Below are 141185 nucleotides of genomic sequence, written 5' to 3'. Positions count from 1 at the left end.
TGCTGAAAGAGATGGCTGTCAGCTCCCGGTTTACTTTGTCAGTCATGTACTGAAAAATGCCGAGTTGAGGTATCCCTTAGTGGAGATATTTGGTCTTGCACTCTTCATGGCTGTTAAAAAATTGAAGCCCTACTTTTTGGCACATGCAGTCATCGTGTATACAGATCAACCTATCAAGCGGCCACTGACCACCATGGAGTCGTCAGGCCGAATGATCAAATGGGCCATAGAAATACAGAGCCTCGAAGTTACTTTCGAGCCTAGAAAAGCAGTGAAGGGGCAAGCCTTTGCTGACTTCATTGTTGAGATGACTCGTCCCCCTGATTCTCGAGATCCAGACGAAGTCTGGAAGGTATATGTGGATGGAAGCTCTACATCAAATGGTTGTGGAGCAGGCGTCATATGTCAGTCGCCAGAGGGCGACAGGTACGAATATGCTCTACGTTTCAGTTTTCAGGCCTCAAACAATGAGGCAGAATATGAAGATTTACTAGCTGGAATCTGCATGTGCAAGGCGGCAGGGGCACGAAAGATAGACGCCTGTTCCGATTCACAATTGATAGTGAGTCAGTATAATGGCGAATACGAAGCAACCCATCCGGCCATGATCAAGTATTTATAGGCGGTACGACAGGCGGTCGGATCCCTTGAAGATTTTCGTCTGACTCAAGTGCCGAGATCAGAAAACAACCAGGCGGATGCACTTTCAAAATTAGCATCATCCGCTTCTTGTGATACTCCTCGAACTGTTTTTTGGGAAGTAATAGAGAAGAGAAGCATCGAGGAAGACCCTATTGGAATCCTAGACAGAAGCTCAACCTGGATGGATCCAATCAGGGCATATCTGACAAACGGTTACCCTGCCGGATGATCATCAACAGGCGGCAGCACTGAAAAAACGAGCAACCAGTTTTGAAATGATAAAGGGAGAACTTCACAAAAGGGGGTACCTTCAACCCTTCTTGAAGTGTGTTACTCCAGAAAAGGGGCGAGAGATACTAGACGATCTTCACTCTGGTTACTGTGCTTCCCATATAGGCGGTAGGACGCTTGCTCAACGGGCAAGGCAGCAGGGCTACTTTTGGCCTACTTTAGAAGCAGATGCAATGGAGATGGTGAAAAAATGTGACAAGTGCCAAAGGTTTGGCAAACTAATTCACCGTCCGGCTACTGACCTCACTACCATTCATAGCCCACTACCGTTTGCGAAGTAGGGCATGGATATTCTGGGTCCAAATACGCCTGCTACAGGCGGAAGGAGATACATACTTGTTGCAGTCGACTACTTCACTAAATGGGTAGAGGCGGAGGCTGTAAAGGGAATCAAGACGAAGGATGTAATTTCATTCATTTGGAAAAATGTCATCACTCGGTTCGGGGTTCCCATGTCTATGGTCTTTGATAATGGTCCCCAATTTGAGACGCCTGTTCTCAAAAGCTGGTTGGGTGACCAAGGAATTGCACACTACTTTGCATCTGTCGGTCGTCCACAAGCAAACAGCCAGGTAGAAGCCTTTAACAAAATCATCTCAGACGGTCTCAAGAAAAAGATTGAACGAGCAGGCGGCCTATGGGCGGATGAATTACCACATGTTTTCTGGGCCATTAGGACGACTGAAAAAGGGGCGACTAGAGAAACTCCATTCCTCCTAACTTATGGTGCGGAAGCTGTTCTTCCAATAGAACACTATGAGCCGACTCTTCGAGTAATGCTATATGACGAAGAGGCAAACTGGAAGCCATGCGCCTGGCATTAGACTCACTCCCCGAAAGGAGGGGCAACGCTGTCTTGCGCCATGAAATTTGCCGCCTGAGAATGACTAGATCATACAACAAAAAAGTACACAGGAGTCCACTCAAAGTGGGGGACTTTGTACTTAGAAAAATGGAAGCAGTTGGTAGGGCTAATGAGTGTGGCAAACTAACTCCCAACTGGGAAGGACCCTACCGAATCTGTGAAGAGGTCAGGGACGGTACCTACCGTCTGGAAACACCAGACGGCCAACCGTTGCCTCGAACTTGGAATGTAGATAATCTTAAGAAATATTTCTTTTGAATGATGTAAATAGTCAAGGGCTACTTAATAAAAGTTTGCTGTTTCATTCAATTTTGTACTAAGAGGGGCACGCCTACTAACAAACAGTCGGCTACTCTCCATATTTAGTTTTTATTTTTACCTAAGAGGGGCATGCCTACTGACAAACAGTCGACTACTCTCCATGTTTAATTTTTATTCTTACTTAAGAGGGGCACGCCGCTTGTTTCACTCAACCGGCTACTCTCCCATAATACAGTTCACCAAGAACTATCAAAGGCTCATGGCTAAAATGATCAGATCAGGCGTCAAGCCAACTGATCAAAATATAAAAATTCAATTCGACCTGTCCCAACGTTATAGCAGGCGTCCGACGGCATCCATCCGGATGAAATTCGTTGCAGAGAGCAGCTCCCTTTTGGGTGGAACATTGTTCTATAAAATCATTACACGGCACCTATACGACTGTCTAACCAAGACAACCACGTAGCCGTTTCCCGGACAAGGATATCTATCACTTAACTGACTAATCACGTCAAGCAAGTGTTCGCAGTAACCATCCGGGTCAACCGACCGACTGAACTACTTGGGATAAGAACAGTTGGTATTTTATGAGTTAATAGCCAACAAACATTGGCGAATAAAGGGGAACAACCGGTACCCACCGCTTGATACCTCTACTACTCAGTCACTTGGCGACTAGGTAACAATCATGTTTACTTGGTCACTCTTTAAAAATTTAGTATGAAACAAAAAAGGTGTTCATACAGCACCTGTTCACACTAGATTAAATGTGGCGGGGAACAGTCGGCCTAGACTGCCTAAAGTCTCTAGCCTAAAAACATGACAAGTAGGAAACCACTTTCCTACTTGGTTAATTTTACAAATGACAGGACCGCCTGCCTAAAGGGGATCCAGTCTTTAAAATGGGTCGAATACCGATTGGATAAATGGCCGATTGATCGCCTAGCCTGGAAACAGACAACCAGTCGTCCAGGGGCATAGGCGGCGTGACTAACTATCCGTACCTGTCTGCAACTATCGGCCATGTAAAACAGTCGGTATAGTGTGCAATTGGATATCAGAATATTCAATACTTAAACAAATTTGAAGCAAAACAAAAATATTCATTAAAAGGAAGCCGGTCATTAAAGACCGGCCAAATATTCAGAGCCCCGGCCCCCTGGCCGGGTAAATACAAACAAACGGCACACAGGCTGTGGAAAGAAGACATAAAGCTTAAGAAGGGGGCATATCTTCAATATTAGCAGCTGCCGCCTGGTCAGCACTCTTCTTGCTAGACTCGGCTTCAGCTGCATCCTTCTTCGATGCATTACCCCCAAGCGGCACAAGCGCCACTACCGGCTTCTCCTCCTCCTCCAACGCCTCGTCCTCAGCAGCCGCCAGGATCTCTTGATTATATCTATCAGAACACTGGCGGTACGTTTTTTCCCATGAGGCAAAGTCGGCATTGGGGAAGAGGCGGCCCCAGGTCATGCGCTGGATTTGAGCAGAATCTTCCATCATCTCCCAGACCAGCTCTTTCTTTTCTTGCTCGGCCTTTTCCGAGAGCTCCTGAGTAAGACTCTTCTCCTGGGTCACCAGGCGTTCCTTTACGTTCGCCAAGGATTTCTCCAAGGTTTCGTATGAGGACATCTTTTGGCGAAGAGGTCTCAGCTCGGCCTTGAGGTTGTTGATGGTCGCCTCCAGCTCGCTATTCCTCTTCTGGGCCGCCTCTAACTGAGCCCGGATAGCGGCGGTAGCCTGCGCCTGATAATAAAGAATATCAATTGTCAGAACTTCATTTTGGGCAATTTGAATCATTGCCTTATCACAGTCAGAGGCGGCCATAGCTTTTGCAGCCTTTACCTCTTTGTTCTTCCGGTCAAGCGGCTTGCGAAGGCCGTTCACTCGGAGCAGGGCCTAAGTAAAAAGGGAACAGGCGTCAGTTTCCAAAAAAAAAAAAAAGGCGTCCTGGAATTCAAATACTCAAAAATATGCTAAGTATACCTCAGCAAGGACCCTTGCAATCCCGTCTAGGTCAAGGGTGTCGACACCCCTGACCGCCTCCCTTTCAGCTGGAGGAACGACCTTGATCATAGACTTGGCCACCTCGACCAAGTCAGGCTCCTGAGGGCCGGCTGCATCAAGCATAAACAAACGGATTAGACCTAGTAAAGAAGGGAGCAAGTCTAAAATTTACAAGGACAATTTCATACTTCTAGGTGGCCCAGCTGGAGTTTTAGATGGAGTGGCCGGCTGTTTCTCAGCCGCCACATGTTTCCTGGCAGAACCAGGAGAGCTCGCAACAGTCTTCCTCCGGGCCTTGGAGTCCGGCTGTTGGGAAGAAGAAGCTCTTGGAGCGCCCGTCTAAAAAAGAAGAAAAGAGTCAGTATATGCATAAACACAACTCCAAAAAGAGAGTGAAAGGTTCGAAGCCCATCAAGGGTGCCCCCTTGTTGGGGGAGTCGGTTGAAGACTATTGCATGATGGAGGCCCGCAACATGGCCGCCGCAGTCTTGGAGGCGGTAATTTTGCTCATGGCGTCCGCTGCAAAAACAAATAGCAAAGTTAATAAAAGTCATAACAAGAAATGCACGGAACAACAGAGTATTCGACAGGCCGGCTACCTCTTGAGCACCGACTGCTGAGGCCACAGGCGGCCAAAAAGTACTCGTCGTAGAGCCATTTGAAGCTCGGGACGCAGTGCAGGGGTACTTGCTCTCGTACCCCTGAAGTAGAGTTCACCTTCGACTCTACTTTGAAGAGTCCTTTATCTAGGATATCTTTCTTAGCCTTGGGGGGAACAGGCGGCATGCTTCGGCCGCCTGCAAGAAGGGGCGGATTCCTGTTCCACCTGTTGAAGCGCTTGTTCAGCTCTGTGTCTGAACTCTCAATGATAAGGAAGGTGCTTCGCCAGTCCTTCAATTTGTTTGCTTTACCTCTTGTCATGAGGTAGCCCCTGTGGCTCGTCAATTGATACCAGCCGGTACCGCCTGCCTTAGGGGTCCGGCTGAGGTAGTTCATGTGGGCGAAAGCCTCGAAGTTCGGCTCCACCCCGTGCAGTTCGCACCCGGCCACATAGCCGAGTACGTTGACCCAGGAGTTCGGGGCTAACTGCCATAACCCCAACTCATACCCATCCAAGATCCGCTGAACAGCCGGATGTAGTGGGAAGCGCAGCCCAGCCTTGATGGCCGCCTCGTAGCAGCCAAAGCAGGCGCCATCATAACTAGTACCAGCCGGCCAGACGACTGTGTCTTCTGGATCCGGCACGAACACTAAAAAGCCGGGGCCCATTGTGTGGTTTGTGATAAAGCTCCTCACTTTCTCTTGCATGGCCGTGATCCGGCTCCGAGGTACCGTGCAGTAATAGGGGGTATTTTGCTCTCGGTGAGAGGCGGATGGCTCCGCCCAATTATCCCCCTTCTCAACTGCGTGAGAAAGCCTCGCCTCTTGTAGGCGACTGTTTTTCTCTTCTGTGTCCAGAGAAGCATGGCCAGAAGAGCTAGACTCGGATTCGTCCTCTGACGAGTCCGAAGAGGACGACTCCTCCCCTCTCCCAGAGGGGCCTGCCTCCTCTCCTTTAAAAGGAGGAGGAGAGAATGTAGAATTGTCAACTGTAAAATGGGAAGGGGTCACTTTGACTCCTCCCTCAGAACTGTCGGCTTTCAAGCCGCTTTGTTTCACTTCCACATCTGGCGCCTGGTCAGATGTTTCACTAATCGGCACCCTGTGGGAGGAGCCGTCTGAGTTTGAGATCCTGGCAGTCTTTTTTGTTCTGGCCATCATGTTCTGCATAGACACAGATACAGTCGGACTTTGTATAAAGGGCAAAGATGGGTCCAGAAAAGGGCAGGCGGCACTCCTAGTCCTAGATTCAGCCTTCCCCGGTGACCGGCTGATCACTAACCTAGGTCGTGTCGTGTGCTTCCGTGGTGCCATTTCAAAAAAGAATAAAGTAAAGAGAAAATTAAGAGTAAGAGAACCGACGGTTACCTGAACGAGTGACGATTGATGAAGTTCTGAAAATCCTTTGCAGTTGGCTTGTCAGAGCAGGCGGTAGGCAGAAAGGGTCCAAAATGTCAGAGCAAGTTCAGGGGTCCGAATGTTCTCTCACAAATTTCTCAAGTGTGAAAATGACCGAAGACAACACTCTCTTATATAGGCAAAGTGAGAAGGCGAAGGGTCACTTCCGGAATTCAAAATTTGGGCGGGAGAATCTCTCGGCCTTTCGCCGAGTGACACCTGTATCAGGCCGTCGCCTGTTACAGGGCGACACCTGTCATAGGTCACACGTGACCAGTCAGGTGTCACCTGTGAGGGGCAAATGATTAGGGGATTTTGCTCCCACCAATCGGAATGCGCCACGTGGGCCAATCAGGTCCTGCCAAGTGTCCCCCAGTTGGACCTCTCAGGGCTTGCCACGTGGCACACTCTTATTCGTCCACCCTGGACCTATTATGTCATGACATGTGGCATACTCCATGCCTAATGGAGAAGTCGGCCACCTAGGCCCAACTTCCGAGTGAAGCCCAATCAGCCTAAAGTTAACCTAAACCTAGGATTGGCACGGTTCCCGAGGTTATAAATACCTCCCTTAATCCTCATTAAGGGGGATTACGCAGATTACACACATTAAACACTCTCACCTAGAGAGACCCAATCACTTTAATTTCCGCATTAATTACTCCTTAATCAAGTACTAACTTGACCGTCGGAGGCGGATCTCCAATCATCCGGAGCATCCGTTTGTTTTGCAGGTACATGCGTCCGGTTCCAGTCTCGGAATTGTAACTCTCCCGCAGGACATCAGAAAACCCCGAAACACTACCAATGAGCTTCTAAGTACTTCATATGATCCGATTTTTTAAGCTTACTCATTTTGAACTTTTACACTATTTACATCTCTTCTAAAACCAAATTTTGCAATTTTATAAATAAGTTATTAACATAGTCATGCGAAATTTTGTTATATTTGTCTTAATAAATATATATACCCTTCATGCGGAATTAGTGGCCTGATGTATCACCATATAAAATTAAATACGAAAATGTATATATCAATAGGTCAATTTTGATCTTATGATGACATATAAAAATGACACAAGCTAATAAACGAAAGTTTCTTCCATTTCCTTAAAATTGCAATTGTTTGGCCTTAGATCATGTATGTATTGATGAGTGTTCAAGCTATTATAAGATGAAAGAAGTTAATTCCTTATTATTGGGAGAATAAAGATACATAGGAAAAGAGAAAGAATCCCCTACAAACTTTCCTAAAGTTTTCTATATAGTTTATTTGAAGGCTTCTTCCTGAGTTGTTCTTACTTCATCTTCACTGTTGCAATCATGTAATACTATTAAATATAAATCTACCAATAAAAGCCTTAAAAGATCGAGTCAATTTCTTTAGTCTTATGCTATTTGAGTATGTGGAGTAGATTTCAATATAGATGCTACACACACATTAAGGAAACCTAGGAAATTGCAGTTCAAGGTTACTTATTGATTGGAGCAATAACTTACAAATCTTTAGTCCAGGTATCGAGCGATGTTTTGATTATAAGCAACCTTTTCCTCCGATCTTCGTATGATCGTTTAATTAATTATTAGCTTAGTAAAATTAATTGTGGTACCTAAAATAATCTATTTAGGCCCTCAAATGCAAAATATTTAGTACTCCGTATTGGGTATGTTGTATAACAATAGCTAACCAACAATACATACATCTATAATAAGGATTGATTAAAAGGAGCATGTTAAATTATACTCCCTTTGTTCCTTTTTATTGGTTACGTTTCATTTTTGACACTATTCGTGATATAAGAGAACCTCCTAATTTGTTGACATAATATAGTCATGTGGATTTGTCACAACGAGTACTTTATTAACATTCAATCGTTATAATTTTTACAAGTATGCAATGAAAAATTAATGATCAAACAAGCGCACTAGCAAATGTGTAAAGTCAAAATGTAACCAATAAAAAGGAATGAAGAGTAGAGAAGTATTTTGTCTTCCTTTTATAAATTCTATAATTTTCATTTTATTATGGACTCACTAATAACCCTAACGTTCACTACAGTACTCTACCTTTTTAAATTGAAACCATAATACTTCGTACATATTTTAAAGATTTAATTATAAGATAGAGAGGTTAATTACCAATTTAAGTAGCTAGGGCCGAGGTACTATAATAAGTAAACAAAGGTTTCTTTCTAAAATAAATAAACTAAAAAAAAAAAAAAACCAGCCAGACCCAATAGTATTTCGAAACGTGACATTTCAATCTTCAACTTTACAACCCCCGACAAATAAATAACTAGACACTTTTGTATCGAAGGGATTCCTAGATCCCATATTCCTCATTCTAAAACCTTTATTTGGTGATAATTGTTTGTATTATTGGTTGTTCTTTAACTATTTAACCAATTATTATTGGGTTTTATAATTGGGGATTAATTATTTGAATTACGAGTTTGTAGAGAACCTTTTATTTTTAACGTTATAATATTTTAAAAAATTATTGTAATTTAAATATGCGTGGGATAGTAGAAATACTCTTGAGCGTGATTAACGAGTCGTTTAATAGAGAACTGGAATCTTCCAGGTGTAAAATACGTGTCTTGATTAATTAAATGATACATAGGTACTTTAAATTGACAAGTAGCCGTACAGTAGTAATTTATACCCCAGTGACAATTGTTAACCAATCATTAAACAAAACAAACAATTCAATACATCCTTTGTATCCAAATTTTTGCCAAACTCGTACACTACATATAACTTAGAAAAACAGTCATCTATATTTTCCAACCTAAGAAAAGCTGAATATTTGCGCGGTTGTACAACAGAGCCAGCAACCAGCACTTGTACAAACTAAGTCAAATTAACTATTTTTCTCTAATCTTAATCATCTTCTTAAGCAAAATATCAACTTAATTCCCAGATTTAGTAAGTTTTCATCATCTCTCATTCTTTAATTTTTATACATTTATCCCTCTTTTTTCTTCGGGTTTTCCATATCTTTTTAATGAATATATAAATTATTATAATGTACTGGATTTTATTTATTTAATTTCATTATGGTAATGATTGCTAGATATTCCTTCCTAGGTTCTTTATACTGTTTGACTTTATTTTTGTTCAATAATAATATTTCTTAAAATTTTTGCAGGAAAACTTAGAGAAAAGGAAAAAATGGGGAGAGGAAAGCTGGTAATACAAAGAATTGATAATACAACAAGCAGACAAGTAACGTTTTCGAAACGAAGGAGTGGATTAATTAAGAAAGCGAGGGAGCTTTCGATACTTTGTGATGCTCAAGTTGGATTGATAATATTTTCAAGTACCGGAAAACTCTATGAATTTGCCAACACCAAGTATGTTCCTATAAATTCTAGTAAATTTTTATTGAGAAATTTTACAGATTATTTGTGCTAGCGATGTTTTATTTATTTAATTTCTAGGGTAAAATTAGGGCTTTTATTGATCAATTTCCTTTCGTTCTGATCAAAACCCTAATGTTCCTAATGATGTACTCCAATATGATTGCTGTGGTAAATGTCTAAATGATGATGATAGAAGTATAAAGATGTATAAATACATTGTAGGAATATAATATATTGATTGTGAATTTATTGGTGTGGATGTCAATTACGGAGTACTAGTAGTTAGTTTAGTTGGTAAAATCGCGGGGGTAATATACTCAAAGATCTGATATTTTCTGTCAACATCAATGATTGTAGACAGTAACAGATGAATATAATGATCCTTTTTACATGACTTTTTATGGTACAATTTCAGTCAATTAAAAATAGTAGCTTGTTGGTTGTTTATATGTGTAATTTCAGCATGAGATCAGTGATAGAGAGATACCATAATACGCATGATTGTGTTCTACAACCAATTCCAGCTGATGATCTTAAGGTACTTATCTTGCTCTTTTTCGATCTTGCTTGCATCACAAACTCATTTTCGCGGCTAGATTATTAGCGTTAGATATATGAAGTATATAACTTTTTGTTTAATTGCGAGCCAGTATTTGTGATTATAACAGATTTCAGTTTAATTTAGGTCACATGGTAATGAATTATTGTGACATACGCTAAGATCGTATGTATTTTTTTGTTTGTGATATATCAACTACAATCATCCATCCAATTATTTCATCAGCTATAACGCGTTCTTAATTAACAAGCTTATCTTTTAAATTAATTGCCTAATTATCGATAAAATTCAGCTTAAGTTTATAATTATTAATAATTTTTTCTTCTTCTATTTTTTACTCTTTTGCTCCAGTTTTGGCAAAGGGAGGCAGCACAGCTTAGGCACCAACTTCAGCTTTTAGAAGAGAGCCACAGGTAGAAAAACCCTTAAATTTTCTACCACTTAATTTTTATTTTTTGACATTGGAAAAGAAAAATATATTGATATCATTTACGTTACAAAAGTACAAATTATAGTTAAATCTACTACATTTATTAATATAATCAGAAATACATTAGCCTACTAATTTATTTAAACTTACAAGAATCAATTATGCACGGTGTAACAATATGATATAATAAAGCAGAGTTCTTCAAGTATGTTAACCAATTTTATTTTTTTTGAGGGCATGTCAACCAATTAGTTGATTGCAATTTATTTACAGAAAACTGATGGGTGAAGATCTCTCAAATTTGAGCATCAAAGACCTCCAGAGTTTAGAAAATCAATTGGAAGCTAGTTTAAAGGGTGTCCGAACGCAAAAGGTGTTGAGCAACTTCATTTGTTCTTAATTTATTTATTTCTTGTCAATATAGTAACACACTAACACTTACTTAAATTGAAGAAGGCGATATCACCTAGTGCACGCTAAGCTATAAGTTTCTTGATTGATCAAAATAACACTAATATTATTGTTGCAATTGCATAATATTGTTGGCAGGATCAACTTCTAGCTAATGAGATTACAGATCTGAAGCGAAATGTATGTCTGATATAGACCTTACACAGAGTAGTAATTGGAATTATAACCTTAATTAGTCGCGGTTTTATTGAGCTTATTGTTTGCAGGGAGGCCTTACGCGTCAAGAAAATATTGAACTTTATCAGAAACTTCACATTGTAAAACAAGAAAATTCGGATCTTAGAAAGAAGGTAGTCTTAGTACTTGTGTTAATCAGTAATTAAAAAAAATTCAGTTACACAACTTTAATTGATTAATTAGAAATTACGTGTCTCAGTTGAATGGGACATACAAGGAGCATCAAGCATATCAACAACCACACAAGTCGATTAGTGTTCAAAGTGATCGTTACATACCAGTTCGTCTTCAGCTAAGCCAACCGCAACCATTGAACATTGATGCATCAGCAAGAACTACGACGAAGCTAGGGTAATTTTTTTGACTATCATTAGTCTGTCAGAAATTTATGAGAGTTCTAAGATTTGTTGTAGTTAAGATAAATGTGTACGTATCAACACCATGTTGATAGTACTATATATATCGCTTTGACTGACATATATGCTCTATCAATCTGCAGGTTACAGTTGCATTAGCATATACAGATCTACGTCTTTCAAGTTAGGATTAATTTACACAAAACTACGTAAATGCGTATAGAAATACTAATATGAGTATATGCTTATTACAAAACTTGAATCACTAAGAAGCTAAATGTAACACCAACTTGTACAAGTGTTCCAACAATTACGCATTTCTAGCTAGCTAGCTAGATTTTTTCGAGTTTGATCATTGGAGAAGATCGATTGATCGAGATTGGTTGTACATGTTCATGAACATGCTATTGTGTTGGAGTAGCTAGGAATATATATACAATTGAAGCAGTGAACTTTGCTTAATGATTTTTCGCTATGTTATTGTAAGGAGATTTCACATCATTATTAACAACTTTAATTTGTGGGATTATCCACTATAATTACATGTCTACATACATCAATTAAGGTAATTGACACTATATGATGCTGGCCACGCCCTTGGACCTTGGTAAAATGCTTCCTAGCTATAGTTCCTTAAAATTGCAACACCATGACTTTTGTACGTACTATTTACAGATCAACTTGACTATATCTTTCAATTTACTGTTATTATAGAACAAATGTTGTTGGCATGGACGGTTCAACATGAATGTTTTCAACACATCAATTTTTATAATATTATTTGGATTAAACTTGTACACATTGTATTATCATTCTTATTCTTGCTAAATACTGCATTAGAGATAGGGTTTACAATTAAATTCACCATCATCTGCCTGGTGAAAATCGCCGAAAACAAGAGAAATGCAAAAAAAGCTATAGTCGCGATGTAAGCCTCCCAGATATACATGTACATAAATAAACGTAACAGTATATGCTTTAGATGCCGTAGCGTCATTTATTAACAAATAATGATATTTCTCCTAATATTTCGTCAAACAAAAATCTCTAATTTCAATAAGCTTCTATTTATATAATCTAGAGACTAGCCAATATAAAAATAAATAAAGGTTCAAATATAGTAATGGTGTGAATTTGTGGTGGTAAGTGGTGATCCATAATCAGGGGTGGTTCTGAGCATGTGTAGGGTGGTCGATCGCACAGGCCCCAAAGTGAAATTATTATAAAAGGACCCCGGTTTTTTTAATTTAGTAACATACTTTTCTTAAAAAATTGATTTTAGATCCCAATTTAATAAAATTGCACCGGACCACTTTCAGTATTAGCATTTATAGTCCCGCCTCTGTCCGTGATAAGCTTAGAAAAATGTAGTGATGATACCATAGTTGATTGTAGGAATGTCAACGAATGGGATTCGGGTGGGATGCGGCTAAATTCAAATCCGATCTATTTAGTAAACGGAATCTGGACTTCGATCCGAATCCAAGTCCAATCCGACTCGTAATTTTCGGATATAGCTATAATTGCGGGTATTGTTATATCGAGTAAAGTATAAACAGAACAAATTTAAAATATGAACTAAGTTGCATAACAAATTTTTGCTGCAAAACAAGCAAGCAATTATCAAAAGTTATAAAGCATGTGCTCAAACTCTCGGACTCAGACTCGGATCGGACCTTGCGTTGGGTCCAACTCTAATCCACCTCCTATTCAGATTATTTTATCGAATTCGAATCGGATCAAATTCGAATCGAACTCGGATTGAATTGTCATCCTTAATTGATTATCCCTGTACTAGTACATCGTAATTAAATCGAATAATAGTTAAAAATAAATATATATATATATATATATATATAATGGCATATATATATATATCTATATCTATATATATATATATATATATATATATATATATATATATATATATATATATATATATATATATATATATATATATATATATATATATATATATATATATATATACTGTAATAAATAGTACAGTGTAGTACATAAATGAATTTTTAAATGCCATTATTTGTTAGTAGGAGAATTCAAACCTTGAACAAATCAAAAAATAAGCTCAGATTTGTCGCTTTTGCTTGTGTAGTTGTATACTTGTATGTTACTCGTCATTAATTTATTGTTTATAAATACTTTTTTCATCTCGGAATACTATATTCGTATTCGCCATATTTTCAGTTTACTAATACCCTGAATAAAAATTACTTCATACAGTTTTGTTAGGTGTATCTCAATGTGTAGTTTTACAAACTGATATGAAACATTATCATGTATACAAATATGTTGATGCTCGAATATGAGCAATGTGTAAGGTAAATAGGAACAACAATTAAAAACGGAAGAAATACTACATGCATCTTTGACGAATAATTGATGTTTATCAATTATCATCGACAACCTCTAATTTGACGCATTATTCTTAAAGTATTCTCTTTAAAAAGTATGATACCCTTCATTCAGTATACATAGACTATGATTGTGCGACATATAACAACTATATATGTATAAATTCTATCTTCCACTCTTCCTTAATGTGGATATAAACTAACATAAGGTATTGATTCTTATTTCTTTAGAATATACTTACATGTCTTTCTTTTCTTCATTAGGTTGCAACTATCTATTATGGTATAATGTTGCTCTCAATGGGCTAATTAAAAACTGTATATTTTCCTTATATTTGTGCCGATCTGAATAAAGCTAATATAGACTATATAGTAATGTTTACTTAGAACAAGATTAGAGCAGTCTAGTCTTAAGACTTTTATCTTGTGCCATATTATATAGTAAATTAAATTAATTTTTTTTAATTTACAATTAGCCAAAAATATTTGTTTTGGATCCAACTCCGTTATTCTTGGTCATGTTTATTAATACACAACTTTAACCCTCCTAATATCTTTAATTTATTAGCAACAATTATAAAGTAAAAAAATATTAAAGATATAATACATTGAGATCGACTTATCCAACAACATTTTATAACAATAATTTTGATTACTTAAGTATTTTTTGTCACTTCAAGTTCCGTACATTTTCCTTATGAAATTAAAAAAAAAAAAAATCTAATATTATTCCCAACAATCTGAATATTTTAAAAACTCAAAGATTATTGATTGTTGATGAAGATGTGCTTTTATATAAAAATGGCATAATATACAGTATGAGCACATCATATATACTAGTGTTATAGTGATGACACAATGCCCAGTCATAATTTTTTTTTTTAAAAAAAAAAATATATATAAATAATAACAGTCAAACCTAGGTTTTTGAAACAGTCTAATCTATGCCGAGTAATCAGAAAGAAAAGACCTATGAAATTTAGACATGTATATAGCGCGATTACACATAAAGTAGACAGAATTAAAAGACACTATTTAAGAGCACGTGTATAACACAGACATAAAAACTAGACACCATTTAAGAGCGCGTGTATGACACACACAGCGCATCAAAGGAAGTCAAGATACACATGTGAAGGACTGCGCTAAAAGATGCTTAACAACAACATCCAAATAATTTTGTTAGCTATATCTTGACATACTTATGATTTATGAACGTTGTACCACATCATATCTACACACAACTCACAATTAAGGAATTCAAAGTTAACTTCTTAAGGTACTAATTAGTACAATACCAATTACAATTAATAGAGTTAGCGGGGTCTAGTATGACTAAATAAATCAGTTGTCATATAGTAGATTATGGAATAATTAGTTGGCAGTTTCAACAACCTCGGCAGCAAAACATGATGGAGCAAGAAATAAAAGTAACTTTGGCAAGTATAACTTAATTTTTAATTTTAATTAATCAACAGGGAATTTTCCATCTTTAGAAAAGATACTAATTAAAGGTGAATTATTTATGGCATTATTCTTTTGTTAGTTTAGGAAAGTACGAGGTTTACATAGGAGCTTGTTATTATTGAAATTAGTCCCAAAATTTTAAATCTATATTAGTACGTACTATAATTAGTTTATATTGTACAAGGTTATGTACTAGTTGCGCAGCCAATGAAATGATAAACAAGTTGATAATTACTTGAATTTCCATCCAAAGTAGTCAAAATTCCATTTCTTTTGGAAGAAGCAATAGACATCACGCACAATGTTATTGGACTTTGGATCACTCGCAAGTAGCTTAGCCAAGTGTTAAACCTCTAGTGAGTAGATTAGATCTTAGCTTTATTTTTGTCTAAAAGAATCACAAATTTGTATTGAGAAATGAGTATTCAAATGTCTTTCACATGATAAGGGAGGTTAAGGGTTCATATAGTTGCCCAAAATGGAGGAATTTGAAGAATAAAAGGTTTCATCTAGGTTGATACATTTGCTGCTGTTATATTAAATCTAAACGAAATTTCATTCGGTGAATTTTTTTAGGTTAAAACGATATTGCACTTTATGAAAAGCTAGATGTTGCCAGCTGGAAGGTTCGCATGTAATAGAGTTACTTTTTTCAAATTATTAAATGATTTTTTATAACTTGGCTTAGTTATATGTCCTTTATTGTCCTGATTCATGTATGTGTAAGATGATAATATTTTAAAATAGCAGTGACAGATTGAAAGAAATCTGAATAATGATCAACGGTAGATATGCCTTAGCTTGTATGACGTGTTAGTATTGAATTCGCATAGTTATCTCCTTTAATAATAATTATAAAAAATAATTATACCAAAATAATGCCTAAATTGATATAACATAAGCTAATTAATCATGTCTGAAGTATCTCTTTATAATTTGAAGATTTGAGTCATGTTATTGTAATGCATACGAGTACTAGATATATGTATTTATCATAAACCTGTTGTAGCTAGGAGATATAACTATTCTTTAAAATACTTAACACGGGGTATTTAACATATTTAAGGGTTCAACTCTTTCTATATAGTGAAGAAAATAGAGACTACTATAGAGTGACTTGAACTCTTTGCTTCCATCAATCATTAGAATTTAATCATTTTACAGTAATTCCGAAGCATTTTTGTATTTTTGGGTCCATATTATTTTCTAAAAATAAAGGTTTCAACGCGGTCCTGTTATTGTTGTATCATTCTTTACCTTTATAATTCGTTTATTAAAAATCGTGGTTATATCATGGGCCAACTACATGCATTTTTTCTTGAAAAAAAAAAAAAAAAAAAAAAAAAAAAAAAACCTACATGCATTTTTAACACTTACCAGAATTGTTATAGGCTAGTCGATCTCAACTAATGTTCATCAAACACATGATGAAGTCAACTGATAAGGACGTTTGCAATGTGAAACTGAGGCTAAACTCCCTCATTTAGAAATGGCCAACTAGCCCTAATTTAATAATTAGAAAGGTTTAAGCCTACAAGACGTGTCAATCATTTATTCGCCCGACCAAAACATGGATATTCAACATAGTATCATTACTTAATCTCATCCTCTAACCTTAATTTAAGGATTTTTAATCTGACCATCCTAGGTAACACTACACCAACTTTCTTAATTGGACCTTTTTCACATATCCTCGTTCTCCAATGATATTTATTCTTTACGTCATTTTAACCAAAATAGTTTCTAATTTTAGATTTATTTTTAATAATTTTTGTTATTGTTAATCAATTTGATTATATATATAGTTCTAAGATAACCTGTAATTAATGATCATACTTGTACTTTTTTTATTTTAATGCCTAGAAAATCTTGATGGATCTCTATGTAGTCAAATATATATAATCTGAGTAGGAATTAAGCGCAAGATGATATAAATGGAACAAGCATATATGCACTTGCCTTCTCATACAGTATTGGTATACGGTATAATAAGCCCGTAATTTTTATTTCTAATTGTGAATACAATTTAAATCTTGATATATATTCCTATTTCAATATGATACTAATAAATTATTTCGTGAACAAAAATACAAATTACATATTTTCAAAAGTGTTTTGGGTGAAAACAATGGGACCTTGCCGAAGGTCCGCTGAAACGGAGAAGGCTGGATTCGGTCCAAGTTATGTTGGGCCGAAGGTTTCCTGCACAGTAAACACACGTAAACTAGCCTCGGGGGTGTTGCCGAGGAAGGCCCCTCCGATGCTAAAGTCAGTACAATGTGTAAGAAGAGGACACTATGCAAGAGAGTTTGTTGCTTGAGGCTTTTATGGAATATATCAGAATATATCAATGAACATATAAATGAACATATGAATGAACCTATGAATGTATCAATATTGATGGCTTTTATACCTCATCATACATGGAGAGGTTGGGCCTTAGCCCAATTGGCTTGCTTTGTGGGCTGACCTTTGACTTTAGCACAATTGGAGAGTTGAACCTTGACCTTGGGCTTTTAATTGGATCATTTAATGCCTAGGCCCAATTGGACTAAATTGGACCCAAACAACTTGCCCCCCAGACCCGATTTGGAAGGATGACGGGTCGGGTTTGATTTAATTCAGAAAAGGAGGGAAGTAAATGATTTAATTAATCCAAAAATTTGAATTTAAACCGTAATTAATGAGATAACAACGGTTAAGGCGGATGATTGTGGAAGTTGAACGGATAATGGGCAGTTTAATCACAAGATCATGTGTTTAACGGTTACTCAGTGGAGTATTTAAGAGAAATTAAAACGCAGACTCCTCGTATCCCATTCCTGGAGATATAAACAGAGGCGCGTCATCTCTCCTCACTTATTCACCAACACAAACCCAGAATTCTCGAGAGAGAAACCAAGAACCCGCATCAAAACTTCGCAAATTCCCTGAGCATTAAGCTTAGAAACTGAGACTTGCCACTACGAACTCGTAAATCGGCAACTTTCGCTTCAGATTAAGGTAAATTCCTTTGATTTCAGTTTATTTTTCTTCGAATTCGAACTCCTTCCCCTTTTCTTTCGACTTTTTTCTTCGAAATAATCAATGGCAAGAGGAGTTAGAGGTAGAGCCCGTGCTCCAAGAAGAGCAAGGCCGATTCCCGATCCTAGGAACAGGATTGGGACCTGGAATGGACAAAGGCCAGAGTCTGACCCTGCTGAAGGGATTAGGGCGACTCCCCTTTCCTCGGCTCCTCCTCAGAGAACGGAGGAGCCGGGCGCTTCTGGACGGGATGATGAAGTTCCCGCTGTCCTTTGGGATATCCTCCCCGGGTTTTCAGAATGGGAGAATGCCGAAGTTGCTTCGGCCATGATAAAGAACCGCCCCTACTCATGGTGGGTGGAGAATGCCGATCAATATCGATTTGCCGAGCAAATTGAGTTGCATTACGGCATTTTTGAAGCTGATGGGTATTGGTGTCGAATGCCCTCGGCATCCGATAGAATCCATCGTCCACCCCCGGGGTATGTGGGGGTGTACACAAGACAGCTTCAGTACGGGCTGAGGTTCCCTTTGGACGTATTCGTCCGAGACTTGCTGATCCATTACAACATCTCTCTATGTCAGTTAACTCCCACCAGCATCCGAAGGGTGATGACATACTTATGGGTCTGCAAGTTCTTCAAGTATGTGCCGAACCTGCACTGCTTCAAAAAGCTCCATCGGCTAGTGCCAAATATTCAAAGTGGGCACGGAAGCCATGGTTCTGGGTGGTACCGGATTGAGTCCCGGCCCCAATACCTAACCATGTGGCCAAACAATTCTTCAGACAAGGACTGGAGAGGTCAATGGATTTGGGTTAGGGCACCCACAGATCCGGGCCACCCTTGCGTCTTCAGCGTTCCCCGGTACCTCGCTGAGCCTGATCCCGAAATGGGAAGTCTAGGTCCCCCCGCAGATAACGGGGCGGATCCGAACCTTGATTAGCAACATATCTTCGGCAAGCTGCCGAACAGGGGGGGCAGTGGCCGAATGCAGCATATCCCGGAGACTTGGCTCCCCGATACGCATTACGTTTTCCAAGAGAACATGCTAGCAGCTGTTGGCCTCAGCCGAAAGTTTAAGGATGGTAAGCTTCTTCGGCTGGGGCCGAGGCTTTTTAATTATCTCTTTTTCTTCTCTTGCTTCGCTTTTTATGCTGTGCCAACCTATCTGAACTGACCTTTCCCTTTTCCTTTTTCAGAGCGGGACGAGACCAACGTTGGCATTAACTACGCTCGTCTTGGTGTTTACCGAGAACGAGTTGTAACTGAACGGGCCCCGTCTATCACTGAGCCGAGGCATAGGGAAGTTCATCTAGACTCTTCCCGCTTCCAAATTGAGGCTGTTGCTCTGTATCAGAGGCAGAAGCCTTGGTGGAAGAAGAGAGACCCCTGGTTTCAGCTGCTGGACGAAGAAGCTGAAGCTGCCCGTACAGCCGAAGAGGTTGCACGGGTTCTCGAAGCTTGCGAAGGAGGAGAAGGGTCCTCCAGAGCTGCTGAAGCAGAGGTTGCAGCTAGGGCAGCTGAAGAAGATGAGGCTTTGCAGAAGACCTCGGTGAGCTTTCAGACTTAACTTTGTCTTTCTTTTTTCTTTTTTTTTTTTTACTCACATTCTTCCTCCCCCCTGTCTGTTACAGTCTGAAGAGAGTAACAGACATAGAGAAGGGAAAGCCCCTGTTCGTCCCGAAGACCAAATACAAGGAGAGTCTTCAGACTCAGATATGGACGAGCAGCCCCTTCAGAAAAGGCGCCGAAGGATGGCCATCATCGGCCCTCATGACTTTCAGCGGAGGCCGATGACCATCGGCGTTGCAATAAGGGAACCCGAGGAAGGCAATGGATCGCCGAGGGTTCCCCGGCCACCACCCCAATCACCTCAAAAGACCCCTCCGCCACCTCCTGAGATGGAGGTGGATCAGAGAACTCCCGAATCTAAGGAAGGGGTCCAAGAAGAAATTAAGGAGAGTGCTGCTGAGCACGAAAACAAGGATGTCGTGATGTCCAGTGCTGAGGGCTTCACGGCAGACATCGCAAGAGAGGTTGAGGCTTTCGTCCTCACCCCTGAAGAAGAGAAGGTCATAGTAATTGACTCCTCTGAGAAGGATGATGCTGAGCCATCCAAAGCTAATCAAGCTCCATCGTCATCCTTCCCTTCCTTCCAGACTCTGCAATCTGGAGAAATGGGTTTCTCGGCCCCCCGAATTCCAATCCCAGACCACATCTGGGACCTCATATGGGGTCAGAACCGAGAAGGAGCTGCAGCCTACTTCGGCGATTTTGCTGGCATGTCCAAAGTAGATAGGGCAAGGATCTGGTCGCTGAAGGCCACTGCTGGGATGGGCGAATCCAGCAGATCAGTTCCTGACCCAGCCAGGTCTAACCAACTGCTGATGATGCAGGTAATTTTCCTTGTCTTAATTTCCTCTGAAATTCAGCTCTATTTTTATTATTATAAATATATTTTTTTTTATTTATTTTTTTTGTCTTCCTGTTTTCAGTTCGTGCACAATCAGAATCTCACTGTAGAGCTGATAGATACCCTACAAGATAGGGTAGACGCTGCTGTGCACGACAAGAAGGTAGCTGAAGAGGAATTAAAGCTTGCTAAGCTGAAGCAAGCAGCAGCTGAAGAGAAGCAGCAGAAGGGTGAGGAGTACGAGAAAAGAGCTGCTGAAGCCCTCAAAACCTTCTGCGACGCTATGGAGAAGGAAGTTTTTCCCCCGCTGATGGAAGGGGAAAAATTCCTTTAGGAGCATATGGGAGTGGACGTCTCCAAATTCAAGGCTGCTGTTGAGAGCCGTATTCAGGAAGGAGCTGCTGCACAAGCTGAAGTGCAGCAACGTCTAGAAGCTCTTGAAGCCAGCCGAATGGCTGCTGAAGAGCTGCTCCAGGCCAGAGATGTCCAACTCTCAGAGGCTGCTGCTGCTGCCGAAGCTCAGAGAGCTAAACTCCATGAGGCTGAGGATCAACTGATGACCAAAAAAGTTGAAGTGGCCCAGGCTCAGACAAAGGCTTCCCAAGTTCAGCAGGAGCTGAATGAGCTGAAAGGTTCCTCCTCCAAGCTCGCTGATGAGCTGAAGAAATCCAAGGAAGACTTGGAGGAGACCCAGAAGAAGCTGGCTGATGCTGAGGCTCTACTCAAAGTCCGCGTCTATACCCAAGAGGAATATGAGATGGGTTTCAGAAACGGGTTCAGAGTATGCCGAAGAGTCTGCCTTCATGCTGAGCCGAAGCTAGACTGGTCTAAATGTGCTGAATGGGTCCAAAATCCCGAAGACCCTCATATGAAGTATGCAACTCCAGTCGAAGCTGAAATTCTTAAGGCTGAGGAAGCCGAAGAGGAAGCTGAGAGAATGGAGCTGGAAGCTGAACAGAGGGAAAGGGAGGCTCGGCAGAGTGCAAAGCCCGCTTCTTCTGCTGCTGGGGCTGAGGCCACCATGGGGCTCAACGCTGATCAGTCTGATCCTCAGGCTGAAGCATAGGAACTCGGGCAGTCGTCTTCAGAATCTTGCGGTTCATCATGCGCTTAACTTTAGACTTGCCGCTTTCTGAATTTGTTGCCTTGTTTTTTGCTTCAGCTTGCCTTGTCGTACAACAGTTTATTTTTTTGCTTATGTACGTATTTCGGCAGCTGTTATTTTCCGCTTGTGGGCGGCTGCCGATACAGTTTAATTGAACTTGTAGCTCAATTTCTGAGCATGAATTATTAATCTGATGCTCTTTTCTTCAGTTGCTTTGTTTTTGAATGCTTTACTGTTTCTGTTTCTTCAATTCTGCCGAACATACTTGCACTGATAGTGCTTCTTGCCCCCCCAGAAATTGAAGTATGACTTCAGCTGAATAAGCAATTTCTTCACTTCTTCAAAATGGGTATCCGAAACACAGGGCCAACTGAAGGCAATGCTTCTGGGATACAAGTCTTACTGAAGATTGACTTCATCTGAAAGTTGGATATCCGAAACACAGGGCCAACTGAAGGCAATGCTTCGGATATTAGCTTTCTGGGATACAAGGCTCAGTTAAGGCAATATCCCAGAATTGTCCATGGACTCATGTCTTTGGAGAACAAGTCTTACTGAAGTTTGACTTCAGCTGAAAGACCAGTGTTCTTTAAAAAGACGAGTTTTGTCAGCAATCTGAAACCCAGTTACCCGAAGGCGAAGGTTTCAGACGAGGCTGAATAAAAAACCCTTAAAGAGTAGATAGAACAAAGAAAATTTTGAAAGGATAAAAAGTTGTAAACATTTATATAAATGGCGGCTCCAAGGCCTTTCATTAATTCAAAATGTACTTACAAAGATTGTTCTGCCCCGAAGGGTTTACACATGGTATTTTTTCAGTACGTCAGCGTTCCAGTGATTTTTCAACTCAGTTCCATCCAACTGCCGAAGTCGGTATGTCCCTGGCTGAAGCTCATCATAGATTTCATAAGGTCCTTCCCATGCAGCTGAGAGTTTCCCATGGATTCGGCCTTTCTGAACTGCAGCAGCATTCCGAAGGACAAGGTCTCCAATTTTGAGAGGCCTTGCATGGACCCTTCGGTTATAAAATTTGCTGATTCTCTGCCTATAGGCGGCCATTCTGTCTCGGGCTGAGTCTCTTACTTCGTCGAGGAAATCGAGAGATTCCCTCATCAGTCGCTCATTCTCAGCCGAGAAGTGGTGCACTCGAAGGCTCTCAGAGCCAATTTCCACTGGAAGGACTGCTTCGGCACCATATACCAGTTCAAAAGATGAGTGGCCCGTTGCCTCTTTTTCAGTTGTCCGAAGGGACCAAAGGGTTCCAGGGAGCTCCTCCAGCCACTTGGACTTTTGATCTTCCACCCTCTTCTTGAGGGCATTTAGGATCTGTTTATTTGCAGCTTCGGCTTGTCCGTTACTTTGCGGGTGGCATACCGCTGAATATGCCAGTTTGATGCCGAACTGATCTGTATACTGCTTCAGCGGCAAGTTATCGAATTGCCTCCCATGATCGAAGACAAATACTCTCGGGATGCCAAATCGAGTGATGATATTCTGCCAGATAAATTTTCTGACAGTTTGCTCTGTAATGTTCGAGGCTGCTTCGGCCTCGATCCATTTACTGAAGTAGTCGACACCAACTATCAGCCATTTTTTCTGGTACACAGCCTCTGGAAATGGTCCCAGTATATCCAGTCCCCATTGGGCAAACGGGAGTGGATTAAGGATCGGCTGAAGATCCCTTGCTGGCTGATGGATAACTGGAGCATATTTTTGACATTTTTCGCATTTCCGAACCAGCTCCTTAGCATCTGCGATCATGGTAGGCCAGTAATATCCAGCCCTCAATGCCTTGTGGGCTAAGGTTCTTCCCCCAATGTGGTTCCCACAGATGCCGAGGTGAATCTCCCGTAGGATATAATCTGCATCTGTTGGTCCCACGCATTTCAGCAATGGGGCTGAGAAGGACTTTTTCAGAAGTTCCCCCCTGAAGACAATGAACCTAGAGCTGGTTCTCTTCATCTTGGAGGCCAAAGCTTTATCTTCAGGAGTTTCTCCCCGAAGCTTGAAAGCTAGGATGGGGTCCATCCAACTAGGCTCTGGGTCAGCGCAGCACACTTCAGGTGCTTCGTCGACACTTCTCTCTCGACGCACTTCTACATATACAGATCTGTTCAGCTCGGTAAGAGATGAACTAGCAAGTTTGGAGAGTGCATCGGCTTGAGTATTCTGACCCCTTGGGATCAGCTGAACCTCAAAAGTTTTCAGCTCTGCAATGACTGATTTGATCTTGGCAAGATAAGCTATCATGGAGGGCTCTTTGGCCTCGTAGCTGCCACTGATCTGATATGCAACTAGCTGAGAGTCTGTTTTTAAGCAGACATGATCGGCTTCCAGGGAGATGCACAATTCTAGGCCGGCGATTGCTGCCTCATACTCGGCTTCATTGTTCGAGGCCTTAAAAGAAAACTTTAGTGCGTACTCAAAGGATTTGCCTTCGGGAGAAGTTATCACTACTCCTGCCCCTGAACCGTTTTCGGTGGAAGATCCATCCGTAAACACGGTCCAAACTTTCTTTTCACTGTCTAGCGCTTCTTGGTATGAGCATTCGGCCAGGAAATCCGCTAGAGCTTGAGCCTTAATGGCAGCCCTCGGACGGTAGCTGATGCTGAATTCGGTGAGCTCAAAAGCCCACTTGGCTAGCCTACCAGATTTTTCAACCTTGCCGAGAACTTTTTCCAACGGCTGATCAGTTAAGACCACTATCTGATGGCAATCAAAATAGGGCCTCAGCTTTCGAGTAGTGGATAGCGAGTCTCGGCATCCGTCAGTGGTATGACTGACGAAGTAGATCGGTTGCTGACTTTTACTCTCTTCCTTCAGCAATACTGCGCTGATGGTGGCAGGGCTAACGGCCACATATAGGTATAAAGTTTCTCCTTCAGCTGGGCTAGCCAGCGTTGGGAGTTCAGCCAGATGCTCCCGAAGCTGTTTAAAGGCGTCTTTTTGCTCTTCCTCCCAAACGAGCTCTTTTGTTTTCGGGAGTTTCAGGGCTTTGAAGAAAGGTAACCCCTTATCCGAAGCTCTGGAAATGAACCTCGAGAGGGCTGCCATTCTTCTGGTGAGCCGCTGAACATCCCGCTTCGTTTTCGGCTCAGGAAGGTCGAGTGTCGCTTTGACTTTAGAGGGATTGGCATCAATCCCCCTTTTGCTGACCATGAACCCAAGGAATTTCCCTGACTTCACGCCGAAGACACACTTCTTTGGATTCAGCTTCATTTGATGCTTTCTCAAGGTGGCGAAAGTTTCAGCCAGGTCCTTTACATGGTCCTCTAGTTTTTTGCTTTTGACGATCGAATCGTCAACATAGACTTCCATGTTTCGGCCCTTTTGATCGGCGAAAACTTGATCCACCAGCCTTTGATAGGTTGCCCCCGCATTTTTCAATCCGAAGGGCATCATTTTGTAATTGTACACCCCAGCGTTCGTGACGAATGCTGTCTTTGCTCGATCGTCGGGGTGCATAAAGATCTGATGATACCCCGAGAATGCGTCCATGAAACTAAGCAAGGCATGGCCACTTGTCGAATCGACTAGCTGATCGATCCTCGGCAAGGGATAGAAATCCTTTGGACAAGCCTTATTTAGGTCCGTGAAGTCAACGCACATCCTCCAGGTACCATTGGACTTCTGAACCATCACCACATTTGCCAGCCATTCTGGATATTGGCAAGGTTCGATGAATCCTGCCTCCAATAATTTTTTGACCTCGGCTGCGATGTCTCGGTTCTTATTGGCGGAGTAATTCCGCTTCTTTTGCTTAACTGGTCGACACGTCGGGTCAACATTAAGCTTATGGGAGATGAGGTCTGAACTTATCCCGGGCATATCAGCTGCCGAGAAAGCAAACACATCTCTGTTGTCCCGAAGGAGCTGAATAAGTTCACAACGGGTGTTCGGATCAAGGTCCATCCCGATTGTTACACATTTCTCAACGTCTCCTTCGGCCAACTCAACTGTTTCAGTCTGTTGGTCGTCCATGTCCATTGCTGAGGGACTGGACTCTTCATAATCTGGCCTGCTGCCACTGTCAGCAGGTGTCCCAGTCTTTTTGTTCTTCGGCTGGCTCTCTGAGTCTTGCGGCTGAGCTGAAGAGCTAGCCTTTTCCCTTTCGGGCCCTTTTTCTCTGGGCACAGATCCTTAGGCCGAAGCACTTAGGCCTTTTGGCTTTTTTGTACATGGCTCTCTTTCTTTTTCTTTCTCCTCCTCATCCTTGTCGTCATCTGGGCGACTACTGGATGGCTTGAGGTAGTTGCACCTTCGGGCGTCCTTTTGGTTGCCCTGTATCCTTTCGGGGAAGCCGGCGTCTGAAACGTAAATCATCAGCTGATGATAAGTTGAGACGACCCCTTGGATCTCGTGAATTATGGGTCTCCCCAAAATCACGTTGTACACTGAAGGAGCGTCGATGACCAAAAATTCAATCATGACGTTCCGGGCTGCCTCATCGCAACCGATGGTGACAGGAAGTGTCACCTTCCCATCTGGATAAGTTGAAGCCCCATTGAACCCGGATACCGGGTAGGGTACCGGCGTAAGGTGCTTGGGCTTCAGCTTAATTTGATTGTAGGCCTTTCGGAACAGAATGTTTGCTCCACTGCCACCGTCAACAAGGACCTTACTGACGTCGTGGTTGGCCACCGTGGCGATGATCACCAACGGATCCTCGTGAGGGAACGTAATCCCCCGGCAGTCGGCGGCTGTGAACGTCATGTTCGGCACCGGCGACTGGGGAGATTGAATGTCAGCGTTGTTCACCTGGTGAGTCAAAGCTCTAAGGTGTCGCTTGTGCTCCCTCCGAGAGTATATTCCTCCCGAGATAACGTTGATCAGAGGGAATTTCCCCTCCGGCTTTTTACTGTTTTTCCGGGGGAAGTCGAGGTCTTGCCGAGAGTCCTTTGCTGACTTCTCGGATTCTTTTTTCTCGCGGTGATCCGCAATGTATTTTTTCAAGTATCCCTTCCGGACCATGTCCTCTATCTGGTCCTTTAGTTGGATACACTCCTCAGTGTTGTGTCCCGAAGACTCGTGGAACTCGCACCACTGATTTTTATTTTTTCGCTGATACCACTCTGGGAGTGGTCTCGGCTTTCGGTAACTCTGCTCCTCCTTCGTCACGCTGTAAATTTTGGCGCGTGGAAGAGAGAGCGGAGTGTAGGACTCGTATCTGCCTGTGTATGAGGCAGATCTTTCCTTCTTTGGGTCGCTGGCCAAAGATTGCTCCGGGGCCTTTGACTTTCCCTTTGCCTTATGGCCTTGGCCTTCAGACAAGGGTATTTGTCTTTGTTTCCCTCCCCCGAATTGAGGTTGGGTTTTCGCTTTGTTCCATTCTTCGGCTCGGATGAACTTATCCGAAGCATTAAGAGCTTCCTCCAAGGTCTGCGGGGTATGCATGACCATGAAGTCTAGGAACTTTCCGGGCTGAAGGCCATTCTGCATTGCGAAAACGGCTAGCCCCTGGTCCAGCTGGGAGACGCTTGATGACTCGTTACTGAAACGGGTCAGGTAGTCTCGGAGGCTTTCGGTTTCACCCTGTTGTAGACTCATGAGCTCTGCAGTAGTCTTCTCTCGGCGGTTTGCCGTGGAAAACTTGCTCCTGAACTTGGAGGACAGATCATCCCACCCTGTTATGGAGCCTTGCCTTACTCCCTTGGAGATCCACGCTTGCGCGACCCCCTTGAGAGTGGTTGGGAAATATTTGCACCAAGTCGCCTCGGATCTGGGGCAAAGATGCATATGAGTCTCATACGAGGCCACGTGATCCTTCGGATCCGTGGTCCCGTCATATGTGATGTGCGACGGTATTTTAACCGTGGGTACGCGCTCTTCCAGTATCCATTGCTCGAATGGTGAACTGGCGGGTAGCATAACGGCCTTGCCCTTGTTCCTGGCCGAAGGGACCGCGCTCCGCCCTCTTAAAGAGGTAGGAGTGGTTTTCGTCCCTGGCTGGGAAGTCTGGGCCTCGGCTGCAGGGAACGAGAGGCGACTGCGCACGCTCGGTTCCTTGCCGCCGAGTCGGTCAAGGACGCTTCTGCGAACAGTCTCAGGTCCTCGGTGAGTAGATTCTGGCCGAGAAGCTGAGCTGCTGCTCTTATGCGCTTCTGGTCTTGAGGATGAGGATCCTTTTAAAAATTGAGGGTTCTTTTTCCTCTGTTTTTCATTTTTCCAGGAATCCTCCTCCCACTCTTCCAATTCCCGGAAGGAAGGAAGCTTCCCACCATCATGGTCTAACTTCCTCCGCTGATGCCGGGTATGCGGAGGAGTTCGATCACGAGGTGGTGGCATATTTTGTGCCCTCATCGCCTCCATGAGTACTGCCAGCGCTCTTGCCACCTCTTCCGAGCTGGGCCCCGTCAAAGGGGTCCTCGGCCGAGTGTGGGAATGAGGGCGCGCAGCCGATGATTGGCTTTGGGACACTGAATGTGTCCTATGATCGGACTCACCCCTGCTAGACCGAGAGTAACTCGGCCTATAATGAGAGTCATGAATTACGGGAGATAGGGAATCCTCCTTGTATGATCCTCCCCCCGAGCCGGCACCCTTGGGAGAGTTCCGGTCCGGCGAGGGTGATGGTGTAGGGGTTTTAGGCTTTTCGCCCGCTCCTTGACGAAGGCTTTTGCTCTTGCGGTTCTTAGCCATTGCTGCTAAGATAATTGCAAGATGATCTTGGTTAGGAATTTGGCTTAAAGATTTTTGAAAGTCTTCCCCACAGACGGCGCCAACTTGTTTCGGGTGAAAACAATGGGACCTTGTCGAAGGTCCGCTGAAACGGAGAAGGCTGGATTCGGTCCAAGTTATGTTGGGCCGAAGGTTTCCTGCACAGTAAACACACGTAAACTAGCCTCGGGGGTGTTGCCGAGGAAGGCCCCTCCGATGCTAAAGTCAGTACAATGTGTAAGAAGAGGACACTATGCAAGAGAGTTTGTTGCTTGAGGCTTTTATGGAATATATCAGAATATATCAATGAACATATAAATGAACATATGAATGAACCTATGAATGTATCAATATTGATGGCTTTTATACCTCATCATACATGGAGAGGTTGGGCCTTAGCCCAATTGGCTTGCTTTGTGGGCTGACCTTTGACTTTAGCACAATTGGAGAGTTGAACCTTGACCTTGGGCTTTTAATTGGATCATTTAATGCCTAGGCCCAATTGGACTAAATTGGACCCAAACAAAAAGTATATTGCCTGGTGATGCAAAGTTACAATAACTTACTGCAAAATATTTAAACGTTAAAACTATCCCTTATGAATTAGCAGTAATAAGGCTCTAAAATTAAACGTTAAAACTACCCCTTATGAATTAACAATAATAAGGTTCTAATAGTTCGTTTGGTCTAAACTTATTTTATTTGAATTTATTAATCTTATTATTTTATTTTATTTTATTTTATTTGAAATTAATTTTCTTAAATTATAAATAAATTTTTTTCCTTAAATAAAATAAGTGAAATAATACAAAACAAACAAACCCTACGCTACTCATTTTCTCTTGAAAAAACAGCGCCGCTCGCAATAAGTTTTTATTCATCCTTCTCCTTCTCCATCTCCATCTCCTTGAAGCATCATACTTCATCCATAATTACACACCCTTGTTAAAGAGACTGAATTCAAGCTACTAATTACATATTTTAATAGAGAATCAAGGTTGGCCTAGTGGTTGAATGCCCTCCTTCCACCCTTGTGAGAGGGGTTCAATTCTCAACCCAAACAAGTGGGATCCCTTATGTCCCCCTACTTGCAAGGAAAAACATATTTAATTAGCTTTTGGGGATAATCTATTTAATTACAGTACAAACCAAGAAATAAACAAATATAGCAATGTCCAATTAAAATTAAGCCGTTGTAATTGGTGTGGCATATCTCATGTAAAGATTTGTCGCTGATTCACTCGACACTTGTCCAACAAATACGAACGCGAGTGACTTAATTTATCTCACTCGCGCGAGTGGGGGTCTCCTAATCCGGTAAGCAGTTTTTAAGGGCAGTATTAACATACTTAGCGCTCCTTGTTTTAGGTTTTTTAATTAATTAAATAATGCTAATACTATAATTAAATTTTAATTAATTACATAGTTGGCTTTGTTATTGATATCATAGGAATTTATAATATCATCATTGTTAGTTATAGTATATTAGCATTAATAAAGTGTCTATAGTGTAATTGAAGCTTTCTATTTTAAAAACATTTCTATTTTAAATACTAATCCGTACACGATGTCTTATAATATAACTCTATGAATTAAAAATTAAACGACTTTCGAAACAAAATTTCCAATAAATTTTGAAAGAGAGAGGAAAAGAAAAAAGAAAAAAAAAAGGAAAAAAAAAGTCTATCAAATATAGCTTCTTCTCTAATAAGTTTGTCCTTGCTCATTATCAAAAGCTGCTCATCAACTCTTATAGTAAGTCAATCTCTCTTTCAATCTTTTCTTCTAAAAGAAACTTTTTTGTTTTTGTATTTCCTATCAAATAAATATAAATCTTTCTCTCCCCTTTCTATACTAGATAAATGATACAAGTATGTTCATCTAAAAAAAAAAACTTTAATTTTTTTTAATTAGAAAAAAATTAATTAAACTTTATCATTAAATTTTGTTGGTATTCATGTGAATAATTCATGATTTTTACCGCGAGATCTGATCTTTTACATATTGTTATTAAGAAATAATATTATGAAGTAATTTATATCATTAATATGGCTCCAATGCTATTGGGGTTCATGTTTTTGTGAGTGGATTGATTATAATTTATTTCCATGCATAATAAGTCTTCAATTTTGCTTTAATTTAGTTCTATGTTGTATCATGTATGTATTTATCTTCTTAATTATATCGTCTTTTATTTTTGATTATGACCTAAAGTGATTGAAAATGTTGTATAGACAAAATGGGGAGAGGAAAAATTGTGATCAAAAGGATTGACAATGCAACGAGTAGACAAGTAACCTTCTCAAAACGAAGAAGTGGATTGCTTAAGAAAGCTCGAGAATTATCAGTCTTGTGCGATGCAGAAGTTGGAGCAATTATCTTTTCTAGCACCGGAAAACTTTATGACTTTGCAAGCACCAAGTATGTTTCATTTTTCTAGATATAATGTTTTCTTCTCATCTAATTCTTTTGATTAGTATCCTTAATTATCATGTTCTTGATCGATGGGTTAGAAAAAGAAGAAATTTATAAGAATCAATTAATATACATAGTATTATTTTTAGGGAATTCATTCCTATATTTTGATCTTAATCTTTTTCTTTGCATAGAGATTAAAATAATTTTTTATGTGGATATAAGTCAATAAGATGATTATCAATCAAATTAAACATCTCATAAGCTAGTATACTACATACATGATTTGTTGTTTTTGGTTAAAATTGAAGAAAATAAATTGGAATATTCCTTAACTTATACTTTTAACTTTTCTCTCTTTTTTTTTTTTAGTGCAAAAGAGAGGCTAAGTCCCTAAAGAAACAAATAAAACAAGCAAAATTAGGGGGGATTTGGCGAGGCATTGCATAGCAAAACCTATATACAAGTATAACGTCATCCTCATATAAATCTCATTACAAGAAAATTTCACGTGTGCAATTGGAGAACTAAAATTACATTTGTGTAGTCCTAAAACCCAACATACATGTTTTATGAATTGTTTCTTAAAAAAAAAAATTGTTTTATGAATGGTAATAGTGCTATTTTATTGGAGTAAAATACAATTAGTAGCTGATTAATTAAATTTATTAATGAGTGTGTACAAAGTTGTAATTGATTTAAAAATTTTCCTTTGAGGGGGTTAAAATTACTGGTGTTGAATCGAACTAATGTCTAATATCTTCAAGGGACTATGTCTTTTTATGTTCGATAATATTAATCTTGACATCAAAATATTGAGTGCATTGAATTCACTTTGGTAATTGAAGATTGCCTCTACTGTTCATCTTATTTTCACTAATATCAAGAATAGATGAGTGTTGATAAGGGTTAATTAGGTTATTGAAGTTCAATTTACAAATAAACTAAGTTCCAATAATGCCTAAAAAGTTTGCTAAGTTCGGATGGATATAAAGATAAGTATAAACCAAGTTAATAGAATACACCCTTCATTTCAACGAATATAATTTTGCCTACTACGTAATTTTATTACGTATAGTGACCAATTGCAAACTTACCATCTAAATTGATTAATCCTATCGCTATACATCCGATCTCAAGATTTATTTCTTTCTATTTCTCCTTAAGAATTTTTTCCTAAGCCTTTTCTAATCTAAAGTTTCATAGTTGAATCGTTCCCAAACATCTTCTATCCCATATTAATTTTCATTAGATCAATTTGTAGGATAAATCAGTTGATTATCTTTCCTCAAACTTACATCTTGATTTTACCATGTATCATCCTTAGATATTAATACATGTCTATTGTCAAGTGTTCAAACAAACATGAGTAAGCTATCTCACTTTGGAAGTTGTAGCTAAAAAGAACTTCTAATCTTTAGTGTCTATCTTATTATCAAACAATTTTAAGATAAAACCAAATTACTGACTTCGTATCTTATCTAGATAGACTAATTTGCCCTCAACTAATAATAACATTAGAATTTTTTAAAGTTATTGTTATTAAGCTTATATGTCCGAACTTATTAATTATCTGAAATTATCAGTATTGAACTTATCTTATTGCCTAACTAGTGAAAATAAGATGGTAAGAATGAAATCTTGAAGTTAATTATTAGTACTTCGTAATTCCTAAACTCAAATTATTAGCTAGAACATATCATTATTGAACTTATATAAGCTACACTTATTATATATCCTTGAAATAATCTTATTAAAACTTACTACTGTACCTTTAATTATTCTATCTAAACTTATCTAAACTTTATTAACCTTAGTTTGAATTTATTTTATCTAAAGCTAATAGCACTTAACTTACATTGTTTGAACTTATCAAAGCTTATAAGGCCTAAAATTAGCGAAAATTAGGTGTGGAGAATGGAGACATACTTAGTTTAATTCGTACTATATGCTAATTCTACATATAACCCTAGTGGTTTAGTTGAAATGAACCTCGTTATGAGATTATTTGTATATTGCGCATGCTCTTCCTCCACAAATCGAAAAGGATAAATCCATATATATATGATACTGTCCAGCCTCGAGTAAGACCATTTCATCATCAGGACCACCATCAAAACAAAATGTTCAAGAATTGCCCTCAATTGATTACATTGCATGGTTCTTTAGCTATTTAACTTGTTCGACATTGATTATTATTACACTGTCCCAACCTCTCATAGTTAAAATTTTGGCATAAGCTAATATTGTATTAATAGTATAATCTACATCCTTATTAATATTCTTGATTAAAGGACAATGTTAGTTATATATATATATATATATATATATATATATATATATATATATATATATATATATATATATATATATATATATATATATATATATATATATATATATATATATATATATATATATATATCATAAACTAGTACTATATACGTGAGGTATGTATTTATCTATGTTCCTTTTTAAGATATAGTCCAATGTTGTGAACAAGTAAAAGGGAGTACAGACGTACGTACAATTTGATGCCTTTTTACTTTTGTTGGTTTGAGTGAAAAGACATAGAAGCATGAATTGATCAGGGATTTCTTGTCAGTATTGAGCTTAAGTTATTGCAGGAGAGGCTCTAATTTTGGAAGTTCTACATTTATACATTTAGTACTGTTTTTCATGATTCCTTATTGTATTTTGTATAATTTCAAGTCCTATAATAATCTTGAACTTTTGAATCAATAAAATTTATTTTTTCCTTCCCACTAGTGATAGTAAAAAATGTTGACGTTTTATATTTTTATTGGTCAATTTTTGCACACTAGACTATTATTATTCCTTATCCTGATATTATTTAAATCTGTTAAGAATTATATTTAAAATTGTATATAGTATTATATTAAAACGTATATATTGAAAATTTTGTGCATGAATGTGATGTTAGGAAGGGATAAAGGCACATCAAATGTAAATTAATTTTATCATTTTAATGTGTGATTTATCAACATGCACAACCACAAGAAAAAACAAACAAACAAACTAGTGTTTCAAGATATCACTTGACAAATCTCCAACAGGTTTAATATCAAAAGATGGGAGAGTTTGACCACACAATTGTTCTTGCTGCTTACATGTGAATCCATCATTTTACTTGCAATATGAAAAAGTCACTTCATGGGTCCTCTTTTCCACCTTATTGGGCGCAATCATTTATACGAAGTAATAGGTTTAATGTTCCTAAGACATCTTCAAATCTTATAAATCTGCATTATTAAAATAAACGAGTCGTAATCTTAATTGAGAAAGGGGATGGGCAAAGAACATTAATATGCTCTAATTAATACCCGTGATAATTAAATCTTTAGTGTGCAAATTCTGCTAAGCATAAATCCTACTCTGAAAAGAGCCTAACCAAATACAACATGATTCTAGATCCAATTGATAGATTCTGTGTGCCAATATTCTTTTCTCTTCTAATTTAATGTGGGATAATTAGATTGAAATCTGATCTCACAACTCAGATGTGAACTATCAGTTAATCTCTTAACATATATTCTATCAACAAAGCTAACACTCATCCCAAAGAAAAATCACTAACTACAATTCACAAAATCCTTACCCTCCAGGGTTAAACAAATTGGTGCATAAAGATGTGTTAAAGTGGACACTTTATTCACTCTCAAAACAGAAGATATTGGTTCAACTCTCATTAATTGAAATAAGAACTAAATCAGTTCATTGAAAGTATACTCAATTACATTAGAAACCAATTTAATCAATTAAATTTCAGATGATATTTAAATAAAAAAAAAACAGTAGAGAAAATGCACTTGCAAAAAAGTAAGTTTGAACACTTGAGCCTTGAGCATGCTCCAAAGCAGTCAACGATCTAAAATAGTCTTCTTTCGATGAAAATTAATCTTTTTTTTCTTTTTTCTTTTTTTTGGGCAGATGAAAATTAATCTTATAACATAGGTAATACCTAAATTGAATTCAGGAGCAAATACATAAAAGAGACAATAAAAAAAGTCAGGATTACTAACAAAAAAAAAAAATCTCTAAACACTACAGTACAATCAATAGATGGGAGTGAAGAACTCAAATTATAGAAGAGAATACTATAAATACAATAAATAGAAAAAATTTACACAAAATTGATGAACAGTGAAGATTAGGGTTTCCCACAAAGGTGCCTAGAACTACCAATCATGGAGGTCAAAAGATTGGAGAGAGAGAGAGCGCTATGGGTTCGAGGCTTGGAGTCCTTCAAGAAAAGTATGTATTCATTCGTGTTAGGGTTTACCACATTGTCGGTATATAATTAAAAAGACAATTTAAAACTTTTCAAGCATGTATCCAAAACCGATACAATAATGCTCTCGAGTACAAATAGACATAATAATGGAGACAAAATTTTAATAAGTGGTCAGATGAAGAACATTTAATAACAAAATATGTCCATACTCTCTTGACATACCAGATTGCTGAAAGCTGATAGCTGTTATTAGCAATTTTGTACAAGTAATAATGTATTCTACTGGTCAAAACAGCTAATAAGTTAATGAAATCATACACCAATCTGTTGTCCAAATAAAACCATACTTTTTATTCATAAACATCTCTTAAAGGTAAATACCCCCTACTTCCATGCCAAGAGAAAAGAGCCTCCTTCACATTCCTTAAGCATGTTGCTCTTCAGTGGCTCAGCATGTACTTATAGTCTTTCGTTCACATTCATCATAGTCTGATTTAACCATCGTCCATTGATGTAGCTATAAAATTCGTTGACAAAAACATTTTAGTTCAAACTTTAGGGAGCTGAATACGGAAGAATATAGAGAACATAAGACATTACCTATACCATAGTGTTTATCATCCTTGTATCCTTGAATTAATTTGTGCAGCAGCAGAAAGCTCTTCAGCTCCGCCTTCTTTTCCGTGTTTCTGAATGAAGTTACTATAGGGTAGCTACCTCTTCTTGTTAGACCTCAGTGATCATCCTGTTAGCTAGCATCTCACTCAGAGAGAGGGGAGGGGTGTCATGGCAGGAATATAATTGAAAGTGTCATTAAACCCGCATTACCATGAACATTAATTTCTCTACATTCATCCCTGTAGGAATAGTGACATTGATATTCTGAATGCTACTTTCAGCATGAAAATGGTGATTGAAAGATACAACAAAATGAAGGAAGAGAACAACCACCAGCTGTCATCTGCTGCTTCTGAACTTAAGGTAAGCAAATTTTATCACTTGATCAATCTTGCTCTAACAAAAAAGCTTGACCTGCATTTATCATCCCATATTCTGTGACTTAGTTTGCACATGTAAACAATAGCAAGACGGTGCAGAAATAACATGCACACAGTTTTGTAATTATTCTTTTTCTGTAAGCATGCAGTAGGTTACACAATTAAAAGATAGATGCAACTAAACAAGGAGAAGAAGAGTAACCAAGGAAGGTTGATAATGTACATAATATTGATGCAACTACATAATCAATTAAAGACCATTTTCAGACATTCGAGTGGCTGGACCTTCCCAGTTCCCACTCTGTGACACCAACAAAGTAACAAGCTAAAACAACGCAAAGCAAAATTGTTACAACTATCTAATATATTTACTCCTCTCTCTTTCTACCTTCCTCAATATATCAAGTTGACAGAATTCTTGTTCGTTAACCTTCTCTTTCCTCTAATTTATGCTCTTCTTATTTCCCAAGCTACCCATAATTATAAACGAATAATAGTCATTCTCCATAGTAACCTTCCCACAAAGCCAGTCTACAACAAATATTCCAAACGGGACACATACTCTACTATCAAGCCATCAGCACATCAGACACCAAGTTAAGCTAAATTAAACATACCCAATGAACTGACTCCACTAAAAAGCGCATTTGCTGAGTCCCCCTTCCATTCTTTGCTGAATAATCATTAAATATGGAAGAAAATCTAGTGTGTGGAAAGGAGACATGGGTGCAATACCGTAGTGAAAACTAAGGTGCAGAAGGAATATGTTGTTGTGGCTGATAAAATTCCTCTCGTCCCAAATTCTTTTGCACACTTGCCTATTCCACTATGGTTCTAGTTCTAGGGAATACATACACTAGTGTTTACTTAGAAAATCAGTTTGTCAGTGGCCATGAAATAATAATCAGAATTGCAGTAAACAGTGGTAACAGAACTCAAAAATTGACACCAACTTCAAAGTCTATCAGAGAGGGCAGAGGGCAGTGAATCAAAATAATTCAGGGGAAACAGCTTGAAGAATAGAATGAACATCAAGACGGAGAGGAAAATATAGAAAGACAAAAAGAAGACGACAAAATAACATAAGTGACACCTGTAAAAGGAAGGAACAATTTTGACAGAGAGATGCATGATTATCAAAATGGGCTAGACTTATCCTTTTTGTAAAAGTGCATACCCAATCTCATAATCTGGGTTCTGCCATTGGTTTGGAAAGGAGCAGCAGCTCAAATGATGTGACTTCTTTTAGTACATTGACTATTGGTTGATAGAGAAGTAATATTTCTGGCACCAGCCTGTAAATGAAGTCAAGAGCTCTAGAAGTTCATAGCCTAGGCTTGTCTTACCACCATTTTGGAGCAAAAGTCTTTCCCTAATGCAGGAAAGGGACTAAGAAAGCTTGGAATTTTGGCTCATCAAATCCAATAGCTTGAAAAAAAGCAACCCTCATCAATTTAATGCTACAATTCTTTCCTTTGTCATGTTCTGAGCTTGTGATCTTTGAAAACAACCCTATTAGGAAAAAAAGGAAAGTTGAGGAAAGGTGCAACTTATCTTGTTACCAAGGGAGTTTCTCTTCCCTCTATCTCCCGTGCTAGTATTTAGCTCCTTTTTTAAGGTCAGGGATGATGAAGGAAAAATTGGAGAGGAAAGGAGCTGGGAGAAAATCCTTCCCTGCTACTCACCTCTCGTAACAACTCCTAAAGAATCAAATAGCACAGCCCCAATACTTAGAAACTTTATCATAACATAACCAAGAAATCCTACAAGTAACAGACATAAATAACCCCCAAAAAAGGAAGAAATAAAAATCCCAAATATTAATTTATGTCTTACAGTAATCCAAACATTTCTAAACCAATCTCCAGCATAAGATGATCTACTACTCTCACCAAAATAGAGTTGAAATATTGACTACCTCAAAGATGCCACAAGATTGCATTACATGAAAAACTTCCAAAATGCTGGTTTCCTCTTTCCAAGTCTCATAGGCATCAGTGGCTGGAGATTAAAGAAAGATATAGGGTGCTATAACAAAATGCAGATGTTACAGCACATTCAAAGTGAGGAGAAAATGAAAGCAAGTACAGGCATTGTCCAGTGTATCACTTGATGAAGGTATGAAGCAGCAAGTAAAACCAAGAAGTACTCTGTTATATCTAGAGACCAGCTATATAAGAAACCAAGAAGTATTCTACAACCACCCAGCCACCAGAAAATCTTTTGCCATCCTGATATTCTACACCCTGGGTAGAAATCGTACAGAACATATGCTGATGCATTAAACAGATTGAGCCATTGAGAGTAGGGGATTAAGGTACGCAGTTATGAGAGGTTAGAGATGTGTACTTCCCTCTCAACCACTTCCTTTCTCACATCTATCGAAAAAAAGTTAGTAGTTTTACAGATAACACCGTGACAAGATCATGGTGTCCGCTTAGTATTTTATTGTATCCAGAAAACAGTGTTTCCTACCATTTCTGACAAAATTTAAATCCAGACCCCAAAGATCTTGTTCTACCCATAAATACATCTATTATTTTCCCTCTTCATCTAAGCAGCTTCATTCAACCACCATCCTCGCTTACAAGAATACCACATAAGTCATAAAAACAGGGGCTGTGGCAACTTACGAAGCATGAGCTGCAGTTCTCGCATGAAGTAGCTATAGCAGAAACACAAAAGCTCTTGCCAGCAAGCCTATAAACTAATTGCCTTATGTTTCATTTGCAGAAGATACCTGCAACTCAGAAGAGCCTCAAAGCCCTGCAACAATCAGTAAATATTTCATTAAAATATAGTTCGTTTCTTTTTTGGCAGCAGGGTGCCAGGTAGCCCGGATTCAACAAGGCCACAACTCAGAAATAGCATGAAAACAACACGTATGCAAGTGATCAAACAGTGCCAGCCCATTTACAAGAAGACTACTTCCTCGAAAGGCATGCTTGAAATGGGGATAGAGCATTAAGGGGTAATAAGAGTCAAACTAAGATGGATCTGGTAGTTGTGCGAGAAAATGAGGTAGTGATGGTATGATTACAAGGAAAATGAGATAGTGATGGTGCGACTACAATAAAAATGAGATAGTGATGCTGTGATGATAAAGGAGGGAAGGGAAACTATTACCCTCATTTTGGGGTAATTGTTACCCTAGTATAATGGTGGGCAACTATTACCCCTATTATGAGGGTAATAATCTACCCATCTCTCTCTCACTTCATCATACCACCAGTAAGATCTTTCCTTTATCACCACCTCATGCTACCCCCTAAATTATTACCCTCAATCCAAGCATGTCCTAAAAGGAAAAAAATCTTCATTTTTATTTTGACAACAAAGATAAGCATGAGATCAGGTATTATGAAATACAAAATAAAACAATGGTAATTTTGTCCTCTTCAAAGTGAGAGAATGCTCCACTCTAAGGAAACACAAACTTTTTGCCCTTATATACTAAACAAGCCTACTGAAGCATAGCGCTGCAATGACTATTTCTTCTTGATCAGTCTCCTTCCCACTGGTCAAGGACTCCAATTAACCACTAAAACTCTAAAAGACACATCAGCCCCACTCTAAGCATCTCACACTTTGTTCAGGTTTTACCGATGTAGGCTATAGATCATCCTAATCAATCACCCTACTCTATCACTATAGTATGTTGATGCCAATTTGTTTTAGGCAAGAGATTCTAAGTACAAGAAAACAAATAATCCCTCCAGCCTGTTTCACATTCTAAGGTCTTTGAGACCAGATTTTGATCATTATCTGTAATCAATACACGTTATAATCCGTCCCATGATTAACTCACCCTACAAATTCGCAAAGACTAAGGAGAGTGAAAAAGGTTGATGGGTGGATGTGACACTCAGATTTAGAGAGAGAAGAAAAAAAAATTCCTATGAAAAGATGTTAAAAGGGAACTTGAAACCTTGACTAGGGGTACCTAAACCTCAAATTCTTGCGGGTTTTCTCTTTTTAAGTGCTCCAACACATGTCCCATGAAATCATCTTCCACATTTATGAAAGCTAACGTATCATCATTCTTCTTTTCCAAGCTACAAGAACAGCAGTAACTTATTTGTGTTATGGTATATTTACATGAAAAGCAGTACTATGTTGCACAATGTTTAGTAGGTAACACTATTTAGAATATGTTTTTGAGTGTCAATCGAAAAAATTTGACTATTCAATGCCAATAAGGGGAATATAAGGTAGTAAAGGCCCTTAATAAAAGGCCTGTAATTATCAATGCAAAAATTAGATGAATTATTCCTGTAAGAATCTTTTCTTAGAAATAAGATGAGTCATATCATAGGCATATAAATCACCACTATTCTTACTATTCCTTAAATATCTACCAACAACAAAAGCCACTCAAACAATTAAGCGAGTGCATTACACTACTTTTGAATTCAATCACTCTTACCCTTAATAGTAACTCTTATAATCTTATGTGAGACAGATATATGATAAGATATATAGAATGACTTTAGATAGGATGTAGGGGTGATCTTTATGAGTAACTAGAGGATTATGTGATAAAATCTCCATCCTTGGCTACCCTTTATTTTCTGCTCAAACAATTTTCTCTATCTGATCCAATCTTGAAGAAGTCTTTCTTTCTTTCAGCTAGAAAGCATATAAGGATGCTAAACTTGACATGAAATTTGCAACCCATAGGGCATGTCAGGCAAATCATCTACCTCAACAATTGATACCTCTACATTAAACTCAAAAATAGTTTTTCCTACACACTCAATTCATGAACCCTAACAAACTTCAAGGTTCCAGCATCTACTGTTCCTAAAAGCACAGTGCATATGAACTTCCTGCCTTTTGCTTCATAAAAGAGCTCTTACAAAACCTGACTCATTTATGTTAGAATAAAGTTGTGCTCTTGAGTCTTGACTTCTTTCATTGTGCCAATAAGCTAAATGACCTTACAAAGCATGACTACAGAGCCATTATCCAGATCCAATATTGCAATTGTCTCATCTCACACCTCTTCCAAATTCCAGCCAAGTCTATCTCATCTTACGTAAGGCATCATCTTATCAATTGTGGCAAGTGCTGTGGCAATTTAATGTAATGCTTCCAAATTTAAAATTTAATGAGGGCTCAAACTCCCTATTAATATATTCCCTGCAGTTAGTTCTAAATATTTTCTAACATTATTGTACATAAATTACATATCCTAAACTTGTACTTTTAAAACTGAAGCTTCAGAAATTTCTTGCTTGTCATATGCATATGAAAATTTCAAATTTCCGGCAGTCACTTATCGAGGGAAATGCATATTTTAAAATGAAAACACAAAGAACAGCGACTAATAAACTAACCATAAATTCACCGCTAACCACAATCTGAAAAACTATACCAATACACTGCAAAACAAGATACCTAGGCAACTACATAGCTAAGCTGGATGAATTTATCCTGTCAGATGGTGATAGTGATGAGGTTGATAATCAATCTAGGCAATAAACATGGAGTTGAGGTCACAAATGGGAGGGGGAGGAGAGACATGGGAATATTGGTATAGGTAAAAAGGGATGAGGTGATCAGATGCTAAAGGGCTAATAATACCTTTTTACGTGAAAGGTAAAACTTCTAAAGGACTCAATTTTTTTAAGGAAATACCAAAATAATTATAAGAAAAGGAAAAAAAAATAACAATGACAATGACAGAGGACTGATTTTTTCCTTCTTTATCTTTCATGACACCTTGTATAGATTTATCGTGCTACCAAATGTGATGTCTGAACTAAAAGAGCCCCCAATACTACCATCTCAGCATTACATGTAATGCCCAAACCCTATTTCGGTACCTAAATAATTATATAACATTACATGTATCAGCATGAAGTATGTAAAATTAAAAATGACAATAACATTTCTCCGATTTCTGGTTACAGTTTTGGCAAAGGGAGGCAGCAAACTTGAGGCAACAACTGCAATATTTACAAGAAAGTCACAGGTAAACAATACTTTGACCTTAAACTCGATATTAAAATATGTGGTTGCAATTATCTTCAAAAAAATGTGGCTGCACGATTATCAAATAATATACTATGATATTTTCCAAGTGGATCACCAAGAGCCTGAAAATTGTTATACACTTTGGTCAGCAAGTAGCCATGTTATGATACCAAACATACCTGTGATTTCTATATGGTGGTTTGCCAAAATTCTGTCAGATTCCAGCATCATACCCCTGCAGCTGTCATTACAATGACTTTAATTCATCTTTTACAAATATTACAATATATAAAGAAAGAACTAAACAAAAAAGCAAGGGGGAAAAAGTATGCATTACAGAAAGAGTAATATTTCAAACACCATCTATCAACATTTACCAACGATATTCAGAAATTTCAAGAAATATTGTATTTTGGATTGAGCATCAAATTATAGTAGGAGATTCCCAACTGCTTCCGAGAATTCAAATTTAAAAAATGGGCATGTCAAATCATTCTTGTTTTATACAAGATATCACCTAAATGACTGCAAGTATTCGTGATCTAATCCCAGATGGAACTGATCATGACTTTTAGTTCTGATACACTACCTATATCCCTCAAAACAAAGATTCAAGATTCAGCTTTTGATCTTCAAGTGAAAGGTAATAGCTAGAAAGACACAAGTAAAATATAGCTTGCACAAGCAATATGATGGTCCCAATGACTAGCAGCATACATCATTCAAGCGCACAATACTGAAAACAGGTAGCTCAAATCATAATTCATGTACCTAAGTAATATGATTGCTTGTCTTCAAATCCAAGATGGATGAGTAGCACAAGAGAATAAATCTGTTCCAGGAAACAATAGTTCACATCAGAGAATAACAACTGGTTGGAAATAACCTAGTGTGTATGTGCTAATCAATGCATCAATTTGCCAGCCATAATGTACTTACAAAAAAAAAATAAAAAAAAAAAAAATAAAATAAAATAAAAAAAACAAAAAAACAAACAGAAAAACAAACCCACAAGTTCTACAGTGGTAGAAATATAGAAAAGGGAATAGTCATAAAACACATTCGGGCTACCAAAATAACAAGGTAAACAGCTATATGCATCCTAGAGGAATCTGCTATTTATTTTTATTTTTTTAATAAAGATGAAAGACAGTTGCTTTCTGGAAAACCCAGTTAGTATAATTCAAAGAATCAATGAACCTCCAATAGATTAAAAACCACCACAAGTCAGGCAGGAATGACACATATTGAAACTGTAAAAGTTATCTACTCCAAGAGGACAACAAAGACACTTGGCTACATATTACAGTAACATTTTAAATTTTGACATGCAAACAATTTCAATATTCAACAGATTTGCAAAAAGTTCCGCCTCTATCTCTTAGCATCCAGTTTGATGGTTGCAGGAAACTTATGGGACAAGAACTTTCAGGTTTAAGCATCAAAGACATGCAGAACTTGGAAACTCAATTGGAAACAAGCTTGAAAAGTGTAAGAATGAAAAAGGTCTGTAATTTATCTGCTGCACAAGTTCCACACCCATCAGATAAAAACCTCCAACCCTTTACCCGACTTCAATTCCTAAATGCAAACACAACAATTAAAAACTTTGCTATTGTTTGCAGGACCAACTCCTATCTGAAGAGATCAGAGAACTTAACCAAAGGGTCACTTCATCAACAATATCTACTAATTTTTATTCTATTTATTTATGCACATGACAAAGTGTGCTGAAAGTTGTTGAACTTGTTGCAGGGAGCTATAATTCATCAACACAATATTGAGCTATATAAGCAATTAAATCTCGTGAAACAGCAAAATTCTGAGCTACAAAAGCAGGTATCAAACAGAGAGGCTATTTTATGCAGAGAGACCGTTAATATAATAAATGAAATCAGCTGTAAGAAAAAAAAATAATTTCTGATGACCCTCGGTTTGCTAGTGTGTCTAAGAAAGATTCTGAATTTCAGGTGTGCACAACAGAGGAAACGAATCAGATACAGCAACACCCACACATGTCATATAATGTCAATAATGATTCTCACATGAACACGGCAATCAATCTCCAGCTAAGCCAACCAGAGCAGCACAATGATGAAACATCAGCAAAAAATATGAAACTATGGTACTTTGACTCTCCAATCAACTAAATTTTTTCAGAATTTCATAAAAATAATCAAGGAGCAAATATATTTTACACTAATAAGGCACGTTTTGTTTGTAGCTTGCAACTACATTAGCAAAGCTAGTACTGTACATGTGTCCAGTGTCACACCAAATGCTAAGCCAAGCATTACAACAGACAATTCTACTTGAATGGGATGATGCACGTGATCATAGAGAAAAAAGCATTCAGCAACATCTACAGGTTTGGTATGATTTGGTACATAGCGATAATTTAGTATAGCAGACCAATGACCAACAATAGCTTTCCATAATAAAAAAAACAGTAGATGTGCTTGTTAAATATTTTTTTTTTTTTGTAAGGTATGTAATTGTTCTTATGATGGTGTGTTTCACGAATTCAAATGCTTTTAGCTGTAGAGCCTTTTCTTGTGCAATAAAGATTATGAATCATTGGATTGATCAATTGAAAAATTACACTTCAGCCTGTAAAATTCAATTAGATAGAAGCTTTGCAATTTGTTAAGCCATAACTCCCTGTTGCTAAATTACAAGTATAGACCTTAGATTCCATGACGTCAAAGAAGGAAAGATGCAAGCTTCAATTTTAAAAAATTACTTCTAATTGCAGCAAAAGGCAGTGTACTTTTTTGCAATAATCTAAATTAGATAACGTCAAACAAAAATGTATATACTTTTGCAATGAGATCATTGTCTTATGATATAAACTAAAAATAACTTGGCATGGTTCTCTACTGTTTAATAAAGAAGTTTCATACTAGGAAACTGCAACAAGAATCATAGCAGCTGGATTTGTTAAAAAGGAAAACTAATGAGTCAAAGAGCAGAGAAACATAAATTGTGTCAATGATACTGCATCTACAGATAACTTGTAATGGTTTTCATGAAAAAGCTACATAAATTCAGGAAAAATATGGGAAATAACCTGCTATTCCAGCAGCAGCAGCTAAGTTTGTTCAAAACCCAACCAAGCTTCTTCTCATTTAAGAAAGAGCACAAAGCCATGGTTCACTTGTACCATTTAAGACTCCTAGAATGTTGTTCCTCACTTCTTTTTTTAATTTTTCTTTTTTAATGTAATGCATCAGACTCATGGATTAGAAACTATGGACCACATGAGAGCCAGTAAAAACATTACAAGAAGACATAAATTATTCCAGTATTGTCAGGAAACCTTGGTTTGCTAAGAATTTTATAAGGGACAAATTCAGGAAGGTTTGACAAGCAGGAGGAAAAACTGCTATGGAATTGTGTTGTGAGTAATAATAATTTAATGTGTATGAGCAGCACTATCCTGGGATCTCTTATGAATGAGCCTCAAAAAAAAAAATCTTGCGCCAAGAAGACCCATTTTGCTTTACCTATGGCTTAACAACATGGTTGACTCAGGGACATCACACTGAAACTGCTGAAAAATCCCATAGTTCCATAACAGGAAAGATGCAAAACATCTAATTCAGGATATGTCAATGCCTACAATTCTACAAAGCATACAACTCCCTTAGATTCTTGGGAAATATGATGTATGCAAACTGGACCACTATCCAACACAGATCATTTTGCTAGTGGAAACGTGGGATATTGGAAATATGATGTATGCAACAGTACTTCCAAGGCATGAAGCTACCTAATGGCCAAAACAGGCAGATGGCCATGCCCCCTCACTGATTTTAAGATATTGTGTTAGTCACTGACATAATGAACGAATGCAACACAGACAAATATACAATGGCTTTACGAACAAAATTGTTTGTATACTAGAGCTCCTTACAGAAAGTATAATTTGATATATGAGCACTTTGAATAACCAACTTTCTTTATAACCCCACACCAATACATCTCATTATGCTAACCCAAAATTTCCTCTTTGGAAGAAAGAAGTTAAACTAAGGCCAATTTGGGTTTTAAAGATGAATCACCGATCCACCGTATCAAATATTGTGCTAAAACAAAACCCCTAAACTTATATTTACCTTGAAACTGAGGACCTTAAATACTTGCAAGCTTTCGAAAAAGGAATTTCCAAATATCTTGTAGCTTTACCATCCTACCCTTAGTGAACCATATTTTTGAGCTTGATGACATTCTTCCTCAATAACCTCTTTCATTTACAAGTGTTTAAAGCTACAATACCTTTCACTATGCTTGGGTAAAAAGGTTATATAGGGAAAAACGTGGGGTGAGAAAATGAGTTACTTATTTTACCTTTATTTGGATACGACATAGAAGAAGAGAGGGGAATGGAATTGGAGAGATTCATTTCCTTTTCCCTTTTAGATGCCCAATCCCTTCACTATGGGGAACCCCCCCCCCCAACACACACACACACACACACACCTCCCTTTCTCTTCTCTAGTTCTCTCATCTTTCCTCCCCTCTCATTCCCTACGCCTCCACGACTGCTAACCAAATACATTGTAAGAGCTTCAATGGTAATGCAAACCAAATAGCATTTGGACACTTCTTCCTCGATTAGTTAAATAATAATAAAATCTAATTCACGACACACCACTTGCGACAGATCAATCAAATGACTTCATTGAGATTACAAAACAAACAAATACAAAGTATATAGACAGTAAGACAGCCATGTAATGGTATGCCAAAGCTCAAAGGAAATATTATAATTATATTAAATGAGGGTAATTAGCTGCATAATACCGAGCTCAAGGGACAATAGAAGCAACTTGCATAACCCACTTGCAGGATAAAGCAGATAATCATTGTTTCCTAGACCAAAATATTACGAAAAACTGATAGCATTGTACAAAACCGCAGTAGCGGACCAAGACAACGAGAGGAAATCAATAAATATATCTTTTTAGAAAACAAACCCATCAACAGCATTATTTAATTAAAATAAATCTAAATAACAAAATCAAGAGAACAAAACAGCATTATTCATGCATCTAACCCAGAAAAATATAACTAAAATCCATAAGATAATCTCCTTGTGCACGAAATTAATAGTTGTGTTGCTAGTGTACAAAATTAATAGTCGCGTTGATAGTGTAATTAACAGTCACGATGATGGTATAATTTAAATCTGAAACCGGATAATCTCCTTGTGTACGAAATTAAAAGTCGCGTTGATAGTGTAATTAATAGTCGCGATGATGGTATAGTTTAAATCAAAAACCAAAGTAAATATACAATACATTCAACAAGCTAGCAATAAAACCATTCAAAAGTTCATAACCACAACAAAATACACATAATCATCATCTTCAACATCATGCAATATTCGTATAAAAATTATGAAGTATAACGTACCATGATTAAAGCAACCTGGAACAAAAACATCTGATAATCAATTCAACCTAAAAAATAAAAATAAAAAATATTAATAATCGGTGCAATGGCATGTAATGCAAAGAAATTGATCATTAAGGAATTAGAAAATTACCCATGAAATTTTTTGAAGAATAGACTCAGAAAAATGGGTAAAATGAGGATACATTTTGCAGAAAACAAAGGGAATGAAGAAGAACCCAAGAACAGTAAAACACCATGGAAGGTAGGAAGAATAAAAATTAAAAATATGGGAAGCGTGGATTGGAAGAAGAGAGAGAAAAATATCTCAAGACACTATGGTATACCATACAATATTTTAGTATTAAAGTCCTTGTCAACTAAGGTGCCACAGAGAGATGGTATGTTATACTTCCTCCATTCTAATAATATTACAATAATGGGATTTTTGCATTATTCATCACTCTTGTTTAACCATATAACATTTCGTATGATTTATACATTAAACAAAATATAGTCATATGAGATTTTATTGGATTCGTCTCATAAAATACTTTCACAATATCAACTTTTTATAATTTTTACTTTTATGCAATTATAGATATTTAACATATAAAATATGTTTTGGGATGCGTAATTTCATCCTTATTGCAATATTATTGGAATAGAGGAAGCATTAGGAATCATAGAATTTTCTTCTAGTGATTCCATGAATGGCGTAAAATAGAGGTGATCAAAAAATCGGGTCGGACTGGGCCTTAACATGATACCTCGTGCCCAAACTCGCAAAAAAGTAGTGGGCTTGTCGAGCCAAAGCGGGTTTTTCGGGCCGGGTTCGGGCTTTTAACAAAAAATACATTTTTAAGCTTGCCCAAACCCACCTTATTTTCGAGCCAGAATAAGCCGAGCTAGCGGGCTGAGCCGATGTTGATCATCTCTAGTATAAAATCTCCATTAATTACCATCCTTTTGGTATTAACTATTTCTACCGGGTGACATAATTGACTATAACATTTGAGTTTACAAGTAATTTTACGAAGTTAATGTTTTTGTGTGACTGAACCATAACGGTCAATGATATAAACGAAATTTGATCTCATGTCTTGACTCTTGAGTATCATCCTTATTACTTTACCAACTAAGCTAAGCTAGTTGATCGTTCAAATCTTTATTGTAATAGGTGGATACTCTATACTATTTTCTCCCCATCTATCTTTTCTTCTATAATTGTGACTAGTGCGCAAATTTAATTTAGGCTCTTAATAAAGTAAAGTAAGTGTTTGGGGCAATTTGGAACCGAAATCTATCATCTAACTCATAATTGGTGAATTGTTTGAGCAAGTTAATACATGTTGGAATCACGACACAGATCTGAGGAAAAAGACTCTGCCAAGTTGATACCATATGTTATATACACAATTCTACAAGGAGATGAGCACTAGTAAGTTCATACATCACATAAATTTAGTCTACTCTTGCAAGGTGTAATATAATCAATTTAGGGGTCGTTTGGTTCGCAGGGGGTAATCGAAATGGAATGAACAAAGGGAAAGAAAGAGAATGGAATGGAAAACCTTTCCAAATAGTATGTTGTTTGTTTTTAAAAAAAATAAAAGGAATGGAACCACTAGTCCACCATCACCACACAGCCACACAAACACCTCATTCCTTCAAATTTCCAGCCATCACCCAGCCAACCCACCACCCAGCCACCACCTAGTCACACTCGCCGCCCCTAGTCGCACCTCCCCCACCCATCCCCGCCGTTCCTCGCCGCCCAAAAACCCCACCCTCCCCCCAAAACCTTCCCCTACCGTCCTCTTCCTCCTCCTCCCTGTAAAAACCCTAGAAACCCCTTTCTCATTCCCCCTCCGTCCTCTTTCCACTACCGACCACCCACCTACCATCCTTCAAAACCCCTCCCCTTCCCTCCCTTTTTGATTTCCGACCACCTTACCCAAAAACCTTGTCGATTTTCGGCTACCCCACCCACGAAACCAACGAAAATCCTCCCTATCGATGGTAGGTGGGTGGTTTTCGAGGGTAGGGGAAGGGTTTTTGGGCAGCGAAGAAGAAGGTAAGGTGCGGCAAGGGTAGCTGGGCGGTGGGCGACAATGGTCGGGGAAAGGAAGACGATGGCGATGGAGGTGCTACTGGGTGGCAGTTGGGTGGTGGGGGTAAGGTAAAAGGGTGGTGGCTAGTGTGTGTGTGGTGGTGGAGGGGTGGCTAAGGAAAGGGAATGCAAAAGGTAGGGGGTTGAGGAATGACTTTAGAACAATTTTAGGTAAACCCAAAAATAAAAATGGAGAATGAGAATGACAAAATATGAAAAACAAACACTTACAAAGGGAATCATTCCCATTCCCTTTCCCCATTATAGCTTACCAAACGGCCCCTTAGTCTAATCTTACAAGGCATACTTACAAATTATAATGTGTTCATTTCTTATTATTGAAGTTGTTTTAATCTGAAACTTTTAAAGTGTGCAGTGATTTTAATCTCACGAATTTGGCCTTTTTTTTTTTTAATCTTTTTTAGTCAAAATTATTACAAAGTACCTTATAACTTTGTGTTTTAAGTTTAGATCATGTTTATTACTATATTCACCCATAACTCAATAAGCTATAAGCCTATCACCAACAATTATACCATGTTGTGTTTTACCTTATTATAGTAAAAATATATATTCAAATAATTTAGACAAGAACCAAGCTAATCTTGATTTAATAGGAAACTAGTTCAAACCCCGTGCTATGTATGGTTTTACAATAATATTTTACTATTTATTTATTAGAAAATATACAAAACGAATTATTAGAGGTAAAAAAACACATAATAACAAAAAAGTACAATAAATATTGTGATATACCATAAGATTAATCTCAATGTCTAAATTACAGTACAATTAATCTCATTATTCATGTTATTCTCGTTGATAATAATAATAATAATAATAATAATAAATAAAAAAATAATAAAAATAAAATAAAATAATAATAATAATAATAATCTATTAACTATTAATAAAATAAAACGTTGTTGATGTCATCATTGTTCACATGTCACTCTCATAATATATTTTTTCCCGCCTAAATACAAGGATGATGTATTTATTTTGTTTTTATTTTTTTTGGAGATACCATATTTAACAATCTTGAAATTTGAATATTATGAGCTTTTACATTACAACTACAACATATCAATTTATCCTTAAAAAATGAAACAATTGTAAATAGCACACTAATTAATGGACTTAAAATATGTATTAGGCGACATTAAACAGGTATTATATCATATTTATCCATTTTTTTTTAAAATATACAAATTATAAAAATAGATTTTCTATAAACGTGCATCGCACGGGTTCTAACTTAATAATAATAATAACAATAATAATACTTTTTGATAATATCCTAAATAGTATTTTACAATTTTATGCAACATTTATTATTCTTTATCAGTTTACCACTATGTTTTTTAATTTTATTTAAATTATTATTGTTGGACATCATTCACTAAATTGATATAGTAACAAACTTCTTTCAATAAAAAAAAATAAATAAAAAAAAGTAAAAAGTAAGAAACTTTTATTGGCGGAGATTTTTTTACGAGGTAATGATACGCGTACTTAGGGGATTGCAACTTCCAATAGTGAAGGATCCCTGCTTTCTTAAAGTATGAGGTATGGTTAGAGTCCTTTTCCTTACCGAGTAAATGAACATCATGTTTTCTTTGTGGCTGGCCCCGTATGAAATTTCGTGATATGAAAATATGACAGTTTTACGGTGTATTCTAAGTTTCAACCCTCGCCAGTACTAGTTCAGTTGCTCTAAAGCGCATCGTGTACACAAAATACAAATAAATTTCGTACAATGCCAATCTCTCTCCTCCGTAACTGCCGGAGAACCACACCGTCGCCGGCGTATTTCTGGCATCTCCGGCAACTACGATCAGACGCGACGCTTGAAGCAATCGCAAAAGCCGCCGAAGAGAAAACGCCGGTAGTAACGTTGTACAACTATCCTTCATTTTCCGGCGCATATTCAGCACTCTTTGCTCACCTCTTCCACTCTTACCTTCGTCGCCCTTGCCTTATTCTCCCGTTTTCCTCCGTCGCTCCTTTCAGGTCTTTCTCTCACTGAATTTTTGTTGCTACTTTGCTGTTGATTGTCACAATTATACAATTTCTTTGATTGAATTAATTAAGGTAAGTATTGTGTAATTAGCAATTGTCGCTTAGCATTTGTTCGTTGATTTTTGATTTTGACCTAGATTAATTAGGAGTAAATAGTAATGAATTTGTTCATTGTTGTGCTAGAATAATGTGTATCACTGGATAAATTGTGTTCTGCTCTGTATTTATTTGTTTTTGGTGTAATTTTAATTTTGTGTTAATCTTGTTTAGCTGTTGAGAAAATAAGAAATTAGATCATGAAAATTTTAATTTGAATTTAATTTTACACAACCTTTGTTTTAGGCCATTTTTTGCTGCTATTATTTTACTGTGTTACTCAGACTCAGGTGCGCATGGCTCATGTCCAAGGACACGGTTATTATACTGTTAAGTAACAAACCAAATAGGCAGTGCATATGTCATATCCATATGTTCCAAATTTCAATCACAATTGACTCACTTTTGGCATCTAGAATCGATGTTCCTTAGACTCTTCATTTTAACTCAAAGTACCAATGTCGGCTCCTCAATGTTTTTTGGCCAAATGAAGTGTACCAGTGCTGGTGCTAGACACTCCAACAGTAGTAAGACCTAAGACTAAAACACTTGGACACTTCATTTTGGGCCAGAAAAACAATAATTTTTTTTCACAAAGTAGCCAAGTGTCCAATTATTATTGTTTTTCTGGCCCAAAATGAAGTGTCCAAGTGTTTTAGTCTTAGGTCTTACTACTGTTGGAGTGTCTAGCACCAGCATTGGTAGGACACTTGGACACTTCATTTGGCCAAAAAACATTGAGGAGCCGACATTGGTACTTTGAGTTAAAAATGAAGAGTCCAAGGAACATCGATTGTAGATGCCAAAAGTGACTCAATTGTGATGAAATTTGGAACATATGGATATGACATATGCACTGCCTATTTGGTTTGTTGCTTAACAGTATAATAACCGTGTTATTTTTTTTTGTATTCGGAGTGACCAAACATACTTCCTCAGTTTTCAATATTATGCATAACTGAAGTACCTCCTTTTCTTCATGAATTTTGATTACCGTCCATTTATCATTTGGAGATGGTATTCGGTAGTAATGGAAATTTACAAAGAAAAATACAGGTTGGGGGATGAGGTTGTATTACTAAATACTAATTACCATGTACATTAGGATGATATTTGCTAAATTACATTTAAATTTATTTCCATTACCACCATTTACTTTCCACCTACAAAACAGCATAGTAACCGAAGAAAAACTGATTATGTTTCCTTCCCTTTTTTTTTGGGATTAGACTTTTATCAGATCCGAGATATTTATAAATATTAACAAATGATTTACTAAAGTACTGTCTTACTACTCTTACACCAACTTTGTGTATGATGAATCCTGATGTCCGTGACAACAGGGTGGAAGATTTGTGTTATGAAGGACTCAAGACATGCTATTTCCTTGACTTCATTGGTCCAAGAGGATTTGCTGTGGAGCTTTGGCGGAGGACAGCATGCGAGTAAGCTCATGAATAATCCTTTGTCATTGGGCTGCTCTATTATGTATAGATAGGCTTCTTAAATTGGGAGGTTGACCTTTTGTTTTCCCTGACTTTTGATACCAGAGTGATATGCTTCGATCATAGAAAATCAACACTTCAAAAGATCCCTTCTGTTGAGGGTTGTTCTGGAAAACTCACGTTTCATGTTGATATTGGGAGGAGTAGCTCAAGGGCTGTTTTTGAATATTTTTCAGGCCAGCTTGAATGCACAAAATCACCTGATGGAAATGTTAGTCTATAAACATGTTTCCTTGAGATATTCGTTATGCGTATATGCATAACTGATTCTATTAGAGAGCATCATTTACTTTGCCTTTTGCAGGGTCTGGTTAATGGTCTGCTAAACTCAAATAATCAATGTTGTATACAGTTACTCTTGAACTATCTTGAAGATGGAGATTTACGCCAATGGAGATTGCCTGACGTTCGGGCTTTCAATATTGGGATTTCAGAATGGAGGTCAAAGCTGAACTGCATCATCAATCCTCACATGTATGACCAGGTGAGTAGGGAAAAAATCTGGAGTGGAAAGTTGAAGTCTAATCTTTGATCATGGGGTTTCTTTTAGTCTTTTTTATGAAATTGTCTTCGAGGAAAAAGCTGAATTAGTTGCGCCTGTCTGCCCATGTAGTCGTTATGGTGTAGTTGCTTCTGTCAAAATTGGTTAAGGCAACACATTAGTCATATTTATTAGCACTATATGGACCTAGCTTATTGCTCCTCCAGACCTCCTTGTATAGTTTATTCAAATTGCTACTTGGAAGGACACCCTATGTCACATTTTACATGTAAAATCATTGACTTCTTGACAAGAAATGCATATGCATCTTTATGTAATCGAAGTAAGAGAATTTGTTTGGTGGCATAAGCTCTAGTGAGATGGTCTGGATTTTGTCCTTGCATAGTGTACCTGCCTATACTTTAGTGACCTCCTATGCTTACGGGAAGATTTGTTTTGATAGCTTTGGCTTCATGGGAATAAACCAGCCTACTTTGTTCTGCTATGTGCCAGTTGCAGATTAGCTATGTGCAACTTGGAAAAAATAAGGGGAGAAAGTCTCTTTGTATTTGGGTGTGCTTGGCCATTTTCTGGGTTTTGTTTGTTTGGATAAGAATGATAGATTTCCTTTGAATATACTTCTTATATGCTATTAGCAAGGCCTTTTGGAATAGACTGATAAAATCATATCTGTGGCATTTTTATCGGGGTCAATCTTTGGTGATCTTCCTAATAAACACTTAAATGCACTTCTTTTTCTTGTAAATATTAATAAAGTCATTCTTTGCCTGAAGGTATCTTTTCTGTCAGTTCTTGCATTTTACATCAAGCTTGTTATTTGTAAGGCTTCCAAAACAGCATTGATTACCTTAATAAGTGAATGTATTAATGAGTGGCATTATTGTGCTTGGTGACATTATATGAATTTGATCGTGTGTGTGTGTGTGTGTGTGTGTGTGTGTGTGTGTGTGTTTATTTCCCTTTTTTGAAAAATTCCTTAATTACCACCTGAATGCAGCTATTGGAGATGAATGTAAAAGAGCTGCTAACCAAGGGAAACTCTGAAATTTCAGCTCAAAAGGATGCTGCAAAAGTATTTCTAAAAAAAGCTTTTAAACTTCGGCTAGGTCGAGGATTCTATGGGGAGTGCCTGGTAAGTTTTGGACAGATCGCATGCTTTTAAATCTGTGTTGTCCAAAAAAAAAAAGAAAAAAAGAAGAAAGTTGTGATCGTAAAAAAAATTTCAACGTATTCATCATAAGATATAATCATTGTTTCAAGGCCAAAGCATGCCCCCCCCCCCCTCTTTTTTTTTTTTGGCTTATGTCTCCTTATAAATTTCATTATTTATGTTTATTTATCAGGGAGTTAGAGCTGATAGCAATCCAGACCTCAGTGATGAAATTGGGAAAGAACTTAGTTTAAGGAGTGCTGCAGCTGGCTTAAGGTAACTTATCCAAAACTTGTAAAACTGGCAACCTATAATAGATGTTTACATTATAGCATGGGCATGAGCCAATGAGGGGCAAAGGTGTATGCGATAATGCTATGCACAGGCCAAGTTTTGAAAGGGGTACGACACGGCTTGACCCGTAGGCCTTCATCAAAATTGTATTTCTCGATTACTATTTAGTTTGTTATATACTTAAAATAAAAAATTTTAATTACAACAATCAAAATTTACATTAGCATAGTAAATTACTAAGTTAGAATTTAGCATTAAAAAAATTACAATATTCAAAATAATCCATAAGAGGTTTTGTTCTAATTTCTTGTAGAAAGTTCTAGAAAATATTCTAAAATGTGTTGCAGCCAAAGCCACAAATTTCTGACTTTTTTACGCAGTATTAATTTTTTTGTCAAACACACAAATAGTTCATGGGCCGGCCTGTAACCATTTCTAGTTGCTTTTTGTGTGTAATATGAGGATATTTGAGATGAATCATTGGCTTTCATAATGAGCAGTGCCAGCCTTTGCTTGGTACTGGCTGTGAGATTTGAGCAAGAAAACTTAATTTCATATTTCAACTTCATTTAACTGGCATTTTGGGGATAAGAATTGACTGTTCTGATTAGAATACTCCTCTGCTTTTAATTATATTAGGACATTTTTTATTTGCTCTTGAATCTTATATAGAAATACGATATTGCTCTTAATTGTTAGCTGCACTGGAAATTTCTTGTTCATATAGTTATTGCTCTGTACCCAGGAATTACTCTTATTCATTGTCATCTTCTGGAATTTCTTTTTACCCAGGCCTGTAGGAGCTGTTGTCTTTATGCAACGTAAGAACTTGAAAATGTGTCTGAGAAGTATGGATGGAAATACAGACACCTCAGAGATTGCGAAGGTGTCACTTTAATCATTGTGTTCTATTCACTTTCTCTGTCCTAATTTGAGTTTCTCATTCTCTTTGGATGCTTGAGAAGATGCACTGTCATTACTCATTAGCATTTTTTGCTCCTTTATCCTGTAGGCCTATGGTGGTGGAGGTTCGCCTAGTTCTAGTTCCTTCATCATAAGGATGGATGAATATAACCAGTGGCTCTCTGTCAATTTATCAAGTTGATTGTAAGTACTTCTGTCAATTTATCAAGTTGATTGTAAGTACATCGTATTACTTACATCATTTATTTATAAGTAAATGTTGTCATTATATAGATTTGGCAATATTCCCCCCTCTGTCTGGAATTAATAGTTACATCTGTCACAAATACTGTTTCATGGTGTCCAAGGAAGCTGCCACCTTTTTTAAATTAGTAATACCTTGCTATTATAATCCCAAAATTCTCCCTCCTTAGATTGAGTTCTTGGGAGTTAAGAAAATGGCTCTAGTCAAGTCATGTCACTTCTTATTTATGAGCCGTGAATCTTGATACATTGAATTTTCTATTTTGGAGGGAGTATATATCTACAGTCACCAGCGATTTTCTTGCTACAATGCTTTTCGTTACTTGGAAATTCTTCCCCACCACCTACATATGAAATAGTGTTTGTCAGTTTCATGATTGTCAAGATCTGTACTCATCCTAGCTTCTTGGAGCACCTATTTTGTGCTCAATTTGTATCATATACTGAATGAAATTCTGTTAACAATAACAAACTTCATTAAACTCTCACCTTATGTTTTGTGTAAGGACCTTGCATTCGGCTCTGAAATGGTTGCCCCCCTTGATTCTTTTACTTGTTGGCAACTTGCATTTACTCAAAAAAATAAATTTATTAATGGCCTTGGACTGTTTGACTGCCATTGGAGTTATTTCTCATCTTCTATTTGGGATGTTATAATCTGTGAATCTGTGCTTCTTAAACAAATGGAAATTTCCATATAACTTTCTCAATTATCTTTCACCAGAATTTAGAAATCTGTTTAATATGTTCAGAGAGACGTTCAAATTAGATTACGTTCAAATTAGCTTTACTGAAGTAATATTGCTCTGTTGCTAAAGTCTAAAATTGAGGTGTGAATGTTTATAATGCACTTGGGTTCTTTCCCCTTTTTTTGTGTCATAAGTATTCACAATCTCAAGCTAATACACTAAATTCTGTCAAACAAAATCTATCAAACAAGTCATATAGAATACGCTATAGATGTACAAGAACTAGTAAATAGGGCATCCATCAACCACCATGCCCTTAGCTGTTGGACATGTTGCCAAACTGCAGTGCTCACTATTTGTACCCCACCAGTTCAAGCTTTTGTTTTCCACACCTAGTGAGAAATATAACAGAACTCCCATGAAGGCAACCCCAGCATCCAAAGCTGCTGAAAGAATGTAATTGTATCTCTGCCACCAATGCTTTCTGTAACGGAAGACAAAGAAGTTGAAAATTGTTCCAACTATGATCCAGGCATTATAATTTACCGTTGTTGCTGGTGGCATATAGGCTGTGGCCCCAAGAAGGACAGGCAGGTTAATTAGTGGTATCCATGACTTTTCAGGGAATGCCTTGTGAAAGAGCCAAACTATTATTGGTCCTATTGCCCCTCCTACAAAGAACCAGTTCATGGCTTTGTAAGTTCCAAGATCTCCAAAAATTCTCCTAGGACCAACCAAGCCCCATATGACAGAAGCATCAAAAAATACACGGTCACCAGGACAAGTCCAAGGGCTATCAGCTGGAAGCAGACTGTCCTCGCATATATTGTGAATTGAGTTGAGCAACCACCATGCTACTGAAATGTTGATGGTACCAGCAAAAATGGTTCCTATGAACTGGCAGGTCATATAAAGAGGTTTACTGTAGTAAGATATGATGTTATCGATAAATAAAGCAGAAATTAGTTGTAAATGATTCTGAAAATGCTTGAGTAGCTGTAGTCTGACTTTAGTGTGGGATATATGGCTGTAGAGTCCATGTTACTAACTTGGTGAGAAGTATACCTGAACCAAAAACATTGATCTTGGTGGGATCTTCATGTAGTGGCCTAGCTTGAAATCACTGAGGAAAGAAACAGCTTGCGACATGCTCATATAACCATAAACTTTGAAGCATACGTTGGCAATTGGTTTTCCTGGTAATATGAGGCCCATAACATACTCTGTTATTATGTTCAGTCCTGGTGTCTGCAGATGGCATAAAAATGACAGGTTGTATAAGTGGTTGTGTGGATAAATTTCAGGAAACTTCTTGATATTCTCATAGAAGTTCTGATCTTAGACTTTGACTTGTTTTTTTTTTTTTATTTTTTTTTTATTTTTTATTTTTAAATTTTTTTTTTTAATTGCAATATATGCTATAATGATATGGAAATAATGTAGTTAGGTTTATTCTGATATGAATTTTACAATATTATGTTTTTATAAAGTTTACTAATAATAGTATATAATTTACCCACAACAATGGTCAAAGTTTGGCCTTGGAGATCATTTAAAGTTAGCGTGATATTAATTTCAAGACAAAGGAATATGAAAGAAGCTTACCATCCCAACTTCCCGAGCCAACTGGCTACTGGATTGTATCTGGTTCTTTTTTACATTTCCAAGTAGTTTGTTACTAAATTGTTTTCTTATGCAGTTTCATCTTTTTTGAAGTCCAACAAAGGTGGTTTCTTATGAAAGAAGAATTTCAGAATTTAAGCATCAGTGAATCACTTTGACCTTATGTTTTCTGATTAGATTATATGTCCAAAAAAGCTGGGTCATTGTAAATGTCTCAAACACAAGGTTCATGTCATTGTAAATGTCTTATGAAAGAAGAATTTCAGAATTTAAGCATCAGTGAATCACTTTGACCTTATGTTTTCTGATTAGATTATATGTCCAAAAAAGCTGGGTCATTGTAAATGTCTCAAACACAAGGTTCATGTCAAGGTCTTATGACCTGTTTAGGACAAAAATATAATTATCTTTTGGGTTTGGTAACTTATGAGCTTGGTTTAGTGAATTGCAAAGTCTTGCAATGACTGACTTAAAATGTAGACCCAACTCATTACCTACGTTGACATGCAGGAAATAATCAATGATTATGATGCTTAAAATTAAACAGAAATATGGAGTAAATATTTTTCTATTGTAGGGAGTAGGGAACTATCGACAAACTAGAGTATGTTACCACTTACCACGTTTGTTGTGGCAGTTATGATGCTGATGGGAAGAGTGAATATGAATGCAATGCCACAAGCAAAGAGGAGAGCCCACCAAGGAATTTGAACTTGGTCTTTCAAGAAGATAGAGAGCAGAAAAGAAATTGTTATTGTCAGCCCAAGAAGAGCGTAGAACCACCATGCTGGTATGTCTTTATAGTTTTTCATTAGTTTCGTGTGAATATCCTCCTTGCTTTTGTATGATGCTTGATACCTTTCATAGATCTCCCTGTTTGTTCGAACAATTTACCACAAGTCAGATTAGACATTCCAGTACTGTTGTCATTCTTATACTAGGGGGAAGAAAACTTTTTAGGAGTAGTTCTTAGTTGGTCTAGTATAAATTGTAAGCGGACCAGTTCTCAATCATAAGGACCAAATTCAAACTCCCTCCGTTTATATTCTAATTGTTCTTTTAAGATTCCTTTCTCCCAATATTTAATCTTACTCTGCAATTTTCCGTTTAAAAGTGACGAGATTTATAAGCCTGGAGTTCCATAAGTCTAACGAGCAGGACTCAATAAGCTGGCTTTTTCATGACAAAATTATGATTGCTTGATTCCACTTATAATCACAAAGTTGATCCCACTCTGAACTATATATCAATTTTAATGCAGCATGTCTTGTTTGTGTTATTAGGAGAAATTTAATTATTAGAACAATTCTGTTAAAAAAAAAAAATAAGTATTCACAACTGTAAAGTAATAACATTACCTTCCGTGGAAGAAACCCACATGAGTAAGAGTGGCAGCTATGGTTGCGAAGCCAAAGCCATAAGTAAGAGCGAAAAACGTGCTCATATGGATCTGTCCTTGCTTTGCATATTGTGTCTGATCTAGCTCAAATTGGTCATTGACTATTGCTGATATATTATATATTTGACCTTGAGCTGTGAATAAATGTGAGGAGAAAATGGGAAACTTGCGAGCACTATACAAGTCCAGTCCCCAGTATGCTATGGGCATGAAGATATATATTATCAGAACATAACCTACGCACACATTTGCAATGGCGAAGAATGGGGTTATGAGGGGGCTTAGTAAAAAGGAGGCTACAGCAGACCAGTCTAGTGTTATGGCTCCAAGACCAAGGCCTTTCATGCCCGAGCCTAGCTGTTGGGCTGTAACAGATCTGGAGAAGACCCAGCAGACCCATGATATGCTTGTGAGAGTTGAGAACAAGTAACCTGGGACTGCATACCACAAGAAGCTGCATGTTAGTGCAATCAGGAAGAACTTTGCCCTTGATGTGCGCCTTTCATCTTTGTCATCCTTTTCATGCAAGGCCCTGCATAGAATTGAAAAACCAGTACTGATGTTAGGATAGACGTCCTTAAATTCAGGTCAAACTTACTTTGCTGATTGACCAGCTGCAGTTGAAATATTTTGTTGTTTCAGAAGTAGAGTTGGTTATTTGGAATTTTGGATTAATTTTATGCTTAGATTGTTAACACTTTGTTTTACTTGGTAAAAGAAAGATAAACTGATCACATTGTTTGGGTGCATATTTGCTGCTTATGATGATGTGTGATTAAGCGCTAATCTTACTGCAATATGGTGTAGATTGCTTCGTTTCTTTAGCAGCTGGTGCATCACAAATCACAAAGCAACCTTCCATTACATATATTTGGAACCGGGATCACGACACTGATACATACTTCATGTCTGAGTTGATTGGGTATATACAGAAGCATTTTGGGATTTCTTGATTAAATAGTCTCGGAATCACGGATATCCACTCATACTTCCTCCTGACCCGTACGTAAGCTTCGCAAGGTTAGTGGCTTATGCTTACATATTAACAACAGTAAACAGTTGCTCACATGTCCATGTGAAAACATTTAATTATTTTTCTTCAGTTTTGAACATTTGGTAAGTGGCTTTGGGTCATAGCCGTCAGCTAGACCTTGACATGAACCTTAAATTATTGTCCACTTCTATCAATAACAATTATTGGAAGAACTGTGCACTATACCATTAACGTCTATACACTATAAACGTTTTGCTTTTACTACAACTTTGTGGGTCAATTGTCATCAGTTTGGCATGCAGCCATTGTAGGTTGATGTCGATTCATTAATTTGCATTTTGACAACTTGATATTTTATTTCTTATCTTGTTATGCTGATAGGAGTAAGCCGAGGATTACCTTTCCAAGTTTCCAATCAAATAAAATGAGAACTTCAATTTGTCGGTTAAACGGAACTCAGCTACAAGGATATGAGTTTCAGTCAAACATGAAGGTTGCAAATTAGATTGTCTTTTTTGATAAAACGAAGTCCTTCATTTCACTTTTTTGATAGGAGTACTATAAATTATCTGGATAAAATTCAGAGCGTATCACCTCATCGTTCACTCAAAGGAAGGTAATGGTTGTGTATGTTTATTTTTTCTTTGAAAATTTTCAAATGTAGAAATTGTGGACTTAGAGATATCAATTCAAGTCATGATCAAGAGTCGAATTTAGTTGAGTCGGGTCATTTTGGATTTGAGTTATGCGGGATTATATCAATATATTTTGGATTGGTCATTTTTGAGCTAGCACAGGTTGTTTCAAGTCAAGTTAGTTTTTACGGAGTAACACTTTTATTTATTGTGGTACATAAATGTTTAGTTGAGTCGGGTTATTTTAGATTTGAGTTATGCACTTATGCGGGATTATATTAATATATTGTGAATTGGTCATTTTTGAGCTAGCTCAGGTTGTTTCAAGTCAGGTTAGTTTTTACGGAGTAACACTTTTATTTATTGTGGTACATAAATGTTTAAGTTGCGATTGGAGATCATTTGAATTACGTGTTGGATTGAATGATAAGCTTCTCACGAAGCCATGAAAGTGGACCAAATATGAGAGTGATATTTCATGGACCATGGCCTAGAATTACTAGAAGCGATAAAGCAATAGCAGCCAATTTTGGTAACCAGTGTACAAGTTGCTAATTTGTTACTATTATCAATTTATCATCTTTTCCCACCGTCTTCTGCTGTTGCAGTCCTTCGCCTGCCTGTATATTTTGTCTTTGTTTTATCACCTAAAATTATTTGAATGTCCTCTTCTCTATTTTATCCCTCATTTCAATGTGATTTTCTCCACACTTTTAGATGGGGTTTATTGCAATTTTTATACTCCCTCCATCTCTTATTGATAGTCTATTTTGGTGAAATTTCACGGCATTAAGAAAACTTAAATAAGTAGTAAAAGACATTAGTAAATTTACATGGGGTATGTAAAAAAATACAGAGAGAAAGTAATAAAAGTATATGGAAATGTAAAATTTATATGGGGAAGCTAAATTTGCACAAATATTGTTGCAAATTAGAGGGAATTTTGGTAAAAAAAAATTAATATTAATGGTTGTTGGAAAAAGCAAATAGGGTGAATATTTTGGGACTAAAATTTGACTAAAAGGGACTATCAGTAAGGGATGGAGGGAGTATGATATTTCTATATTTTAACGCACAACTTTGAGGAAAAATGTGTCAATAAATGTAATTACTTCGTATGTTTTATTAAGTTTCAATCACTTTGCAATTTACTATATTTTAGATATCAGTTGAAGCGAACATGGCATAATACTAGTATAAAACTAATCTCTATTTTGTTGCCTATCGCAAGAGGTCGTAATCGATGATGCCTGGCCATAATCATATAGATGGAAAGCGATGAGGTAACCAATATTCCAATTTTTATATGGTGTAAAACCTGTACTTTGTATAAAATTGTAACCATTGCAACTCTCATACGTCTTTATTTCTACTATAAATAGAATGGATGGTACTAATTTTAGGTACATCAATTATTGAGGTCATGGTCTCACCATCTCATGAATGCCCCTTTTAGTGCATTTTCGTTCTAAAATCTCCATAAATGAAGTCTTGTGTATTGTCGATGTTACTTTGATGTAATATATTGAATTTTCTGATGTTATGGTTCCTTCTAGTACTACTTTTAAGAAGAGTTTGATGATTCTATATACATTTATGTCAAGGTCGCCATCACCTAGGTTAGAGAATTTACTCAATATGAGATAGTCCATAAAACTAAACAAAGGCATTTTTGTAAATGGACTTATCTTTTTACTCTTCTTTTCCAACATTAAATTATAGGTTAATTAAAAAGTTAATTCAATATTCTAGTAATTAATTCATTTTATCAAATGCTTTGTGAACCATTTCTCACCAAGATAATTATGAGACAAGTATAAAATAGGAGGAAAGAAATTACTCAACCACCTTCTTATCAAGTTGGCTTACCATTTCTCACCTCCTTTTTATACAAGTTCCCTGTTCCTTCTAATTTACACAATACAATTGTATTTATAGTATTGGTTGTCTTCGATTGGCCATCAATAATACTAATAAGAGAAATGAACATTTTTTAATATATAAGTATAAAAAAACGATAATTATACCACTTGCCTGAAAAGAGAGACTTGGACAAGAGTGTTTGGCCACCACATATGAGAAGGCTCCACTACGTACTTCCTCATTAAACCTGCCCAACCGTAACCCAATACCTGAAGAGGAATGTAATTGATTAATTTGGCATAATAATTTTAAATTACTAATATTTTAATCCTATCATGTTCCAACATACATTTGATTATTTGAACGTATAGTACAATCAAGCTTCTTTAATTATAATAACCAATAATTCACTAATTGATAAGTTCATTAAGTATGAGTGTATAATTCATAATTGTACAACTGATTGACCATTCACTTGTATTCATACATGACTTTTTGTTTAGCAAAATAGAATAATTCTTGAAATCCGGACTTAATTTCGAAGAATTTTATACTTCTACATTACTTGTATGTCAATATAGATTATTCAATAGTCACAGTCTAAACAAAATCAAGTACATACTAGTGACAAAAGTCATGTCACCGGAGTGTATATCAGCGCATAACACCTATTGACAAATGAAGTACATAGGAGAGTAGAAGCGTAATTTATCAGGCATTAGAAAACTTGAATATTCCACTTAACTGTGCTAGTGGTACATTTAATACTCCGAAAATGTACCACTGAAATCACATTGGTGCATTTAATCAAAATGGTACGTACGTTTTGTACTTTGAATTGTACCACTAGAAAACCAGTGCCATCCTATACACTTTCTAAGCACATAGGTGCTATGCGCCAATACTTTTCCATGTCACCGTACTTCACTTAAAACTCCTCTTTTATATTCGCTCATCTGATATTATTATGTAATACAGAGTACAATAAATAATTCAAATTCAATAATTATAATAACATGCATGATATATACGTAGTACAATATAATGTAAGACAAATATAATTACAAAAACAGGCATGATATGTGTAACATATATTAATTAAGACAAAACAAAGTGGCATGTACTAAAATAAAGTACTCTATTAGTCATATAACCTAATTAATTAAGAAAAAGATGTATTTAACTTCTAATTTCTTAAGTAGATTCCTACCAATTCACTCCTTCCCCAAACCCTCCAAGAAGTTTTATCTTGTTTTTTTTGAAGCTACTTTCCACTTTTAGTAGACTTTTCTTTTGCACACCTTTATCGAATTGGACAAGTTAATCTTTCTAGATTTAGAAGAATTTTTTACTCGTAGCTTTTATTCACTTTCACATACTTCGTGCATAAAGTATACTTATTAAAAAGGTAAAATGAAAACATTAATAACATCAATTGACTTTATTTTTATGAGCTCACTGAGACACCGACTAGCCACCTCTATATATAATTGTTCACTACTGCTCATGCACATGTGAAGGTTCATTTCTCTAATCCATATGAATACATGATATATTATTATTACAAATTTGAAAGAATTATAATTATAATAACAACTTTGATTTACCAAAACTTATGTATAGTAACATATTACACGTGACAGTAATATTGTCACGGTTAGTTTCGTGAATCATTAATGATAATCTTATTTATTTATATAGGTATATGTATATGACACGACAACTGTACGAGTATAAAAAATAAAAATAATGAAGGATTAACACATACCTGAGTGGTAATAATGAGGATCCAAGCAGCCAAAAATGAGATATTTCGCTTATAAAACGCCTTAATAATATTGACAATACCAACAGCATAAGCTGATCCATTACCAAAAGCACTACCAGCATTAGCAAATATGGTTATTAACACATGTTCTTTCACGTTAAACGGACCCGGGTTTAGTGAAAATGACCGGGGTCCGAACCCGGGGATATGAAACTGGGTCTGGGGTAGGATACGAGCCATTAGATGACCAATGGGTAGGGTGGCTACTTGGACCGTGATTTGTGTTATAATAAGGGGTTCAGTCCTATAAGAAAAGAATTGGTTAAGAAATGAAAGTAGCCCACAAGAAAGTAGGCCCAAGAACCACATCCGGAAGGTCCATACGGGTAGGTTTGGGTCATCGGTGTTCGTGACGGTTAGACGTACCTCCTCGATTGGGGAGATATCGTCGTCGTTCAGGTCGGGTTTGGGTTTCTCTAGGTCGGGTTGGTGGGTTTGGAGTTCTAAGGAACCCATGGGAGGAAATGTATGTAGTAGCACAAAATTTGGAGAGGAGAAAAAAGACTTTAGGAATTGCAAGTCTCACTAGAATGTGTAAGGGATAGATTTTATATAAGGTGAGGTTAGTTGGACTGGAAAATACTTGACAGCTATTATTTAAATGCTAGTAATAAATTAAGATAAAATGCCAACAATTAGGGAAGAATATAGGTGGGTTATGTAGACTTTTTATTAATTGGTAAAAAAAAGTTGAAGAGAGCTATATATTCTAGTTGTGGATGAACATATCTTGTTTTCTAGGGAGTATTAACAAAAGGATATTTTAGGGAAAACAAAAAAAAAAGACACGAGTGAATATATATATAATTTCTCGCCTTTGTTGAAAAAAATATATAATTTCTTATCTCAATATTTTTTTTTTCCAATTTTTCTATTTGACGCGTCTCAATTTACTTAAATTGTTTCACTATTTTTTTTTTTTTGTATGAAAAATTATCTCTATACTTTTCTCTTGATCAAACTAGTTTTTATAATAACACTCTGTGTAAATGATTATGGAGCAAGTAAATTGAGACAGAGAAAGTGACAAATTAGAAAAGGATGAAAGTGGGAAAAAGGGTTACATGTAATAATAATAAATGAGTGTGTATGAATTGATGAACATGAAAGCATTAAAGAAATTAAAGTTTTGGTTTTGGGGGCCATTAAAAAGAGGAGAAATATTGAAAATTCAGCTAAACATAATTGATTTTCTGCCTACAACTTGCACATACATGATTACATGAAGGGACAAAAATAGAGTTCTCAATTTGTCTATGGGACACTCCCACAGGCCACAGTATTACAATAAGGTGGGTTAGTCTTTCAAAAAAGAAGCTAAGATACTTTCATATTCATACAAGGATAATACTACGTATACTTAATGAACTCATGGCATCGTACCAACAGTCAAACACAAAATTAGTATACTTTGAGGGATATTTTTTCAAATTTGAAAAGTGGTCTTATGTACTCGTATATGGATTACCAATAAAAAAATCTTATTTGTTACCGTTAAAAATGGGCGCGATGATATGGCCACGCAACTTTGATGATAGAATTATAAAATGTACTTAATTAATTATTCTTCAATTTAAATAATATATATTAATATAATTGCTGAGAAAGTGAGAAACTTAAGGACCATAATATCATATAGAATATAATGTAAGGTTGAAAGAATGTGTAATATTAGTACCTGATAATCTCCTTTTCATTTGAATAATAACTATCAATCTCAATAAATCCATACACGTTACACCTCAAATTTCTTTGATTCACATCATATTGACCTGTACTAGTCAACGCTTTGCCAATTCATGTTCGTGGCTGATTTATCTTCCAAGTCATTCACTGTACTTCATTGGTTTAACCATACAAATTAAATCGTACGTAGTGTAAGTTTAAATATGTTATGGGCTACGTACTTTTACTATCAAATTAATTATTGGAGGCACGCAGTTATGTTTTGAAAAATATAAAAATTAATTACTACGACAACCATCTAATCTGTCAATTCTATTAAGGCGATACCATATCAACATGATAGTATTATTACTATAACATAGTCCGTGTATATAAAATGATAAAAATGTATCATAGTAATGTTATCTTTAGTATGGGGTACGTAACTAAGTAAATTTTCGTCAACTACGTATAAGATATGATTAGATTATCATACATGGAGTAAGGTATTTAGGTATGTATTAATTATTATATAAAATCAGTGTATAATGACCATTGAAAATATTGGCTCTACAGCTATCTTCCCTTGACCTGAATACGCAAGCACGTTATTAAATTCACGTGGTATTAGGGCTACTAGCTAATCAATACTTACTTCATTCGTATATTATATTATTTCATACAGTATTGCATTCCACTATCTCCGTAATATCTGATATAAGGTTTAGAAACCGATAGCAGGTTGATATGAGATCAAATTCCGTTTACATTATTATTGTCCATGTACATTGTTGAGCAATTAGGTTTTGATGATTATAAACTAATGATGATTATCTATCTAACGTGTATGTTAAGTTGTGCATAGAAAAAGCAAATTATGCTTGGAACAGGATACAAGGAACCTGAGTAATGACAGGTATATATGTAAGGAACTTGAGCAATATAGGATAAGCAATAGAGGAACAAGAACAACGATAAGTGTTATGGTTGATAAGCATGATGATGGCTAAGGGACCATGAAGGTAACTATGTAAACATGTGTTTACATATGTTAGCTTCATAAGGTAAGTATCCTATACATATATAGGTTATGTATGTGTAGGAGTCTTTTAATTTAGTTTAGTTTTCTTTATTGTTTTTATAAATAAAAAACTAACCTTCTGTTTTACTTTGTTATTCTCAGAAGTTTGCTCAGTTCGTCATCATCAAAAAGGGACAACTTGTTGATCCTTATGAGGTTTTGATGATGATGTTAAGAATTGAGCAAACTTCCATTTAATAAGGATTTTCTAGTGTTGTGATGTTTGCAGGTTCAGTAAGCGTTGAGGGCTGAAGTAGGAATTGAAACAGAGGAACTTTAGAGGATCCATGAGGATACAAGTAAATTTAGAAGAAGAGTTCCAGAAATGGAACTTCCAGAAGTTTCTTAACAGGAACTTCAAAACGGGTTGTAACGACCTGGTTTCGGTGTAATGCTGGGGAAAACCCTAAGATCCAGAATATATCAAGACTACAGGATTCCAGAACAAGAGTTTCAGAGAAGCAACATGAAGACAGAGAAATAGAAGTATATTGCTCTAGGATTCATGTAAGTATGTTGGACATAAAAGTCGGTCTGGAACAAGTCTATATAGAACCAAGGTGAATTCCAAACAGTCAATGAAATTAGAGTAACTGACTTGTCAGGAACTCAGAGACTGTCAGAGTTCAGGAACCTAATAGGAACTTAAGTATGAACGTCGTTAAAAGTCGGTTTTAATGATATATATATTTACCTTATACGTGCATATCTTTTAGGGATTTGGTTTTACTGAATAAAGATATTTATCTTCTAATAAATCCCTTTTGGAAAAAGATAAGATTGTTTAAAAAGTATTTTAAACAAAAAGATAAGTTTTGAATAAAATCTGATTTTATGCTAAGTTTATCTTATTATTATTGACAGTTTTTATTCTTAACAAAAAGATATATTTTCGGAAAACTGATTTTTAGAAAATATCTTTTAAACTTATCTTTTCAGAAAATCTATCTTTTTCAAGATGAAATGAATAATTCGAGTGTACTATAAATATGCTCATATGCATTCATTCAAAGTTGAGGCTGACGAAGTGTAGTGGTCGTGCTTAATGGTTTTATCCTTCATCACGAAGCTAAGTCAGTCCTCCTGGTCAAAGTTCCTATCAGGTTTTTGGTTACAGTACGTCTAGTGAGTTCCAGACAGATCTTGAGTGTTCAACATATTAGTTTTATCTCTTTATTCATAGATATGTATTTAGGGATATTCGATGAGATCTTGTAATGGGAAAAAGGGTTTTGAGTGTTTTGTATTTTGGGGTGAGATTGTGAATTCTCTTAAATTCACGCTTGTGTATGAGTTTGAAATCTGGTAAAATTCGAGTGGTAGCTGTGAGTGCACAGTGAGTGAAAGGAACCTGAGAAGTGTCTTGGGTCACCTAGGAAGTTTCCTGGGTAAAGGGAGAAAAAGGGTCCTGAGAAGTGTCTTAGGTCTGGTAGGAAGTGTCCTATCATAGAGTCAAGTGTCCGTGGCGGAACTTGCAAAGCAAAGGTCTGTGTAATAGGTTGTACTAGGAGAGTTGCCTATTATAGTGGAATTTGTTTATAAGTCCCAATAGGGCCGAGGTTTTACTTCCAGTTAGGCACTGGATGGTTTCCTCGTAAAACTTGCTTTGTGCTTTAAGTTCCTTTACGTTTTGTTTTTAATTTCCGCATAAGTTTCGCGATTGGAACCTACTACCATTCACCCCCCCTCTTGTAGTAGTTCATCTAAAATAACAATTGGTATCAGAGCAGGTGCTCTTGATAAACCGGGTAACCCCGAGGAGCAAGTTCCAGGCTAGGATGGATATCTACAAGGAATGCAGTGAATGGAACTCAACCCTAGAACGTTCCGAATACCACGTGAAGACCAAAGTCTGCTTGTGAAGCAGATGTGATTCAAAGATGAACATCTTTGAGGTAAGTGTCTCGTCTTTGAAGTCTTGATTATATGCATGACATTATGTGTACAAGTTCCTTGTAGTATTTCTAGTTAAATTTTGGATTTTGTTTTGAAAGTTTGCAAATCAATTTTGTGTAACCTCAAATTTGATTTATAGAGTGAAAAGTATTTGTCAGATTTACAAATTGATTTATTTTTAAAGAATCGGTTTACTGGAAATAGTTCAAGGAACGTATTATGTAGAATTATGCATATTTGGTCTCTTGGAACCTGGATTATCCCTGTATGGAAACTTAATTCTTTGGGCAAGGTAATGAACGTATATTTTGAATATTTTCCAAAGAATGACCTTATCATGTGTATGTGTTTTTCTGAATATTTATTATGTAGACACATGATGTTTATTGTTAGTAAAGATAGTTGGTTTAACCGTAGTTGTTTTAATTATGGATTATTAATGTCTATTACTAACATGAAAGTACCCAATATAAATTGGGTAACCAAAGCCAAAAGATGACTGATTTTGCAGGCTAAGTGAGTGGAGACAACTTATTAATAATGATGAACTTTGGTTGTTTGTATATAAGCAATTATGTGCAAATTCCTCTCACTAGAAAGCCTTTATAAGAGGTTTGTAGTAGGTGAATCGACAACATGAATAAGTGTGTAAGTTGCCTATACATCTCTCTGTAAATATTGGTCATGTTCTTTTGGTATGTATTAATCCTTCACAAATTCCAATTGAAATTCAATTCCCTAATCTTATGAAGGTTATTTGTGAATGGATGAAAAGAGAAGTTGTTTGGATGTTTATAATGTATATCATGACAAACTAACTTCTCTTCTAGCTTTGTGCAAGTTATTAATCATTGTTTTGTAGGTTTGTCCATTGAGACAAATTGGTGCGTAAAAGTTTGTTCCATTAGGAGCTCAGTGCTTAAATTGGTTGGAACTTGGTGAACTTGGAATGATAAAACGAATTAGGGATACAGGAATAACAAAGCTTCTATATCAAGGTGCTATAGGAGTTAGCGTATACGTTCCTGTAAAGATTCTTGTTCAAGTTCCAGTTAAGTTCTTATTTGGAACAAAGCATTAATTCCTGTAGCAGACTCTTATGAAGGATAATGAGTTAAGATGATTATCTTTGACTGCGTGTTGGAGATTCATCATTTTGTTGATGGAACGACATCTAAAAGGGAGTATTCTTACAGGAACTTTATGTTTTAACACTTTTATGCTTTAGGTTTTATCTACCTCTTTTGACTAACCTACTGACATTTTAAAGGCACAAAGGAATCTCTTGGGTTGTGAACTTTCAGGTTATATCTTTTGAATGATAATATGAGGGACTTTGACAAGGTGTTGAAGAATTTGAGATTAAATCAACACGTTCCTCTACCCAAGATACAACGGTCTAAAGGACCAGAAGGACATGTTCCAACTTTATGTCAAAAGGAACATGGAAGAGTTGAAGGTTTATAATAGGAGGGAACTTGCATTATCTCGACAGCGAGGATCCAAAAGAGATGATGATAGCCAAATCAAGGTATCTCTTGCTATAAACCTGCAATGGAAGAACTTTGACTTATAATACTAACACGAAAGGTAAAATTTCTACATAACAGGAAGTTAGTAAGTCAAGTTCCTATCCCATTGTGAATATTTTTCTTGTCAAGTTTTTAATGCACATTCTGGTTTTCAATTGCTTGTAACTCTAGTTGTTTTATGGCTTCAAAATGACATCATCAATAAAGAGTGGAAATGTCACATATGAAGGGAGTCAAAAAGGGAACACATCATTTGTGGATCTCAAGGTGATTCCTAACAACAACCTGACATTTCTAGGTTTTATTGAAGATGAGATACCTCTATGCTTCAAACTGTGAACATGTTAATCTTTTCATGCTTGATAAACCTAGTAGGAACTCGATAATAGGTATATGTACATGTAAGTTCCAAACAGGTTAAGATCGAGAAGCATGAGAATGAAACACATGTTACATTCTCTTTCAACATCAGGTAGATGGTAAGCAACACTAATCCATTGGATCTTAGTGATATGGATATGTTTACCATGTGATATGTAGAGACTAATTGAAAGAGATGTCTTGTTTATAAGTAATGAAAGCAAATGAATACTTGGTTTCTTTTCTTAATAGAAGAGATGATGAACTGTTTATTGAAAGTCTTTTCTATCACAGGGTATGTGGCTAAGTATTCATCACTTATGAGATTATAGATCTAACAATGGAACCTAGTTCCAGTCATGTTTAGTGTTTGTTGCAGGAACACAGGATTGTCAACAAGTTTCCAATTTTGAATCATGAAAGACAAGAAGAGAACAAAATTATATACTAATGGTCTTTTCAGGTTCTTTAGAATAGTTTTCAATGTCTCTGGCTACATCATCAACACTGAAGCAATAGATCTTTGATGAACAAGACACCCTATGTTCTACTTAGGGATGTTTGATGATAGAAGTACCAAGGCGATTTATCCATAAACGCCTAGACTAGTAAAACATATAGAGTTGACACTATCATGTTTAATGTGCCATAAGTGAACATATTTTGAGACTAACAGGTTTGTTCCCATCAAACAGGTTATAAAGATGAACTCACAAGTTACTGTAGAACTAACTGAGTTCCTAGTAAAGAAATATGTCACTAAGAATAACAGCAAGGGATAGCTACATATGTTGAGGAACTTTTAGATGTTAAGTTCCAACTCATGCAGCAAAGTTCAATGAACTCAATATAAGAAAGCAAGTTCCAACGAAGTTCCAGAGCTGAGATAATATTTGTTCTGACCAGCAATATCTCAACAAACTATGGAACTAAAGTGTCTTATATGCATATGTAACCAAGGCCGAGCCTCACGACATTGAAGGATTTGAGGATATAGCTTGAAGATTAGATGTGCAACAGGAACTCGATGAGCTTAAAAGGAAGAAGGTGTGTATTACATTCTAAACCTATTCTAGAACACCTAAAAAGGGTCGGAGATCAAAAAGGGTGTTCTGGAAAAAGCTTGTTGAGTAAGGCACGTGAATGGAACAAAGCTAGGTTGGTTCTTAAAGGAAACAACCAATACAAAGGTATGTATTGTTTTTAAGGAACTTATTGCTCGTGTAGCTAGACTTGAAGGTAATTGAACATTATTTTATCTTGTTGTTTATATGGGATTAGAGTTGTACCACATGGATGTCTTGGATGTCTTTTGTATAACATTTTGTTATAGATGTCTATGTGGAACATACTCTAGGATAGATTGCTATCCAAGTTCCTTCTTGAAAATTGAGCTTTAAAATTATCAATTTTTGTTTTCAAGATGGATTGAGTTATTAGTTGTACTTACTTACATTAATTATATTTTTGGTACAACTAACGAGACATTGTGCATTGATTTTTGCTAATCTATGATAAGAAAATATATTTTTAAGCATTAACCACTGACAATGGAACTTGTGTTAGAAGTGGAAGTTCATATTAGATTCGAAATCATCAAGGAACAGAATAACCACTTCAAGAACTCCAAGGTAAGCCATCATATCAACCTATGTATTAATAGTTACATCTTTATTGATATGAGACTATATAAGATATAAGTTCCTTTCACATGTCGGCATTAGATGAATTGGATTGATATATCTTTGGTATGGATGCAATATGTGAATTTGTGAATTGATTCTCTTATGGTTGTGTCTTGACTTATCATATTCTTGTTTATTGCTTAATGGAACAAGACTCGATGAAATATAACATGAGTATAAAGTATTTTTCCCTTAAGTTATGTCAAGTTGGGGTTCCTATGCATGTTAAACATAAAGTAAAGAATGTGCGCTTATTGTTTATGTGTCACACTTAGTTCTTGTGTTGTAAAAGACATACTCACTTGCCTAATAGTATTAGAGGTCTCTTAATAGAACTATGGGTGCTGTCAAACACGAAGTTCCTAAGTTGCCAAAGGAACAATGGAAGAAACTTTGGTGGAACAAGACAGGTAAGTTCCCAGACCGTTTGTAACTCACTTGTTTAAATTTCAGAGGGAACTAACCTATCTTTTAGTCAACTTTCAAGCATCCACACCATATATCTTCGATCGCAACATTATTCTACAACTCTAAGTTGTGTGTCTGTGTTGCATATACTCTAATTGTCTTATATTTAGAAAATTGAAGATTCTTATTCACCCAATTCAATTTCCTCTTTCCGTTCACACACTTTTACTTCTTATTCTTAATTCCCATGTGCTCTAAGTTTGTTGATCATCTTTTTATGATTTTTAATGATTTGATGAAACATAAAAAATGGTGATTATATGTTGAGGAGGAAGTTGAAGATAAAGGAAGAAGAATGGTAAGGGACTCAGGGGGAATAAGGTAGGAACCAAGAAATCAAAATGGTTCAGATCTGGTTGTGGAACTCAAGTGTATGAGTGAGTAATATCTTCATTGATTTAAAATGTGTTATTCCAGGAAAGCATGCAAAATTTGTATAATGACACCCTTTAAAAAATAAAAAAAAAGAGAAAGAAAAGGAAAAAGGGTGATCAAATATTTAATTTCCTGGGTATCTATATATGAAGAATGTTGACTATGTTGATGTCGTGTACTCGTATACTTGGTGAGCTAGTGAAGGAACAATAATAAACGACGAAGGAACTTGATTATGATGAAACTGAAATCTATTTAAGTTCCAGTATGGAGAATGTTCCTCAAAGAAGTTGGTGGTTAAGGTAAGGGAACTTGGTTATCAATTGGCAAGATGAATATGTGTTGTGTTCAATAGGAGATTCAAGAGTTTGAGATAAAGTACGATGTGGCGGTTCTCATCTCAAAAGGTTTAAACGAAGAGCACAAATTCCACTTCACGTTCCCTCTACTTATTTTGTTCCATATGCTTCTTTATATATCCTTTAAGCTTGCGCTTTAATTGGTCTATTCATGCAATCCATTTCTAACTTTTTAGCTCTGATCTTTACTTGAATTTTAACTTCTTATTTGTCAAGTTCAATTAAGGGTTTTGAAGTTGGGCCTTTGGATTGTGAGTTGGAAGTTAGTGTGGAAATGGTATCCGTGTTTGAAAAGTGAGTACCTTGAGGCTTTTAGGAACAACAAGTGTTTAACTAGTATATACTTACTTATTATATGGTGGTAGGTGTGACATATGACTTTAAGTGCATATAATTTACGAAAAACAAACGTGTGGAACAATACCCTTTTTGATAATGACAAAAGGGGGAAGAATATGTATGATGCTTATGGTATGCAGTAATTAAGTCTAAAGTTATTACATCATGATTGTTGAAAGTATTTATATATTGATAAATGATGTGTATTGCTAAGTTCCTAACTATTAAGTTCTTGTGTATGTTCTTAACTTGTTTAAATGTTATTTCCTTGAAAAACTAAGGGGGAATAAATGTACAACGATTATCCTTTAATATGTGATGAGCATCAATAGTTTGTCATCATCAAAAAGGGGGAAATTGTTGAGCAATTAGGTTTTGATGATTATAAACTAATGATGATTATCTATCTAACGTGTATGTTAAGTTGTGCATAGAAAAAGCAAATTATGCTTGGAACAGGATACAAGGAACCTGAGTAATGACAGGTATATATGTAAGGAACTTGAGCAATATAGGATAAGCAATAGAGGAACAAGAACAACGATAAGTGTTATGGTTGATAAGCATGATGATGGCTAAGGGACCATGAAGGTAACTATGTAAACATGTGTTTACATATGTTAGCTTCATAAGGTAAGTATCCTATACATATATAGGTTATGTATGTGTAGGAGTCTTTTAATTTAGTTTAGTTTTCTTTATTGTTTTTATAAATAAAAAACTAACCTTCTGTTTTACTTTGTTATTCTCAGAAGTTTGCTCAGTTCGTCATCATCAAAAAGGGACAACTTGTTGATCCTTATGAGGTTTTGATGATGATGTTAAGAATTGAGCAAACTTCCATTTAATAAGGATTTTCTAGTGTTGTGATGTTTGCAGGTTCAGTAAGCGTTGAGGGCTGAAGTAGGAATTGAAACAGAGGAACTTTAGAGGATCCATGAGGATACAAGTAAATTTAGAAGAAGAGTTCCAGAAATGGAACTTCCAGAAGTTTCTTAACAGGAACTTCAAAACGGGTTGTAACGACCTGGTTTCGGTGTAATGCTGGGGAAAACCCTAAGATCCAGAATATATCAAGACTACAGGATTCCAGAACAAGAGTTTCAGAGAAGCAACATGAAGACAGAGAAATAGAAGTATATTGCTCTAGGATTCATGTAAGTATGTTGGACATAAAAGTCGGTCTGGAACAAGTCTATATAGAACCAAGGTGAATTCCAAACAGTCAATGAAATTAGAGTAACTGACTTGTCAGGAACTCAGAGACTGTCAGAGTTCAGGAACCTAATAGGAACTTAAGTATGAACGTCGTTAAAAGTCGGTTTTAATGATATATATATTTACCTTATACGTGCATATCTTTTAGGGATTTGGTTTTACTGAATAAAGATATTTATCTTCTAATAAATCCCTTTTGGAAAAAGATAAGATTGTTTAAAAAGTATTTTAAACAAAAAGATAAGTTTTGAATAAAATCTGATTTTATGCTAAGTTTATCTTATTATTATTGACAGTTTTTATTCTTAACAAAAAGATATATTTTCGGAAAACTGATTTTTAGAAAATATCTTTTAAACTTATCTTTTCAGAAAATCTATCTTTTTCAAGATGAAATGAATAATTCGAGTGTACTATAAATATGCTCATATGCATTCATTCAAAGTTGAGGCTGACGAAGTGTAGTGGTCGTGCTTAATGGTTTTATCCTTCATCACGAAGCTAAGTCAGTCCTCCTGGTCAAAGTTCCTATCAGGTTTTTGGTTACAGTACGTCTAGTGAGTTCCAGACAGATCTTGAGTGTTCAACATATTAGTTTTATCTCTTTATTCATAGATATGTATTTAGGGATATTCGATGAGATCTTGTAATGGGAAAAAGGGTTTTGAGTGTTTTGTATTTTGGGGTGAGATTGTGAATTCTCTTAAATTCACGCTTGTGTATGAGTTTGAAATCTGGTAAAATTCGAGTGGTAGCTGTGAGTGCACAGTGAGTGAAAGGAACCTGAGAAGTGTCTTGGGTCACCTAGGAAGTTTCCTGGGTAAAGGGAGAAAAAGGGTCCTGAGAAGTGTCTTAGGTCTGGTAGGAAGTGTCCTATCATAGAGTCAAGTGTCCGTGGCGGAACTTGCAAAGCAAAGGTCTGTGTAATAGGTTGTACTAGGAGAGTTGCCTATTATAGTGGAATTTGTTTATAAGTCCCAATAGGGCCGAGGTTTTACTTCCAGTTAGGCACTGGATGGTTTCCTCGTAAAACTTGCTTTGTGCTTTAAGTTCCTTTACGTTTTGTTTTTAATTTCCGCATAAGTTTCGCGATTGGAACCTACTACCATTCACCCCCCCTCTTGTAGTAGTTCATCTAAAATAACATACATATATAAAAAAATGATTTGTAAAATATTATTAGTCAACTTTGCATAGCTAGTTTACATTACATTATTATATATGTATTGCTTTCAGTACTCTGTATATAATTTTAGAAGGTTCGAAAATCAGTAAGTTGACGTGAGATCAAATTTTGCTTACATTGTCATTCTTCTTATCTTATTGTCCATTGTCCCACTACACTTGGTCAACTTTGCATAGCTAGCTTTCATTTTTATACGTAATTGTGGAAATTATTAATTTGAACATACGTTGTTCTGAGTTCAGACTATCAGATTAGTGGTGTGCAAACTGTGCTAGTAAACTATAGTCGCTCCAATAAAACTTGGATCGAAACTTATACTCAATCATTTGTCATATTGGTATTTTGTTACAAGTTTTAGGACTTAGGAGTCTTAGACTCTTAGCTCTCGCGCTGTATTATACAAGTATCAAACAGAAGTTCTATGTTAAATTCTGTACATGAACAAGAACTAGTGGATAGGGCATCCATCAACCTTGATACCCTTAGCTGTTGGACATGTTGCTAGATTGCAGTGCTCGCCGTTAGTACCCCACCAGGTCAAGTTTTTATCCTCCATAACTAGTGCTAAGTACAACAGAACTCCCATGAAGGCAACCCCAGCATCCAAGGCTGCTGAAAGAATATAGTTGTATCTTTGCCACCACAGTTTCCTGTAACGAAATATGATTAAGTTGAAAATCGTTCCAACTACGATCCAGGCATTGTAGTTGAGAGTTGTTGCTGGTGGCATAGAAGATGTCGCGCTGAAAAGTATAGGCAGATTGATCAATAGAATCCATGATTGCTTAGGGAAAGCCTTGTGAAGGAGCCAAACTATAATCGGTCCTAGTGCACCTCCTAGAAAGAACCAATTTAAGGCCTTGTAAGGTCCAAGATCTCCAAATATCCTTTTAGGACCTGCTAACCCCCATATAACAGAAGCATCAAAAAATACGCGGTCACCAGGACATGTCCAAGGACTGTTAGGTGGAAGCAGATTATCCTGGCATATATTGTGTATCGAGTTGAGCAACCACCATGCTACTGCAATGTTGATTGTACCAGCAAGAATAGTTCCTATGAGCTGCAAGATCATGTAAAAAGGGCTAAAAATGTGAGATATGGCATATTCTGTATATAAAGCAGGGCTAAAATCACTTGTTTTGACTCCTAGTAATCTGACTTTGTTAGATACATGTAAACTGCTGCTGCTGCAATGCCCTGATTCAACAATTACTGAGTAAGAGTTATACCTGAACCAAAAACATCGATCTTGGCGGGATCTTCATGTAGTGTCCTAGCTTAAAATCACTGAGGAAAGATATAGCTTGTGACATGCTCATGTAACCATAAACTTTGAAACACACATTGGCAATTGGTTTTCCTGGTAATATAATACCCATAATGTACTCTGTAACAATATTCAGTCCTGGTTCCTGCACATAGAACATGAAGCCGAGTTATAGTTAAGTTTTTGTAAGCATTGATTTCATAATACTTCTTAAAATTCATTGCCTATGTGATAGGAAACTTCTTTCAATCATAGTCGGTATTAGTTCTTTTTCTAACATATAAGTACTCCGTAGTTCTTTATCATTCCTTTTCATTTCCGGTCACTAACTTACCATGTTTGTTGTTGCGGTTATGATGCTGATAGGAAGGGTGAAAATGAATGCCAAGCCACAGGCAAAGAGGAGAGCCCACCAAGGAATTTGAACTTGATCTTTTAAGAAAATAGAGAGAAGAAAAGAAATTGCTACTGTTAACCCAAGAAGAAGGTAGAACCAACTTGATGGTACATCTTTGTACTTCTTCATTAGTCTGGTATGAATATCTTCCTTGCTTGTGTACGATGCACGATATCTTTCGAGTATTTCCCTGATAGTTGAACGTTTTACTACATGTCATTATCAAGTCTTAGAGATGATTATAGCCTAATGAACAATTGAACAGGATTAGAAGTTCAAGTAAATAAGTAACATTACCTTCCATAGAAGACGGTGACATGAGTGATAGTGGCTGCTATGGCAGCGAATCCAAAGGCATAAGTACTAAATGCAAAGAACACACTCATATGGATTTGTCCTTGTTTCTGATACTCTGTTAGATCTAGTTCAAATTTATCATTGACAATAGTTGAAATGTTATAGGGTTGGCCTTGAGCTGTGAATAAATGTGAAGAGAAAATGGGAAATTTTCGAGCACCATACAAATCAAATCCCCAATATGCTATAGGAACGAAGATGTATACTATCATAACATAGCCTGCACACACATTTGCAATGGCAAAGAATGGGGTTATAAGAGGGCTGCCTAAGTAGGATGCCACGGCAGACCAGTCTAGTGTTACGGCCCCTAGACCGAGGCCTTTCATCCCCGAGCCTAGTTGTTGTGCTGTGACTGATTTTGAAAATACCCAGCAGACCCATGATACACTCGTAAGTGTTGAGAACAGGTAACCAGGAACTGCATACCACAAAAAGCTGCATAATAGCGCGATCATAAAAAACTTTGACCTTGATATGCGCCTCTCATCCTTGTCATCCTTCTCATGCAAGGCCCTGCATCAAATAAATTAGATGTTATGGCCTATGGGAACTGAAAAGAATCGTTGGTTCTATGCGCGTTCTCTACTAGTGTACGTGCATACGTACATCTGCACGAAAGCCTATTTGATAGTATCAAATCTTATCATGTAACATAAAAAATTCTCCATTAAATTTGTACATATTTACCTAAATAGAGAGACTTGCACAAGAGTGCTAGGCCACCACATATGGGCAGGCTCGACTACATACTTCCTCATTAAACCTGCCCAACCATATCCTAATACCTGATGAAAACGAAAAAAAAAAAAAAAAAAAAAAAAAAAAAAAAAAAAAACATAGCATGTTTACATGAACCTTATAGATTAATTAATCAAAGTACTAGAAATTAAATTTAGAATAATTTAGGAAAAATGATTTAATGAATACCTGAGTAGTGATAATAAGAATCCAACCAGCTAAAAATGATATTTTCCGAATGTAAAAGGCCTTAATAATATCAACTATTAAGACAGCATAAGCTGAAGCACTTCCAGCATTAGCAAATATGGTTATAAGTACATGTTCCTTGACGTTAAATGGGCCGGGGTTAAGTGAAAATGTTCGGGCCCCAAACCCGGGGATATGAAACACGGTCCGAGGGAGGACATGGGCCATGAACTGACCAATGGGCAGAGCAGCTACTTGGACTGTGATTTGGGTTATAACCAGGGGTTCAGTCCTGTAAGAAAAGAACTGGTTCAAAAATGAGAGGACTGCACAAGAAATGAGGCCCAAGAACCACATTCGGAAGGTCCATACCGGTAGGGTCGGGTCATCGGTATTGGTGACCGTTAGCCGGACCTCTTCGATCGGAGAAATGTAGTCATCATCGATATCCGGGTTGGGTTTTTCTGGGTCGGGTTGGTGGGTTTGGGTTGTGGGTTGCAGTTCTAAGGAACCCATGGAAGGAAATAAAAGTGACTCTGATAAGAATTATGGAAAGGAGTGTTGATGTTTGCATGGCACAATGGAAGGACAGTTTTTATAAAGCTAAAGGATATGATTTGATTTTTGGACTCTCGTATAATATTTCGCACCTTAAACAGTAACGGGTCCTTAATTCATATATATTGATTGATTTTCATAATAACTTGTACGTATCTACACGTTGTGGGGTACAGAGAATTAATTAGGAAGACGCCCTTCACCTCCCACAGCGAGGCCAAAACTAGGTGGTGAGGATGTAAAAAGGGTTAAGTGACTTTGACAACTAGGGATTGAAAATGAGAGGAATAGCTTTCTCAATATTGGCACATTGCAGTTAATTGAAACCCCAAAATGTTAAGATAAAATTCAGAATTTTAAGCTTAAATTGACAGTAGAACATTGTTAGTCTTTGAAGACTTTTCCAATTCCCATTAATTTGGATTGATAGTGATTTTGAGAAAGTATGGGAGAGGCTCCACTCCATAATTGTGGAGGTATGATTTCATGGAAATATGTAATGGTATAACAATGAATAAAGGTCACCATTATTTCACGCTCGTACTCTTTAAGGGCCACCATATTTGTTTTATAGTACTTGAATGAGACTGACCTTACTTTCAATAGCCTTGTGGATATTGACCCGGTTTGAAAAATTGGCTTAATTCTGAAATTAATATGTCCGACATTGATTGATATTTCATGAAAACCTAGCTTACGATAGGCGCTAACATGTCTCAACCTTGATAAACGGTCTAAACCAAACCTAATCCAAACATAACATTCACCACCTCAAATAGCATGATATTACGACATGACGAACACCACCCAAATTCGAGGCTAAGTTAATATGAACCTTACCTCGCGTAAAGCTACTAAGAGAAACCCAAATTCGACATGGACTGCATGAATACAACTAAACCCGAATTCAACTCTACTAAATAGCCTTAACATGTGTCCCTCCTTGCAAGATCTTCTTCACCTTCCATTATTTAAGAATCAAGACTATCACTATATGCACCAGTACTTCACCACCTTTCAATCTCGGATCGAGCTGTTTCCAGCTTTCCATCACTTCATTAGACAGTTAAGACACGACTCTTCCCTACCATCATCAATGTGAAATCCAAGAACAATTAGGTGATAAGTCTAACTTTAAGTCCAGAATTGATATGTTAAAATCATGGCTTGACTATAATTTTGTCAATTTGTCATATGCCCAAGCCCCACGTTTTAGTATCTGTTGTGTAGCTAAATAATCTTGACTGAATTGGTCATTTTATTTGCAGCGAAGGAAGTGGTTTACTCGATCTTCAACCCGAAATCTACAGGTATCTAAGCAAGCAATAGCTCATCTGGTACGGTGCAGTCAGACCTCCTCTATAGGCATGTATACGATGCAGCTAATAGGCAATATGTGTTACTTAATTCGAGTTGTGATCACAATTAGTACAAATTTGGAGTTTCCCATCTATGTAAATGACTTCAGAAATCAGAATATTAACGAGTAAAAATTCACAAAAAAAGGTTCAGGTGAAAATCAGAATCACCAATGCTTAGAAAATTGAATATTTAGCTTTACACTGGTGTCTCTGCAAGACTGTAATATTCCTAAATAGGCAAAAATATTACAATCTAGCAGCATCAGTTACAGTCACACACTGAAGACATAACTGAATAAGATTGATCATCAGCTTGCCATTTTGGCCCAAACAAAATTGATACTCATATATTTTGCATTGGGAGAATAATCTGCTCCCTATTACTATATGCTAAAGCACGTATTGATCCTTAAGCATGCTGTCTATCCCACTGTGATTCTTCAGCTTTTCACAAGCAGCGTCTATGATTGTAGGAAATTATATACACAGCTCATTAGATAATTAATCGATATGCTGCTCAGTCACATCACTGGCCAGAAAGCAGCATTATATCAGCAGAGAGCAACCTGCACTCTCAAATAATCAACCTTAACTATACTCATCTTCCGTACCATAGAGCGAAATGCAGATTATTGCCACCATTCTTGCAAATCTTTCAAAACTATCTAAATACTGTAGAATTTTAATCAAGTGAGGAAATATTAGAATGCTTTTTTTATTTAAATCAGTACCATTGGCCATAAACTTGTTTGAGTTGGTTTTTAGCCTGGCCTAATTTACAAGTGAAACGAAAATACCCACATAATGGACTCAACTTCAAATTAATAAGCCTGTTATCTTAAGATGTTCTGTAATAAGGAATACCCCCCCCCCCCCCAACCTCTCTAGAAAGAATAGTTCCCTGACTTCAGAATCAAAGGCCAAAGGATTATCCCAGGCAGTATAACTCTTAAAAGGTTAACTGATTCAGGCAGACTCCTTATGATGCATTCTGAAGGACTCTGACCTCAGTGAATTTCTAATTTACCCTCACAACATTTTCCATGGAGATCATACCTTGTGTATACACACGATGATAATTACTAAATGAAAAATACCTTGTGTATAAACATGTTCAAAGGAGAAGACTGACCTCGTATTCTCGTAATCACATAATATGGCAACATCATTTCAGGCTTTTGGCACTAGAAATTTCAGCTTCTTATAGCCTTGTTGAACCTATCCAACTCTTCCGAATCTGCACCATAAATTGATTTGATTGTGTCCTTACAAAAACTGCCATAAGTTGACCAGAAAAGGCAAATTCACGTTAATTTAATTAAACTAATGCAATAATAACAAGATAAGAAAAAACCCAGTAAAAGACCTGCAAGCTTCCTTGTTGAATTTCCTCTTGGTAATTCCATACAGATTCTGGAAGACTTCTGGCTCCACACGGCAAAAATATGGCCGGTCTGAAAGTTTCTTCAATAAGCTTGAGGGTTTGAATTATAGCCAAACTTCATAACCAAATAATCTTAATACAAGTATGACTGAAAGGTGCCTCACCGTCATAAATAGAGCATGACCTCGTGCTCTTATCAAAGTGGATGCACCATCCATCTGTACCTACCAAGCTTTTATAAAGCTGTACACAAACATTTGGTAAATATATAATCAATCAAGCTAAAGATAAGGAAAAATCAAAGTAACAAATTACATATATATATAGCATAAAATTGTATTATTATAAATTACTCTATCTCATTAGCCATGAATTCCTTCTCGTTCTAAGTAACTCGGATTCTTCATTTCATCTCTCGGTCAGCTCCTTAACAGTTCTACAATGGTATGGATTCATTTGGCCAGAAATCATGAACTATTTTTCAATGAACAAGTTGGTGCTAAATTGTTGTTTACAGTGACAAGTTCATGCCGATAGTACTAGCTGCCTATAATTCTAGTTACCAAGTGTAATTTTGCCTTTTCTTTTCTCTGTAGCTTTTCTTGTTATAAACCAAACAATGGAAAACCAATTTGCAGTTGTGTTTCCACTTGAATATTTCCACAGAATTATTTCTAGTCGAAAATGTTTTCCATCAAATCAAACGAAACCTTAGCTTAGTGACGGTGAGACTTCCATGAACCCAAAAAACTAACATAATCCCACTAATATGAATTCTTTTGCTAATATATATGACCACTTGTTAAATGTATGATTTCAAGTTCTACTCTCTTGATATAATTTCATCCAACATTTAAGAATAACTTTCGCCTTGTTTCCTCAACTCAATTTTACTACTAAATTAAACCCATAAAGTGCAGAATTTGCACCAAAATTTGAAGAAAAATAAATCAATTCCACCCAAATTTACTATCAAAATAATCATTCTTTTGCAATTTTGAAAAAAAAAAACCGCAAAATATAATTCATACTACAATTTGCAAGTTAGAAATAATTGCACAACATAAATATAAACAAAATTAATCAAAAACTATTAATTGAGAAATAGGTGATAATAACCTCAATATCAGAAGGGTTCTCAAAAATTTCTTCAGGGGTGACAAAACTGGGACCCTTAGAAAGCTTACAGCAGGCCCCACATTGTTTTACACATTGCCACAAAGGCTCCTCCTTCTTCTTATCTCCAAACCCACCATTTTTTTGTTTCCTATTTTCTCTCTCCAACACTTTTACTATTTTGACCTTGCCATTGCCATTGGAGCTTGTTCTTCCCTTTGCTTTGCATGACACTGCACTCAGGAGTGTTATACTGCTTGCTCCAATTATGGATTGTAACATTACTTCAAATTTGTTTTTGGAATTCAGAAAAAGGGTTTGAATTTGATGTTGCAAAATTTGGATTAGTATTTTTGAAGGGGGTGATGTTGCTGATTTTGGGTGGATGAAACATGAGATGATAGAATGTAGTGTGAAAATCTGTAATTTGTGAATATGGGCTCGGAGCCTAGGTTTTTATGCGTTAGAAAAACTTTATTTTTTGGGCCGAGCATTCGGAATAAAATTAAGGTGGCAATCGAATTATTTGGTTTAATTTATTTTATATTTAAGCTAATAATTAAAGGGTAATGCTATATATGGGCTGATTATAAACATTAAAAATACTCTTAAAATTGTATGAAATTAAGAATTCATGATCAAAAACACACGTAGATCAGTGTAATTAGTGTGTTTTTGTCATGATTTTCTAAATTTAAACAATTTTTAAGAGTGTTTTTAATGCTTATATGTAGCCCTAAGGACTATGTATAGTATTTTTTATAATTAAATTGCTCATTAATTATTATGATTACCTACATCAACATTTAATTTGTTAAATAAATCTTGTGTTATATCAATTTAGTTAAGATATAATCATGTCGTGCATTTTAGTGTAGAGTTTGGATTGAAAACTAAGGAAACTAATTTAGATACACCACTAATTGATTTTGGCAAATATGTTGTGAGAACACAAATTCGAATGTTATTCTCACACGGAGGTGATGCCAAGATCAATTTTTGGTGTGCTTAAATCATTTTAGATACGATTCAATTTTACCAAGTTTAGAGGAAACATATATTTTCAAATTTATTTCACATTAATAAGATTGAAAAGTAGGTCAACTCAACACTAACCTAACTCATTTGTGAACTCGTATGCAAAGATTAAGTTAACTTATCCTTTCGAACGATAAACATACTAGTACTCAATGTTAAGGAACCACAACTTTACAATCAAATTGGTGAAGATAGCGTAACAAGGCTTGAGACACGAAAGATGATCAACTTTTGCTATCAAATTTGCTGCTTGATTTGCCCTAAAGAATAATTTAATAGACGATCTCACCTTTCGAGTTTGTCCCAATTCAGTGATAAACAATTTTTGTTTATTACATGACATTTTCGGAAATAAATCAACAATTTTATCCAATCATCATCAATTATAAAGCCCATATTAATAAAAAAGTTATTGATTTATTTACGAAAACATAATAGGAGAAACTTGTATTTTCACGGAGAGAAACTTGTATTTACACCCTTCCTTTCAATTACTCCATATTCCTTTTCTTCTCTTTTGGGCCTATGTCATTTCAATCGGGTTTTCGTGGTGGGTAGTCCAAAATTAAACCAGAACTAGTCATGTGCACTTCACGTGCTTTCATGAAAGCCGCCATTTTCAGAGAAAGAACAGAGGAAATACGTCTTCCCTATTTTCTCTCTCCTCATTTCTCCCTGAAATGGATTTCGAAGCAAATTTTGAAATTGATCGAACTGCAGATTATATCCACTCTCATAATTTCACTAGAGTTGCACTTCAGGTTCTTCTTTATAACTTTTTAAAAATTTAATTTTGTTCTTCTTAATTGTTGTTTGTTCAGTTTTTCAGCTTAATTAAGTAAGAAACTATTGTCCCCCCACCCCCATTTGCTGTTCTTATCATGCTTTAATCCCAATTAATAATCTGTATATCTGAAAATTAAAGTTTGGATCTTTGGTATTTTTAGTAGAATTGCCCTAGTGTTTCTTGAACTTAACTTGGTTTCATGAATTATATTAAGATACCCATTTTTAGTTTTATGTAAATTTCCACTAATGTGTATGTATAATTGGTTTTTTTGTTGGGGGTGGGGTGATTTGAAGACTAGGGTTTACTTGGGTATTGTTTAATTTGATTCTAATCTTATAATAAAAACAATATTATTTGTGAACTTATTTGTGGATGGATATGAACTACCAGTTTCCTGATGAATTGTTGAAAGATTCGATCAGAGTTGTAAAAGAACTTCGAGAAAAGCTTCGAGCACTTCGAAAATGTGATGATGATGACAGAGGTGGAACCCTTGTGGAGGGAAAGAGGGATGTGGGTTTGTATGTTATGGCTGATACAGCTTATGGTAGCTGTTGTGTTGATGAGGTTGGGGCGGCACACATCAATGCCGAATGCGTTGTACATTATGGACATACTTGTTTGAGCCCGTAAGTGATTATTTATAGTTTTGGTATTGTTGTGCTTGTGTTTTTTGTGAACATATAGAAAATTGAATTGAATCCTTAGTCTATGGTTGTGAAAGCAAGGGTATAGCTGAATTGCATTGAATTATTGTGTGCGTGCTCATGTGTGCTTCAATGGTATGGCATAGGTATTTGGCCGTTGCATAGTTATTAATAGTTAGTGTGAAACGGTAATTTATCTTTTATTGATATTAACCTTCTATAGTCTGAACTATAACTTATCCTCTAATATACTCTTTTGGTGTCTAATTTTACATTACTATTAGACTCCATTGTCTTAATAAAGGAATTTGCACGTGTATTTGAATATATCCTTGGCATGCATGGTTAGGTGTTAACTGTTGTATTGAATGGGAAAGTAAGGAGGGATGGTGTAGGAAAGTGATGAATTTGTTATTAATATCTTAGGAAATAGAAACTCTTTTCAAATTGGCCTATAATTGTACTAGTATAGTACTTCGAATGTGAGTGTGTACATCGTGTCTCATCTATTCATAGCATGTTTGAGATGCAACTGTAGAGTAATCAAGTAATTGATGCTGTTTCTTTTTCTTTGTTGTCATGTTTCCACATATTGCCATTTCCTGTGTTTATCTGGCAAAGTTTTCTTGCATATAGATTGCCTCTTGTTTCTATTTAGCTTTTGGGTGCTGGCTTACTGCAGGACATCAACTCTTCCAGCATTTTTTGTATTTGGAAAGGCGTGTATAAATGTTTCTGACTGTGCACAGAAGATCTGCACTTTTGCTTCAAGTTGCAACAAGCCTATTCTGGTACGAGAACAAACTCATTTGAAAATGTTCTTTATATCAATTATGCTTCCTTTTTTTTTCTTCGCTAAATTTCTTTATTTATTCATTCTGTACTTAACATGCAAAATATTATCTCATTTGTGTCACCTTTACATACCTCGCAAATTTGATTATTAGTCTATTGTCTCCGCTTATGTTTGCTTAGGTTCTCTTAGGACTGGAATATACATATGCAATACATGATCTGAAGGGAACATTAGAAGATGAAGCATTAAAATTGTCAACGTCTTCATCCAAGTTAGATATTAATTGTGCTAGTGTTCTGTCTTCGACTGTTGCTCCACCCACAGGGCAGATGACATCCAATGGACAAGCTGAAGTTGTTAATAACCTTTCTAGTTTCCCTGAAGCTGGTGATGCTGAAGTTCATACATCTTACAGCATCAGTGGTCTCACTTGGAATATACCACATGGTCAACGAATTGAGGATTACTTGGTTTTTTGGATTGGACTAGATAATTCAGCATTTGCAAATGTAGTGCTGACTCTTAATGCATGTGAAATTGGTATGGTTCTTATATGAAACTCGTGTTGCTGTTATTGCCTCCGATTACGTTTTTCTGAGACTTGCTTCTGATGTTGTACCCTTAGTTGGCTTGCAATCTTTCTGTATAGGTCTCTGCTTTGTCCTCCTTTGAGTATACTCCTTTTCAATTTTATAATATTTTTTTTTTTCTGAACAATTTTCTTCATATAGAATCAAGGAATAGGATCCAGTTGACTGAGTGGTTAGTAGAGAGGGGAGGGGGCTTTAAGCAAAACAAAAACAACTCACAACTAGGTAACTTTTTGTTATGTAAGATGTTAGGATTTTATAATCTGCTAGGCATAGCTTATATACTTACACTAGATTTGTTACCTTTTTTCAAAAGCTGATGGTTGTTGATATAATTTGATGTAAATGAAGAAACTCTGAACACCCCATTTTCTCAATGAAGCATATATAAGACATATGTTTATGGCTATTTTAATGCAAACGGATATTTATTGGCAAATTACTTCTCCTCACACCGGTGTGATGCATTTGTAAAAACATTCGGCAATTCATTTGATGTATTAGAGTAGTTTATTCCCATTGTGAAAATGAAATTGTCAAGTTCCAAAGACGAGAACTAAAAAATTTGCTGAAATTTTGATTTTGTGGCTTTCATGTAATATAAAAGTCTTTGTTTTTGTTTCAGTGAGATATGTTCCTGCAGAGAAGTCCCTAATAACAGATGTATCCCAAATAACTAGGATTCTACAACGTAGGTAATATACAAGTAAACTTTTCATCTTGTTATTTATGTTGAACATGATCTCTCTGTCCTGTAAGTCATTCCTTTCCCTAGATGCACAAGTTGGGTGATGCAAGGATTTCTGTGCAGTTTGACGATCTGAACTTATAATGTGCTTTCAGATACTACTTGGTGGAGAAGGCAAAGGATGCTGGTATTGTTGGAATTTTGGTTGGAACCCTTGGTGTAGGTACACTTCGTTCGTTGACTGGCGATATGACACTTGAATTTTCTCAATCGGCAATGTTTATTTTACCTAAGTTCTCTGGATTGTATACAATTATCTCTGATTGCTGTTGAAGTGTTGATGCTCTTATTCTTTGTGCAGCCGGTTATCTTCACATGATTCATCAAATGAAAGATTTGGTCACAAAAGCAGGGAAGAAGGCCTATACGATTGTTGTAGGGAGGCCAAACCCAGCAAAGCTTGCCAACTTCCCCGAGGTAGATGATTTCACACATATTTAAGTTTTTTTATTTTGTGTTATCTGACTTCTGATTATTTGACCTGTAATAATTTCCCTTTTTGGTCGGCAGTGCGATGTTTTTGTTTATGTTTCTTGCGCACAAACTGCACTTTTGGATAGCAAAGAGTTCCTAGCTCCAATCATCACTCCGTTTGAGGCGATGCTTGCTTTTAAAAGGTGCTGCATTTTGAAGATAATTTATTTATTTTAAGATAGTTCATGACTGTGCTCAGCTTTTCTACAGATTTGTGCTTTCTTTCGCATATGTACATTTTTACATGTTGCAGTTTTTATTTATTCTGGAGGGGGGGGGGGTGGGTGGGGGTGGGGTGGGGTGGTTATGTACATTTGATACATGTCCACAGCTTTTACCTCTTCAGGAGGTCCGCGCGGAGGGGGGGGGGGTGGGGAATATATCATGTAATCACTATGTTTGCCTTTACAATTTGATCTGCAGACTTGTGCATATGTATATGGAGTATAATTCCTTTCAAATTTGATTCATGTAGCCGTCCCCACTTATGGGATTAAGGCTTTGATTGATTGTTGGGCTAAATATCATCTAGAGGATTGGTAATTTTTGGTATCCCTTTAGGTTCACATTCAATATAACATGATCTTAATGTATTTGGCTATTTGAATTGTATTTTTGACAATGTTACCCACACATTGCTAATTTCTAACAGTACCTTGTTGACCTATCCTCACATAGATACTGTTAAAGCATTAAGGGATGTGTCTTATATCTACCATCTTGCGTTCGGTTGACTTTCTTTTTCCACCCTTGTACATACATACAGAATCAGTAGTTTTTATTCATGGCAATTATCTGAATTTTAGTCTTTCTTTATCAATTCTCAAATGAGTATAGGATGGACAATAAGTGGCTTAGTAAGTGCTTCTAGATTCAACCAAACAAATTTTCCTGTCTCAAGTTAACTTGTACAGAGTATATATTATCTTAATATGTGCAGTGTGTGTTATTCTTCAGAGGTAGCCAGTGGACTGGGGCATACACAATGGAGTTCAGGGATTTGATGAATATGCCATCATGCGGAGTTGAAGTAGGCACGGATGAACCGCGGTTTTCTTTCATCCTAGGTAGATATGTTGAGGATCTTGATCATGAAGGTAAGTACATGTTGTCAGCTAGTATGTCAAAATTTGCTTTTGTAGACAAATATAGCTCAAAATAGTTGATTATTGGTAAATAATATTGAAACATCATTCCTATGCTTGTAAAACATCTTTGTTACTTCCAGAACTTGAGCGAGCATTTGGTTAAAGCCTGAACCCTTCTTGATGTATTTTTTTTCTTAATTTGATTATTTTGTTTTTTTCACAGAGATTGCTGATGACAGTGAAGGCCTTGCCTTGGCGATATCAACAGAAAAGGCCCTCCGGCTTCGGGACAAAGATGTCAATACCCTTGCCAACATTGATCCAAAATCTGGGGCGGAATTTTTGGCCATGCGATCATACCAAGGCCTGGATATACACCATGATGGCTCAATGCCGAAGCCTATTGTGATTGGTAGAACAGGGAGAGCAGCAGGTTACGAAAATGAGAAGAGCCAGTGAACAAATCACTTAAGGATGTATAAGTAGGCTTGATTTTTGATATTCTGACTGGAATTAATGTTCACTTTTGATTTTACATTGAGTAACCCAGTGATTTTGTAGCCATTATACCGAGTAAAGTATAAAACAAGTCCCTAATTTCAGAAGTGGCAAAGAAGCCCCTCTGCTGGCTCGATTTCACTTTTCTTGTAGCACCAGGGAAATAAAAAACCATTGCTATTTTACGCCCGTGTTTACTTAAAACCGTCCGCACTTTTTAATAATCACTCTACCATCACTCCCTCTCTAACACCACCCCTCTTACCACCACTGTCACACCACTGCTATTAGTACCACCATTATCAAACCACTAAGACCGCTCCTGCCTCCATTGTCCCACCTCCACCTTCTGTTACAACTAGAGTTTGCTTTGTAAATAATTTAACAACAATATACTCATATAATTATAAATAATTTTAAACTAAGCTACCATAATTAAAATCACACAAATATCAACGAATTGTCATGAATTCCACACTAATTTTTTTACTGTATAAAAAATTGGTATGGAAAATCTTCTATTATGGCAAATTGGGTAATGATATCCGGTTCAACAATAGCTCATACAGAGCAATATTTACACATTTATTTTTATATTTAAGGCAACTCTTGAATCTCAATTTTAGATATTTACCTACAATTTTTCAAAACTATGTTAGCTGAATCTTGTATTTTTTTTTACTAATCCATTAAAAAAAAAAAAAAAAATCTTATACTTTTTTTCAAACGTAAATGATAAAAGAAATACTACGTTGTTTTTTTTTCAAACCAAGAACTCAACAAAAGTGGGAATTTTTTAAATTGCAGTTATCTGTTCCGCTGAGGTGGGGCCCCAGAAGTTCCTAGGAGCTTAGGAATTCTGAAACTTCCCGGAAACCCAATTTCGGTAAGTTTGTTAGATGCCAATTTCTCATATTTATCCCAAAATAATAATAATAATCTCAAAAAAAATTTCCTTTTTGGTTGAACTTTTCAACAAATCCTCTAGAAACAAACTCGACAAAATTATCCTGCTTTATTTCTATTGTCAAAGGTTTTACATTATAAATACTTCTATCAGGGTTTTTTTAATTTGGGATCTTATTTCTTACTCAGATAATACTAAATTTGTGAGTTTTAGAACAAATCTTAGAAGTTTAGTTCTGGGATTTGGTTGAATTTTCGTGGGTTTTGCAAATTTGAGATTTATATTTGGTGGGTTACTTCAAGATTTGATTTTTTTAAGGTGTAACTTATTTATTTTAGGATTCCAGATTTGAGTTCTTCAATCTTCAATTCTAGGGTTTATTGAATTAGATTAGGAAGAAATCAGTAATTTATAGCAAAAAAAATTGGAAAAAGATGGAGCTAGCTCAGGAAGAAAGCAGTATTTTGGAAGATATTGATGTAGTAGAACCATCTGAAAGTACTCCTTTAAGAGAGAGAAATTTCCAGAAAACACATTTTCCAGGTTTTGTGAGAAGATGGGCTTACAAATTTGATGGCAATGGTAATTATCATAGTAAAGATTGGGATCTTAAACCAGGAGAAGGAAAAGAATTTTGTTGGTATCATATTGAACTTCCTAAGGCAAATCATAATATTTCAATTTCTGCAAAATACTTAATTGATGTTCTTTGTCCTCCTTTAAAGCTTCAAGACATTCTATCACTTGTTAGCAATGGATCATTTTGTGGTTATGTTGATGGGGCGCTCGTTTTTCGGGTCAACTCCCCTGGACCTGCTTCTAGTGATTATATATGTAGGCTTGCTGCTAGGATTACTGAGAATTTTGTGATTACTGTTTCATTGGGGAGAGTTCCGAGGCTTGGGTTTTCGAAGATGGGTCAGTCTTTGTTGTCGGAGATCCCGGCTGTTGATACTCCTAGAGGTCGAAACGGGGAGCAAAGAGGAGGGGGGATTGTGATCAAGGAGCATGTGCTTGAGTTTCTGTTGACAATGAATCATTCTGAGGAGGCTGATAATCTAGTCCCTCACTCTGTCTCAAATCTTGTTATTCATGTTATTGATACATTTGTGGATCATCTGCAAGATATTGTGACCAAACTTGAGAGCGATTTGGATTCAGTTGAACTAGACTTGGATAGAGGTTGGTATTTCAGGTCAAAATCGTTTCTTGTTCTATCATTTCTTTCTTGCTGGAAAACTAGAATATAAATATAGATTTGCATTTTTAATGAAATTCATCATGCCTAATTATGCTACTTCAAGTGATTCTTTTGCATCTGTTACTGCAAGCCTCAAGCCTTTATGCATGCTTGACCTTATTAGTAGTCATGTGATGTTTAATTGTTTATCATGGGACAGTGATGATGATAATGCCCTATTTCGATAATTTCAGATCGAATGTACTGTAGTTTGTTCTTATCATGGGATGTATTTTTCAGAATACCATAGTATCATTTGAAGGTTTAAGGCAACTTTCTTGTGGCTTAACTTCATCATCCTTTCTGCAAGTTGATTGCTTCAGGGAAAACATTATGATGAATAAGCATATTGCATTTGTGTACTACTAGTATATCACTGTCCTGCTGCTAGGCTGCATTGTGCTACTGTGTGCTTTCTTGGTGAAATTGATATTCGCTCACTAGGATTTGCAAAGTGGTCTAACAAGTTGACTAATTTAGCGCTTGTAGAATTTCAATCGTGGATTTGTAGCTTAAAACCCTCTGTATTGCTGTATAGGTTCTACACCTGCATTTTAAGATCATCTTAGTGTCAAGTCATGCTTGTTAGAAATATGTGTTGGGGATGGTTAATTCGTGACAGAAACATATTATCAGCTCTTAATTATAAATTGCAGTGTCAAGATCAAGGGTAATCCCATTTTGTAGATTTGAATTTTTGCAATTTTAGCTCATTATTTCCAAATAAAGCCTTTGTTGATGAGTTTCTAGTGATTATTTTCGTTACTTTTGAAGATATTGAGCCTGATCACGTTAATGGATTGCAGGTGGTTTTGCTTTGAAAAAGCAAATGTTAGATGACAGAAGATTTCCGAAAATGCAACTTAATCTACAGAGGCTACTCCAGGTAATTATTTTAGCGATTTCCTTCTCCAATGAAGCACAGTTGACCAATGCACCAGGCCAGTCTTTTCTAGAATTAATCTTTATGATGTGCACTGTTGATTGCAGGTTATTGCACATGGAGAACAAATATTTCCGCGTGTCAAGGAAAAATGCTCTTCAAAAGATTGGTTTGCCCAAGAAGATGTCATCTCTCTTGAAGAGTTGATTGGGAGACTGAGAAGGCTAAAAGAGAATGTCGGTTTTATAGCAAACCGAGTAACTGCAATCCAGGCTAGTCTAGATAGTTGGCAGGCTGAACAAATAAACAGGAAACTATACTACCTCTCATTCCTATCGATCGTATTCCTTCCTTTATCAGTCATCACTGGAGGTAAATGCTTTTTCCTATATAATTCAATCGTACTTGATTATTGGAATACATGTGATCAGGGGAAAGAAAAAAATAAATAAATAAATAAAGTAGGCATACACGAGTTTTTGCGTCTGAAAATTTAATGTTTGCTTGCAGTTTTTGGGATGAATGTGGGAGGAGTTCCATGGACAATGCAGAGGAATCCTGATATCAAGGATGGTTTCCGAAATGTAATGTTGATTTGCGCAGTTACACTCGTGTTAGTGCTTCTTTGCTTCTCTTTTGCATCCCTTTATACCTGTATCAATGCTTGGTGGAACCGGAAGAATTTCAAAAGAAGCTGGTCTTTGAACCGAAAGTCATTCCTTAAACGCAGCTCTGAAGGGGGACACCAAGAAAAAGGAGGCTACCAACGGGTATGATATGATTAGTAATCTCCATATCGAGAATGAAAAAGAAATGGTCCTCATTTCAGTCACTTATTCTTCGCCTATCAGCATTGCCATTGTCTGGAGGACATCTTATGTGGTCTTGTAGGGATAAGGCCAAATTTTAATGCCCAAACTTACAATGATTCTCTATGTTACTTGGTCTCAGGTATTGGTTGTTACATGTCCAAGTTTTGGTCCAAATTGAAGCGTTAGTGTCTTTACGACTATACCCATGTTGGAAACACAGCTAGTGAGGTTTCGTATAACATAGCTTATAGTCTGATACTGTTAGCTTAGAAACGATGTTGAAGTTCTACGTTACGGTTTACTGATCATTAACATTATGTACAGATTCTTTTATTTCATTTTTCTGTCAAGATGATTGGAATTTTTTCAATGAGTGGTTCTGTATTGCCCTAATGCCCTGTAACTTCTTCAATGTAACAATTTTGATTTCAGCATTCTGATATGAGCTGTTTTAGCCTAGTAATGTCTCCAATTATGACTTTTGACATTTGACTTCAGCTTATGTATACTTTTTTTTAATTTTCTTTCATGATTTGTTTCCATCATTTTCAAAGGGTGTAAAATGCTGCTCATACTTAGTCGAAGGACATTCATTGTACAATATGTTGTATCTAATGCTAACAAGGTACAAGCACATAGAAAGCACGATCGATAAATATAGAAAATTGGTTGTTGATGTAGGGGTGATTGGACTACACTTGGTAGGGAGGACTGCATGTTCGATCCCCCACAACAATAATTGGGAGGAGACTGGAACCTAATTACCTAGAACTAATCCACGAATCCGAATTAGCCTAAAGGGTGAATTGGATAGAACACCCAAAAATATATATATATAAAATTGTCCTCTTAACACCCTCAAGTATTTGGACAAAATTCCCTTTTCAACCTAGCTTAGTTGCTTACTCCATGTAATACATTCTTTTCAGAATAACTAATACTTGTATGTTCAAAGCTCATTACACTTGCTAATGCACTAATTTTATCGATACTCCATATATTAATACGAATAATATTTATTCATCAACATTTTATTTGACAACGTTACTTTAAATGCATCAGTTTTTCAAATTTTAGTCAACATAATTTGAAAATTTAAAGTGGATTTCACAATATATAGATACGGGCTTCAGCTCGCTCTTCGTCTTGGATTTCACAATGTGTGGCTGGAGGGAGATGCTATAAATGTGCAGCAGGCAATCAACAATGCAGAAATTGGCCGAGCTCCGATTTTCCTATTGTATGATGATATTAAGAGATTATCTAGTTTGTTTGATTTTTTCGTTAATTCTCATGTTAAAAGAGCGGGAATGTAGTGGCTCATTTAATTGCTAGATGGGACACGAAGGATAATGATGAATTCGTTTGTATGGACTCATTTCCCCAAACTATTTTAGCTTTGGTGGAACTTGATTTGAAATGATAATTCCCGTCTTCTAATTTTCAAAATATTTTTGAAGATTTAAAGGGAAAAAAAAAAACGTACCAACACGTTACAAAAGGAAAAAAAAAAAAAAAGCGGTGTAGAGATGGCCATGTCATGTAGCTTGGAAAAGAAGATAATACAAATCTAGAAAGTTCGAATTAACCCTTTTCATTTCCTCCACCTCTTAAACCCTAAACCCCTAACCTCGTTTTATAAGACCAGAAGAAAATTAAGAGAGAGAAAAACCCTCGAATTCACCCTAAACCCACCATTTCCACCGTCTTCTTCGTCTTCTGCCTTCAGATCTACTCCCTCCTTTCTCTCTCCTCTGAAATCTACCATGGCTACCGTTCTCCGCCGCTGTCTCCGCCCTCAACAGTTCCGCTCTCTTCCCGCCCTCAAATCGGTACTTTTTTTTTGCTCTTTTCTCATTTTAATTTGCATTTTTTGTTTTCTTTTTTCAGCTAGGGTTTGTGTTTTGTTTGATTTGATTTGAGTTTGTTGATGTTATTGGTGGATTGATTGTTTGATTTACTGATCTGGAGTTGTTTATTGATTGTTGGATGCTTCAATTTTGATTTTAGGTTTTTTTAAAGGAATTTCGTGTTGAATCAAGGAACTATACAAATATATAGGATGCTTCAATTTTGATTTTGAATTAATCAATACGATTGATGAATTCGTAGTTTGTATCTTAGCGTTGAGGTTCCCTGCTCTAATTATATTGAAATTTGTTTTTAAGATTACCATGTTTATACCTTTGATGTTGCATTTTGTTTGTTGCTGGGCTAAAAATTTGTTCATTTCCAGTCTCGAGGCTTGTTGTTGGAGTACTGATTTGTCTTTTAAATAACAGTTGCTTTATATTTTCATCATATTTGAGGGTTAATGTATGTGTAATGTTATAATTTACTGGAATGATTTTAATTTTGTGTGGTGATTATATATATAGTCATTGAAATTGGTGTGGTAATAGACTGATGGTAATGGGTTCCATTAGCTGTTTTTTTCCTTCTTGCAAATTTGATCTCGGGTTTTGTGCTCCATGCTCATTTCCAGTTTAGTTCTCCAGCTATTGTATTACCTTCATATTTTAGATCAACTGATGATAAAAAGTAATCTTTTTGCTGTGTTTTGTCTGTACAGTTGGCTGGAAATGCCACTCCATCATTGTCTAGTCCATTTATGGCGCAAAGATTGTCGAACTTGGTGAGACCTTTCAGGTATACACTTGTTACCTTCTATTTCTCTCCATTGTGAAGTGTGGTAATGTATCTTGTTCCTTACCTATGTCTTTTCTTGTACAGTGCAAGACCTGCTGGGAATGATGTGATTGGTATTGACTTGGGTACCACAAACTCTTGTGTTTCTGTCATGGAAGGAAAGGTAGTTAATACTTCACCTAGCAAGTGTTTATCTTGTGGCTTAATCAAAGACATTTTATGATTTTGGGATGACATTTTTGTTTGTTAATTGTTGTGTGTAGAATGCCAAAGTGATTGAAAACGCTGAGGGTGCTCGCACTACACCTTCAGTTGTAGCATTCAACCCTAAAGGTGAGCTGCTTGTGGGTACTCCAGCCAAGCGTCAAGCAGTAACCAACCCTACCAACACAATCTTTGGGACTAAACGTTTGATTGGGAGGCATTTTGATGATCCCCAGACACAAAAGGAAATGAAAATGGTTCCCTACAAGATTGTGAGGGCTCCAAATGGAGATGCTTGGGTTGAAGCAAACGGCCAACAATACTCTCCAAGCCAGATTGGAGCCTTTGTCTTGACCAAGATGAAAGAAACTGCAGAGGCTTATCTTGGAAAATCTGTTTCAAAGGCTGTGGTTACTGTCCCTGCTTATTTTAATGATGCTCAGAGACAAGCAACTAAAGATGCTGGGAGAATTGCAGGACTAGATGTTCAAAGAATTATTAATGAACCTACTGCTGCTGCTCTTTCTTATGGGATGACAAATAAGGAGGGTCTAATTGCAGTTTTTGATCTTGGTGGTGGAACCTTTGATGTCTCTATTCTTGAGATATCAAATGGTGTTTTTGAGGTAATTTCTCGTTCTTCTGTTGTGAGCTTGTCATTGCTGTGTTTTTCATCTTCTATACTAATATGTGGCGCTCAATCAGGTTAAAGCTACGAATGGTGACACATTTTTGGGAGGAGAGGACTTTGACAACACTTTGTTGGAGTTCTTGGTGGCTGAATTCAAGAAAACTGAAGGCATTGATTTGAGTAATGACCGTCTTGCCCTACAAAGGCTTCGAGAAGCTGCTGAGAAGGCTAAAATTGAGCTCTCATCAACATCTCAAACAGACATTAGCCTCCCCTTTATTAGTGCAGATTCTTCAGGTGCAAAGCACTTGAACATCACTCTCACGAGGTCAAAATTTGAGTCTCTTGTAGGGAATTTGATAGAAAGGACCCGCTCCCCTTGTAAAAATTGTTTGAAGGATGCTGGTGTCTCCCTTAATGAAGTCGATGAGGTTCTTCTTGTGGGTGGTATGACTCGTGTGCCCAAGGTGCAAGAGATTGTCCAGGAGATCTTTGGCAAGTCTCCAAGTAAGGGAGTTAACCCTGATGAAGCTGTTGCTATGGGTGCTGCCATTCAGGGTGGCATATTGAGGGGTGATGTCAAGGAATTGCTTCTTTTGGATGTTACTCCCCTCTCTCTTGGTATTGAAACATTGGGTGGTGTTTTCACTAGATTGATAAACAGAAATACGACCATTCCCACGAAGAAGAGCCAGGTAAGCAATATGCATTATTATAATTATTTTAATTTTTTTGGTCTATTATCCTACAAAGATAGGGTAAACATAATTGTGTTATGAGTTATGACTTCCGTTCTCTCTTTGAAATGTATTGCAAGATTATTTTATTTGGATAGAATACTTGAGATTTTTTGTTTGATATATTGCATCTTTTTTCTTTCTTCTGTGGATTAAATGTGACTAATGTAGACACTTGTGCCAGTTGAAGTTAACCATACTATCGAATTAGTCCCTGTTTATGTTCAATGTTAATGGGAACCACTTTTGATAACATGCTTGTTATCTGATATTTTGGAGATATAACTTCAAGTGTTGTCTTGGCTGCACTTGGAATAAGTTATGGCAGTGTAGACCCTTGTTCCTGGTTACCTCTCCCTTTGTCTTGTGTTTTTTTGTTGTCTGCTTGTCTCATGCATTTTATTGTCCTCTTTTCGCAATTTCAGGTATTCTCAACTGCAGCTGATAACCAAACTCAGGTGGGAATTAAGGTACTACAAGGTGAACGTGAGATGGCCACTGACAACAAGATGCTCGGCGAGTTTGAACTCCAGGGCATTCCACCAGCTCCACGAGGCCTTCCTCAAATTGAGGTGACCTTTGATATTGATGCCAATGGCATTGTCACTGTGTCTGCTAAAGACAAGGCTACCAACAAAGAGCAACAGATTACCATCAAGTCCTCTGGTGGGCTTTCAGAGGATGAGATTGAGAAGATGGTAAAGGAGGCTGAAGTACATGCCCAAAAAGATCAAGAGAGGAAGTCTCTTATCGATGCCAGAAATACAGCAGACACAACCATCTACAGCATAGAGAAGAGTTTAGGTGAATACAGGGAGAAGATCCCAAGTGAAGTTGCAAAGGAAATTGAAGATGCTGTATCCGACTTGAGAAGTGTCATGGAGAAGGACAACATTGAGGAGATCAAAGCCAAGACTGATGCTGCTAACAAGGCTGTTTCAAAGATTGGAGAACATATGTCGGGCGGTTCTGGTGGTGCTTCAGGTGGTAGTTCTACATCAGAACAGACCCCTGAAGCCGAGTATGAAGAAGCAAAGAAGTAGACAAGTGACGATTTTGAAATTTTATTGCACATTGTCCATCTTAAACATTAGTTCATAGCTATAACTAGATAAATTTCTCAAATTTTGTTTTGGCTGTTGGGGTTCTCATGGTTTCCCATTTAACATCCCAAAGATGCTATTTAGTGTATCAAGGCTGTGGAATTGACAAAAAAAAACCTTGGTATATTTGGTGAGAAAATAATTTTTGTTTCCTTCTTCCTCGGTTATTTTGTTTGAAACTCAGCTGTGACTTTCACATTTGCACTTGTTTCTGATTCAAAGATAAATAAACTTCCTGAATGCTGAAATAAAGGGAATTTAGAAACAATGCTTAATTTTTGTGAAATATAAGGTGATATGGCTATGTACTCCGTAGCAGTTAAGCTGCATTCTACTGAGTCATTGGTATGCTGCTCTTTTTCTCTCTTTGTTTTTTTTTTTCTTTTTTCTCTATAAGTTGTAATTATTTGCTAGTCTATCAGTGAAAATACTGTAACTTTGGTGATATTCAGCCAAAATTCCTTCTTAAATCAGTTAGATTATGACGTTAATTTTTGCTGTGTACTTTGTTTCATTTTCTGTTACTTTGGTGAGGGTGCTCATCCTATTTGATGGCTTTGCTTATGCAGTTTTTTCACTCTTATAACGTAACCATTAAGATTTTTATGTTTTAATTTTTCTGACATTAACAAAATTAGTACAATATGAAAGAAGCCAAAAGTGTATCAGTTCAGGATTAGCAGCATCGTCTGTTTAACAGATAGACAAGCCTTGTTATGATGGGTACTTCCTCAAAATCTTACTGTGTTGTTGAATTTATCACTTGGCTCGGGAGTTGTAGAGCAGAGGATTTGTGGATTGCCAGTGGTACAATCTGTAGGGTTTTGCCATCTTGGTAAAATTGATATGAAATCGTATGTAGAATCAGTTCAGAACTTTGAATGGAGATAAGTTAGATTTCAGACCACGGATCTTTTAGCAACATGCAACCCATGATAACCTGTTGGAGGCTTAGTCTGCAGCAAGACTGAGTAAATGATGCCTGCGGTTTGACAGCATACCAATCGGAATAGTTCAGGTTGTTTGCTGTACATCTAACTGAACTCAAGTTGTCTTTCAATCTTCTTCACAAGGTGGTAACATCTTATTCTATACATTTGGACTGGAATAGACAAGAGTGTCTCTGTTCCTATCTACTTGAATCGTATAGAAATGTTGATTCTTGGACAATAGTTTGACCTTCACTGCTTTGCATGTACCATGACTTTCCATAGTACTAGCTACCAGTGTACTATTCATACACTGAAACTTTCAACCCATATTATGCCAACGGGCCTGTAATCATTTGGCTGTCAGACTGATTGTTTTGCTTAATCAACCTATTAAGCAGTTCAAAGGTGACCTTCTATGTTTAGTTTCCTACTTACATATGGTGATATTGTACAGATATCTGACAAAGCTATCCAGACTCCACAAGTCTCTACTCCGTAGTTTTTACGGAGTACTTTTTAGCAGTCTTCTGATATGCTACCTCCATTTCATATTTTTTGCAACTTTGGAATATTTTATATCTCACAAATAATACCCCAAACTTATAAAAAATATGAAAAGGAGGAAGTAGAAACTTTCCTAAAATTATAGTCTCTATATATGTGAGATTTTTTTTTATTTTTTATTTTTTGGGTTCTCCTCTCATGTATCTTTCATGAAAGCTTAAAGCAAAGCCACTGAAACAGTTGCTTTTGGGGCTTAATAGAAGTAATTATTATCAATTAACTATACAGTAAAGAAAAGCAACAAATTGAACATTTTTTCATTGCCAGAATAGCCACCTCCTGCAGCCGGAGTTCTGTCTAATGTTTACCCGGCTTTAAAAACCCAACTAATCCCCCCCCCCAAACGAAAAATAAAATTAAATAAAAAATAAAATTAAATTAAAATTTAGATTTGAACACCATTTTTCAACCAGAACCCAAAATACCACCGAGTTTCATCCAAAAGTACCCAAAAATCGACCTGTAACAAAGCTGAATTGGCCCCGGCTTAAATCTGATCTTACCCAACTTATGGTCTATTTGTTGATCGTGACAAAATCGTCAACAATCAAAGGAAATGCACAATAAAACATTGGGGCTTGCCACAAGTAGAAAATGGCATACCGATCAACAGAAACACACAATATAGGTTCAGAAATTTACTACTCGTAGCCCTGCAATAAGTTCCCAACAATAATTTACTACCACTGCCCGGTGCCAAAACACACACAGCATCCAAAAATAAGAGTTAATGCTTTGTTTCAAGTGTACCACCAACGCAAAATAAAAGGAAACTGAGGCACAAGAGGAGCAACTGGGACACCTTGATCTAGAGGCGAGGGGAAAGACTTCTAAATGAATGATCAACAATGACCAACCTAATGACCAAATTGGGAAGGAAAACACTAAGCAAGAGTAGCAAAGTTTTTCAGACAGGCTGCGCTGGAGCACCTATATATGTTACAATTACTGATCAACTAAGACACAGATGAGCCAGGATTGGAGCTTACTTTCTTCAAAAGTCCCTGAATCTCAGTCTCTAAATGCGCTTTCAACTCAGCAGAGAGAGAATCCCCCGATTTTTCCAGCATGGACGTCATCATCTCAAGATTCTTCCTTATCTGTTCAATAGAGGGCGCCTCCCCAGGAGTACCAGGAATCGCTGCAACAGCAGGGGTATTGTTTCCATTAACAGGTTGCATTGGTTTTGGTGGAGTCATACTGTTGTTTGCACTGTTCAAACAAGATGCTGCTGCTGGTGGAACAGATGACTGCAGACCCACATTTGGCAAACATACTTCCAATGAAATAGGTTTCGCGTTGGTTCCATTAGCGCTCAAAAGGGTATTAGTCATTAAATCATCAGCATAAGTCCCATCCTTCCGCCTCCTCCGCCTCTTCTTTTTCTTCGGATTCCCGTCAGAATTAGCATTAGCAGGACTTACCCCTTTTTTCCTCCCCCTCTTTTTGGGACCAGGCACACCCTCAGGAGCAGAATGGTTATTTAAATCTGGAATGCCAACTGCTTCCTTGCCCTCAATGGTAAAAGGCTTTGTCTGTGTAGGCTCTTGAGAGAGCTCAAGAGACGATGGGATTGTCTGTATAGTCTCCTGAGAGAAGTCCAGAGTAAATGCAGTGGTCTGTTTAGGCACCTCAGGGACTTGGGCACTCACGTCTTTCTTTCTCTTCTGTTGAGGCTTCATAATCACTGTTGAAGCAACCCCTGCTGGATAATTTTCTACAGTAAATGAGGATATTTCAGCAGCATTTACATTAACATCATAGAGGCCAGTAGGAAGCACACTAGTAGATCCGATAGCTACATCCTCTCTCTTTCGCTTTTTTGGTCCAGGTTTACTTTTATTTGAATTTCCTACCTGAGGAGTAAATTCTGCTGCTTTTTCCTCTTTCTTTCTCCTTTTTTGTCGAGGTTTACTTTGGTTTGAGCTTCCTACCTGAGTCTTATCAGCCAAACCAGCAGCAGCCTGGCCACTTGTGCTCTTCCCTTTCACTTCACAATCAGAGTCACCTTGATATACCGAAGCCCGAAATCCAGAAAAGAATATCTCAATAGGGTCAAAATCTTTATCATCATACGCATACAGACAGTCTAAAGCCGCCAAATGCAGTTCTGAGAGTAAACTAGCTGATGGTGCACTTATATCCTGTATATTACCAACAAGAGATTTTCTTGAGCTTTTTCTCCCTCTCTTTTTGCTTCCACTCTTTGCAACTGGAGGGGACGTCGTTTGCTTGTCAGATATACTGGCATTTCCCTCCCCATCTTCAGGAGCACCAGATCTTTCTGTTTCAGACTCTTTCAAACTAGACAAACCTTTTGATCCCTTGTTCAGGTTCACGTAAGGAGGGGACAAATATTTGCTCTTCTTTCTCTCTCTCAACTCAGCACTCTTTTTAGGTTCATTGTGTTCCCTACCATTTTCCACGATCAGAGGCATATCTTCACCAGTTGTTGGGCACTTTGAAAGGCAAGCACCATTATCATTTATAGGAGAAATTATTTTAGAACTCTCAAAGCCCTCTTGTCCACTGCTAACAACATTGTTACCTATTTCAGATGCATCATTGTCACCATCCATAGGGTACCCTTTGGAAGCGTCAACACCTTCAGCTCCACTGGTCACAACATTGTTTTGAATTTCAGACGCATCATTCACATCTTCCGTAAGGGGAAACACTTTAGAAGCATCACTCTTATCTTCCACGGGGGGAATAACAACATTGTTTTGAATTTCAGACGCATCATTCACATCTTCCATGAGGGGAATCACTTTAGAAGCATCACTCATATCTTCCACGGGGGGAATCACTTTAGAAGCATCAAAACCCTCAGCTTTACTGACAACAACATTATTTCTAGTTTCAGATGCAACATTCTCCTCTTCCATGGATGAAGTCACTTTAGAAGCATCAAATCCCTCAACTCCACTGCTTACAACATTGTTCTTAACATCAAACACATCATTCTCATGTTCCATGGGGGAAATCAAATTAGATACATTAAAAACACTAGCTTCATCCTTGACAACATGATTATAGATTTCAGAATCATCTCCTATTGAAGCACCTATTTCAATGGCTGGGGACTTGGGCAACCCAGCATGGCCTTCATTTGTGTTGGAAAGCAGTTTAGAAGTATCAAGACACTCAGCTTTCATTGAAGAAACTATTTCAGTGGATGAGCACTTGGACAAGCCAAACCCAGCATCCTCAGTTTTAGTAGGAGAAATCAGTTTAGATGTATCAAGAACCTCAGTGTCATCTCTAACAACACTGTTTCTAGTTTCAGAAGCATCAATCTCATACCTCAAAGGAGATATCGTCTTAAAACTGTCAACAGCTCTAGCTTCATCCTCAACAACGTCATTTTTAATTTCAGAATCATCATTTGTCTTGTCTCCAGCTACTACAACCCCATTCAGCTCAGAGACATCACTCTGTTGGCTTCCCTCAACAGCCATGCTCATTGCCAGGTCAGATTTTCCTCCACTCTGTCCTGCAAAACCCAAATGAAAGCAAGATATTCAGCATTTAAGACAAAAAAATTTAACATGCTTAAAATTATATGGATCTTGTCAGCCAGACAATCAGACAAACATATATTTAATAAAATAATTAAAGTACTCCTGGCCTCCATCAAACCAAATGCCACTTTAGCTAGTTAGATGAAATTGTTAAAATATATAAAGTTCCAAATCACAAACTAGCCTTGTGATAGATAAGTGAGAATACAGATTTGTCGAGTACTGTAATGTTGTTAAAAGGAGGTAGGGAAAGGCGGCAATAATGTTCACGTGACTAAAAAGGAATTCTTTTCAGGAACAAATTTCTTATACGGAGCATTGTGTTTCTCCAAATTACACACACTTTCATCATCACAAAGAATTAAATAAAAAAGAAGAGAAACTATATGCAAACTTTCTTTTGTTGCATAGCATAACCTCTGTTGCCTTATTATTACAGGAGATGATACTGTTCCCCCTCTTCCTCTCCCCTTCCCCTTCCCCTTCCCCCTCTCCCCCTCCCCCTCCCCCCCCCCCCCCCAAGTGGGGCCCTTGAATTTTCCATTTGCATTTCTCTTTCACTGTTTTGTCTGTAGGCTAATTTTCTTAAATGCCAATTACTTCAAAGTACATAAAACTTACAATTAAAGCTAGTCATTCATTGCAAAGAACTAACTCTGTACATAAATGCCAATTACTTCAAAGTACATAAAGCTAATCTTCTCAAGCTTTGATGAACTACATTCGCAATAAACAACAATACAGATTAGAAAATACCTACAATTTATACCACACTAAGACCTCACACCCAATAACAACAGATCAACAAGTTACAAGTAATTAAATAAAATTAAACAAAACTAGTGATCAGAAGATATAGCATCTTATACCAGTACACACAGCAATTACTGAATACTCCGTCATCGGATACCAGTCAACAGGTTACTATCGAAATAGAGGCATCTACCGATGGCGATGATGATAAATTGTGTAATTTGATGTCACAATCCAACTCCTAGCTGTTCTATAAGCAATAAGGAACTTGCTAAAGTATAAACAGAAAAAGACTCGAGATTAAATTTTCAAAAATATACAAGCTTGCTAAAGTGAAGTGTAAGACTAAGACTGAATTTTTGAAAATGATACAAGCTTGCTAAATAGAGTAAAGACTCAAGATTGAATTTTCGAAAAGGGTACAAGCTCTAATCTTTATTACATTGTGAGTTTTATTTGCTCTCAAGTAGTCATACCCTCGTAAACTGATTGTACACTTGCAAGTTATTACCACACAGGCTCACACTCGAAAATTCTAAAGACTAAACAGGACACGAAATGGGGGGCGGGGCTCTTCACCGAGATATCTTGCCAAAAAACCGTTTAAAATGACATTCGGGTGGACACAGACTGGCCGGAATTGCTCAATCAAACAACGTTGGGCCGTTTTTTGGGTGATTACATAAAAGCCAAAAACTTTTAAACCTTAAACATGTGAAATCAACTCCCTTTCTAAACACTTTCATTAACTAATCAAACTACTACCTCCATCAGAAACTGTTATTACATTACTAGTTCAAACTACACTACCAAGTACCAACGCGACTAATAATCCCAGAGAGCAGGAGTTTTAACGAAGCACAAATATTGAAGAGGAAAGCAATGTCAAAAAAAATGCAAATTAATCGCGCACACACACACACACACACAAAAAAAAAAAAAAAAAAAAAACATGAACGAGAATTAAAGGGCACGACTTTACTCAAAGGAAACCTCCATAAATCAAACGCAAACCTACCCAGAGAAATAAATTAATGGATCTATAAATTAAAATAAAAATAAAATAAAAAAGCCCATTTACAAGAAATAATTCAAGCAACAAAAGCCAACATTTTTTTAGCACATTTTTAATATAAATAAATAAACCAAAAAAAAAAAGGGAAATTGAAACTTACCCAGGTGAGAAATTGATGGGTTTTAAGCTGTTGTGCAGGAGAAATGACAGAAACTCATAACATTTTAGAAAGAAAAGAGGTTGAATTTCAATTTTTGATAAATGTAAAAACAGAAAAATAAAGGGAGAGAGAATAATAAATAATTAGTGTACTATTGGGTTTATGAAATTTGGGTGGGATTGCTTCTGGTATTGTATTCAAGTTCATATAAAACTGGTTTTAGGTTTAATTTTAATTTATTGATTAATAATGGCTAAATTTATATAGAAAGATGAGTATTGGATAGTGACACAAGAATAGAGATGACTGATGACACATGGTTGAGTTTCTTTGGTTGTGGACAAATGTCTTTACTCTCTTGTGGGGGATCAAACTATTTCAAAGGTACTATTTCTCTCCCTGTCACCTAACTCATTCATACCCTTTTTTTTTTTTTTTTTTTTAAGAGGTCATCACCCTAACACTCAATAAAATAATTGATAAGCGATTAACCGGTTTTTATACTCTTCATTTTCGGGTTGTGTAATCTTTGTTACACTTGTTTTACACGATTTGAATTTGAACCGGTGTCAAAGAAGATATGGATTTGGGTTTAATGATCGTATCTGGCGAATAATCTATCCGAAATATATCTGTACCGATTTTGGTATTTATTGCTTTCTTCGCTCTCTTTTTAGTGTAAAGTTGGACTTCCCCCCTGTTTACACACATTCCTTTGTGATTCATACATTATAAAGAACATTCATGTAGGATGTTATTTTATTTTTCCATGTATAATTTCAATGAGTGGCATTATTATAAAATTATCAATGATACCTATTTTTTCTCGGGGTATTCTATTCAGATGTCCCATTCCACTCTCCTTCATCATACATCCCCATCCTCCATCATGGTTTCCTACTAGGCACCACCCAACAACTCATTCGAACTCAACTTCGTTGGTTCATTTCTCAACAACTCTGTAGTAGCGAGAATCATCATCAGAGACGGCACTGGGACAATTATTGGAGCGCGCGCTTTCAATCTCGGCATTACCAAGGTTTTCATAGCAGAAGCTACTTCACTTCACAAAGTCATTCTTCTAGCTCTCGAGAAAGGGATCAAGAATATTCACATCGAAGGTGATAATTTGCTAGTCATCAACTCAGTTATAAGTACTTGGTCAATTCCATGGCAGATCGAGCATATCATTACAGACATATGCTGCCTTCTTAGCAGATTCGACAACTGGAACATTAAGTATGTTTATCAAGAGGCAAATAGAGCGGCGAACTGGGTTGCTAATGTGGGGTCATTTAGTTATTAATATTACAGACATTAGTCTTTGTAACAACTCTTCATTAATTCCTATCTACTCTCCAGTCGCATTAGGAATTCCCCTCGTGCGAAGAGTTTCCTAATTTTTCTCTTTTTCTTACCTTATTAAAAAAATGTATAATTTCAAAAATTAATAGTAGTTTTTTTTTTATAAAAAAAATAAAGATATTATTGGTATAAGATATACACGGACAAACATGAAATGCTTGACGTAGGGTCTAAATTCATATCTGGAATAAAATACTTTTTAAAAAATTAATTATTTTGTAGTCTCTTTTTGTTCTTAATTCAGTGTCCTATTTTCAATGTTTAAATAAATTTAACACTTTAAGGATATGTATAATTCAAATCAGAGTCATGTGGGGGTATTATTAAATTCGTCTCAATTTAGTGTGTTAGTAATTTTTATATATATATACTTTTTTTGTAATGCATAACTTGAAAATTGTTAATTACTCGTACAATATTGCACTATTTTGTCAAAAAAAGGACAATAGAATTAAAACAAGGTATAAGTTTCTAATTAACATGTAAACAAAAAAATAAAGAACTTTATGTAGACATGTTCACATGTATGGTTTTAAACTATTACTACAGATTTTTTTGAATAATCTATTAATTATTACTGAAACAAAACGTTGTTGACGTCATCACTGTCCACATGTCACTCACATAATAAATTGTTTCCCGCCTAAATGCAAGGATGATGTCATCTTTATTATTATTTTTTTTTTTTTTGTGGAGCTACCATATTTAACAATTTTGAAATTTGAATATTAGAAAAATATTAGAAACTTCTACATTACAACTACAACCTATCAATTTATCTTTAAAAAATGAAACAATTGTAAACAACACACTAATAAATGGACTCCTACGTTGAAATATGTATTAGGCGACGTTGAACATGTATTATATCATAATTTTGATGAAAATCTATAACTATAAAACTACAAATATTTTTGTACAAAGTGCATAATTCTTATTTATATTTATCCATATTTTAAAAAAATACAAATTATAAGAATAGATTATATATAAGCTGTGCATCGCACGGGTTCTAACCTAATTTTTACTAAAGTATAATTAAATATATCATAGTATAAGATGAGCATCGACAAACATGAGATGTTTAATTAGTTTTAAAAATAAATGGAGATTAAACTTGAATAGTTGGCGAATATAATTTTTGCTTGAGAAATACCCTGAACAAATTAAGTATATTGTGGTAGTCTCTTTGTTCCTAATTTAATAGTATTTACCACGTACCTAATTGTTGTTACTTTGTGGCCAGAGAATGATGAGTCTTGGTTTTACGGGTGGTGGGGTGGGGATAGGGATGAAAATCATACTCACCACATGTGACTGGCAAGAGTGTATGATCGATCTGTAATTATTCTTCGCTTTCCGCTAGATGAACCCGTTAGGTTAACTCAATGTAAATAAAGATGGGCATAAGCTTAAAGAAAACAACTGGGTGTTAGGATGCCATAGCAACTCCTCTTTTCTCAAGCGCTCTTCCTATCTTCTTACATGCTAGATGATTCCTGTATCAAGAGTTATTCGACCCAAAAAAAAAACTTGGGGTTAGGCGTAAACAATGGACCCAAAATCCGGTTTATAGCCTGCGGCCACCGACCCGGACCAAAATGTGAGGTGATAAATAATGAGTACAGTATTTCGTGTGCTGGTCTATAGGCAATTGGCAAAATGTTCTTTATTAAGGATTGAACAAAAGTTTGCAAGTGGATTGGGGGTATCCTTGTCTTTAAGTTTTATAAGTGTGTGCAAGTGGGGTTGATAGTATTATGGTAGAGATGTATTATCAAATAAGGAAACTGAGCAATCTTTAAACGACATTCAAATATAGAATATGGAACAAATAAATAAGAATAGAAGGAGTATTTTATTTAATTACAACCGTAAAAAAAAAAAAAAGAATTTAAGGTAAATGACTAAACACTTCAGAGAAAAAAAAAACCTTAGTCCTTAAAAAAAAAAAAAAAAACAAAGAAAAAAGAAAAATCGTTCCTGAAAAAAATAAAAAAAATCGTTCTCTTTCTTCCTTACTCCAACCTAAAAAAAAACGCCGGAATTCGTCGACCCTTAAACCCCTACTTCACCTTCAACTCTTAAACCCTTTCATATCTTCTCTATTAGCCTTTCAGTTTATCTCTCCGATTTTCTCTATCAAGGTAAGCTAATTTGTTCAATTCAAGTTTCTGTTTAGTTTTTCAATTTCATTATTCCATAAATCTGTGTTAATTGGTCGATTTATTTATTTATTTATTTTTTTAATTTTATTTTAAAAAGTGAGATATTTTGGCTTAATTTGGTATCATAGACTAATTGTTATCTGAGCATTGTGAAATTAGTTTATGATTTCAATTTTAGATACCCAATTGCATAAAATGCATGCCCATTTCAGTATTTATAGTAATTTGTTTCAAAAGTATTGGTATTTTAATGTTGGAATTTGATGTTAGTTCTTATGGGTATTTCCCTAAAACAGGTTTTAGTGTTAATTGTAAGTAGTTGGTTGTAATGGGAAGCAAGAAGAGAGGTCCTAGTTCTGTAGAGGGGGAAGACGTTGTTGTAGAAGGTGAAGTTTCTAACGAAAAGACGGGTTTGAGTAAGAAGAATAAGAAGGGGAAGGATAAGAAGTTGCGAGCTGAAGGTGGAGTGAGTGATGGACCTTCGACTCCCGTTCCGAGCTCTACTAAACCTATGGAGAGGAGAAAGAAGAGGAAATTGTTAGATAAGGTGAGACATAGTAGTGCTATTGAGAGCAAGGAGATAAAGCCTGTTCAACAAACTTCTTTGTCGAAAATTGAGGACCCGGGAACCACAAATGGTCAGCCCGTGTTACATATCGAGGTTTTTACTGAGTTGGCGTCAGCTGATGCTTCTAAAAGAGAAGCTGCTGCTGAGAAATTGGCGGTCGAGTTGCAGGAAATTCAGAAGGCTTATGGACAGAGTGGAAGTAATGATGCTGCTCAAGGTGGCCTTCAATTGGAAGCTGCAAAGGATGATGGCCTGGATAACTGTGCACAACCTGTACAATATGCTGTTAGAAGGCTTATTCGTGGTGTGTCTTCGTCAAGAGAGGTACAACTGATTAATTTTTTATTGTCTCTCTGGCTTCTGAACTTTGGAGGCTGGGAAATTTGCAAATTTTGCTTTACAATGATTAGTTGCTTTGTGGTGCCAGTTATCAGGGAGATTATTCCCTTCCTTGTAGCTGTATTTAATGATAGAAGTGAATTACATAGGAATTGTTTTCTTGCTCTTGATGGTCTTAAAGTTTAATTTTTTATGGGTGATCTTTAGGTGGAACCAAGTTGCATCTCTTACATGTAGTCATCATCTAAAGTGATAATTTTTTTTGGTGCAGTGTGCAAGACAAGGATTTGCTTTAGGTTTGACAATTTTAGTCAATACAAATTCTAAGATCAGAGTTGATTCTGTTCTAAAGCTGATAGTTGATTCATTGGAGGTCACTTCTTCAATGAAAGGCCAGGTAGAAAATGCACTCCTTGATTTTGGTTGCTGCTGAGCCTGGTTCTGGTTATTATTATTATTATTATTATTATTATTATTATTATTCTTATTATTATTATTATTATTATTATTATTATTATTATTATAACCGATATTTACATATATTGTGTTTGTTGCACACTCCAGGAGGTAAGGGATTGTCTGTTGGGTCGTCTTTTTGCTTACGGTGCCATTGCAAGGTCAGGTAGACTGAAGGAAGAATGGATTTCTGATAGAAATACTCCTTACATCAAAGATTTTACAAGTCACCTTATCGCTCTGGCATCCAAGAAACGGTACCTGCAAGAGCCAGCTGTTTCGGTGCTTCTGAATTTAATGGAGATGGTAATGCGTAGTTAACACATTCATGACTGTCTTGCTTTGTGCTATATGCTTTATTGTGTTTTTTGCAAGATGCATAACATTGATATTAATTGTGTGGTTATGGATTCAGCTACATGCCTATATGCTTGCATAGATGTGGCCACCTAGTTTTCATGTTTTTGGTCCAAAATAAATTGTAGAGTGTCCAGAATTTGTCGGAGTGTCATTTAGTCGACCCAAATTACTTGAGGTAAATGAAGAGTCCTATTAATATAGGCCATCTGACATCAGCAAAATCTCTGTCCTTGGAGGCTTGGATCTAATAGTACTCAATTCCTACTGGACTGATATAACCTTGGTGCGTCTTGTGCATTGGTGGGTATGTCATTACTTGGTATAAATAGTTTGCAAGTTTCAAGATGGATCTGTTGCTTCATTAACTAGCGTGATGTTACCATTTAAGAGATACACTTGATGTGATGAACTGGAATTTACTATTTAATTAGGCTGGTCATAGGATAATGTATGTAAAGTTTGTATGGTGACCCCTACAGTTATGCATTACGTAAATGCTTATTAGATAGCTGTACTTTGATTTTGATTTGTGACTGAGACCTTCTATAGAAGTCAGTAGTTAGAAGTAGATATCAAAATTGATGAATTTGATGCTTTTTTTGAATTGCAATTCTTTTTTGTAAGGCCTCCCTTTTCTCATATAGTCTATGAGCAGCAATGGAAATAGAAAATCTTTCTACTCCTGAAGTATTTGTTTGTAAAATCATGGATGTAAGATTAGGATATCTAATTATAATAGTGCTCTTGTCTCTCGCAATTTTAGGTTTTTCATTGACTTCATTCATAGGCATGTGATATTTTGTTGCTTTTATGGTGCAATGGGGAAAAGAAACTCAATTCTCTTAATTTGTTTTGTAGTTGCCTAAAGAAGCTGTGATAAATCATATCCTTGTTGCTCCTGGACTTCGTGAGTGGTTTGAAGGAGCCACAAGTATTGGAAATCCTGACGCCCTGCTTCTAGCAATAAAAATTCAGCAAAAGATTGCCTCTGATAGTACTGTCTTTGGTAACCTTTTACCTCATCCATTCAGCCCAAGCAGGTTTTTCACTGTTGACCATTTGACATCAGTTGCTAATTGCTTAAAGGTGAATCTTATTGCCCTCTTCTCCTTTTGTGCTATGTTTATTAGCATCTTACCTAATGTGTGTATTTCCTTAAAAAAAATTACAGGAGTCAACATTTTGCCAGCCACGAGTTCATGGTATTTGGCCACTCCTGCTCAACCTTCTCTTACCAGATACAGTTTCGCAAGATGCTAATTCCTCATCAAGTTTAAGTTCAACTAAAAAGAACAAGAAGAGTCGCAGATCGAGCTCTTCTGATGAAGATATTGTAGAGAGTCTTAGATGTTTCTGTGAGGTGATCCTTGAAGGAGCCCTTCTGACCTCATCACATGATCGAAAACACTTAGCATTTGATGTTTTACTTCTAATGCTTCCAAGGCTACCTGCTTCTCATATCCCTATTGTTCTCTCCCATAAGTTTGTTCAGGGCCTCATGGATATATTGTCTACCAAGGATTCTTGGCTGTACAAAGTTGCAGAACATTTTCTCAAAGAATTGTTAGACTGGGTTGGCTCTGATGACATTAAAAGAGTTTTTGTGGTCGTGGCTCTACAGAAGCATAGTGGTGGGAGGTTTGATTGTATTACTCGAGCAAAAACTATTAAAGATTTAATAGCAGGTTTCACAACCGAATCTGGCTGCATGCTTTTCATGCAAAAATTGACTAGCATGTTTGTCAATGAAGATTATACCTCAGATGAATCTCCGGATCAAAGCCAAACTATTGATGACAATTCTGAGATAGGTTTAGTCGAGGATAAGGATTCTAATGACAGGTCTACTAATTCTGATCTTATGAAAAGTTGGATTGTGGAGTCACTCCCAACTTTTCTTAAACATCTGACACTGGACCCTGAAGCTAAATTCCGGGTGCAGAAGGAAGTGATGAAGTTTCTAGCTGTGCAAGGTCTGTTTTCCGCATCACTTGGTACAGAAGTGACATCATTTGAACTACAAGAGAAGTTTGAATGGCCAAAAACACCCATCTCAAGTGCTCTTTGCAAGATGTGTATTGATCAGCTTCAGTTGCTGCTTTCTATTGCTCAAAAAGCTGAGGGGCCTCATATTTTGACTAATAGCCTTGAGACAAATGACCTTGGCTATTATTTCATGCGTTTTCTGGGCACATTGTGCACCATTCCTTCTGTTTCCCTTGTTCGGCCCTTGAGCAATGAAGATGAGAAGGCATTCAAAAAGCTGCAGTCTTTGGAATCGTCCCTCTCAAGAGAGGTTTGCCTCGTTGCATTTTTTTAATTTCATTTTTATAGACCTAGCCTTTCAGTTGAGTTGTGTGAGAAAAGGAGGGAAGGAGAGCTTGAAATGGGGTAGGGTTAAGTTTAGTTGCTTGTGAGCGTTTTTTTTGTGAGTAAAAGTGAGAGTTCCAAGTCTTTTTCTCAGACACATCTGCTGAACATCTTAATTTTTATTTTCTGTATGTATGCATTTCTAGATTTTTATTTCCTATGGTTGTCATGCACATGTGATGAACAACGATGGTTGAATATTTATCTATTGACTGCTTCTGATTTCAGGAGAGAAACTTCGGACTTAGTGCAGATGCAAACAAGCTACATGCATTGAGGTACTTGCTCATTCAATTGCTGCTTCAACTTCTCTTGCGGCCTGGTGAATTCACAGAAGCTGCATCTGAACTTATAATATGTTGTCGGAAAGCCTTTTCTGTTCTTGATGCCCCCGAGTCTTCTGGGGAGGATGAGGCCGAAGATGGTGAATCCCCTGAATTGATGGATGTTTTAGTGGACACATTGTTGTCACTGTTGCCACAGTCATCTGTTCCTCTGAGATCCGCTGTTGAGCAGGTAACAGCCATGATTACAAACTTTTTTAGTAGACATGATTTACAAGTACTTATGTTTTGGGGGCAAGGTTATATGCAAGGATTTTTATAGACCACACCAACAGTATTAATTTTCCTAATTTAGGTTAAGTTGATGTTTGATCTGCATAGAGTTGATTGCAGAGTAAGATAAAATATTTTTCCACCTGAGTATTCTCAAAATGTGTTTATTACTGATGCTAAGCCATCTAGGTTACCATAACGACAGTATTTAATCTATCTGTCCCTTTGTTTTGCGTTAGGATGTTTGGGGTTGGGTCATCATTGTCCTTATGAGTAAGCTTCTCTGGTCTGTACCTGACTACCTGGCAATTAGTTTTGTGAAAGAACGAATGCTAAATGACTTAAATGCTTGCCTTGGGCTTCATGTATTTCGATCATTTAATCTGCTAATTTGTTGGATGTCATGGTTAAGAGAGGTTATCGCTTGTTTCAATATGTATATTATTCCTTAAAATTTTGGTGGCTGGTCTTTTTGGCAATGTTTTGAAAGTCAGTGCTTGAATGTATGCTTCTTATGTTGTTTATTTATGCCCAAGGAAAAATGTGATCATTTTTGCAAGATGCCACCCCCTCCTCTCCCCCTATGTTTTTTTCTGGGATCTAAATGGTTTGACACAATCTTCCTGTGTCTGTTAACTCTTACCATGCATGCCTGTATAGTTTAATTGGATTTATAAGCTGTATTCTCCATTAGTCATGATTCTACCTTTATTTTCTTTGCAGGTTTTTAGATACTTTTGTAATGATGTTACTGATGATGGGCTGCTCCGTATGCTGCGGGTGATAAAGAAAGATCTAAAGCCCGCTAGGCGTAAGGATGCAGATGGTGTAGAGGGTAGTGATGGCGACGACGATGATCTTCTTAATATTGAAGAAGCAGAAGAATCTGATGAAGCTGATACTGTCGAAACTGGCTTAGTGACTGATGATACTGAGGCTACAGTTAGAGCTGATGCATCAGATGAAGAACTTTCTGGGGCTTCTGATGAAGATGATTATTCAGATGATAACATGGATGATGAGGCCATGTTCCGGATGGATTCCTATCTTGCAAAGATATTTCAGGAACGGAAAAACCAAGCTGGGGGTGACACTGCTCATGCCCAGCTTGTACTATTTAAACTCCGTGTTCTCTCCCTGCTAGAAATCTATCTTCATGAGAATCCAGGTAACTATTGGGATAATAACCTAGTCCTAGCTTGAAGTCATGACAAATCCTGCCCCCTGTCTCAACTCTCTTTCTAAAACTCAGATTGCTGTCACCTAAACTATATAGGGAATCAATCTAGAATATAAGATGACCGAGCCTGATTTGTTTTATGTCTTCCTTGGATTGATAGATTAGATTTATTCTAAATTTCTAATACAGGACTTTGCATGGGTATTCACATGACTAATTAGCTTACCATCTATTTTCGCATTTGTCGTGCCTTGTTCTGAAATCGATGTCCGATTATCTCCAATTGAGACATGCCAAAGGGGCACTAGTATATACTTTATTTATTTTTTGTTCTGTTGTTTTTCATGATTTAAAATGTGGGTACATGACTTTGTTTCAAAAAAAAAAAAAAAAAAAAAAAAAAGTGGGTACATAACTACATATGGTGTGGTGGGGCTAAGATACTGAGAAAGTGAGAAAGGTGATATGGGCACAATTTATTGGGATAGAAGGAAAGAAACAGAGTCTATTAGGTGTTTTATATATTGGGAAGTCCCTTATAAAACTGATTTGAAGGCTTTTTATGCTTGATCACTTTCTGGAAACCATGTTTTGTGCAGCCCTTTAAAATTAACACCATGCGTTTTTTGTTGCCTTGTAAAGTTATTTTTCAAATGAACTGAAATTAGTGGTCATTTCTAAAAGAACAAATGGCCATCTGTAACATGTCAGTGATATCACCATATACTAGAATTTAATCATGGCTCGGTTTTCTGGCAACCATCAAATCTGCTTATGTTCGTTCGGTGTCATATGCTCATTTTGGAGCTGTTTAAACTTTCATCTGCTGTTTTACTCGTGTTTGCGTTTCTGCTTATTTTGAATAACAGGTTCATCAAGGGTCTTGACTGTATATTCAAATTTGGTGCAAGCATTTGTCAATCCCAGTACAACTGAAGGCAGTGAACAGCTTGCTCAACGTATATGGGGAATTGTGCAGAAAAAAATCTTTAAGGCAAAGGATTATCCCAAGTCAGAAGATGTGCAACTCACTACCTTGGAAGGTCTCCTAGAAAAGAGCCTTCGGTTGGCTTCCAGACCGTTCCGGAAAAAGAAAACTGCTGGTAATGTACCACAGAAGAAGTCATTTTCCTGGAACAGATACAAGATGATCAATTCCCTTGCTCAGCAATCGACATATTGGCTCCTAAAGGTTATCGAGGGAAGAAAAATATCTGAGTCCGATCTCAATTCTGTCTTTGAAAGTTTCAAGGAAGCCTTAACTAAATATTTCGAAACCAAGAAGTCCCAACTGAAGCCTGAGTTCTTGAAAGAAGTATTCAAGAGAAGGCCCTGGGTTGCGCGACAACTTTTTGGATTTCTTGTGGAAAAATGTGCAGATGCAAAGTCTGATTACCGACGAGTTGAAGCACTTGAACTAGTGTTGGAAACCTTGAAGTCAGTCCTTGCAGAAAGTGAAGGGGAGGCGTCAAAGAAGTTTTTGAAAGCTCATACGTCTAAACTGAGTCACTTGATAAAACAGTTGGCAAGGCATATGCCGGAGAAGCAGTCAAGACGGGCTGATGTAAGGAAGTTTTGCAGTAAAGTCTTCCAGATTGTATCCACCCACAGCATGACTAAATCATTTCTTAAGACATTAGAGCCTGATGATCATGCTGCTTGTGAGACTCACTTTGGTGAGTCATTTCTTGCTTTGAAGAAATGAGATGCAATTTTAAGTCAGGATTTGTAAAATTCTGGGTTTCGCATAATCGTGATACAGAATGAACATGGTACGATTTCACCGTGATCGGAGTTGCACTCTGGGAGCTTGGTATGTTGTCCCCGTGATCAGAAGTTTTGGTTCTGTGTGCTTCTTGCTTTCTACCAGCAGTCTATAAGCATTCCAAACTTCCAGTTTTGTTACTTGTTAGCATAGAGAATTTTATGGTTTACATTCAGAAATCTTTCTCTTTTATAAAAACAAAGATTATGTGATTTTTTCCCCCTAATATAGATGGTTCGTCCTATGGGAAAGTCTAATTATTTTGTACACCCAGAAGCACCCAATATTATTCATCTGATCCATGGCATACTTGATTGATTAGTATTATTCGCATAGCTTGAACATCGTGTACGGTTAACTTGTCGGAGGAAGTAATTTACAATTTTGATTTGGACATGTTATTTAGAATTTTTACTACTGTATAATTTAATTTAGTTTAAATTCTAACGTGTTGGCCATTAGGTATTATCATATTTTATGTCATTCAATCAAGTTAAATATTTTTAAGGGTTTTATCATGGAAATAATGCAGTAACTTGTGGTTTCACTTACTCTGGTGCAAGAACTAGTTAAAAAAATCAAATAAATTAATGGATAATCAATAATAACTTTATACTAAAAGCGAAATCAGAAATGACATGTCATTTACTGGTTATAAATTTTCCCTCCATGATTTTGGTTTTTTTATTTTTTATTTTTTTTCCGCAAAAAAACTATTTATAATTCATAATATATTCTTTCTGAATTGACAACCATATTCTTTCTGAATTGACAACCATATTCTTTCCATATACAATAAATTGGAATACTTTTACATATCTTTTATGTATTTTATAAAAAAAAATGAACAAATTGATGATCAAAATAATACTATTACCTAAGATTCATATAATATTATCAATTTTTTCTTTGTTTCACTTTACTACTTTTGCAATAAACTTGATTTCAATTTAAAAGAGAAAAGGTATTAATCAAAATTTTCATTTTTTTAATATAAAACACTATAGACCTTAAACTTAATTTTTTTTTAAAAATTATATACCTTTATTTACGTGAAGTATTATTAAAATAGCATTACAATATAAAAGTTAGTAACAACCGGGCGTTGCATAGGACTTAAGCTAGTTATCACTATTTACAGATATTTAATCATTTATTTTTCTTGGTGCAAATAGATATTTAATTATTTTTTTTTATTTTTTGAAAGATAGATAGTGCAATATTTAATTATTAAAACAACTCTTTTCCAAATTTTTTTTTTGTTTACATGACCCCTTAATGATATTTAATTATCAAAACAACTCTTTTCCAAAATTTTAAACATGCCATCTCCACCTAACCTCAAAAAAAAAAAATGAAAAAAAATAAAGCATTAAAATAACAACAAAATTTATTATGGATAAAGTTTCCTCACTCCGTATTTTTCTTATCCAACAAAAAAATAAATAATTACTCATTTTTTAAATTAAAAAAAAAAAAAAAACGGAAGTATGTTCCACGCGTCCTTGACTAATACGATACGCGCGTGGGCCAGTACCAAGACTTCCCTGATGACCTGCTACAACAGTTGGACTTATCCACGTCATCGCTGGGTCCCACTTTACTTTCTCTCTCCTCTCTCCAAACCCTAAATGTAGGGCACATTCAATTCAAATTCACCCGAAAACCAAAAACCCAAACCACATCATCCAACGACTCACATCTCTCCACGTGTACTCTCCCTCAGATCTAAGCCGTTTGTGACAGGTGTTACGGTCACAATTACGGGTAGGAGAGAGAAACACGGGTTAACTGTTGGATCATGAATTGAGTAAGATCAACGGTTGAGATTCTGCCCGGGAATTAAACGGGCAGATCTTGGTTGCCTTTAAGAAGCGATGCCTCCTCTCACTGATTCCTCGCTCTCATCAAGGGTAAACCCTAAATCATTATCTTCAATTCATCAATTTTGATCGATCTTTCTCTCTCTAGCAATTTCTTTTTGATTTGATTTTCTCTCTCTAGAAAAATTTACAGAAATACCACCAAAAATTTACAGAAATCGTCGGGAATTTCCGGTTGCCGGGAAATTTTGACGGTGATTTTCTCTCTCCTATTTGCCGGTGAGCGGTGATCGGAATTGGGCAAATGGTATGGTGGGTGGTAAGCTAGAGAGAGAAGAAGACGCATTGGTGACCGGTAACCGGGAAACCTCGAGATTTTCGCCGGAGATTTGTCGGTTTTCATGGCGTCGACGATGTTAGTTAGCCGAAATGAGACGAGTAATTTTCTCTCACCAAATCATCATCATCAACCACCAAGAACAGCGACTAATTTCATGGGAAAAATCCCTTTTCTTAACCCTAACCCTAACCCTAATTTTACCCCCAACAACAACAATCATAACCAAAATCACAACCACCACTTTTCCAGGAAGCAATTAAACCATCAAAATGGGGATGAATTTCTGAATCCTCCTGTAAATGACAATACTGCGTCGTTTAATCATCATCGGAAGTCGTCAAATGATACGTCAATCGCCCCTTACGTCAGCTACGACATTACGGGGCTTTCGAAGTCGGAGATTCAATTGTTAAAGAGTCGATTGATGTCGGAGCTCGACAAAGTTCGGTCTCTATCGAATCGAATCGAAACCGGCGAGCTTCGAAACGGTTCGAATAACATCAGCAATCCCTCCAAGAAGCGCCCATTTCCGGTCCAGCAGGCGGTGAAGGAGACGAAACGAGGGAAACAGCAGCCGCAATCGGCGTATGTGGCAAGCTCCCAAGTGATGAAGATGTGTGCGCAAGTTCTTTCTAAGCTGATGAAGCAGAAAGCTGGGTATATTTTCAATGAACCAGTTGATGTTGTTGGTATGGGATTACATGATTATCATACCATTGTTAAGCGGCCGATGGATCTTGGAACAATTAAGAAGAATTTGGGGGTAAAGGGGTTTTATCGAACGCCTGATGAATTTGCTGCTGATGTTCGATTGACATTCAACAATGCACTTACTTATAACCCTAAAGGGCATGAAGTTAATATATTGGCGGAGCGATTTCTTGAGAAATTCGAGCAGTATTATCGCCCTGTTTATCACAAGTTTCAGTCTGAGAAGCAGCAGTTTATGAGGCAGCAGAAGGTAGAAGCTCGGCCCAAGGAGGATGCTGTGGTGGTTGTTGATGAAGTACAGGGGAATTCTTGGAGTAAAAACCCGTCTCCAGAACCGCCAAGGATCGAGAGTAGTCCTCCGAAAAAGCCCGAGCCAAGGCTGGAACCCCGAGTTGTGGAACTCCCACCACGGGTAGAACCTCCTCCTCCTCCTCCTCCAAGGCCTGAACCGAGGGCGGAACCTCCACCACGGACGGAACCACCTCCACCAAGGCCTGAGCCTGTTTCGGCTCCTGTTAATCATGCCCCTGCTCCGGAACCATCTCATATGTCATTGCAAGAGGTGGTGCGAGCTGGGTCAGTGGGGACAGGGAGAGGATCAAGTGGGAAGTTGCCGAAGCCGAAAGCTAAGGATCCCAATAAGAGGGAAATGAATATGGAAGAGAAGCATAAATTGGGAGCTGGGTTGCAGAGTTTGCCAGAGGAGAAGATGTCTCAAGTGATTCAGATAATTAGGAAGAGAAATGGGCATTTGACACAAGATGGGGATGAAATTGAGCTTGACATTGAGGCTGTTGATACTGAAACTCTGTGGGAACTCGATCGATTTGTTACTAATTACAAGAAGATGGTGAGCAAGATGAGGAGGCAAGCTTTGATGGATATGCAGAACAACAATGTGGGTCATCATCATGGTGATCACGAGCAGGTAATTTCCGATTTCAAAGCTCGAATTTTTGGTATTGTGTTGGCGTTGCATTGTATTGAATTGAATCAATATGCCTGATTGGGTTAGTTGTGTTGCTGAATTGGGTTGTGAAATTGATTGTAATTTCAGGTTGGTGTGAGTGAGAGGGTGATGGAAACGGCGAAGGATGAAGATGTGGATATTGGGGGGGATGATGATGAAATTCAGGTTCACAATTTCCCACCAGTGGAAATTGACAAAGACAACGATAAAAACCATGGCGGTGGTGGTGGTGATACTAGTAGTAGTAGTTCAAGCAGTTCAGGCAGTGATTCCTCTTCTTCAAGTGGTATATACACTGATTTATAAACATTACCTTATGTTTTGGTGTATGTTGTTGTTACTACATTGTGGTGGAAATTGGATTGTGTCTTATTATGTGATGTGAATTTGCAGATTCTGATTCAGGGAGTTCCTCGGGCAGTGATTCGGATGTTGATGATGCCCAATCACGCGACAACGAATCTAAGAACATTCCCCATTGATGATCGATCAGTTTAGGGGCTCAAGTTTGCTGGGATGAATGGCATTTTTGAGGGGTTCTTCCTGTGCTCTCTTGTGTAGTGTGTTCGAGTTCCTTCTTTGGTCAACCGATCATCATTCGATTTCGAGGATATAATCCTTTTGTTGTCTGTGTTACCGGAAAAGAACATCAATGGGATTGCAATGTAGCCAGTTTGCTTAGTGTAGACTCAGTGTTAAAGGACTCAATGTACAGAGGAAGAGAACTTTTTGAGTAGGGTTTTTGTTGGTGGGTCTCTAATGGGTTGGTTGCAATTGCCAAAGGAAGGAAGAAGATCAAGAAAAGATTTTGATGGGTTTTGCTTTTTGCACAAGGGAAGAATCTGATGAGAAGAAGAGGAAGAAAGAAAAGCTTGACAATTGTGTTGTAAAGATGGGTTAGTAGTGAGTTTCACAAACAAGGAAAGAAAAAAAGGGAAGAAATTTGTAGGGTAGGGCAGGTTTTTTTAGGCTAGTGAAGGAAGGTAGAGGTCCCCAAAACATGAAAAAAATTGATGGAGATGTAGTTAAAATGAAGGTAGGAAGGAAGTTGTTCTTTAATTTTTGTTTGATTTTGAGAGGAAGAAGGTTTTTTTTAGGAAGAGAAAGTTGGGATACTTTTGTACACATGACACTACCTTTTGCTTAAATACAAGAGAAGATTTTATAAAAACTTTATAGTGACTATCTTCAATTCTATTACTAGTACTCGTTTTCGTGCAAATAGTAATTGTAAAGTTTTTTTTGAAACGGAGGATTAATCCGACTAAACGGAAGAAAAGTTGTGGGAACGACTATGTTTTTGAATTTAGAGTTTGTTTATATGTACTGACCAAGTGCACATGAAGATATTTGAGTCATTTGGTGCCTAGCCAAAGTTGTAAGTTGTGTGTGTGTTTGTATAGCAATTTTTATTGCCAAATGCCAATTGCTTAGCTGCTGATTTGCTGGTCCAGGTTGTGTACTTCTTTTCCAGGTAGATGCTTATGCCAAAGTTTTACTGTGAAGATGATGAGTTGTGATACATGATGTAAAGTTCACCATCACCCCTCTATTCCGAGATGCTTTAATACTACGAAGTACTCCATCCGTCGAGTCCTCTAGATATAATTGTCGTATTAGTTCAAATTACATTATTAACAACACGATCCTTTCTTCATTAAGTTTTGGCTAATCAGGAAAATCTGAAATTTTTATAGTTGAATTTCTATGTGCTCGAGGGTATATTGCCTTTTTCTGTAGAATAGATGTGGTGGCTTATCCATGTGCCATGGCTGCTTAAAATATGAAATCTCAATAATTAGTTTCTAACTTAGGACAATATAACATTATACAGTACTAAAAAACATCATAGGACCTAGTTGGTCGCTTTTAATCCTTTATTTTTTTTTCTTTAATAAATCACATAAGGTCAGCAATTTTCTATTGCTATCTGATTGTGACATTTCTATATATTCTAAAATGGAAAGTAAATTTGTATATTTCCCTTTGATTTGATTATTACCCTAATCCGTTTTAACTATTGTTACATGCGATAATGTGATTCATAGTGTCTAAAGTGTGCTTTTTGCCGCTAAAACTTCAAGAATACATATAAGAAGCTAAAGTGCTCGTAAAAATATACAATCATTCATTATATTAACTGACATGAGTTTTTGTCGTAAATTTAATACCACTCGTATGAGTAAAGTGTAATTTGAATTATGTTTCCATCTTTTGTAATACTATAGCAAATAGGTTTATGAAGGTAAGACAAAAATTTCTATATACATATATTGAATTTTGTATCATCTTGTACTCTACTCCCTCCGTCCTCTAATATAAAGTCTATTTTGGTTTTAACGCGAAAATTAAGAAAGATGTAAATTTCTTAAAACTAATGATTAAAATTACATATGTGCATGTGGAGTTAGAGAGAGATAGAAAGAAAAAAAAATAGTTAAAAATTATTGAAAAAATAGAGAGAGAAATTGTTGGAAATTAATGTTAAAAGTACAAAAAAAGTAAAGGAATAAAGATGACAACTCAACAAAAAGAGGGTAATAATGTAAAAAAATACAACCTTTAAATAAAAAGAGGCGTTGTATTTTGGTTTACCCAAAAAAGAAATAAGGCTTTATATTAGGAGACGAATTACTTTCTAATTATATGGTAGACTAATTGGCACGTGTTGGCAGTCTACATGTTGGTTTAGTTGGCAATAAAATGTCATTTTCACTTTCATAAGTTCATGTGATTACTGAGTAGTGATAATCATCCATTTAACAGTAAACTATTGCAAAACGAAGTCTTTCATTTTACGCAATCTTGATATTCATCTAGAAAATTAAATACATCCTCGTATTAAAGACAGTTGCTTTCTGTAATTTAGGTCTATATATATTGCTTTCTGTAGGAAATTTGCTAATCCTTGTAATGCAAATCGGAGTGTTGTTAAGTGAGTGTGGTCACCTTGGTGCCGATGTGTGCAAGGAGCTAGTGAGAAAGAGATGTAGCACGCAATATTAGTGAGCCACGCAAGGTCGAGCTAGCAAGGGAGCTATAGCTCGCTGCTAGCAAAGGCTTGCAGCAGGTCCGAGCTATAGCTCGCATGCGAGAGAGCTAGAGCTCGCTACCCAGAAAGCCTACGGCAGGGCCGAGTGAGAGCTCTCATGCGAGAGAACTATAGCTCGCTGCCCAGAAAGCCTATGGCAGGGCCGAGCGAGAGCTCTCATGCGAGAGAATTATAGCTCGGCCGTGGGTTTGGGCTTTGCGTGGAAAGCTTGCCTTGCTTTGTTTCTTTTTCTTTCTTCTCCTATAAATACTACTCCTTAACTCTTATTTCATACATACGTTATTTTCGTTATTGAAAACCAAAATACACAAACACAAACCTAGCCTTTGAGATCTGAACAGTTCTCGAGTAATTCCACTTTTCGGGTACACGAGTTACGGAGAGAGTTGTGTTAACATTAGGGGGCGTGCGTCATCAGGAAACCTGTACCGGTGGCGGCGTATTTCGCTTCTAATGCAATAGATTCCATTTTGCGGCACAACTGTATATTTGAGATCATCAATCAAGTATTTTCTCGTTTATCTTCTTTATTTTATTATTGGAATCGACAAGTATTTTACCAACACTTTCCACTAAACAAAATTATATATAAAAAATCCAAACCCAAAGTGTTTTATCCAAAGATAAATACATAAATAATATATTTAATGCTTATATCCATTTTTTGAAAATGTGAATTAAATTGTTTAAACCTGTGAGGTGTAACAACCCTCCTTACCGAGTTTACAGAGTACCTTTTAACCACTAGATAAATGTGAGTCCGAAGTACGTAGTAATAATTATTGTAACTTACTGCCTCAAAAGATATGAAGTAATAAGTCAAAACTGATAAGTACAATATGTTATAAAATGAAAATTATAATCTTGCTTGTTTTTTTTATTATATTTTTAATGAAAATTAGGTTACAAAATGTGAACTGCTATTCGTCGTTCGCAAATTACAGGATGACGCTCCCATTTTTATGTGTATTGACTATTTTGCCCTTGATTGTTTTAATTCCATATAAGGCTCCACCATGACTCACTTTAGCTAGTAAAAAGTTTAATATTATTCCCGACCCCCCACTTGTCTTTAAAAAATCCCGACCCACCAAAAAACCCGAGACCACCATTGTACGGTAATTCCGACCAATTTTTAAAAAATCCCGAGTGTGGTAGTTGGGGCCCACTATTCACGATGAGCGACGACAACTTTAATACGCCGGAGCAGTCGTCGGAAGAATCTGTAAGTCGTAGTTTTTTAAATTTTTTTTTTTTGGACTTCCGCCCATTTTTTCCGGATCCCAGGGGGAGATCCGCCTAAAAAATCCGGAAGATCCTCCAAGGATCCGGAAATTCTAAGCGGATCCCCACATACGCCTGGAATTTCCGGATCCCAGAGAGATCTTCCGGATTTTTTAGGCGGATCTCCCCCCTGGGATCCGGAAAAAATGGGCGGAAGTCCAAAATTTCGTTTTTTTTTTTTTTTTTAATTCTTTCAAAATTCATAACATTATTTTTGCTGATTTTTTTTGTGAGTATTATTATATTATCTTAGTTATTATTATTATTAATTATGTTTATATTTCTAATGTTTTTGTTATTATTATTATTATTATTATTATTATTGTTATTGTTATTGTTATTGTTATTGTTATTGTTATTGTTATTGTTGTTGTTGTTGTTATTGTTATTGTTAGTACGATTATTATTATTATTATTATTATTATTATTATTATTATTGTTATTGTTGTTGTTGTTGTTAGTACGATTATTATTATTATTATTATTATTATTATTATTATTATTATTATTATTATTATTATTGTTATTGTTATTGTTGTTGTTGTTGTTAGTACGATTATTATTATTATTGTTATTGTTGTTGTTGTTAGTATGATTATTATCATTGTTATTATTATTATTATTATTATTATTATTATTATTATTATCGAATTTTTTATTTTTATTTTTATTATTATCATTTTTGTTATTATTCTTATTATTGGTATTATTATTATTATTATTATTATTATTAATATTGTTACTGTTGTTGTTAGCATGATTATTGTTATTGTAATTACTATCACTATTGTTGTTACTATTATTTATATTATTATTTTTATTATTATTATTAAGGTTGTTATTATTAGTATTATAGTTTTTGTTATTAATAAAAATATTAGTATTATTATTAAATTTATAATACTAATATTTGCCTCATTTGTTTGGTTTATTGTTAAAGGATTCGGAGGATGAAGAAGGCGGTGACGGGGTGGATTATAGTGCAAATTTCGTGACAGACAAGGTTTTTCGAACGTTTGATGAAGCAGTTAGTTGGGCGGATGCTGTTGCAATAAATCTGGGATTTATTTTGGTGAAATCGTCTTTCAACAGACAGAGGGATGGTCGACCATATCGATATTTAAGATGTGATCGGGGACGCAGGAGTAAGCCGAGAGATCTTGAGAACGCAATAAGGAAGGACACGAAAACCAAAGCCAATGGTTGTCCTTTCTACATCAAGATATCTTACAATTTTGTTGACGACTGTTGGTTTATCACGGCGAAAAATGATGTAACTGGGACCCACAACCATCCAATGATTGCGTATCCAGAGGGGCATCGTAAAATAAGCGGGTTAAGCCCGGAAGCGAAGCAGGTTGTGCGTAACATGACCAAGTCTAAGGTAGCACCGCGTAACATCATGGCGACTATTGCCGAGCAATTTCCTCAGGATCATCCAAACATCAGACACATCTACAACTGCCGAAATTACTTCAGAACCGAGATGTCAGATGGGAGAGGAGTTGTTCAGCAGTTTCTACATTTGGCTAGACAGAGTCAGTATGTGTACTGGGAATTGTCTGATGATAATGGCTTTTTACAGCACGCCTTCATGGCGCATCCAGCCATGATAGACATCCTACGGACGTACTCGTATGTGATCGGTATGGATTCCACATACAAGACCAACCGATACGGAATGCCGTTCTTTGAGATAGTTGGTGTGACACCGACAAATCAAAATTTCCTCGTCGGTTACGTCTTCATGCGCAACGAGTGCACGGCCAGCTATCGATGGGTTTTGCAGAGATTGAGAGACTTGATCGGGTTTGATAAGGAACCGTCGGTTTTCTTGACTGATCGTGAGCTGGGGCTAGTTGCGGCATTGAGGGAAGTGTTTCCAGGGACCTCACACTTACTTTGTCGATGGCATATTAACAAAGATGTTGAGGCTCGTGTCACTGATATGTTCAAAAGCAAAAAGGTTGATGCGACATTCAAGAACATGAGATGGAAACGTGTGATGAACGCTGCAACCGAGGAGGATTATGAGGCTGCTGTAGAGATGATGAAACTGAAATGGGCAAGTTATCCAAAGGTGATAGAGTATGTTGAGAGGACTTGGCTTTGTCATAAAACGAAGTTTGTGACATTTTGGACTAACCAAGTTCTTCATTTTGGCAACACAAGCACATGTAGAGTTGAGAGCCAGCATTCGGCCGTCAAGATGTGGTTTGATTCTTCGACAGGTTCGTTTTTTGGTTGTTGTATTTGATGTATGTATTTTGTTGTATTTATGTTTGTTATGAATAATAACGTTTTTTTGGTAATGTGCAGGTTCTTTGGATACCGTATGGGCCCGAGTTCATTGTCACATTGGTAATCAGATCATCGCTATTCGTAATGATTTGGAGGCATCTAGGTCGAAGATTGGTCAGAAGTACCGACAATTGCCATTGTCACGTATTAACGGCAAGGTGTCTCAGCATTGTTTGAAGATTCTCGACAAGGAGACGAAAAGGATGAGGGATCTGAGTTATCAGGAGTATGAGCGTTGTGGATGTGCATTGCGGGTGACCCATGGTTTGCCATGTGCTTGTCAGATACATGAGTCTTTAGCTCGAGAAACGGGCTTGTATAGTAGGCAAATTCACCAGTTCTGGAAGACTTTGGTTATCGACAATGGTAATGACGGAACAGCGTTCGGTAATGACGCGACCAAGGACGCCACACATTTTCGAAATCTGATGGACGAGGTACTTGGTAGTGACAATGCTGTTCTACGAAATGTGACACGCATCATTGAGGAAGAGCTACATCCGGATCATGATAACCTCCAAGAACCTCATATCAACCATAGGGTGCGTGGTCGACAGAGGAACAACGATACAAGACGTGATCGGTCTTATTTCGAACATGTGAATCGCCGAAACAGTCACTCTGGTCAACGACAAGGAGGTATGATTTTGGTATTGTGGGTGTAATCGTTTTTCATGAGTTCTTGTACTAATAACTGAACCCTACATATTTGCAGAAGATGAATCAGACATCACCCAAAGCCGGTATCGACACTTGATTCCCGGACCGATGTTGCCTTTCATCACATGGTGGAAAGATGTCATTGGCGATGGTAACTGCGACTTTCGTTGTGTCGCCGAGTTCTTCTTTGGTGATCAAGGCCGATGGTATGACGCTCGAGAAACAATCGCTAACAAGGTCCTTGGTTATCCATCCCTATACGAGAGGATTTACGGGCTTGGAAGGCTTCAGATAAATGTGGAGCGTATTCGATGGGGCGGTTGATGCTCGTCATTGGATGGTTTCAATTCAAGATTTATTTCCCATTGCTACTTGGTTCAACGAAATGGTTATTATTCTCGGTGTAGGCACCGTACCAACGTGCTTGTACCCATGTCTCACTATCTTGCCGTTGCGGGCTCGAAGAAGAGTCACGGCACCACAACGGGAGTTTGTCATCGCTACAGTTTATGCGTCACATTTTATATTGCTTGAACTTGCACCAGATTCCCCACTTCCCCCTATTGCAGGTTGGTGGACCGAGAACCACGAACCAAGTGTTGAAGGTTGGGATCACCGTTATGTAGCTAGAAGGAACATGTGGGATGCGTTAACTAGACAACAAACTTATTGATGTAACACGCATGTATGATGATTAGTTGTAGAAATGTAATTCGTAAAGAAATTAACTTAACAAAACAAAGTTTCAACAACAAAACAAAAACAGTTGTTCAGTCCTTAAAGTACATGACGAATAAATACAAAAAAACATCAAGTTTAAAACCCCATCATCGCCCTCCAGTCAGCTCGTAGCGCCTCAGCCATTACTCTTGTATCCTGCGACAAGCTCGGATACTCCTCCAGTGTCCTGTTGATGACCTCCATGGACCGACCCATCCACTGCAATTAAAAAACAACATATTAAATAAATCACACGTTTTTCTAATCATAATTACACATCATAAAAACACAAGTTCTTACGTAATCCGTGTTAGTTCTCTCTGGCAGTGTGCGACTCTCATGCGATGACGCAACTGGAGAAACACGAGGATGAGAAAATCGGTATAGCCACTGCATGTACCCAGGACCGACCGTAGGACCACCACCACCAAGTCTGCTCAGGGCACCTAACACCACACTGAAAGACATACCGGGAACAAACCGAGTCCACATCATAGATGTCATCTCTGACGGAAATTCAACTCGATACATCTTCAAGTTCGTTGGCCTCCTTGCCTTCTCAGGCCTGATGATGGCTGGGGGAATGCCCTGAACGTATCCAAGCTGTCGAACCACTAGATCAGGCATATATGGCTCAATGATGCTACGATACTGGATGCAGCCAATGAAAAGAGTAGCAGGCACGCGTCGTGCTGGATCAACTCCGTACGGTAGCCAGTTCACCTCATTGTCAGTCAGATGATCCAACCTAGTACGAAAAGCGAGGAGGCGCTCCATGCTCTTGTTGGGGCACCCCGATCCGACATCCCAGGCGGACGCACGCGGAACAGTAAGCTCTCTGGTCAAGGTCCCCTGCTGAGGCCTAAAACACGGGAAGTACTCGTAGATCCATGCCTGCAGAAGCGTAAGACAGCCGGCGATAGAATCAGCATCTTTTCGTGACGCTGTACCCAACTGCCGGTACATGTATGCTAGCACAGCGGAACCCCAGGAGTAGTCACTAATCTGACCGTCCTCAACAAACAGCTCGTTGAGGAAGGAAGGATGAGTACGGTTTCCACTCATTGTCCAGAAACAAACATCCACCAAGAACTAACCACAGGTACGCCCTGTAATGGAAACTGAAGGGCCTCTGCGCCTCCAAGGCCGACTCCACGATCCTATCAGTAAGCACCCCACTTCCCTGCCACACGGTTTTAGTACCGTACTTCTCATTCAGCTCTTCCGCAGTCATATCCAAGGTAATCGAGCACGCGTCACGTAAAACGTCCGTGCTAGGAGTAGTGGAAACCATGGAACCGTCGACACGGAGCCCTAGAATATGATACACGTCATGCAGCATGATCGTGATCTCCCCAAATGGCATGTGAAACGAGTTCGTGTCTGGCTGCCATCTCTCAACAAAAGCAGAAATCAGGGGCTAGTCAAATCGCCGGAACATGATCCCGGGTAAGTGAGATAGACCACTGCCATCAATCAGTTCCAGGTGCTCCTGCGGAAGACGAGCGCGCCAGTTTCCCAACTCAGTACACAACTGTGTCTTGCTCAAACACCGCAGAACATTTCTCTCCTGCCCACCCCATAGATATGCAGCCACGTGACCCCCAAAACTAGGAATGACAGTACCATCCTCAGGCCCACCTGGCATCGGCCCTCGAACCACCCACGACTCAGACGAGCTGGTAGAACCTTCACCTGGTTCACTACTACTACCATATCTCCCATGGTCACCCCTATACACAGCACGGTAATCCTGAGGGTCGTACTCTGAATCTCGACTAGCATGACTAGCTCGCTCAGCGTCGTCCTCTTCGTCAGATACAGGAACTCTACCCGACGAGTACATGGGGGCGCTCATGTCTGACTGATGCTCCCCCGACCAAGTACGAGCAGACCCGTACTGCTGCTCACGGTGAAACGGTGCCTCCGAAGGTCCTGCACCACCTAACTCCCTCCTCACTGATGCATTCAAACGTCTCGATCTTGCATGTCGAGCGCCCGAACCCTCAATCTGCATTAAATAAGTAGAAAATATAATTTCATTAATACTTACACACACAACTATGATATCAACCTTGAATCGTTAATATTCCAATTCCAAAATAATAGCAACAATACATAACAATTACAATAAATGAAAAAACAAATTACATAAACATAACAACATTACATAACAATAACAATAAATGAAAACAAAAAATAAAAAAACATAACAATAAATAAAAAAATAAACATCACAACAATGCATAACAATAACAATAAATGAAAAATAAAGTAAATAAACATAATAATAACAACAATACATAAAACAAAATAAAAAAAAACCAAACTAAATATAAATAGCTTCATCAAACAAAAGAAAAAAAAAGAATAAACAAACACAAACAAATTAAAAAAAATAACCATCACCAAACAAAAGGAAAAAAAAAACAAAACAAAATATAAATAGCTTCATCAAACAAAAGAAAAAAAAAGAATAAACAAACACAAACAAATTACAAAAAAAAAAAAAAAACTATCACCAAACAAAAGAAAAAAAAATAAAAAAAAAAACAAAAAACAAACAAAGACAAAATACAAAAAAAAAACAGAAAAAAAAACAGCTTCACCCAAAAAAAGAAAAAAAAAATCAATAAAAAAAACATAAAAAAAAAACAAAAAAAGTAAACACCTTCAGCAAACAAAAGAAAAGGAAAAAAAAGAAAAAAAAAACGGAAAACCTAGAACTTCCGCCTGAAATTTCCGGAAGTTCCCCAGACTTCCGGAAATTTCAGGCGGAAGTCTAGGTTTTTCAGAATTTTTTTTTCCTTTTAAATTACAGCAGCAAAGAACGTAATACCAAGCTGCTCGCCGCCGGAAATGCCGCCCCCACGACCACCGTACGTAAGCCTAATGCCTCTCCCGTCCGCCATACCCGGATTCTTGCTTTGATTGGTTTTCGTACGTTCTTCGTTTGATTTTCAAATTTTTGGTTTTTTTTGAAAATAAACTTCTGATTTTTTTTTTCCTCTGAATTTTTTTTTTTTAAAATTCTTGCCTTTTTTTTAGAGAGAGAAAGTTTGAGAGACAGAGTGTCGGGGTTGACAAATGACTTGTGAGTTTCGTAACTCGGTTTTCCAAGTATTTATATATGAGGGGCAAATTAGGAAATTCAATAAAAAAATGCGAGCGTCACCTTGTTATTTGTGAACGACGTTTAACAACACCCTATAAAATTGATAGAGTATAAAACATATTATTGGGCTCAAGCTTAAGTTTTTGATTAAGGTTATTATTTAACATGATATCAAGAGTCAGCATGACACAAAGGTCACGGGTTCGAATCTCATTCATCTTTTTTTTCAAAGTGGAATATTAACGTGATATAGTATAAAACATATCTCTGGACTTCAAGTATAAGATTAAGCTTTTAATTGAGTTTAAATATGTACGTACTATTTTTAATCATACTAAATTGGCGCCAAAAATATATATTGGTGGATGATAAATGAACTTGATGGGAATCTTTTAAACGTTTGAGTGTATTGCATGTCACGATGTCAAGCAATTTTCACACAAGGATTAATAAGGATTTTTTCCCAAATTAAGCTTTATACGGAAATTATTTACGAAATTGGTCTCGTGGCAAAAGTATTTCCCAAACTAAGCTTCTGAGGTGAAACGCTGTCTCGGACAGCGTTTTACACTCAGTTTTTTTTTAAAAAAAAAATTCAAGACATAAAACGCTGCCTCAGGCAGCGTTTTATGGTAGTTTGACTTTTTTCATAAACTTCGTATTCCATACCTGTTTTATACAAATAAACGCTGCCTATCTTTAAATGAAACGCTGCCTCAGGCAGCATTTTTATCTGTACATTAAACGTTGCCTCAGGCAGCGTTTCTTGCGGGAATTATAACGAATTCCAGGCCTTTTTTTCTCAATCTCTTTCCTCTCTTTCACGCAATTTACACTCTCTCTCTCACTAACTCTCATTGTCAGCAACAAAGAACCACAGCCGTTGCCAACGCCTCCCCTGCTGTGCCGCCGCCAAAGTGAACGGAAGTTGTTGCCGGCATTGTCTCACTCACTCTTTAAATCCGGGTAAACCCTAAATTTGTAGTACATTGTTGAATTTTACATTGAATAGTTGGTAGTAGATAGTTGTTGTATGTTGTAGCAAATTGTGATGTAAATTGTATTAATTTGTTGCTAATTAGTAATGAAATGTGATAAATTGTTGATAATTATTGATGATAATGTGGTACATTGTTAAGGAAAAATATAGACGAAATTGTTGATTAAATTGTCGACGAAATTGTTGATGAAATTGTCAATGATAATGTGGTTTGTTTTTGATGAAATTGTTGATGGTAATGTGGTCTATTATTGTGAAAAAAATGATAAAATTGTTGATGGTAATGCGGTATTAGTATGTTGATAGTTGTATGCGGTACTAAGAGTTTATGAAATTGGTGATGAAAATGTTGATAATGAGAATAGACTTGTTTCATTGTTGTCATATTAGCTACACATGTAGGTTCTCGAAATTTGATATAACTTTCCATTATCGAAGCTATGTATGTTATGTATTGTTAAATTAGGGTTTTTTGACGTTGTTTTAGAATTCGATTATCCTTAAATGTGTTTTGGTTGGTATGTAGAATATGGCTTCACAAAATGTAGTGTTGTTATGCCGGTGGGGAGGTGAAATTATGTGCGATGGATCAAATGTTGAGTACAGTGGAGGGAATATGGAACTTATAACACTTGAACCGAGCATGACTGTGAATGATCTGATGAATGAGGTTCACAGTAGTATCGGCTCAAACCCAATGAATGCTGAACTGAACCTTAAAATGAGGTGTGAGACTGGGCATGGGGTTCAAGTGTTACCTGTCTCCACAAACAAACATTTAAAAGCTTTGAGAATCATTGTTACAATGAAGGGTGTTCCCAATGAGATATATGTAGAAACAGTGCCTATATGTACCCAACAAAGTACTTGGGCAGAACAACATCCTACATATGTCTCCGATTACAACACCGCGTCCTTCCAAGGCCCTTCAAACCACATTCCATCGAATGAATATGGGATGGGAACTTTCAGTCGCTTGCTGCATGATGATCAATCTCAGATGCCGTTTAGTCCTCATATAGCATCACCTGCACATGCGGGGGGTTGTGTGACAATGTTCGGCCAATCCGGTCCTTCAACATCAAACACCGTGGCTCCGTCACCAATGCGAGATGAGGTTCAAGAATCACCGTCTCAAGAAGACCCAAGTCATTTTGATAATATTGTGAAAAACGAATTGTCGGTGTACGATGTGTATGCGGATACAGATGATGAGGATGATAATGGGGAGGAGTATGATAGGCTTGATGACATGGATCTTGAAGATGGGCAGATGGAAATTGATGAGCCCTTGGTTAGAACTGCAGTACCCTGGTTTAGTCAGATAAATGAGAATTATGAATTGATGAGTATTGGGCCAATTCAGGGAGTCATACATCATTTGTTCCAGGGGGAGAATTCGAGAAGGGGATGTACTTTGACAGTAAGAAAACGCTTCAAGAAATGGTGAAGATGTATTATATACAGAGAAATCAATTCTACACCACAGTGACCTCAAATGAGAGTGTCCTTCATCTGCGTTGCAAGAAGAAATGTGGATGGTCTCTAAGGGGTACCAGGACAAGTGAGCACTCGCGTGGCTTCACCATAGTCACATACAAAGGCCCGCATCGGGAGAATTGTGTTACCGAATTACTATCTAATGATCACCCACACTTGGATTCGTCCATAATATCTGAGTTTGTGAAGTCCTTTGTGCAGAAAGATCCGACTCTAAAAGTTGAATTCATTCAGGAACTCATCTCCAAGCAATTCCATTTTGAAGTTCCGTATAAAAGAGCATGGTATGCCAAGGACAAAGCCATCACTCAAATTTTTGGTGATTGGGAGAGTTCTTACAGCAGACTTCCTCAGTTCATGCAAGCACTGCAACAGTCAAACCAGGGAACCGTAGTCATATGGAAACACAAAGCTCTAGTGGAGGGTAGGTATACCAGCAACATGGAAGTATTTGAACGAGTGTTTTGGGCATTTGGTCCTTGTATCGATGGTTTCAAACATTGTATGCCTGTCATCTGTATCGATGGGACGCACTTGTACGGGAAGTATAAAGGAACACTTTTGGTTGCTACAGGTGTGGATGGAAACTTCCAAGTATTTCCACTAGCATTTGCGTTGGTTGAGGGGGAAAACATTTCCAGCTTGTCTTGGTTTATGAGTTGTCTTCGGGATAGAGTTACACAACGAGATGGCTTGTGTGTTATATCTGATCGACATGCAGGGATTATTGCAGCAATGAATGATCCTAACATTGGTTTCACTCAACGAGGGTAGGTTTTGTGTTTGTCACTTGGCTTCAAACTTGAAATCTCACGTGCGAAGCACCATCACGAGAGATACGTTCAAGGCTGCTGCGTACCAAAGACAAGAAAGAAAACTGCAAGCTGACTTGTTTTCGATTGGTCAGGCATGTACAAAATTGTTACAGTTGGGGTAGTGCTTGTTTAGCGGTCTTGTATCGTCATCTGTGTAGAGCATCACAGCGTGGAGCACAGCTGATTGGAGGTCCTTTGGTTGTGCTACAGGTAAACCTCATCATTATCCTTAAGCCTAGTCTGATAATGACTTGACGTTATTTATGCTTTACCTTTTATTTGATTTTTAAAACAGCTATGGGCTTGGGAGCACATCCATGTAGGGAGACCACGTAGGCCTGTTGTACACCGTCCAGGGCAGCTGGACCAGGACGATCAGTACGCAGTATACGATGCTCCCCCGCTCCCTGAACCCGATCAGGCATACGGTTGTAGGTTCGTAACATTATACTTGTGTACTCAAATTTTGTTATAATTAGCTAGTACAACTTCTTAAATAATTTGTTGCCACAGGTGGGTGGTTCCCAGACTAACACATGCGCATACAGCGAGAGGTCTTCTCTAGTACCGTGATGCCCTCGATCGACTCTCGGATGAACAGGTGGAATCTTGCACTACATTTGTAATCGTTTGTTTACTCTTTATATTGTTTATTGGCATTGCCCTAACCTTTTCACGATACATCCTTGTTGCAGATGACATGGGATCCCTATTCTGCTGTGTTGGTAGAGGCCATGCCGGAACACTTGCTCGAGCATCGTGCTGAGTGGCTTGCCAGGACCCCCATGATCTGTTTTGAGGTCGTGGAGAGCCACCTACCGGACCGAGTGTTGCGACAGTTCGGACTTCAGCAGCCTATCCCCATGCCTTGTGACACTAGTATTCGCCTCCACGGCATTGACCGTCGTGGAAAGTTGGAGACAAACTGGGCACTGGAGCATCATCAATTCATTGAGCTTTGGGACCAGCGGTTGGAGTCCATCGTTGACGGTCACCTGTTTCAGGGTGTTATGGATCCGCGTGATCCTTACATGGTATGGTACAGGCAGATTACACGCCTTTTCATCAACCCTACCTACACCCCACCGTCCACACACTACCATCCAGCTTATGATGTTATCAGCGGACTTGTGAGTTTTTTCAGTTTCTTGTTTTCCAAAATTATTTGAAATTCTATATCATATTACTAATTCATGGATGATTACTGCAAGTGGGGGATATGGGTGCGATGGTTGATGCACTTTCAGATGCCTTAGCAGCCGTACCCACCAGAGCCCAGGTTGAGCGGGTGCGAGATATGGGCATACATAGCTTGCAGAGATATGGCCATGGCCATCTCGTCCACCCCAGGGACGATCATGACCCCAACTCCTTCCATTCACAGTTCGACTTCGGACAGAGTAGTGGTGGAGGTCATACTTCGGGCTCTACACAGGCAGAGGATTACTTCATCCATAACACCGATCCCGGCCACAGCCAGGGTGACTCATCGTCTCGCCAGCTGACTCCTCCATCGTCCCGAGACCCATTCACCACCATTCAGCATTACACGAGGCGTCCGAGGCGTGTTCGTAGACGGACGGAGGACACACAGGATGGAGATCAGTTAACTCCAATACATGAGTCCGGATAGTATTAGTTAGTTGATCCTTTTGTGGTACTCAGATATTTAACAATGTTGTATATAACGCTTACATTATTAATACAAGAAATGTTTTCTAAATGTCTCTCTGAACAATTTGAAGTTTATTTCCCTTATTTGTCCGAATTTGACTTTTGTTAGTGAAACTATATCTTTTATATCCGTTATATGTATCAAGCAGCATATATTTGGTCTCCTGCACTTAAAGTGCTGTTTCACGATGGTTATCATGCTGTTGGGGTTGTTTCCAGTGTTTGATGGTTGTCGGTGGTGGTCGATGGTGGTGGAAAGGTTGGGGCTGGTGGTGGGAATGCTCTTGCGTTGTTTAGGGTGTTTTATGGTAGTTTATGGGTGGTTGAGAGTGGCGGGCGGTGGTGGTGGGGGAGGTGGTTGATGGTGGTGGGGGTGGTGGTTAATGATGGGGGTGGTGGGAATGTCCTTGCGTTGTTTAGGGTGTTTTGCATTGCATAGGGGTGGTCGAGAGTGGCGGCCGGTGGTGGTGAGGGAGGTGGTTGATGGTGGTGGATGGTGGTGGGGGTGGTGGTTCATGGTGGGGCTGAGCTGATGCTGCTGGGTGAGGGTTATGTGTAGGGGCAGGAGCAGATTGCAGAAACTGCTGCTGATTTAGTGTAGCAGATGCTGCTGGTTATGCAGTCTAGCAGAGAAACGCTGCCTGAGGCAGCGTTTTATGCTTTAACATAAAACGCAGCCTCAGGCAGCGTTTTATGCTTCAAATAAAACGCTGCCTCAGGCTGCGTTTTATGCTTCAACATAAAACGCTGCCTCAGGCTGCGTTTTATGCTTCAACATAAAACGCTGCCTCAGGCAGCGTTTTAAAGCCCATATACATATTCCAGTATAATTTGGCAAAATATACTAGTATATTTTGCCAAAATACATACCAACAGGTCAACAAGGTAAAACGTTGTCTCGGACAGCGTTTTACTTCTTGAATTTTTTTTAAAAAAAAACTGGGTGTAAAACGCTGTCCGAGACAGCGTTTCACCCCAGAAGCTTAGTTTGGGAAATACTTTTGCCACGAGACCAATTTGATAAATAATTTACCAATAAAGCTCAATTTGGAAAAAAATCCGATTAATAAATTAATGTTGGTTGTCACGTCGCAAACTATTATGTATTTATTATAGTTTTGTGTGGTCAACTCGTCAATACGTGCATGCTTAAATGCTTAATGCCTACTGCCTAGTGATACAATCACCTTGACTACCCCGTTTTAGAATTAAATGTGACTATGAAAGATTAGAGAAGAGCAATAGAACTAATGAAGTCATACTCTTTTACACCAATGGTAAGTCTTTATGATGAGATTTTAATTTGTTGACAATTTTGTTAAATAGGAACATGAATTGAGCAACTTATGGGCATGGTACCAGAGTGGTTATAAAAGTTAACCACGCTTATCAATACAAAATTTTAATATGATACTACTTATTGAGACAAATTTAAAAAATCTCACATGAATATGTTTTTTGTTTTTTTATGAAAATTCTCTTTGATAACACTATAATTTTTAATTTTCTATATGGTAAAACGTAAAAAATTTTATTATCCTTGGTAAACCTGAATTATTGATTATCAATGATAATAATTATTTTAATAAAAATTCTTAACCGTGATTAGTTTTTAACATTTAAATAATTATTTTATAAATAATTTTTTAAGAAATCACTCCTACCCAACCAGCCACCACCTTTGCCACTCTGCCAGCACGCAAGTCGCCTTCCCGGCGCCCCATCCCGCTGGTGACCCTACCTTGACATAGCCCCTCCTCTGTCCTCCCACCCTGAATCGACCCTAATCTCCTTCCCCCACCCCGAAACGCCGCCGTCAAACCCTAAAACTTACCCCGAAACCACCCAAAACAGGTTTTAGTTTGAGAAAATTGAAGAAGCCCACGGCAACAATGGCTGATGAAAAGAGAGGAGAAATAAAGAGAGATCGGGGAAGAAGAGAGCGAAGGGGTAAGGCTGAGCTTTGTACGAGCTGCCACGATTTAATGATTGAAGAAATCAACGGCTGAAAATTCTTGATGCTTGATGATGTTGGTCGTGATGTGCGGTGACGATGAAGAAGATGGCCTGCTGTTTAGAGTTGTGGGTAATTGTGTGGTCTTGGTGTTGGAGCGCAGGGGTTTCGAAGGGGAGGAAGAGGCGGCAGTCCGGCGAAGGCAGGTGGTCGATTCAGGGTGGGGAACATGGTGAGGGAGGTCGTTTCGTGTGTGGGGATTTCGGTGGCTACCGGAGTGGGGGAAAGTTAGGATTCTGCTGGCGGTGGAGAAGCATAGACGCCGGCACGGAGGAGGAGGTTGGGCTCCGGCTCCGACGCCGGCATTGTGTGGTGAGGGAGATGGCTGGTGGGGAGGGGGTGGGCAGGTGAGGAGAGTTTTTTTTAAATAAT

General features: G+C 37.1%; 14 protein-coding genes and 1 long non-coding RNA gene across 24 annotated transcripts; 9 read left to right on the top strand and 6 right to left on the bottom strand.

The window, feature by feature from the left end:
- Positions 1–9196: 9196 nt before the first annotated feature.
- LOC110740058 (MADS-box transcription factor 23-like) lies at positions 9197–11904 on the top strand. Its single transcript, XM_021920546.1, has 8 exons — positions 9197–9420; positions 9892–9967; positions 10340–10401; positions 10692–10791; positions 10968–11009; positions 11096–11179; positions 11266–11417; positions 11566–11904. The coding sequence occupies exons 1-8, from the start codon at positions 9239–9241 to the stop codon at positions 11579–11581; spliced, it is 714 nt and encodes a 237-aa protein (XP_021776238.1). The 5' UTR covers positions 9197–9238; the 3' UTR covers positions 11582–11904.
- Positions 11905–29945: 18041 nt separating this feature from the next.
- On the top strand, positions 29946–44710 carry LOC110740056 (MADS-box transcription factor 23-like). Of its 2 annotated transcripts, none has more exons than XM_021920544.1 (9): positions 29946–30217; positions 30697–30883; positions 36032–36113; positions 42046–42107; positions 43516–43615; positions 43735–43776; positions 43865–43948; positions 44080–44234; positions 44334–44710. In XM_021920544.1, the coding sequence occupies exons 2-9, from the start codon at positions 30702–30704 to the stop codon at positions 44347–44349; spliced, it is 723 nt and encodes a 240-aa protein (XP_021776236.1). In that variant the 5' UTR covers positions 29946–30217; positions 30697–30701; the 3' UTR covers positions 44350–44710. The 2 variants fall into 2 exon arrangements, with proteins under 2 accessions (XP_021776236.1, XP_021776235.1); XM_021920543.1 differs by having other exon boundaries at positions 35996–36113.
- On the bottom strand, positions 35282–47832 carry LOC110740057. 3 transcript variants are annotated; one of them, XR_002514980.1, is made up of 8 exons: positions 47661–47832; positions 47528–47574; positions 42881–42941; positions 42289–42350; positions 38764–38896; positions 36084–36164; positions 35733–35989; positions 35282–35649 (listed from the first exon to the last, which is right to left on the bottom strand). It is a non-coding gene; the product is annotated as an uncharacterized LOC110740057 (long non-coding RNA). The 3 variants fall into 3 exon arrangements; XR_002514981.1 differs by having other exon boundaries at positions 35733–36164; positions 42289–42344; XR_002514979.1 differs by having other exon boundaries at positions 35733–36164; positions 47661–47831.
- Positions 47833–51002: 3170 nt separating this feature from the next.
- On the top strand, positions 51003–59431 carry LOC110740054. 3 transcript variants are annotated; one of them, XM_021920542.1, is made up of 9 exons: positions 51003–51632; positions 53081–53182; positions 53288–53453; positions 53595–53726; positions 54742–54876; positions 55088–55170; positions 55981–56074; positions 56201–56295; positions 59305–59431. In XM_021920542.1, exons 1-8 carry the CDS (start codon positions 51379–51381, stop codon positions 56291–56293), a joined length of 1059 nt encoding a protein of 352 aa, XP_021776234.1. In that variant the 5' UTR covers positions 51003–51378; the 3' UTR covers positions 56294–56295; positions 59305–59431. The 3 variants fall into 3 exon arrangements, with proteins under 3 accessions (XP_021776234.1, XP_021776232.1, XP_021776233.1); XM_021920540.1 differs by having other exon boundaries at positions 53547–53726; XM_021920541.1 differs by lacking the exon at positions 59305–59431 and adding an exon at positions 56625–57007 and having other exon boundaries at positions 53547–53726.
- On the bottom strand, positions 57169–66101 carry LOC110740053 (oligopeptide transporter 4-like). The gene is made up of 6 exons (XM_021920539.1): positions 65327–66101; positions 63730–63827; positions 60026–60598; positions 59288–59540; positions 58110–58292; positions 57169–57941 (listed from the first exon to the last, which is right to left on the bottom strand). Exons 1-6 carry the CDS (start codon positions 65840–65842, stop codon positions 57327–57329), a joined length of 2238 nt encoding a protein of 745 aa, XP_021776231.1. The 5' UTR covers positions 65843–66101; the 3' UTR covers positions 57169–57326.
- Positions 66102–77817: 11716 nt separating this feature from the next.
- Positions 77818–81222, bottom strand: LOC110740051 (oligopeptide transporter 4-like). Its single transcript, XM_021920536.1, has 6 exons — positions 80505–81222; positions 80265–80362; positions 79515–80090; positions 79155–79407; positions 78783–78965; positions 77818–78613 (listed from the first exon to the last, which is right to left on the bottom strand). The coding sequence occupies exons 1-6, from the start codon at positions 81018–81020 to the stop codon at positions 77999–78001; spliced, it is 2241 nt and encodes a 746-aa protein (XP_021776228.1). The 5' UTR covers positions 81021–81222; the 3' UTR covers positions 77818–77998.
- A 1289-nt stretch (positions 81223–82511) lies between these two features.
- Positions 82512–85462, bottom strand: LOC110740052. 5 transcript variants are annotated; one of them, XR_002514977.1, is made up of 5 exons: positions 84927–85455; positions 83972–84050; positions 83790–83877; positions 83556–83698; positions 82512–83095 (listed from the first exon to the last, which is right to left on the bottom strand). XR_002514977.1 is itself a non-coding variant. In XM_021920538.1 (4 exons), exons 1-4 carry the CDS (start codon positions 85203–85205, stop codon positions 83642–83644), a joined length of 465 nt encoding a protein of 154 aa, XP_021776230.1. In that variant the 5' UTR covers positions 85206–85462; the 3' UTR covers positions 82512–83641. The 5 variants fall into 5 exon arrangements, 2 of the variants coding, with proteins under 2 accessions (XP_021776230.1, XP_021776229.1); XR_002514978.1 differs by having other exon boundaries at positions 82512–82884; XR_002514976.1 differs by having other exon boundaries at positions 82512–82989; positions 84927–85454.
- A 1097-nt stretch (positions 85463–86559) lies between these two features.
- Positions 86560–91733, top strand: LOC110740050 (2-(3-amino-3-carboxypropyl)histidine synthase subunit 2-like). The gene is made up of 10 exons (XM_021920535.1): positions 86560–86722; positions 87142–87380; positions 88081–88189; positions 88374–88734; positions 89410–89479; positions 89628–89695; positions 89834–89949; positions 90043–90149; positions 90964–91103; positions 91318–91733. The coding sequence occupies exons 1-10, from the start codon at positions 86642–86644 to the stop codon at positions 91551–91553; spliced, it is 1527 nt and encodes a 508-aa protein (XP_021776227.1). The 5' UTR covers positions 86560–86641; the 3' UTR covers positions 91554–91733.
- A 635-nt stretch (positions 91734–92368) lies between these two features.
- Positions 92369–95919, top strand: LOC110740049 (zinc transport protein ZntB-like). Its single transcript, XM_021920533.1, has 4 exons — positions 92369–93681; positions 94546–94625; positions 94730–94994; positions 95133–95919. The coding sequence occupies exons 1-4, from the start codon at positions 92934–92936 to the stop codon at positions 95396–95398; spliced, it is 1359 nt and encodes a 452-aa protein (XP_021776225.1). The 5' UTR covers positions 92369–92933; the 3' UTR covers positions 95399–95919.
- A 1021-nt stretch (positions 95920–96940) lies between these two features.
- Positions 96941–101087, top strand: LOC110740048 (heat shock 70 kDa protein, mitochondrial). The gene is made up of 6 exons (XM_021920532.1): positions 96941–97266; positions 98007–98083; positions 98168–98246; positions 98347–98913; positions 98993–99613; positions 100081–101087. Exons 1-6 carry the CDS (start codon positions 97201–97203, stop codon positions 100696–100698), a joined length of 2028 nt encoding a protein of 675 aa, XP_021776224.1. The 5' UTR covers positions 96941–97200; the 3' UTR covers positions 100699–101087.
- A 1395-nt stretch (positions 101088–102482) lies between these two features.
- Positions 102483–108322, bottom strand: LOC110740047. The gene is made up of 2 exons (XM_021920531.1): positions 107707–108322; positions 102483–105750 (listed from the first exon to the last, which is right to left on the bottom strand). The coding sequence occupies exon 2, from the start codon at positions 105719–105721 to the stop codon at positions 103211–103213; it is 2511 nt and encodes an 836-aa protein (XP_021776223.1). The 5' UTR covers positions 105722–105750; positions 107707–108322; the 3' UTR covers positions 102483–103210.
- A 2426-nt stretch (positions 108323–110748) lies between these two features.
- Positions 110749–119305, top strand: LOC110740045. Its single transcript, XM_021920530.1, has 9 exons — positions 110749–111218; positions 111536–112131; positions 112418–112543; positions 112711–112908; positions 113821–114048; positions 114134–115258; positions 115561–115848; positions 116613–117057; positions 117939–119305. Exons 2-9 carry the CDS (start codon positions 111568–111570, stop codon positions 118772–118774), a joined length of 3810 nt encoding a protein of 1269 aa, XP_021776222.1. The 5' UTR covers positions 110749–111218; positions 111536–111567; the 3' UTR covers positions 118775–119305.
- A 1432-nt stretch (positions 119306–120737) lies between these two features.
- On the top strand, positions 120738–123863 carry LOC110740044 (transcription factor GTE7-like). Its single transcript, XM_021920529.1, has 3 exons — positions 120738–122636; positions 122766–122964; positions 123072–123863. The coding sequence occupies exons 1-3, from the start codon at positions 121059–121061 to the stop codon at positions 123158–123160; spliced, it is 1866 nt and encodes a 621-aa protein (XP_021776221.1). The 5' UTR covers positions 120738–121058; the 3' UTR covers positions 123161–123863.
- A 1670-nt stretch (positions 123864–125533) lies between these two features.
- On the top strand, positions 125534–130713 carry LOC110740042 (protein FAR1-RELATED SEQUENCE 5-like). Its single transcript, XM_021920527.1, has 4 exons — positions 125534–126955; positions 127955–129245; positions 129334–129954; positions 130031–130713. The coding sequence occupies exons 1-4, from the start codon at positions 126908–126910 to the stop codon at positions 130297–130299; spliced, it is 2229 nt and encodes a 742-aa protein (XP_021776219.1). The 5' UTR covers positions 125534–126907; the 3' UTR covers positions 130300–130713.
- On the bottom strand, positions 130677–131760 carry LOC110740043 (protein MAIN-LIKE 1-like). Its single transcript, XM_021920528.1, has 2 exons — positions 130996–131760; positions 130677–130914 (listed from the first exon to the last, which is right to left on the bottom strand). Exons 1-2 carry the CDS (start codon positions 131758–131760, stop codon positions 130792–130794), a joined length of 888 nt encoding a protein of 295 aa, XP_021776220.1. The 3' UTR covers positions 130677–130791.
- Positions 131761–141185: the final 9425 nt, after the last annotated feature.

This window comes from Chenopodium quinoa, unplaced genomic scaffold, assembly GCF_001683475.1.
Source record: "Chenopodium quinoa cultivar QQ74 unplaced genomic scaffold, ASM168347v1, whole genome shotgun sequence".
Lineage (NCBI taxonomy): Eukaryota > Viridiplantae > Streptophyta > Magnoliopsida > Caryophyllales > Amaranthaceae > Chenopodium > Chenopodium quinoa.
This window is presented reverse-complemented; position numbering and strand designations above follow the sequence as displayed.

Bases quoted from the DNA above. Each gene is read 5' to 3' on its own strand.
- LOC110740058 (XM_021920546.1), top strand. From the start codon at position 9,239: ATGGGGAGAGGAAAGCTGGTAATACAAAGAATTGATAATACAACAAGC. The intron at 9,421-9,891 runs GTATGTTCCTAT...GTGTAATTTCAG, and splicing joins TATGAATTTGCCAACACCAA to CATGAGATCAGTGATAGAGA. The intron at 10,792-10,967 runs GTGTTGAGCAAC...TATTGTTGGCAG, and splicing joins AGGGTGTCCGAACGCAAAAG to GATCAACTTCTAGCTAATGA.
- LOC110740056 (XM_021920543.1), top strand. From the start codon at position 30,702: ATGGGGAGAGGAAAAATTGTGATCAAAAGGATTGACAATGCAACGAGT. The intron at 43,616-43,734 runs GTCTGTAATTTA...TATTGTTTGCAG, and splicing joins AAAGTGTAAGAATGAAAAAG to GACCAACTCCTATCTGAAGA. The intron at 43,777-43,864 runs GTCACTTCATCA...AACTTGTTGCAG, and splicing joins TCAGAGAACTTAACCAAAGG to GGAGCTATAATTCATCAACA.
- LOC110740054 (XM_021920540.1), top strand. From the start codon at position 51,379: ATGCCAATCTCTCTCCTCCGTAACTGCCGGAGAACCACACCGTCGCCG. The intron at 53,454-53,546 runs GTTAGTCTATAA...TGCCTTTTGCAG, and splicing joins CAAAATCACCTGATGGAAAT to GGTCTGGTTAATGGTCTGCT. The intron at 55,171-55,980 runs GTAACTTATCCA...CTTTTTACCCAG, and splicing joins AGTGCTGCAGCTGGCTTAAG to GCCTGTAGGAGCTGTTGTCT.
- LOC110740053 (XM_021920539.1), bottom strand. From the start codon at position 65,842: ATGGGTTCCTTAGAACTCCAAACCCACCAACCCGACCTAGAGAAACCC. The intron at 60,599-63,729 runs GCAAGTGGTATA...AATTCTATGCAG, and splicing joins GTCCAAGTCTCTCTTTTCAG to GGCCTTGCATGAAAAGGATG. The intron at 57,942-58,109 runs GTATACTTCTCA...ATGACCTGCCAG, and splicing joins GATCAATGTTTTTGGTTCAG to TTCATAGGAACCATTTTTGC.
- LOC110740051 (XM_021920536.1), bottom strand. From the start codon at position 81,020: ATGGGTTCCTTAGAACTGCAACCCACAACCCAAACCCACCAACCCGAC. The intron at 80,363-80,504 runs GTATTCATTAAA...CGTTTTCATCAG, and splicing joins TTCTTATTATCACTACTCAG to GTATTAGGATATGGTTGGGC. The intron at 78,614-78,782 runs GTATAACTCTTA...ATGATCTTGCAG, and splicing joins GATCGATGTTTTTGGTTCAG to CTCATAGGAACTATTCTTGC.
- LOC110740052 (XM_021920537.1), bottom strand. From the start codon at position 85,205: ATGTTACAATCCATAATTGGAGCAAGCAGTATAACACTCCTGAGTGCA. The intron at 84,051-84,926 runs GTTATTATCACC...GTTTGTGTACAG, and splicing joins AGAACCCTTCTGATATTGAG to CTTTATAAAAGCTTGGTAGG. The intron at 83,699-83,789 runs GTCTTTTACTGG...AACTTATGGCAG, and splicing joins TTCAACAAGGAAGCTTGCAG to TTTTTGTAAGGACACAATCA.
- LOC110740050 (XM_021920535.1), top strand. From the start codon at position 86,642: ATGGATTTCGAAGCAAATTTTGAAATTGATCGAACTGCAGATTATATC. The intron at 89,696-89,833 runs GTACACTTCGTT...TTCTTTGTGCAG, and splicing joins GGTTGGAACCCTTGGTGTAG to CCGGTTATCTTCACATGATT. The intron at 89,950-90,042 runs GTAGATGATTTC...TTTGGTCGGCAG, and splicing joins AGCTTGCCAACTTCCCCGAG to TGCGATGTTTTTGTTTATGT.
- LOC110740049 (XM_021920533.1), top strand. From the start codon at position 92,934: ATGGAGCTAGCTCAGGAAGAAAGCAGTATTTTGGAAGATATTGATGTA. The intron at 93,682-94,545 runs GTTGGTATTTCA...AATGGATTGCAG, and splicing joins TGAACTAGACTTGGATAGAG to GTGGTTTTGCTTTGAAAAAG. The intron at 94,995-95,132 runs GTAAATGCTTTT...GTTTGCTTGCAG, and splicing joins TTTATCAGTCATCACTGGAG to TTTTTGGGATGAATGTGGGA.
- LOC110740048 (XM_021920532.1), top strand. From the start codon at position 97,201: ATGGCTACCGTTCTCCGCCGCTGTCTCCGCCCTCAACAGTTCCGCTCT. The intron at 98,914-98,992 runs GTAATTTCTCGT...GCGCTCAATCAG, and splicing joins TATCAAATGGTGTTTTTGAG to GTTAAAGCTACGAATGGTGA. The intron at 99,614-100,080 runs GTAAGCAATATG...TCGCAATTTCAG, and splicing joins TTCCCACGAAGAAGAGCCAG to GTATTCTCAACTGCAGCTGA.
- LOC110740047 (XM_021920531.1), bottom strand. From the start codon at position 105,721: ATGAGCATGGCTGTTGAGGGAAGCCAACAGAGTGATGTCTCTGAGCTG.
- LOC110740045 (XM_021920530.1), top strand. From the start codon at position 111,568: ATGGGAAGCAAGAAGAGAGGTCCTAGTTCTGTAGAGGGGGAAGACGTT. The intron at 112,909-113,820 runs GTAATGCGTAGT...TTTGTTTTGTAG, and splicing joins TTCTGAATTTAATGGAGATG to TTGCCTAAAGAAGCTGTGAT. The intron at 115,849-116,612 runs GTAACAGCCATG...TTTTCTTTGCAG, and splicing joins TGAGATCCGCTGTTGAGCAG to GTTTTTAGATACTTTTGTAA.
- LOC110740044 (XM_021920529.1), top strand. From the start codon at position 121,059: ATGGCGTCGACGATGTTAGTTAGCCGAAATGAGACGAGTAATTTTCTC. The intron at 122,637-122,765 runs GTAATTTCCGAT...TTGTAATTTCAG, and splicing joins ATCATGGTGATCACGAGCAG to GTTGGTGTGAGTGAGAGGGT. The intron at 122,965-123,071 runs GTATATACACTG...GTGAATTTGCAG, and splicing joins TGATTCCTCTTCTTCAAGTG to ATTCTGATTCAGGGAGTTCC.
- LOC110740042 (XM_021920527.1), top strand. From the start codon at position 126,908: ATGAGCGACGACAACTTTAATACGCCGGAGCAGTCGTCGGAAGAATCT. The intron at 129,246-129,333 runs GTTCGTTTTTTG...GGTAATGTGCAG, and splicing joins GTGGTTTGATTCTTCGACAG to GTTCTTTGGATACCGTATGG. The intron at 129,955-130,030 runs GTATGATTTTGG...ACATATTTGCAG, and splicing joins CTCTGGTCAACGACAAGGAG to AAGATGAATCAGACATCACC.
- LOC110740043 (XM_021920528.1), bottom strand. From the start codon at position 131,760: ATGAGTGGAAACCGTACTCATCCTTCCTTCCTCAACGAGCTGTTTGTT. The intron at 130,915-130,995 runs GTAAGAACTTGT...TTTTAATTGCAG, and splicing joins AGAGAACTAACACGGATTAC to TGGATGGGTCGGTCCATGGA.